Raw genomic sequence first — 144,179 nt, 5'->3', positions numbered from 1 at the left:
CTCTACAAGCCAGAAGGGAATGTCATGACATATTTAAAGTGATGAAAGGGAAGAACCTACAACCAAGATTACTCTACCAGGCAAGGATCTCATTCAGATTCAATGGAGAAATCAAAAGCTTTACAGACAAGTAAAAGCTAAGAGAATTCAGCACCACCAAACCAGCTCTACAACAAATGCTAAAGGAACTTCTCTAAGTGGGAACCACAAGAGAAGAAAAGGAGCTACACAAACAAACCCAAAACAATTAAGAAAATGGTAACGGGAACATACATATCGATAATTACCTTAAACGTGAATGGATTAAATGCTCCAACAAAAAGACAGGCTGGAAGAATGGATACACAAACAAGACCCATATATATGCTTTCTACAAGAGACCCACTTCAGTCCTAGGGACACATACAGACTGAAAGTGAGGGGATGGGAAAAGATATTCCATGCAAATGGAAATCAAAAGAAAGCTGGAGTAACAGCACTCATATCAGATAAAATAGACTTTAAAATAAAGAATGTTACAAGAGACAAGGAAGGACACTACATAATGATCAAGGGATCATTCCAAGAAGAAGATATAACAATTATAAATATATATGCACCTAACATAGGAGCACCTCAATACATAAGGCAACTGCTAACAGCTATAAAAGAGGAAATCGACAGTAACAGAATAATAGTGGGGGACGTTAACACCTCACTTACACCAATGGACAGATCATCCAGACAGAAAATTAATAAGGAAACACAAGCTTTAAATGACACAATAGACCAAATAGATTTAAATGACATTTATAGGACATTCCATCCAATAACAGCAGATTACACTTTCTTCTCAAGTGTGCCTGGAACATTCACCAGGATAGCTCACATCTTGAGTCACAAATCAAGCTTCAGTAAAGTTAAGAAAATTGAAATCATATCAAGCATCTTTTCTGACCACAATGCTATGAGATTACAAATCAATTACAGGAAAAAAATCTGTAAAAAATACAAACAAATGGAGGCTAAACAATACACTACTTAATAGCCAAGAAATGACTGAAGAAATCAAAGAGGAAATCAAAAAATATCTAGAGACAAAAGACAATGAAAACACAATGATCCAAAACGTATGGGATACAGCAAAAGCAGTTCTAAGAGGGATATTATAGCAATACAAGCCTACCTCAAGAAGCAAGAAAAATCTCAAACAATCTAACCTTACACCTAAAGGAACTAGAGGAAGAAGAGCAGAGAAAACCCAAAGTTAGAAGAAGGAAAAAAATTGTAAAGATCAGAGCAGAAATAAATGAAATAGAAACAAAGGGAACAATAACAAAGATCAATAAAACTAAAAGCTGGTTCTTTGAGAAGATAAACAAAATTGATAAACCGTTAGCCAGACACATCAAGAAAAAGAGGGAGAGGACTCAAATCAATAAAATTAGAAATGAAAAAGGAGAAGTTACAACAGACACCACAGAAATGCAAAGCATCTTAAGAGACTACTACAAGCAACTATATGCCAATAAAATGGACGACCTGGAAGAAGTGGACAAATTCTTAGAAAGGTATAACCTTCCAAGACTGAACCAGGAAGAAATAGAAAATATGAACAGACCAATCACAAGTAATGAAATTGCAGCTGTGATTAAAAATCTGCCAACAAACAAAAGCCCAGGACCAGATGACTTCACAGGTGAATTCTATCAAACATTTAGAGAAGAGCTAACACCTATCCTTCTCAAACTCTTCCAAAAAATTGCAGAGGAAGGAACACTCCCAAACTCATTATGAGGCCACCATCACCCTGATACCAAAACCAGACAAAGATACTACAAAAAAAAAGAAAATACAGACCAATAACACTGATGAATATAGATGCAAAAATCCTCAACAAAATACTAGCAAACAGAATCCAACAACACATTAAAAGGATCATACACCATGATCAAGAGGGATTAATCCCAGCGATGCAAAGATTGTTCAATATATGCAAATCAATCAATGTGATACACCATGTTAACAAATTGAAAAATAAAAAGGATATGATCATCTCAATAGATGCAGAAAAAGCTTTTGACAAAATTGAACACCCATTTATGATAAAAACTCTCCAGAAAGTGGGCATAGAGGGAACCTACCTCAACATAATAAAGGCCATATATGACAAACCCATAGCAAACATCATTCTCAATGGTGAAAAACTGAAAGGATTTCCTCTAAGATCAGGAACAAGACAAGGATGTCCACTATCATCACTATTTTTCAACATAGTTTTGGAAGTTCTAGCCATGGCAATCAGGGAAGAAAAAGAAATAAAAGGAATACAAATTGGAAAAGAAGAAGTAAAACTGTCACTGTTTGCAGATGACATGATACTATACATATAGAATCCTAAAGATGCCACCATAAAACTACTAGAGCTAATCAATGAATGTGGTAAAGTTGCAGGATACAAAATTAATGCACAGAAATCTCTTGCATTCCTATATACTAATGATGAAAAATCTGAAAGAGAAATTAAGGATACACTCCCATTTACCATTGCAAGCAAAAGGATAAAATACGTAGGAATAAACCTACCTAGGGAGACAAAAGACCAGTATGTAGAAAGCTATGACACTGGTGAAAGAATTTAAAGATGATACAAGCTGATGGAGAGATATACCATGTTCTTGGATTGGAAGAACCAACATTGTGAAAATGACTCTACTACCCAAAGCAATCTACAGATCCAATGCAATCCCTATCAAATTACCAATGGCATTTTTTAGAGAACTAGAACAAAAAAATCTTAAAATTTGTATGGAGACAAAAAAGACCCTGAATAGTGAATGCAGTTTTGAGGGTAAAAAACAGAGCTGGAGGAATCAGACTCCCTGGCTTCAGACTATACTACAAAGCTACAGTAATCAAGACAATATGGTACTGGCACAAAAACAGAGATATAGATCAATGGAACAGAATAGAAAGCCCAGAGGTAAACCCATGCACCTATGGTCAACTAATCTGTGGCAAAGGAGGCAAGGCAATGGAGAAAAGACAGTCTCTTCAATAAGTTGTGCTGGGAAAATAGGACAGCTATATGTAAAAGAATGAAATTAGAACACTGCCTAACACCATACATAAAAATAAACTCAAAATGGATTAGAGACCTAAATGTAAGACCGGACACTATAAAACTCTTACAGGAAAACATAGGAAGAACATCTTTGACATAAATCACAGCAAGATCTTTTTTGATCCACCTCCTAGAGTAATGGAAATAAAAACAAAAATAAACAAATGGGACCTAATGAAACTTAAAAGCTTTTGCAAAGCAAAGCAAACTGCAAACAAGACGAAAAGATAACCCTCAGAATGGGAGAAAATATTTGCAAACGAATCAATGGACAAAGGATTACTCTCCAAAATATATAAACAGCTCAGGCAGGTCAATATTAAAAAAACAAACAACCGAATCAAAAAATGGGCAGAGGACCTAAATAGATATTTCTCCAAAGGAGACATAAAGATGTCCAAGAAGCACACGAAAAGCTGCTCAACATCACTAATTATTAGAGAAACGCAAATCAAAACTACAATGAGGTATCACCTCACACCAGTTAGAATGGGCATCATCAGAAAATCTACAAACAACAAATGCTGGAGACGGTGTGGAGAAAAGGGAACTGTCTTGCACTGTTAGTGGGAATATAAATTGATACAGCCACTATGGAGAACAGTATGGACATTCCTTAAAAAACTAAAAATAGAATTACCATATGACCCAGCAATCCCACTACTGGTCATATGCCCAGAGAAAACCATAATTCAAAAGGCACATGCACCCCAATGTTCATTGCAGCACTATTTACAATAGCCAGGTCATGGAAGCAACCTAAGTGCCCATCGACAGACGAACGGATAAAGAACATATGGTACATATACACAATGGAATATTACTCAGCCATAAAAAGGAACGAAATTGGGTCATTAGTAGAGATGTGGATGAATCTAGAGACTGTCATAGAGAGTGAAGTAAGTCAGAAAGAGAAAAACAAATATCGTATATTAACGCATATATGTGGAACCTAGAAAAATGGTACAGATGAACCGGTTTACAGGGCAGAAATTGAGACACCAATGTAGAGAACAAATATATGGACACCAAACGGTGAAAGTAGTGGAGGGGGGTGGTGGTGCTGTGATGAATTGGGAGATTGGGATTGACATATACATACTAATATGTATAAAATGGATAACTAATAAGAACCTGCTGTATAAAAAAATAAATTAAATAAAATTCAAAAAAAAAAAAAGATCATATTCCATGGGGTTTCAGAGTGGATTAAAAGAGTGCACATAAAGCACTTAGCATAGAGCCTGACATTTTAACAAGTGTTCAATAATGTTAGCTCTATTAATAGTAGTAATAACATTTCCTTGTAAGTCTTTCTTACTATCTTCAACAACTTAGCCTACTGTAAAAAATACCATAAACTGGGTGACTTATCAACAACAAAAATTGATTACTCACAGTTCTGGAGTTTGGAAATTGGATATCATTGTGCCAGGATGGTTGGGTTCTAGTTAAGACCCCCTTCCAGCTTGCAGATGCTGACTTCCTGGTGCATCCTCACATGGCAGAAAGAGTGAGCTTGCTCTCTGATCTCTTATAAGGGCACTAATTTCACTTGTGAGGCCCCTGTCTCAAAGGCCCTACCTCCCTACCATCCCATATGGGGGTTAATATTTCAACATATGAATTTTGATGAGACAGAAACATTCAAATAATAACACTTACTTACTCTCAGGGAACAAATTATGTTCCAAGAGACACTGGAGCAACCCCTATACAGACACACTTATTCAATGTGGGTCAATGATTTTTAGTCCATCAGGAATGATTGGATACACAAAAGGTTGATAGACACCATGAGACCTGGAGTAAAGAGAAGGTGTAAGACAGAGCTGGTATGATAAGAGGAGAAGATAATCTCACAATTTTTTTTTAAAATTTATTTTATTATTTATTTATTTATTTTTGGCTGTGTTGGGTCTTCGTTGCTGTGCGTGGGTTTTCTCTAGTTGCCGCGAGCAGGTGCTACTCTTTGTTGCGGTGCACAGTCTTCTCATTGTGGTGGCTTCTCTTGTTGTGGAGCATGGGCTCTAGGCCTGTGGGCTTCCGTAGTTGTGGCACATGGGCTCAGTAGTTGTGGCTCGTGGGCTCTAGAGCACAGGCTCAGTAATTGTGGCGCACGGGTTTAGTTGCTCCTCGGCATGTGGGATCTTCCTGGACCAGGGCTCGAACGTATGTCCCCTGTGTTGGCAGGTGGATTCCCAACCACTGTGCCACCAGGGAAGCCCCCCTCACAATTGTTTTAATACAAACTTTCAATCAGATGTACTCTCTTCGGTAAGAAAGAATATCTTATTGAGTAGAATTAATTACTTAAGAGAGGTTTTCAAATGTTTTACTTAAAAAAAATTGATTACTTATATTTTTATAGCATGAAATTAAAACATTATATTTTATTGGGGACATTATTTTTTAATAATAAACATATAAATAAATTATTTTATATTTTAGAGTATTTCTGTTTAATTGATATTTCTAATTCATCAACAATGACCAAATAATCTAAATATGTATACCTTCTAAAATTATTAGACAATCACAAGGAAAAATATTTTTTTTAAAAGCCTAAAAATCTATGGCCCTGCTTTTTTCCACCTTAGGAGAGAGGAATAATTTCCCTTTGAGACCTGGAGCTACAGCCTTCTTCTGTTTAGAAGTAATAATTTTGTCAAACAATATTACATTGACAATTATTTTTATTCCTTTAGCTGTGGTAAGCTAATGGGAAAATTTGCAAACTGGTCATCCTTATTGTTTAGACCATGGCTTCAGAACAGTGGATCTGATGGTGCCTTAACATAAAAAAAAAAAAAAAAAGATTTTTCTTATTACCATATTTCAACAAAAACACTCAATATACCACAGCTTTAGGGATCTTAGCAAGATCACCGTGGTTACTTCTGTACCCCATCAGTCACAAGCAGTCTTCTCCTTTTCTAAACTAGCTTTAAAATGGCTTCTTTATTATTAGTAGGTATTCATGCTTTCTTTTGTTACTCATTCTTTTTCTTTCCTTAATTGCAGTAGAAATATCAAGTTCCATTAATACCTAAATTTCCAGTGTTCTTCATACTGTAATTTAACTCACAGATAGAATAATTTAAAAAAATATTACTAAGATCTATTTTTAATCAGATCATAGCCAAGATAGAAAGATAGTCCCTGTTTGTGGCCCTGATTTCATTAGCAGAGTGGCCAGGAGAATGCCAATTAGCTAAACTTACCTTCAAGAATAGAAAACATGGCCAAGTTAGCCAGACAATAAATATCTCTGGGTGATCCTTTAGGGCAGTTGATAAGCCAAGGTTTTAGTTGAGTTGGGTTTTGATGCTTTCAGTAAGCTGTAGATATTTCCTCTTGAGAAAAAATGTGAAACAAAATGTAAATTGAATGAAATATGTAGAATGTAAAAGTGGATTTCTTTTCCTTTTAAGGAATTATCTGTGCTCATCTGGGAAATTTATGACCACTTTTAGTATTGCTGTATTAGAATATCATACATAACTAATCCAATCTGCTTTATAAACAAGACATATCAAGTAACAACAGAACTATAGGAAAACATGTCTACTTAGGTCAAGAATTCATATTTATTTTGGTTGTCATGCTCTCTGAAAGTAATTTAAGTCACTAAAATCATGAGTCAGTTACTGTCTGATGTATATAAAGTTGAAAGCTATACCTACTTATTTGTGAAGACTATAATCATAAATTTTCTGGTTGTCAATCTGTGTCTACTCACCAGGAACCTGGAAATGTCAGGTTCTGTCATGTTTAGTGCTCTTTTAATGAGTCACGGTAACTCACATAAACTTAATCTTTTCTTTTTTTCTCCATATAGACATAGATATGGATTAATGGAATCTATTATTGGGATTTCCTGAGTCCCATTCTTAAACTCAAACAATCCTTTCTGTAAATCTAGAAAGTTGGGAAACGAAAATATTAAAGATGAAAAAAATACAGTCCAATATTCTCATATTATAGATTACAAATAGTTTGGCTCTGAAAAGCTAAATGATTTGTCCTAGACCAGAAATTAGCAACAAAACCAGGTAAGGAGACCAGATTTATTGATTCCTGTTTCCAGATTATAACTTATTTTCACTTAAAAAACACATTATAAATGTAAAATAATATGTACAAGATTACATGAAATGGAAAGATTGTGCTTAGAGTTATATACGTTAAGATTATTTTGGATAAATTCCTTCAATTTTTCATTCAATTTCTACTTTAGCCAGTAATAATTTGAAAAATTCCATTAAGTTATTCTTGACATATCAACTCCTATTGCCACAATTAAAAAAATAATAATAATTGACTTTCTCATTATATAGTTGACAGTCACCTGATAAGGCTAACACAATTTATGCATAGAAACATAAATATGAACACAAAAAGAAAAAATATCATATATAATCTCAACAATCTTAGATAATCACTGGTATCATTTTGGAGCATTTCCTTCTGTTTTTTATTTTTAATATCAATCAAGAAATCAAAAAATCTATGGATCATTTTTATTTACTCAGTTTATTTTGGAGTATCTACCAATGTACCATCTTTAGAAGCTGGAAATACACTTAAATATAAGACAAAAACAGCTTCTTTTGTACATCTATTTTATATTTCTTGTAAAAATTACAATTAAATACAGATGGCCTCAACTTACGATGGGTAGACTTATGATTTTTCAACACTACAATGGTGTGAAAGCAATATGGGTTCAGTAGAAACTGTACTTTGAATTTTGACTTTTGACCTTTTCTCAGGTTAGTGATATGCAGTACTGTACTCTCATGATGCTGGGCAGGGCAGACAGCCAGAGTGAACTCAGCCACACCATCATAAGGGTAAAAAACTGACACACTTACAACCATTCTGTACACCTACAACAATTCTGTTTTTCACTTTGAGTACAGTATTCAATAAATTACATGAGATATTCAACATTTTATAATAAAATAGACTTTGTTTTAGATGCTTTTGCCCAACTGTAGGCTAATGTAAGTGTTATAAGCACATTTAAGATAGGATAGGCTAAGCTATAGTGTTCAGTAGGTTAGGTGTATTAGATGCATTTTTGACTTAATACTCTCAAGTTAAAAATGGGTTTATTGGGATGTTATCCCATCATAAGTCAAGGAAGATCTGTAATTTCAAAACAATCAATTACAACTATAATTACAAATGAGAGCTGTGTCATCTGAATATATAACAAAGGAAACTTAGAAAGAGGGCAGAGAAAGGTCCTCTAAGAAAATGGCAATGAAGTTGATTGTGAATGATGAGTAGAAGTTAGCTAGATAAAGGAAAATTTGGGGGAGGAATTAAGGCAGGTGCCTCACATGATATGCACCTCATTTTTTAATTTTTAATTTTGAACATTTAAAAAACAGGAGTAGTTATTTATTATGCCCTAAGTAAAAATTATCTTTTCTAATCTTCACAATTTTTATAAAATAAATACCAGTATAACTTAATAGGTGAGCAAAGTACAGAATGTTTCCATATCCTTTCATTGAGCATTTTGTATATGCAAACAATATTTTAATTGTATATATAAACTTATAGTGACAATACTTAATCAAAAATACTTTTTGAATCTGGGAAAATTTCCCTAATATATATTCAGAAATCTGTAATAACAAAGCTAAAGTTTATGCCTTTATATATTGATATATATTGATAAAATTATATAAATTATTTCATATTTAAAGTTATATATAGATAAAATTGTTTCAAGAATATATCAATTATCAGTCAGTTATTCTCACAGGATTATAGGAGAATTTTTATCTTACTGTACTGATGGCATATTTCTTATATTCAACAACAATAACTTGAAAATTTGAAAATTTTGAATATTTAACAATTTTAATTTTATTTTCTTCCATTTCTGACTATGATTATTTACCACCATGGTAAGTTATTATCTTGTGTGTTCTTGCTCTGCATTAGTTTTTTTAATTGGTTTCTTCATTATATTTATTTTTGTTAGAAATTTCTTAGTGTTAAAAGTATTAACACATTAATAATTGTTTGGCAGTATTTTCCCTGTCATTTAGCTTTAATGTTAAAACATTTACATAGAACATATTGATATAGTCTCATTGCAAATTTTCCAACTAATGTATTTCATAGATTATATATTCTATATAGACAGTTAGTAGAAAAAGAACTCTTACCCTGCCAGGATCCTCCACAACTAACCTGGGACAGCTACTCTATTTGTGTTCTTGTAGATTGAATTCTATGCATTTACAAATCTACCTAAACACTTATATAAGCTTTTCTTTTCTACAAAAATCTTATTGTTCTATAAGAATACCTTTTCAAGTTATTATTGTATATTAGAAATTATTTTATATCGGTAAAAACAGCTCTGCTTCTTCTTTTTTTAAGCTCTGCCTTATTCTTGTAAGTGTTTAATAGTATTTAATAATGAGAAGTTAGAAATAAGAGCAGTTATGTGATAAGTGTTTAATAGTATTTAATAATGAGAAGTTAGAAATAAGAGCAGTTATGTGATAAGTGTTTAACAACAAGCTCAATGGGGAAAAAAAAATTTAAGCCCTGATTTTTACCTTCACTGACTTATGAGGTGGAAATATTCTCATTCTTGCTCATTTCAAACTACCAACAGTTTAATGACCAACTCACAAAATTCCTGAAAAATTGTCTTCCTTGACATATTGTACAAGCCTGATCCTTTGCAGGCCAGCTTCCCAGGTGGAACTGACTTTTTTCAGGATGTTGAAATTATTTACACCATAGTACTTGAAGGAAATAATGCCAGTAGAATGGTGATGTGGCAGGTCAAGGTTAGAAACCACTGGTTTGTCATGTCATTTAGCTATAATCACAAGGTTTAGACCGTAGCACCTAATCATTCCAGGGGAACAACTGATACCCTTCTAATCATGAATGCAGAAAAGATAGAACAGAACTGGAAGTCAAGTTTCTGCCATATCGTATGGCTATAACAACCAGTCAGCCCCTGGTTCAGTCAAGAGGTCAGGTACTTCTAGTTATTCAGGTTATAACCTGGTTACCAAAGGAGTGCATTTCTCTCTCTAGAATCTGACATCATGCCTTGAACCTGTCCCACAATTCTGGATGCATTTTCTCCCAATAGCCAATGTGGTAACATTCTTTTCAACTAATCCTCTATTAATGGATATTGGATTTTTTCCTGTTTTTAACTCTCAGAAACAACATTTCATGAATGTCATTATACATACAAATATGTAACTCTTTCTGAAGGATAGAAAACTGGAAGTGGAATTGATTGATTAAAATAAATACACTTAAACTTTCAATAAGCAATGCCAACATGTCCTCCTGGAAGGCTATGTCAATTTGGATCATCACCTCTAATATTTTGTGTGCCTGTTTTTCTTCAATATTTCCAATATTGTTTATTTAAAGTTTTAAAATATTTCTAGAGTAGAGGACATAAAAAGAGATATCTCTGAACTGCTTTAAGTTGTATTTTTCTGACGACTGTCAGTGTTGATCATGTTTTTATTTCCTTACATACATTTTTTATTTCTTTGTGGAAAACTTTTTCATATATTTTATCCAATTTCTGAGTATATATTTTTCTTAACAATTTATGGAAGTTTTAAACATATATTCTGGATGTTAACTTTGGTTTGTTATAAATGTTTTCAAATTATCATTTACCTTTTAATTTTGACTGTGGTGCTTTTCCTCCCACAGAAGTTTATGTTATGTAAGTTTTTCTTCCTTATGGGTTTCAGTTTTCATATCTAGCTTAACAAGTCCTTCACCATTCTAAAATATAAGAATATTTTCTTCTTCTGTCTATGAATGTTTGACCTTTAAAAATTGCTTTTCTTTGTACTATGAAAGATTAATATAACTTCATAAATATTTTTTCAACTTGGTTACCTACTTGTTCAAATAATTTATTCTTTTCCCATTGATTTGAAAAGTTTCCTTTGTTTACAAGGATCTGATTATATAGACTCCTTATTCAGTTCAGATTGATTTATTTGTGTTTTAATTATATAATTTCATATAGCTTTATCATTGCCTTTCATTTTCAAAATTGTTTTGTGTGTTCTTGAGCATTTTATTTTCCTGTTGAACTTGAGAATCAGTTCAAGTTCTACACGCACTCTTTTAGAAATTTTCATTGGGATTGTATTGAATTTATAGATATGTATTTAGATATTCCACTTCTCTTGTAATTTATTATTATTGAGCCTTCTTTATCTTCTTCAGTAAAGCTTTGCCATTTTATACACATTATAACCATTTCTTGTTATATTTATCCCCAGGTGCTCATATTAGGATTCTAGGTTGCAAGCAACAAAATTCTGGACAAAATATGAAATAAGGACATTTTCTAAGCTTGGTGGAGGCTCAAAAACAAACACAAACAAACAAAACAAACAAACAAACAAAAACCAGGAGCCTGGAAGTTTATCAATAGGCAACATTGAAAGAAATTCTGGAAGGCTAAGAAAAAGGTAACACTGAGCTATCCAAGCACAAACAAGCATGTACTCTGCTACTAAAATAAATCCAATCCAAAAATTTTTTTTCTGAACTTGAGTCATGAGCTCAACATTCAAAATCCTGGAGAGCCCAATAGGCTGAGATGAGATGGGATACCCATCCCCTCTCTATTCCAAGGAGTTAGGAAGGAAAGATTTTGGTCCCTTAGCTTTCCACAAATGGAGTTGGGTTCCTGGGATTATTTCCAACAAAAACTACATTACACAGAGAAATGATTCCCTCAGAGGAAGTGAGGATGCCAGTAGGAATGGAGAGTGGGTTAGGTAGTAAAACAGCTAATATATCACTATAATATTTAAACATATGTATAGCCAAGCTATTAACTTTTACATGTTTGTCTTGTATTTGCTTAATTCACTTTATGTTTTTATTAGTTCCAAGAATTTTTCACTTGACTGCCATAGATTTTCTAGATAAATTATCATGTAATTTATAAATATAAATTATTATAAATATGAATAAATTATTTATAAATAAAATGTCTTTTCATGCCTAATATTGCATCTTAATTTTTCTTATTGCAATTATTCTTGGTCTTTCCTGAGATTACTTGTTTTTTTTTTTATAGTTATTATAACAATGTCATATTATTTATAAAAATCAAATATTTCTATAAACATCATATTCAAAACAATTTCCCCATCCCATCCTTCCTTGTCTTTCAATTTCTCTCTGTTTCTAATGACAATTACTTTTGATTCTTTTATCTATATTTTCGGATATTTACATTTATATTTCTGGACAATATAGCTTTAGAACTTCTTTCAAATTTTCAATTTTAAGCATATATTACTGATTTCCCATTATGGTAGCTGAGGTTTTAACTACTTTATACAACTCCCTTCTTATTTTCCTACTCTTATCTTCCCAACATACTTACAATATAATTGGTTAAATCAGTAGTAGTCTCTTGGACTATTCTCCTTGGGTAAATACATATTCTTGTGAAGTCAAAAAATATAGATTATGTTTTTTTCTCATATTGCCCTTCCTCAATCATTGCCTTATTTCTTTTATTTACATAATTTTCTGTTTTTCTACCATTACTTGTTCCAAAAGCAATAATTTCCACACAGCCATAATTTTTCCAATGTTTAAACACACCAAGTAATATATTTGGTTTATCTGATTTTTTCTTTAATTAATTTATTTTTAAAATCTTGGATTTCTTCCCCTCTGCTCCGGTCTGGACTGGTTGCTCCTAAGCCTGCTGAAAGGCAGTTATTGTGGGACTTTCTTTAACCATCCTTCTACAATTGAGGCCCTGCTTTCTGGATCCCACATCTTCCTCTTTTTTATTTTCCACTAGCATATTTTCTAAAACTTCTTAGGAAAGGGTACTTGGAAGATTAAATGTTAAAGTCCTTGATTATTTTAAAATGCCTTCAACCTATTTTCCAATTTTAATGGTATTTGGTACTGGCAGAGCATGCTAGGTTAGAAAATAATTTTCCTCAGAATTTAGAGGATATTGTCTCTATTTTCCTATAGGATCCAGAATTGCTATTAAGCAATCCAAAGTCATTTTGTTTCCCACCCTTATGATATGCCCAGTTCCCCACCCAACTCCTGTATGCTTTTAAGATTTTCTCTTTATCTACAAGGTTTTTTCCCAGTTTTATTGGTGAAAAATTGGCATAAATCACTGTATAAATTTAAGGCACATGGCATGATAGTTTGATTTACATATATTGTGAAATGTTTACCACAACTTGTTTAGCTAACATCTATCATCTCATATAGATACAATAAGAAAAAAGAAGGAAGAAAAGAAAAAAGGAAAAAAATTCTCCTTGTGATGAGAACTCTTAGGATTGACTCTCTTAACTTTCTTACATATCATACAGCAGTGCTAACTATAGTCATCATGTACATTACAGTCCTAGTACTTCTTTATCTTATAACTTATCCGCAAGGTTTTGCACATGGATGCAATTTTTGATTTATTTTACTGATAATTCAATAAAACTTTTTTTTAATATTGAGGTTTAATATGTGCTTTTTCACTTGTAGGAAATTTCCTTGTTTTAAAAATATCAATTTTGGGGCTTCCCTGGTGGTGCAGTGGTTGAGAATCTGCCTGCCAATGCAGGGGACACGGGTTCGAGCCCTGGTCTGGGAAGATCCCACATGCCACGAGCAACTGGGCCCGTGAGCCACAATTACTGAGCCTGCGCGTCTGGAGCCTGTGCTCCGCATGCAACATGAGAGGCCGCGATAGTGAGAGGCCCGTGCACCGCGATGAAGAATGGTCCCCGCTTGTCACAACTAGAGAAAGCCCTCGCACAGAAACGAAGACCCAACACAGCCATAAATAAATAAATAATTAAATGATTAAATAATTTAAAAAAATATATATATCAATTTTGTATATATATAAACATATATGTATTACATATATACATATACATATGTATATATGTACATACATACATAATCTGCCCTTTCATACTTGTTCTCCTTTAGTTGGATTTTTTAGCCATGCCTAATAATATTATCTATCTCCTGTCAACTTTACTCCACAACCATCTTTCACTAGATTTCATTTTGTTGTTTGTTTTGTCCCTTTCTTTTATTCTGCCTTGATGAACTAGACCTGGTATTCTCTTAAGACCTGATTTTACTAGTTTTTGTCAAAATTCTTTCTATTCTTCAAATAAAAAGATTTTCTTAAGGGAATGTGACCTCAACAATTAGAAGCATATGTTACTACAACCATCTTGTTAAACCTTGACTCTCACAGGCAAACATGGATAAAGAGGAAGGGAGCTGTTGTCAGGGTCTTTTCTGTATTTATAATATCTATATGTTTTCATAATACAGAAAGTGATGTTACTGATTCTGAGATTAATCCTGGAAATGATTAAAGTCCATTGTCACACAGTCATTCAATCTTTTATAATTTTTTTCAATAAAATGTATGTCTTGTGGATTAGGAACTACTAGGCATTGACTGATTAAACAAAAAAAATGAGACATTCTCTGCATTTGAGGAGCTCTCAGCACGTTAAAGGAGACAAGTATGTAAACAAATTAGAATAAAATGTATTAATAATATACAACTGCATAATTGTTCACTATTGCCTGAATTAAATGATTAAGTTTTAGAATTTTAAAACTAACTATAACCCTAGAGTTTATTTTGTCCAGAAACAAACAAACAAAAAACCATGAATGAGTACTTACAGTTTGACTCTTTATTTTCATTGACTCCTCAAATTAACTGGATACTATATCCAATTTGCAGATGAGAAATTATATTGTCTCATTCATTCATACATTCATTCATTATTTAGCAAATAATAATTATTAAGTGTCAGACCCCACTCTGCACAGTCGAGACAATCAGAAGTAAATGTAATTGTCCCTGATTTCCATGGAGATTAGTCTGGTGGTGGTGGTGAAATACACTAGTCAAATAACCACAAAAATATATAAAATGTGTAAGTGTTTAGGAGGAATGTTACATGCAGTTGTCAGCATATGTAATAGTAGGATTTGACCTTGTCATTCAATCAGCTATTTTAAAGCTTTGTCTCATTGCCAGGCATTGTTCTAGCTACTAAAAATACCACATAAAAAAGTCAGACATTGTCCTTACCCTTGTGGAAATTACAATCTAGCAGATGCTCAGAAAGAATAAGCGATACATTGGAGGTTATATATTTCAGAAGTGAGGGAGCTGAAAATCATGCTGTTCAATCTGATGCCAAAGCCCATTTTCCACTGTAACATGCCACCTTCCCCAATTTTATCTATCTGTGGTTTAGTGAGCATTTGTCTCTTTTTGTTTGTTTGTTTATCTGCCCAACAAATAGACTTTTTCTTTTTCCCCATGGTGAAGCATTCCCCACACACTCTATGAGTCTTAATGGCAGGCAAAGGCTGCTTCTCACCGCGGACACTGAAAAACCAGACACTCGTTTTCTGAGTCTCCCATGCAGAAGTGAATGGCTTGGGCATGTGATTTTACCAATCCAGTATGCTTACCTTGCATTTTAATTATGTTTATGTGTCTCAAAGAAGGAGGGAACATCTTTCACAGAAGTGACAGAGAAAACACCTGGTGTTCAGGGTTCTCAGCTATGTAGGTGCAGTCTGTGCCTCTGATATTCAGCAGTGGCAACATCGATGGTCTCAGTGTGCTGTATTTCAACACCAGTCCTTCCTTTTTTCTTACTATTTTCTGAGTCTGGTTCTCCCACCTTTTTGGTGACTGATTAAATCATCTAGATTTATTTTCTATTGCTTGCAACTAGGAACCCAAGCAAATTCAGTTTGGATTATTTCATGACAAGCACTGAACTTTTCTGACCAATAGTGGATTGGATGATAATGGAATGAAATCTTCATTTTCTTATGCAGAGTTCTATAGAACGTCCTCTTTCATTTCCTTCACTGTTGGGAAAGGTAAATTAACAAGAAATAGGATACTGATAGTGCTTTCAAGACTATTGATTGGTGTGATGGCAAAGACAATTCACTTAGAGCATTTGGGCTTATTGAAACCTATAAATTGATTCAACCTTTATGAATATCTACACATATCCAGACTCTAATTGAAAGCATCTTCAAAACGATTGAAATCAGAAATAAAACTGAGATATATTACTTTCCTTTAAATCTATTCCTATTAGTTGTCAACTGTTATTCTCATTTTTAATATTTTCTTACTTTTGTATGAACATAATCCTCATTCTAAAAATGTGAACTGAAAAATCTGTCAAAATTTTTAATCTCATGATCAACGAAAAACTTAGTAGTTGTGATTTTTCACTTTTCAACTAGTTACTCTGATATTATATACATACAATCTAAAGGAGCTGTCAATCAAGGAATTTGTTGATCCTCAAGACTGTGATTTCAACTAGAGAAGTTTCCTTAACCACCGCTGCATTTGACTTTGATGACTGGTTTGCTTATCAGTGCATGTTTTCCTTGTAATTCATGAACAATTTGTTTTTCTGAGTTTTCACTAACATTTATTTATACAAACTTTTTTTGTTGAAGTTTATAATAGCTTTATGTTTGTTACAAGAGAAGTTTGTTAAATGGATACTTATCTGACGAAATGAAACTTTTTTGTGATATTTATCCATGATAGAAAGTATTCAAGAATCTGTTGATTCAGCATGTTTAATTATAGGAATACAGTAACAGTTCTGAAAAGGAGAATGATTCAATTGTCCACTTTTTTCATATGTCAACCTTTCAAATCTTTCCAGGATATTAGTGAACTTAGCCACTGGGCATGTGGCTATATCAATTAATATTAATACATGGCAACCACTAAATATTAATCACCCAGAGGTTAAACTCTATATCCAGTAATCTGGATATTTCAAAATATCTGGATGTTTGATATTTGTTAGATGAATATCTAAGCAATTGTTAAAAATTCCAAATAAATGTTTATCTTTGAAGCCTATATTAACATGAACTTGATCTCAGGTGGTCTCAGCCTACAACTGCTTGAAGCAGGGTTTCGGTTCCTGGCCAGAAATTGAGGTCGGGTTGCAGAACTGAGAGCACCAAATCCTAGCCACTAGACCAGTGGTCAATGACAAGGCCCTGGCCCTTTGGTTTTGCAGAAGAGAACTCCCACAAAGATGGAAAGTAGTGAAACAAGTAAAGTAGTTTATTAGGAGAAAAAAAAAAAGAGTAGACTATGTGTGGATAGACACACAAGGGAGGACTCAGAGAGAGAGAGACATACCCTTGTGGTAGTTTGAATCACCTGTATGGGACATTTCTTCCAGGTTTCCTTTGGCCAATCATTTTGATTTGCCTGGTTCAGAGCCGTATTTGGTATATCTCAGGATCCTCCCATGTGTGCACGTTCATCTCTCAGCCAAGATGGATTCCACCGAAGATGCCTATGGGTAGTTGGCATCACTTACTATGACCTCCCTTTTTGACCTCTAAGGAGCTTTCTAGTCAGGAAGGTTTCCTTGACTTCAAGAATGAATATGTGGTCTCTTCTATCTACATCACAGGGAACGAATCTCCAATTGCTTACCCTGGGGGAGCCCATCTACCTCCTGCCTCAAACTGATGCCTTCAATGGCTTATTCATATTTCATTGAGAATAAGCAAAAACATTTTATATTGATATCAAATAAAAATAAAATACAGCATGAAGAAGTAAAAAGATAGATCAAAGTGCCTAAGCCTACGATATCATTAATATCTATATAAAAGCAGATGCCAAATTTCTACCAATTGAGTTACCAATAGATGCTTTAAATCAATTCATTTTTGTGCTTTACTTATTTTGATAGTGTCATCACTATATTTCTAAGCACTTCAGTGTCAGCTTTTTATTTATTTATTTTTGATTAATATCTTTCGAGACACTATCTCTCAGATTGACTTAGTTTAATTTTAGCTGTATTGTTTACATTTTCACTCTAGCTTAGTGTACTAAAATATATTATCTTTAATCCTGAGTGACTTTCTGCATTACAGTTAATATTTTATAAGATAAAAGTTATTTACAGTAAATTTGTTTTAATATTACACAAAAACTTAGTAAAATCTTTCTAATCCAGATTTGGGGATGGGGACAAAAGAATTCCAGATAACTTGAACAGGATTGACAAAATGGATGACAGGTGTTCTCACTGTTGACCTTCATGCAGTCACTTCCTCCGTTCTTTCTTTTCTTTTCTTTTCTCTTTTTTAAATTACTGGGTGTATCCTGTGTAGATCATGCTTTTTATTTTTTTTCTAAGTAAATCTTTATTTATTTATTTATTTTTGGCTGCATTGGGTCTTCATTGCTGTGCACAGGCTCTCTCTAGTTGCAGTGAGCAGGGGCTACTCTTCGTTGTGGTACATGGGCTTCTCATTGTGGTGGCTTCTCTTGTTGTGGAGCACAGGTTCTAGGCATGTGGGCTTCAGTAGTTGTGGCACATGGTCTTAGTTGCTCCGTGGCATGTGGGATCTTCCCAGACCAGGGCTCAAACCCATGTCCCCTGCATTGGCAGGCGGATTCTTAACCACTGTGTCACCAGGGAAATCCCCATTCTTTCTTAAAAGACCTTTATGTGAATGAAAGGCCTTTTGTTTTCATATGTCATTAGGAGAGACTTAGTTTCATTCTCCTCCAGAACTGGAGGAATTTGTGATACCCTATAATCTTACGAATTCTTGCCTTGCCTTCCTGTTTTCTTGCAGACACTACTACTGCTGTAATTTTATATTTGCTTGTGTCCTTATATATTGCAAATACTCACACATATTTTATTATTTTCTATGTCCAATACAGTCCAATAACTTAACAGTTTTTATCTTCATTTTATAGTTTAGGACACTAAGGACCAAAGAATTAAGTCACGCATGATGGGTTGTTACATGGTTCCACAGCTGGGAAAAGCTAGTTCTATAACCTCTGACTCTAAGTTGTGCAAATTTTCTAATACACCACAACATCTCACTATCAGTTATTATGCTTATAGTAAATATTTATTGAGCCAAACTTTTATCTTTCAGTCCCGTGATATAATCCACTGTCATTTTTATCATACTATGCCATCAGGTGACATGGATTTAAGTTTGATAGTGAAGTATCAAAAATGTTGCTTTCTAGATGTTTGGAGTATGGTAAGGGCAAGATAGAAACATTTTTGTTATATTATAAGCCAAGAATCCAATTTGCTTCTGTATCAGAGAATTAAATTCCTGAGACCTGAGCCTGAATGAATGGCAAACAGACCCTTTAGTATTACTTACAGTTTTTCTCTAGGTTAGCTTCTTATGCATGGGGGCCAATTTCAGCCTTTCTCAATCATCTTTTTTTTTTTTTTTAGCATCTTTATTAGAGTATAATTGCTTTACAATGGTGTGTTAGTTTCTGCTTTATAACAAAGTGAATCAGTTATACATATACATATGTTCCCATATCTCTTCCCTCTTGCATCTCCCTCAATCATCTTGAGAGTACATACTGTAATAATGGAATAATAATACTATTCAGTTGAATTTCATTTTGCAAGGTTTTAAACAGCTTGATCTGATAAGAATCTTGTGAAGTTCGTGGGTCAGATTTTATCACTCTCATTTTAGAGAGGAAAAACTAGGATTAAGGGAATAGGCCAGGTACATAAAGATCCTAAGCAACAGACCTGAGGCTAGAACTCAGTTTTCTTGACAGTTGGGTTTATGTTTCTTCTACTGTAGTGCCCCACTTTTGCCCCAACTGTGCTGGTACTTAGAAGCCATCGCAATGCTTCTGACAAATGGAATTCTGTGATAGAGGAGTGGCAGCAACATTTTTTCAATTATGTTCAAGAGAGGATACATTCTCTGTACAGTTTCAGAAGGCTTCCCTCAGTTATTCACCAGGTATTGCACAATCAAGCAGTCAAAATTCTTTGCAATAAAATTCAAATTTAATTCCAGGGTAATCCACAAAAGAAATGCTTTCTGGGAGATTAATGTTCAGAAAAGTAAGAGAACATTTGTACTTCAGGGTGCTGGGTGCTGCTTTGTGCCACTACTGTGTGCACCTTGGGTTAAATCATTAGGTTCTTGGTTAAACCAATGAACTTGGGTCTCACCAGTGGATTATTATTCAAATTAGTATAGTGAAAAGTGTCATTGTCACAGTCATCTCAGTTTAAGACAAGGAAACAGAACACTTGTCTTGAAACAAAAATATGCAAGCAGGGAAAAAATGCTGGCACTGGCTGTGTCAAAAGTAGTTTATTCATGAGTTAATTGCCTATATGAGTTGACAGGAAGTGATTCCAGAGTCACTCCTCCAAGAGGCAGAACAATCTTGTACCCAGAAAGGAAGAAAGATGCATGAGAAAAGAACACAGTGAGAAGCTGTGAAGAGGAGCTCAAATTATTATGCAATGCACTAATGAGAACAAAGAGATACTTTGTTCCAAAAATATCTTCAGAGACAAATATCTCTAAATTGAATTTGTATATTAAAAAAAAGGATGCTTGTTGAATTGCATGTTATGTAAATGTCAACTGTTTGTTAGATCATAAGAAAAATATTATTTAAAACAGGCCAGATTATTTGGATGTGTGATCATCTCTAAGGCTCTAAAAGCTGAATGTAGGTGGCAGGTTGTATCATCAACCACCGCATCATAATCGTTAACAGCATTTGACTTTACCTCTCTTTTAGCTGAAATATTTCCTTATGCATGGACATTTTTCTATTTTTAAAGTTAAAGTGACAAAATACTCTGTGAAGCTGTACTGGGCATCTAAATTTTTAAAAGGAATTTTAATCTAGAAAAGATAACATACTGCTCAGGAAAATAGTATATTCAGCACTAGAAAAAGTTGCAATAGGGCTCAGTTGTAGGAATTGCAAGTTCCTTTTTGGCCACTTCAAATGTTGCATTTCAGTGTCAACTCACTGTCCAATTATCTGTATTCACACTCCTTGGCTGAACTTCATGGCCTCCCATAACTTTACTCCAATTTACTTTCATTATCTAATTTTCCATTAATTTTTACTCCATATTCCCTGTTTTCTTTTCACAGTGACATTTTCTCTTCCAAGTCTGTATTTATGCTCTTCCCACTGCTTAAGATGCCTTGTTCCCACTCTGGATCCCTCTGCTTAATTTTTTCTTTACGTTCCAACTCAAATTTATCCTCCCCCTTAAAGTATTTTCTACTTCCAAATAGGCTTGAGGTCACCAGTTTAACCCTAATTACAGACATCTTCAGGAGGTTACAACTAACAAGAGTCTTTTGTGAGCAATTTCTCTTTATTTCTTATGTCTTACTGTGAAGCAGAATAGGCAATGCCTCTAGGTATTGGTGACTAAAGAGGGAGACATTTTATTGATAAATGGTTACTTTATCAGGCTGAAACAACTAACCTGAAGGTGCTTTCTCTATGTTCACTGAGTAATTTTTGAGAGCTCAGGTAGCACTGAAGTAAAGATTTAAAGAGGCGGGTTCTATATTTATATTTACAGCACTTAATTTCAGAAAGATGCAGATGGACAGCCCATTTGTATTAGCAATATTTTTATTATTGTAATAATATAAAATATTCAAGGTGCTTATGTGAAAGAACTTTGTCAGATTACAATGTACCTGAAATCTGATGATCCTCAGAACATATTGTTCAGTTATCATGAGACATCCATTCTAATTGTTTTTTCTTATTTTGAATTCCAGAGATTATGAATAAACATTAAAATGTAAATTCATTAAAATTGCAGGAGACATTTGAATGTTTCCTTGGTTTGGGCATGCTAGGATATATATCCATTTTTCAACAAATAAATATTGACTGAGCACCCACTCTTTTCCTTAATATAGTATTATGGAAACTCATGAAAGTTCCACTTGTGGGGAAGGGTGGTGATGGTGGGATGAATTGGGAGATTGGGATTGACATATATACACTAATATGTATAAAATAGATAACTAATAAGAACCTGCTATATAAAAATAGTAATAATAAATAAAATAAAAATTTTTAAAAAGTCCACTTTACCTGGGGAATCACTATTTAAAATTATTTATTTTAATTTATTTTTTATTAAGAAAATTATATATATTAAAAAAAATCCCACAGTGCCTTCATGTAAAGTGATTTATAATCTTGTTACTAATACACAATTTTTCGAGCTTTGTGCTAATACTTGTCCATAAAAGTCTTACTTTATCTTCTATTTACTGGAACTTGCTTACCTACCAAATAAAAGGGAGTGAAAGGAAACATCGTAGCTATTATTGCTTTTTTTCCAACAAGCTTTTAGTGAGCATTTAATTCTGTGTTTCAGGATTTCTGGCCTCTACAATACAAAGGAAAATAATATCAGTTGCTACCCTCAAGAAGCTCAAAGTATAGTGGGATGAAAATAATATCTAAAGTTTAAATAATGCTTTATTGATTATATATTCTATACTTTACTTATTTTTATTAGCGCTACTTTATAGATGAGAAAATTGAATTTCATGAGTCAAGTTGTTTGCCCAAAGTCACACAGTAATAAAGTGGCAAAACCTATATTTAAACTAACGTCTTATGTCTCTGAAACAGAGGCACAACCTGTTATGGATTTGACATTATATTACTGGGCAGTGAAAGCCCTGAGGAGATTAAAACTTGTCTTCTTTCTGATTCTTGAATTTAGAAGTGTTTACTGAAACAATGGCAACTTCATTCTAGATAAACAATTACTGTCTTCAAATTTTTTCTTTATTAATGTTTTCAATTTGATCTATTTAGTGTTTCATAGTTTTTCAGGTGAGGGAGAAACAAAATCAATGTTGTGCCACACTAAAGACTCTAAAAACAGCAAGGAGCTATGGGAAAGCTCAGAGTCAATTATAAAGGGAGTCAAATCAGACAGGTAAACAGAATTCATCATTAATTAATGCAGAGTCCTCTGCTCTGTGAAGTAGCTGTAGTTGAGTGTTAACCAAACTTTCTGGTTGTACAAAAAGTTTTTGTTTTTGTTTTTAATGAGTCTAAATTCACTCAAGATCTTGCAGCAACAAGGATGCCACTGACCTCTCAACGGTAGTGACTGATGGTTCCACTAAAATGCTAGTTTTGGAAACATATGACTGGTGGAAAGACAAGTAAAACTAATTTGAGGAAAAGTAAAGTTTCTATACCCTACTAGAAAATACATGTTAAAAATAAATTTGAGTTAGTTGAGCTAACTAGCCTAAGTTTAGAGAGTGATAGATTTCAGCTCACTATAATATTTTTTTCTAAAAATTGCAACTGATCATGAATAGAATAAGCTGACTCTGAAGTAGCAAGGTTCTTATGATTGGACATTTCAATAAAAGCTGTATGAAAATGTTATAAGTTGTGACAGAGGTGGTCCTTGTGTGTGGTAGAGGGTTGAAAGTGACTATCTTGAATTTCCCTTCCATTCCACTTTTTTAACACTATTCCTAAGTTAACCCTTTGCTCTTTCCTCTATCTTAAAAAGGCTGGTGATTTTAGAAAAAAAAAATGAGGAGGAAAGCAGGTAGGAAGTATGAGGAAAGATGGAAAATTAGGAAAAGAAATGCATATTGGAATTGTATTGAGTCTTAGCAGGAATGGGCCAGTAAAAAATGACTGACATCTGCTAAATATGTCATAGTGTTTAAGCCACATACAACACCCAGTTCAGGCCTCTATGATGTTAGGGTATTAGGTAGGTCTTTTCAAGATGCCAGTGTAAGCGCTGACATTCAGTCTGACCCCTTACACATATACAACTTCATCCATGGCCTGCATAGAGCACACAGTGGAGAAGCAACACTACAGTAAATATAAATAAAGCTGCAAGTTTCTGCACACAGCCTGTGGCATGTTCCTTGCCTACCCTGCTTTCAACTCTACATGTTTTCAGCATTGTCTCCCATCCTCCTGTTTTCTCCTGTCTTTTTCCTGTTTAATACAATGATTTATTTCTGATTCTAACTTTACATCTTTCCAGGGAAATTCAGGCTCTCTATTTTGGCATTGTTCAGAGAGGAACATTGCATCTAACTTACATTCCCTCCATACTCGACTTGGTCCTTTCAACCCTTTTCATAGGCAAGACATGGTCTGATGACCCATCCTTATTAGTCTCCAAATTCAAACTGTTTCTGTTTTTCACAGTCCCAAGGAAATTTGCTGATCTTTGTCTATGGTCATCTAACTCTAATACGGATGCATACCACACTCTCCCAAAGCTTTCTTTGGGACAAGAAAGGTGAAGAAACTCTATCATTAAGAAATCAAACACTGAAAATAAAATCTTCTGTTCCTCTTGCAATAAGAATAATATGTTGACCTATAAGTCCGTGAGTCTGAGGAAACTATGAAAGAAATAAATGAATATCAACAGTTGCTACTAGACTTTCCAGTCACATCAGTCTACTTATCTTTCACTTCAAATCATTAAAAATATTGCACTTAATGTACATATATATAAACGCTGTGATATGGGAATGAGCTCTGTAGTATATCCTAAAGCTTACACAGGAGTATAGGAAGACTCCCTTTTATATTGCAGACAACATAGGAATTATTCCAGCTATTTTCCTGAAGTTATTGTATTTCTGCTTGTAGCTTTGCCTTTTAACATTTTCTCATTGATCAACAAGAGCTGAACCTCTCTCTTTGGAGGTCATCAAATATGAAATTGCTCTGGTATTTTGCTAGAACCACAACACAAAATGTGGGCAGTTTTAACATTTCTCATAATATCTCTATATTTTGTCATTTTGATTACAAAACACAAAAATAGTGAATATGTCTAGACTAGTAAGATATTAAATTGGAAGCAAACACTATTACAGTTTATATCCTTAAAACCAGAGTTGGAAATTTTGCTTCTGTCTATGAGAGAGTAGCATCTATCAAAGAAATTCTCTTGATTCCACATTTAAGCAAATGTGACATTTGTCCTTCTCTACCTGACTTACTTCACTTAGTATGATAATCTCCAGGTCCATCAATGTTGCTGCAAATGGTATTACTTCATTCTTTTTAATGGCTGAATAATATTCCATTGTATATATGTACCAACCTTCTTTATCCATTCATCTGTCAATGCACATTCAGGTTGTTTCCATGTCTTGGCTATTGTAAACAGTGCTGCAATAAATATTGGGGTGCATGTATCCTTTGAGCCATGCTTTTCTCTGGATATATGCCCAGGAGTGGGGATGCTGGGTCATATGGTAGCTCTATTTTTAGTTTTTTAAGGAACCTCCATACTGTTCTCCATAATGGCTGTATCAACTTACATTCCCACCGACAGAGTAAGAGGGTTCTCTTTCTCCACATCCTCTCCAGCATTTATTGTTTGTAGATTTATTGATGATGGCCATTCTGACTGGTGTGAGGTGATACCTCATTGTAGTTTTGATTTGCATTACTCTAACAATTAGTATTGTTGAGCATCTTTTCATGTGCCTCTTGGGCATCTGTATGTCTTCTTTGGAGAAATGTCTATATAGGTCTTCTGCCCATTTTTGGATTGAGTTGTTTGTTTTTTTGATATTGAGCTACATGAGTTGTTTGTAAATTTTGGAGACTAATCCCCTGCCGGTCTCATCATTTGCAAATATTTTCTCCCACTCTGTGGGTTGTCTTTTCTTTTTGTTTGTGGTTTACTTTGCTATGCAAAACTTTTGAGTGTAATTAGGTCCATTTGTTTATTACTGTTTTTATTTCCATTACTCTGGGAGGAGGAAGGAAAAATATATTGCTGTGATTTATGTCAAAGAGTGTTCTGCCTATGTTTTCCTCTAAGAGTTTTATAATATCTGGTCTTACATTTAGGTCTTTAATCCATTTTGAGGTTATTTTTGTGTATGGTGTTAGGGAGTGTTCTAATTTCATTTTTCTACATGTAGCACCATTTATTGCAGAGACTGTCTTTATTCCATTGTATAATCCTGCCTCCTTTGTGGTAGATTACTTGGCCACAGGTGCATGGGTTTATTTCTGAGCTTTCTATACTGTTCCATTGATCTATATTTCTGGTTTTGTGCCAGTACCATACTGTTTTGATGACTGTAGCTTTATAGTATAGTCTGAAGTCAGGGAGCCTGATTCTTCCAGCTCCATTTTCTATCTCAAGATTGCTTTGGCTATTTGGGTTCTTTTGTGTCTACATACAGATTTTAAGATTTTTTGATCTAGTTCTGTGAAAAATGCCACTGGTAATTTGATAGGAATTGCATTGAATCTGTAGACTGCCTTGGGTAGTGTAGTCATTTTAACAATATTGATTCTTCCAATCCAAGAGCATGGTATATCTTTCCATCAGTTTGTGTCATCTTTATTTCTTTCATCAGTGTCTGATAGTTTTCAGAGTACAGGTCTTTTCTGTCTTTAGATAGGTTTATTACTAGGTATTTTATTTTTTTTTTGATGCAAATGAACTTATTTACAAAACAGGAACAGACTCACAGACTTAGAGAATGAACTTATGGTTACAGGGGTGAAGGGTGTGGGGGAGGGATAGATTGGGAGTTTGGGATTGACATATACACACTGCTGTATTTAAAATAGATAACCAACAAGGACCTACTGTAAAAAATATATAATTAATTAAGTAATTTAAATAAATAAATAAAATTTAAAATGTGAATAGTTTAGCTTTATGATTGAGCAGAGATTCTTTAGTTCAAATTGTGGCTTTTTCATTTGCATGTGTATGACATTTATTAAATTTCTTAAATGCATTCTGTTTCAATAAAAATAAATAAATAAAGTTAACCGTTTAGATTTAAAAAAAAGAAAAGAAATTCTTTTGAATAAAGTAAATGTAAAACCTGGAGAGAAAACAAAAACAGAACAAACAGCTAAGCTAAGAATTCTTTGAATTCTTAAAGAACAATCCTTACTGCCAAGGTTTGTGGATCCCAGACTTAAGAGAAAAATAAATTGCATCAAAGGGAATCCCACATTTGCCTCTATGTCTCCTGACCATTTATTTGCTGATTCTCAGTGGTGAGGATGAAAGATGAAGAGAAAGTAGGAGACTTGAGTTATGAAAATATTACTGTGATGGAAGGAACACAGAGCTTAGGGAAACCAAGTCAACCACAACTTGAGAGAAAATGATCCTGGAGCAGAGTGCAATGACTGCAGAGAATTAAGTTCAAATTCTGCATGCAATTTTGCCTGGAGCATTTGCCAACTCCTAGGGTGCACAGGCTTGAAGTGAGACACTGAGGAATAAGGCAGAGAATCCACTCATTCCATAGTACTAAAGAAGCAATTTTAAAGGTCTCATTTCAAAAAAGGACAGGCTCAGGAAAACACCTCAAAGGGTAGCCTCAACTGAGGTTCTCAGTTGAGAACCTCAAAGGGCTACCCTTAGCAATAAGAGTTACACTGCAAAAAATAAGGACCATGTTTAAAGGCAAAATAGAACTAAAACAGGGCTTACAAAACTTGAAATCCACACTACAATATATGAAGATGATCTCATCATACTCCAGTGAAATGCAAAAGTCACACTAAATTTCTTTTGGAGGAAGATACTACTGTTCACTATCATTACAATACTTTTCATCTACAAGGTTCAGTTTAAAAAATATATTTGTCATGGAAAGAAATAAAACAAAATAACCGAAAAAGAAAAGAAAAATACAAAGACAAGTGTAAACATCCAAAAGAGATTTGGTTTTTGTAATTATGAGACACAAAACTTCAATATAACTATAATACATTTGAAAAATAGAGAAGAAAATGCAGAATTTAATCAGAGAACTGGAGTATATAAAAATATATCCTAGAAATAAAATATATAGAAACTGAAATAGCAGTTTAGACACCACAAAATAAAGGATTAGTGAACTAGAAGGTAGTTCAGCAAGAAATTCCCAGATTGAAACCCAAAGAACATAAAAAACGAAAAACACAAAAAACATCATGAGAGCCAAAGACAATAGGGTGAAAAGTCCAGAACTTTTTGTAATTTGTCTTAGAAGAACTGCAACAGAGATTTGTAAAGAAGCAATATTCAAAGAAAATAAAAGGCAATTATTTTTAAAAAGCCTTAAAAAAAAAAGAGCATCAAGGCCTGTTTAAAATAGCTTTCAAAGTAAGCCCAAATTAGAATAAACATACACACACACACACACACAGACCCATTGTTGGTTTGGTCAAAAAGATGAAAACCAAGGAAAAATTGAAAAGCAGCCATATAAAAAGTTATATTTTCTTCAAATGTGAAATAATAAGCTAAACTTTTTATTAGAAACAGTGGAAACTAGAAAACAAAGAAACAATATCTTAAAAAATACTGAGAGAAAATAACTCCCATTTTATAATTATTAATATATTCATGATAAAACATTGTCTTCAAAGAATAAAGAAAATAAAGACATTTATAAATAAACAAAAATTAGAGATTCATCATGGGGTGGCCACACTAAAAAAAATAAATCTATGAAAATATTTTATCAAGGAGGTAAAAAGAAGAGAATATTCACTATTTAAAACAATAATAATGATGTGGTGGGGTTAATTACTAAATCTAATAGGCTACTACAATCACCTTACTACCTAGCAAGTTAGAGGAGAAGCTAAGTAAGAACCCTACAAAGGGTTTTAAACATGGTAGCCCTATGGTCAAAACAGACAGGCAGTCAACAATGGTTCTGCTCAGCTTGTACCAGCAGAAGAAATCTAAGAGGGATGACCACTGGCTGAGGGAATTTGTCTCAAAAAAAAGTCATGATCCCTTGCATAGTTTCTCAACAAGTTTCTCAACTTGAACCTGTTTTCAAATCTGGAATCCACTGACTGAAAAGGAAACTAGGTCCCCAGGGCAAAGTACTCTGTGACAACACAGAAGTATATTCAATAATTCCCTCAGTTCTTCTCCTATGGGATCTATAGCGGTTATTCAGGATCAGCAATAGACTGAGAAAACGATACTCTTCAAACATTTCAAGGACTACTGAACACCCAATTGAATTGGAATTGATCCTTGGAGACCCAAAGTATCATCATGGTCCTCCTGGTAATAGTTGGGTCCTACAGATCTAGGTAATGTACAAAGTCTTGGCAAAGTTCTAACTACAGTGTATCTCTTGGGTCTGTGTATCCATCCAGTGGTTATTTTTCTGTTTCCCACATACATAATTAAAATACTTAACAGTTGGTGTACCTGTACTGATTCCTTAGCCTTTGGGGTAAGAGCAATTACACTGGGGAAGAACACAAAGCTGCCTCTGAAACTACTTCAATCCCTCAGCCAGGATAGTAACTAAAATAATATCATACACCAAGGTAATAGTGGACATTAGTACCTGCCTTGAGGTAAGTTTGCCCCCTGTCTTCTTTTTTTATTCCTCCTGCTTTTCTCCACACCTTGTTCCAGGATCTCAAAGTACCTCGTCTAGTCTATTTCAACATACTCCTTATAGGGTTTTTTGCAGTCAGTCTTACCACTCTTCACACTACAACTAGAGTAATCATCCTGAGACAAATTTAATCAATCAGGCAATTACTTGCTTTCAAAATCCACGCATGGTTTACTTCTGGATTAGGTCAAAACTGTGTAAACTTGCACACTCCAATAGCATGTACTTTTGAGGCCTCTCTAATAACATCTAGTATGTGTTACCATGATACCCTCTTTCATACTTTTATAAACCCATATTGAAATTCTGCTTTAACTTGTCTATACTCTCCAGCTGCTTTGACCACACTAAATTATATTCAGAGGCAAAGTGGCTGTGTCTTTTTTTTTTTTCCTATTTAATTAATTAATTATTTATTTGTTTATTTATTTATTTTAGCTGTGTTGGGTCTTCGTTTCGTGCGAGGGCTTTCTCTAGTTGCGGCAAGTGGGGGCCACTCTTCATCGCGGTGCGCGGGCCTCTCACTATCACGGCCCCTCCCGTTGAGGGGCACAGGCTCCAGACGTGCAGGCTCAGCAGTTGTGGCTCACGGGCCCAGTTGTTCCGCGGCATGTGGGATCTTCCCAGACCAGGGCTCGAACCCGTGTCCCCTGCATTGGCAGGCAGACTCTCAACCACTGCGCCACCAGGGAAGCCCGGCTGTGTCTTAATTAGCTTTCTTCCCAGTGCCTTATCTACTGATTGATACAGAGTAAAGTGTTCAATTTTACATGTACAAATGAATCAATGTTTGTAAAAGTATCTAGCCTACATTAAAAACAAAAATCAACAATGGCTAGCTAAATCTGTTAGTTGAGTGCTTCCAGGAGGCATAGTTGAGGGAGCTACTAGAGTAATATTTGCTTTAGGAATGCAGGATTGGCTTGTTGTCTTTTACAGCATTTGTTTTCCTAATTAATTTTTAGCCTAGGCAAACATTAAAATTAGTTGTTATTCCAGCAGCAGAAAGAATGTCAATAAATGGTATCAGGGACACTTAGAGCAGAAAATACAATAATATTGCAGTTGATAATTCTGATGCAGATACTGTAGATTTGGCTGCCACAGCAATGTTGATTAATAATAAAAAGGCATGTTGGGTTCTTCTGCTCTTCCATGCAAATGAGAGCTTCCCATTAATTCTTGTCAAACCAGTATTTAGAAAAAAAATATATAACCCTAGTCTGATTTCTAAGTCCAGAGGCTGGAAAAGTGACCACTTACCCCTCTGCCATGCAGCAGGTAGATTTGTCTCAATCTATATATTTAACAATCACTATATTCTCAAATTTCTAGAAGAGTCATATGTAAGAAATGGAAGGGTTTTTAATATTATTTTCATTTGACCCTGTCATTTTATAGTCTAGTAAATTTGGTCTAGAGGTATTCTAGCACTCTACCCAAAAAACTATAATCAGGTAGCATCCAGAGCCCTCAGGCAATTTTTTTTTTTTTCAATGAATGATCCTACTCTGAGTGGTGTTGCCTTATAGGGCTTCTGTAGGATCTGACTTAGTGAAGTTCACAGTATTATAAAAGTTGGTCATAGAAGTAAACTCTGAGCAGTAGCCCAGTTCACGTATGCTTGTGCTCCTCAACTCAACCAGACGTCATGTAAATTGGAACATTATAAATTGTTCTTTGGAATATTTTCCTCTTTAATTTTGAAATGTTTTTTTTTTGTTCCTCCTGAAAGCAGAATAAAATGCTCATTTATAGAGCTTTGTTATAAATCTGTCATCTATTGAGGTTTCAGGGGAAGATAATTTATTCTTTTAATATATTTCTTTGGGTAAATTTTGGGGAGCAATGAAAATAATTCCATTCTCAAAGTATACTGAAAAACTAATTCAACAATATGTTATAATCTAAGGAAAGCAAAATAAGTTAAATTAAAATTATAAAAAAAATTAAACTTCATTATTAAAAACTGGTTTCTTGTCAATATATATTTAAAGGGCTACTATATTGTTAGAAATATTTTAATCTACAAATTAATCTAAAAGGATATTTTAATGCCAGTAACATTTAATTTGCTTAAAATTAATGTAAATATCAAAGTAAATTTTATTAAATTATTTATAAGACAAATATTTTATCTATGAGTAAACAATTTGACAATTATAATTCCAAACTAAAAAACTTAAAATTTATTTTTGCCAGCTTCTATTGCCTTCTAGCATTTTCTGGGCACGACTGATCTTGCTTGGAGATGCAGTAACTATCCTCTCCATACAATTGCAATGAACAAAATTCCAAGAGTATATGGATTCACTAAAAATTAATTTCTTCTCTCCTTTCTCAAACTGTGGTCAGATTAGTGTTTTAAGATTCTAGATTCACTTCTAGGAAGCCTCTAAGATTTAGAGAGCTAGAGAGTATTTTAGAGATCATCTAAACTGATACTCTCCAATTCGTGTATTTTTCAAGGTATATTGTTAAAAAGCAAAAATTAAAATCTTTACATGCATTGAGGAATTACCCAATCTTGCCCTCCAAACCTCTTAAGACTTATTTTCAAGTACTTTCCCTAATAAACCATGCAGCCAACTAGCGTCTATGACATTTCATGTGAAAAAAAGCTGTTATGTAAAATATCTATACCCTCAAAACTTCTGGCCCATTGCCCCTTCCATCATAACAGCAGTCAGCAGGTTTACTGCCCAGAGAGTTTGAGAACACCAAGGGTAGCTGAGTACCTTACTAAAACAGGGCACAAATTGGAATTTTATTGATAAGAAAGGAAGAGAGTAAAAATAGAATTTAAGATCAGTTGTACTTCTAATGAGTCACTGCACCAGCTCTGGAATCTCTCTGTTCAGATTTCTTGTACATCTCAAATCAGTAAATATATTTAATGCTTAATCTACTATTTTCTTTCATTTCTCAACTTCCAGAAACACTGTTTACCAGGTTTGTAATACACTAGTCAGGTAAATAAAGAACTGTTATCTTATGAAATTAGTTCAGTAGAAAATGTTTCTGTGCTCTACCTAGGCTCCTTTCTGCTGCAACCTCTGGCAACCACTTTTTACTGCCTCCATAGTTCTGCTTTTTCCAGAATGTCATGTAGTTGGAATCATACTGTATGTATAATTGGCTATTTTCACTTAGTAGTATGCATTGAAGCTTTTCATGTCTTGATGGCTCATTTCTTTTTAGTGCTGAATAATATTCTATCTTCTGGAGGCTTCATCTCTGTTTAGAGGAACTACAACATCCTCAGATACATGCACAATACATGGATACAAGAGAGGGAATAATTGGGACCATTTTTTGTGCAAATCTTTCAATCCAGGCTAGCCAATTTATCTCCCACTACTCACTGCTTTCCTTTTTATTAAAAGTATAAATGACATAAAATAAACAGTTGTTTTCATTCTTTTTATTGCTGAGCAGCAGTTCATTTGCTACAATTTGTTCATTCATTCACCTATTGATGGAAATTTGGGTTGTTTTCAATTTTTATCTATTATGTATAACAGATAATAATGTTATGTATAACATTGCTATGAACAACCTCTTTTATGGACATATTCTTTCATTCATCTTTTGTACATACTTATGAGTAAAATGAATGTCTCCACATCCTTCACAACACTTGGTTGAGTCAGTGATTTAATTTTAAACATTCTAAATGGTGTGTAGAGATATCTTATTGTAGTTTGCATTTCCCTAATGATTAATGATTTGAGCACCTTTTTCTGTGCTTATTTAGTATTCACATACTTTTTTTTCCCTAAACAACAGAAATTTATTTCTCACAGTTCTGGATGCTGGGAAGTCCCAGATCAAGGCACTGGCAAAGTAGGTTTCATTCCAAGGCCTCTTCTCTTGACTTGCAGGTGGTTACCATCTCCATGTGTGCTCACATGAACCCTTCTTTGTGTTTATAGTTGGGGGGAGAATGTGGGGGGAGGAAGTGAGCTCATCCATACATGTTTTGTGAAGTCTGTTCAAAATTTTTGCCCAAGATTTGGTGTGATTTTGTTTCTTATTTTGAAAGTTTCTTATATAACCTAGACACAAATCCTTTGCCAACTTTATGAGTTGTAAATACTTTCCCCTGGCCCATGGCTTTCCTTTTTATTCTCTTTACAGTTTCTTTTTATAAGAAAATGTACTTAATTTTGATGACATAGGATTTATCAATTTTTCTTGTATGTAGTCGTGCTTTTAGTTTTTTATGTAAGAAATCCTTCCTAACCCAAGGCAAAAAAAAAAAAAAAAAATCTCCTGCTTTCTTCTAGGAACTTTAATAGTTTTAAATTTACACATAACTCTGTGATCCATTTTGAACTACTTTTTGTATGAAGTATTAAAGTTCATTATTTTTTGCATGTAGATATCCAATTTCCAGCATTATTATTTTTTTAAAACTATTCTTTCTCCACTGAATTGTCTTTGCATTTTTCCTGAAAATCAATCTTTGGATTATTTAATCTGTTTCACTGATCTATTTGTATATCTTGATGCCAATGTCACACTGTCTTGATTATTGCATAATAATAATAATATTGTATATTTTACAATATTAATATACGATAATAATATTGTATATTGTATAATCTGTATTAAAGTCAGGTTGTCTAAGTCTTCCAACTATGTTATTTTTCAAAGTTGTTTTAACTTTTCTAGACACCTTAATTTCCATATGAAAAATTAGAATTATATTTCCAATTACTGTAGAACAGCCTGCTGAGTTTTGGCTGAAATTGGATTGACTATGGATCAATTTGTGAAGAAGAAATATCTTTTTTTTTTTTGGCTGTGTTGGGTCTTCGTTTCTGTGCGAGGGCTTTCTCTAGTTGTGGCAAGTGGGGGCCACTCTTCATCGCGGTGTGCGGGCCTCTCACTATGGCGGCCTCTCTTGTTGCGGAGCACAGGCTCCAGACGCGCAGGCTCAGTAGTTGTGGCTCACCGGCCTAGTTGCTCCGCGGCATGTGGGATCTTCCCAGACCAGGGCTCGAACCTGTGTCCCCTGCATTGGCAGGCAGATTCTCAACCACTGTGCCACCAGGGAAGCCCAAGAAGCAATATCTTAATAATATTGAGTCTTCTGATCTATGAATATGGACTGTCTGTCCATTTATTTATGTCTTCTTTAATTTCTCTCATCAATGCTTTGTAATTTTCTGTGTCATGGTCTTCACATCTTTCATCATATTTATCCATAAGTACTTTATAAATATTCTAAAAGTTATAACAAATACTGTTTTTAAAATTTCTGATTGTATGTTGATAAAATATAAAATATACTGTATTTATTCTATGTTTTTGCATCTTGCTAATTTCCTAAACTCATTTATTAGTTTGAATAGCTTTTTTTTTGGTGTGTGTGTAGATGCCATTGGATTTTCTACATAAGATAATCATGTTGTCTGCAAATAAAGAAAGTGACTTCTTTCTTTCCATTCTGAATGTTGTTATTTATTGTTCTTGTTGTAGTACATTGGCTAGAACCTTCATTACGGTGCTGAATAGACATAATGAAATTTTCTTGTTCTTGATCTTAGGAGAAGAGCAATAAATCTCATAACACCAAGTATGATTTTATATGTAGGGTTTTTTTCAGATTTTTAAAAATCAAGTTGTCTTTTCCTCATATATTGAGAGTTGTGTTTTTTTTTTTTAATCAGAAATAAATGTGGATTTTGTCAAGTGTTTTTTTGCTCTATTTATTGAAATTATGATTTTTCTTTTTTCATCTGTAAATATGGTAAATTACACTGATAATTTTCAAATGTTAAATAGCCTTGCATTTTCTGAAATAATCTGTACTTGATAATGAAGCATTGACCTTTCTACATATTGTTGGATTCCATTTATTTAGATTTGGCTATGAATTATTGTATCTATGTTCATGAGAAATATTGGTCCTTAGTTTTCTTTCCTTATAAAGTTTTTCTGGTTTGCTGACAGAGTAATGCTGTCATCATTGAGTGATTAGAAAAGTATTCCCTCCTCTTCAATTTTTGGAAGATTGTATAGAACTGGTATTACTTCTATCAATTATTGAGAATGAGGTGTTGAACTCTCCAATATAATTGTGTATCTATCTATTTCTCTTTGAAGTTCTATTTATTTTTGCTTCATGTATTTTGAATCTCTGTTACAATATGTATAAATATTTATGATTATTGTATCCTCTTGATAAATTGACTCTTTTGGATAGTAGAAACAGGCAGTATTCCTGGTTCCGTATAGTCTCCAAGAATTGTTCTCCCTAATTTTTCCAGGTGATTCTTTCCTCAGCTTCAGATAGATTTATCTTTCTCACCCACATGTGCAGATTAGTCCTGTACTGAAAAATTTGAGACAGACCTTCTGCATATTGCCAGACATATATATTTTTTTTTTTTTTTGCAGACTTTTGCCTTCTGGTACTTGTTCTGTGGAACAAACTGCTTTGCTTCTGAGCTATCAGCAGCTTCCTCATCTCAGCTGGAATGCCACATTTGGCCTCTATCCCTTCTGTCTCACCTAGGTGGGAAACTAGAGCTGATTACATCATTTTCTATTTAAAATAAACCATGCCAATTTGTACAAAGGCCTGAAATCTCAGTTGAAATTGTTCTTGTGCTCTTCATTTAAGAAAATGATGTTATAATTTTGTTTTAAAATAGATGATCAAAAATATAAGAATAGGGCTTCCTTGGTGGCGCAGTGGTTGAGAATCTGCCTGTCAATGCAGGGGACACGGGTTCGAGCCCTGGTCTGGGAAGATCCCACATGCCACGGAGCAACTAGGCCCGTGAGCCACAACTACTGAGCCTGTGTGTCTGGAGCCTGTGCTCCGCAACAAGAGAGGCCGCGACAGTGAGAGGCCCGCGCACCGCGATGAAGAGTGGCCCCCACTTGCTGCAACTGTAGAAAGCCCTGGCACAGAAACGAAGACCCAACACAGCCAAAACTAAATAATAAATAAATAATAAATATTTTTTTTTTAAAAATGATGAAAATTTATTAAAAAAAAAAAAATATATATATAAGAATAGAAAAAAATGAAAGGATAAATAACATAGGATGTGTGAATAACATCATTGAACTAATTCACCTTTCTGGTATCTGAGAAATAAAGTTTCTATAAACATTTTTAGAGCATAACTACTCCTACAGTATGATATATTGTCACTATGTTGTAAAGAGAAGCAAGTATATATAATCATTTTGTGAAAGATTGCTATAGGTGCATGTGCTTTAAATAGAAGAAAGGTAAAAAATATTTTGTTGTTATTACTGCTTCTCAGAAAGTTTGGTGGTTCAGCTTACTTCATATAAACCCTCCAAATATCTGGGTCCTTGTCTAAGTCCATCCCAAACATGTTCAAATTCCTTCCCTCTCTCCTCATCATCATCTTCTCATTTTCCATCTAACCTTTTCCTGAACTCACTCTTATCTTCCAACATCTAATAGGCTTTTAATAAGGACTAAGCACGTGAGGGCCAGATTTCTGTGCTGGAGTTTTCTCTCTGTAGACTTTTTAATTAAAATTCCACAATGTTCTGATTTTAGTGAATCAGTAACACTTCCTAATATTTTCATTCTTAATATACCTCTACTTGTAATCTGTACCTCTTTTGCGACTTTTTGACACCTTCTTGATGTTTCAAATATGTGGTGTCAATACCCTTTGTCATTTCTGCCTAAGTTGACCTCAAATTAAGATATTTCTGTAAAGATTTGGATGGACAAATATAGACATTTATTCCAAATTAAATGAATGGTCTTCTTCAGATTGAGTTTCAAACTGTGAACTTGAAAAGATAAGTTCTGCTTGATTAATTGTAAAGATAAAACCAATTACTTTATAAAAACAATTAAATTATTGTGAGCATAAGCTTTTATATTTGGAAAGAATAGAAGTAAGTTCTATATTCAAGATTTCTTAAGCATGTTGTCTGTGAACCACCATCAGAGGAAAGAATTTTCTCTCAAGGTCTTAAAATAGGATGTAGACAGGTAACCAGAGTGGCATAGATGTCTCTCTGATACTGTGTGAACTAGGCTTATAAAAGTTGATTCTGTATTAAGAAATTGTTGTGCAGTCTTTCTAATCAAAAACAAATATCTATTCCAAATATGTAGACTCGACTTTTTTCTTAGAGGCAATGAAATAAATACAATGATGAGCAACAGTGAGAGACAAACGTCATTACTTTAATTCAGCTATGATAATGAGATGAACACAACAATTGTGTGTGAAAACATCAACTTGATTGAACCTGAAAAATGATACTTTTATCCTAGGGAGAATGCAGGCAAGCTGTGAAGGGTTGATACAGTGAAAAAAGATACTGACATACATTTCTGAGAAAATAACAGTTTGGTCCTGTACAAAGGGAATCTTGTCAAAAATATATTTGAGATCCTGTTCTCCTATTATTAGAACACCTTTAGGACATTTTATGATATTTTCTTCATTTTATGATATTTTCTACAGAAGGACTGTAGCTGTTTAGCTTGGTTTCTATCATTCCTTCTTTGGCAACATGTAGGATAACTAGCACATCTCATAAGGCACTGGTATAAGACAATACGGACAACATAAAAATCGTATGGCATTCCTCAAAATGTTTTATGTAAAAAGATAGGCTGTTTTAGACTAGCTGATTCCCTAGAAGAGTATGTCAAAATAAGGGCACAGAGAGGAACAGGTGATTTCAAGATGTTCCACATACAAACAACAAGGTGCGTTGTTGCACTGCTATATAAAATTTAAGAATGCCAGTATACAAATCCATTGATAGAGAAAGAAATGTCATAAATTCACTTACCTCTTACACCATTCTCCTAAATTGTGCAGTAGACATAGTCCATTGGCATCCTGGAGATGACATTCTGAAGGGAAAGCGCTGCATTCCTTGGTGGGTCAGTAGATGGCAGTATGTCTGAATTTAATGTTGTAGTAAGGGAAAGCTTTTTAGCATTTTCCAGGAAAATGAGGGTTTTGACAGCTGTGGGGCAGCATGGGGCCTCACATGGGCCAGAAGACTTGATCTTTATTTCTGGCTCTACTCCTGAATAAATTTATTTGAATAAATGGAGACCAGCCACCTAACTTTTGTGTTCCTTGCTTTCCTGAACTTGAAATTAGAGAAAATATTCTGTCTCTTCCTATCATCTCCCTCACAAGGACACTGTGAGTTTAATCATATTTCAGAATTATTTCTGTTCTTTGAAGAAAGACTATAAATTTGCTATGCTCTTTGTAATGTGGGTGGCAAAACTGATCTGGGTTGTTCATCTGGGACTTGAAGTTAATAAACACAAAGGCAATTGGCAAGAAGGGTCTTCTGTATTTCACTGACATAAACATTGGTGTATTTGGTTTTGAGTAGCAGCATTGGATCTGAGGACGCTAACTCCTGTTTCTTGGAATTAAAATAACTTTCTCAATGCCATGGAAATTGACAATTATGGAATGAAGCCAAAGGCCCCTGGCACCTTCCCAATTTAAAAGTCAACTGTTCACAGCAAGTACAGATTCAGTCAGATACAATATTTTTTATTCGTGCCTGCTATTGAACATGAGAATTTTTACTTTGGCATTTTACTCTAAAGCTGGCACTATGACAAATGTGAAATGAAATTATATATTTGAAATAGCATTGAATGATTGAATGATGATCCTTTCTCCCACTGAGACCCAGCTGTGCATGGGAGTGTCACTTTCATTTGACCTTAGACTCTTCAACTGAAACATACTTGCAGATCCATGGCACCAAAATGAGCTGTGACAAGAACATGTGGGGTAAAACAAACTGTGGTATCTGACCTGCCAACCTGGTTCTGGCCATGTTCACAGACACACTTCTCTGCAGGAGCCCTGCTACTTTGAAGCTGACAAAGTAGTGCAAAAAGGGATAAAATCACAAATACTATTTCTGGACAGGTGGGTATTGATAAAGAGGGTTAGAGTGTATGCAGTACGGACTCCTATCTCATCCAGTTTTCCTGGAAGCAAGAAATTGTATTATGTGGCATAACCAGAAACCTGCTTGCCATACATACAAAAAGTAAAATAATAAAACTTAAAAGATGTCATGACTTAAATATACACCATACCACCATTTCTAGCTAGCAGCCATTTAGCATATAGACAAATATTTGAAGTAAATTCTTGCCATATAAGCAACCAGAAAAGCTGTGCTCATATCAAAATCCATTGTCAAAATGTTAGCAAACTGGGCCTTTTGGAAATTTCCTGTGCAATAAGCATAGATTCAAGACTGGTGATTTTTGCTGTATGTCATCTTATTTGTCAGACATGGCTCTATAGTTGGATGGTGAATGGCTTGTTGGTTTGAATGTCAGGAGGTTAAAATTTTAATTTAAATATGCATAAGCATTAAAATACGTTCAAGAGAATGTCACATCAATCTCAGCCTCAGAGTACCAATTATGTTGTTTGGGTTCCACATTTGACACTGTTCTGACTAAACTGATATCCCCAGCTCAGAATTTTTAAAAATGCTCAGATCTCAGTTTCATAAGACATTCTATTTAAAGTAGAAACATTAGGAAGAACTGAATTATAGGAACACTATTTCATAGTTTCAAGGACATAAAAGTCAAAGCATAGTGCTTACAGCTAATAAACAATTATAAAGATGTATAAGTGAGCACATTATCTACTAGCATTAAGATAAAAGAAATATGCTTGGAAAGTATGTAGCTATTACATAGGATGGATCAGAAAAAAGAAATGTTTAAGGTTGGAGTTGAATTAGAAGCACTAATTTGTAAACTGGATGAGAACATATAGCTATTTTTAATCCTTAGTTAACAAGTTTCATTTTTCCTTAAAGCCACTTATTGAAAAAAAATAAATGATGCAGGAGGAACAAGAGGAATAACTATTAACTAATATTTTATGCATATTTGAATTTATTTAAAACTGGATTGTAGCACAATTTATATAAGATAAAATTTTACTTATCTATCAGGCAGTCAACCAAAATTCTCTATTAAGAATCCCATTATAAATTAATAGTAAAATGCTAACTGATGTTCATTGATTACACTGAAGCACTTTCTGATTCAGAAAAAAGCTAAATTAGAAATTAAAGTATGCACAATATGTTTTTAATGTTATGTATATTTATAATTTTGAATATTGTTTATTCATATCTAATTTGTGGTAATCTTATGAGTCTTACCATTGGTAAGTTGTAATACTTTCTAGATTATTTTTTTTTAATAATTTACTCTATTAAAATAATTTTAAACTTTGGTACAATGATAATTAGAAATGGTTGCTCTGACAAGTTATGAATCAGGTTAGTAGTTACCTAAAGGCATGGAATATAAGAATTTATTTCTGCATGCTAGCTGCACACATCTATAAAATCTAAAATAAAAGTGGTAAAAAATAAGATGACATAAGAAACTGAGGAACTGAAAGCCATTGGGAGATCCATGGGAATGGAAATTGGCTTTCTGAACTAGAGGAAAAGGAATAAAATGAAGGAAAAAAACAAAGCAGCAACAGGCATAAGAAAGCATTACATTTAAATTCTCTCTGCTACATGATGATTCCTGAATTGTCCTGATATTTTGAAACAGGTGGAAAGTTGATAAAAATAGACTGACTTTCTACAAACTGAGAAGATCTCAAAATTTGGGAAGTGATAGGTCACAGATATACAAATGAAGAATTGCAACTAGTTGACTAAAAGATAATACCTATTAGGATTCTTTCTGCTCTAAATGATTGACAACTTAAATTGGATTAATAAGCTTGGCGTATCATTGGCTAATGTAAACAAACAGTTCAGCTAAATTGGAAGCTAGAACTCTAATCAGTAGGATTTCTCCTTTACACTATCCCCCGTTCCCTGGGCTAGCTCAGCTCTCAGGATGGTGTAAAATGGATGTAAAATTCCAGCTGCAGCAGCAACCCTCACATTCTCTTACCTCCCACTACAGAGTGAGTAGTGTTATCTAGCACATCTAGCAATTGTTCTGAGGAACACACTTATGGGACTGGATTAAATGAATAGCCAATGCCTGGAGCAATCCTGATGACCAGGAATATATAATATGCCTATTTGGTGAAGTCTGTATTCATCCATTGATTTGTGAACACATCCAGTAAATAAATCAATATGTTGAAACCTTTCCTTGACCTCAGTCACTATGGCCAATAAACCCTAGGCAATACCACCAAAAGTGCATAACCAACAGTAGGAAAGTGGTAGTTTCCCCAAAGCAGCTGAAACATTATTATTTGAAGGAAGGAAAATGAATTCTTAGAGCAAGCAACTGCAAGGGAATTCATAGCTCCTTTCATGATTCAATTCATAGATAGAATGGGTAAGTGTCAAGGAGGCTGAACATAGAGAGTGAATTTCAATATTTGCAGTACTGGATCAGGAAAGGGGATATGTAAGTGACCACCAAAAAGGTGGACTAGTTCTATAAATCAAGGCCACACCAGCATTTTGGATCTGTTCACTGTCAATGACTCATTTATACATTCTGTATCATTTATAGTTCGTTAAGTCTACATATATATCTGTGAGGCAATTCTGTGTTTCAGATACATCCATGTGGATTCACTCATATCTGGAGACCAAATACTCATCTTTAAGAATCAGGCAAGTGTCTTTTTCTGTGAAGACAGAGCTGAACCACCTTCACGTCAGTCACAAGTTTGCCTTATACATATACTGGTTTGTGTATAAGACTCTGTGTTGTAATTATTTGTTTCGGTTCCTGTCTTCCCCACTTAGCTTTGAGCTATTGGATGATAGGGTTATACATTTTATCTCCAGGGTATGGCACCACAAGATGTGATGCTTAACAAATACTTTGTTAAAGAATAAAATGTATAATTTAAATTCCTCATTTATTATTTACTCAAATCTTAGCAATTTTATGTAGGAAAAACTCTCAAGATATGGAGACTAATTCATATAATCTGTGGCAATAATAAATAACTTGTATTTATTTAATCCTGATTACATATCAGTTATATGCCTTACATGTATTATATCATTTAGTCCTCGCATCAAACTTGTTTGGTAGGTGTTGCTATCTCCTTTACACAGATACAAGCCTGAGGTTAAATAACTTGCAACAGACTGCAAGTTAGTAATTGGTGAAAGTTGGATTTAGGTCATACCAGATCTGACTTAAATGCCAGGCATTTTCTGTAGTTCTTAAAATTTTCCTGCTTTGAAATTTTGCAAGGAGGGGGAAAATTCCGTAGCAAACAAACAAATTAATTCAAAAATCAAACAAACAAAAAAAAACTTTCACTCTGATACCAGTCAAAAAAGTGAAAAACTCATAAAAATGAAAAATCAGATCTGAATCTGGAAGCTCATCATATGTATAAAGGGAGCTTAAAAATTAACACTGAAAGAGTGTTTAAGCTTGTCAGTATAGATTTATTTATTTATTTATTTTTTGTGATTTTTGCCTGTGTGAGCTGTTAAGCACTCATGTTCACATTGATCGTGGTGTTACTCAGGAGAGCTGGCCTATCACTTCAAGTATGAAAAACCAGAAGGAGGTCTATAAAAATTTCCGGAGAATAAGTAATAAGGGGAATTGTGAAATGATTTTTCTTTTCTGAGGTATTTTGCACAGTACCCCTCTCTGTATATATCAATATAAATAAATTGCTATAAATATAAAGATACATATGATACATACATACATATGATAGATACATATGATACATATGTATATAATATGAAGTATTTAATGGAAATGAATCACCTTAACAAGTCAGAGTGTGAAAGCTGAAGCAGCTTAATTTCCTTTCTTCCCTAAAAATCATGCTGATTTCTTAGGATTTATTTCAAAAGTGACTTTTTGAGACAAAAGTAAAAAGTTTTGTGAGCTTTTGGGGGGATTGTATTTATACAATAACTGTAGTCAGAAAAGCCTTATCTGAAATGGGTATAAATGACAGCACTGTGAAGCAGTTATAGCAATATTTGGTCCTTTAGGAACCCCGGCCACTTATATAGTATCTCATGTCTTCTTTGGGTCCTCAAAGTGAGGGTTCCCTGGTTGATCTTTGTGTCCCCTCTGCCCTTGCTGTATGATTCTCCTCTAGATCTGCTTTTCAGTGCTTTCTTCACTTCTGGGATAAGTTAACTCAGTTCTCGATTTAACTTTGGGTCTCAAAATGTCTGACCATATATTAGCCCCTGACTCACAATTAACTTTATAAGGTTCCATTTTTGTAATTGCTTTTTCTCCCTGAAAAAAAATAGTAAAATCATGTAAACTTCTAAGTCGCTGTGTTTTCCTCTTTATACTCTGACAAATCAGCTTTTTGTTTTTGTTGTTGTTGCGTGTGAATCTAACCTAGCACAATGAAGTGGAAGAGAGCCAAATCATTAGGAACAGTTAAGTAGGTTGTTCCTAGAACAGATTTGGGAACTTCTACGCCATCACATTTCTAGTTGTTTTGACAGGAGAAAAAGTAGAGATTAGAGGAGGACAGGCAGCCTGGTAGGCCCCCTTGTTATGACAGTGATTCTACTTATATGGACCAAATGGATTTACTGATGTGGGTGGAATACCTCCAGATATTTTGTCAGCAACATCAGGGTAAGCCTACTCCTCAGCTCCTGTTCTTGTGCATTTACTGCTCATCTGTTGGTATATTACTCCAAGTGTGAAATTTCATATTATAGTCCAGGTTGAAGTGTACTAGCAATATTACAACTGCAAATTAGTGTTGGGGGGCCACTGGGAGGGAAGAAAGACATTAAGTAGAGAAAACAAAGGAAAATTCAGTGTTAAAATTCAGGGCTAAACTTCAGGAAATATGGGATGATGTAATCAAAAGGGAGGCCTTGACCTTTCTTTATTTTCCTGTACCCTCATTATTTTTTCCAAGTGCTCTTCCTTGGCTTAACCACCCATTAGACCGTCAGATACAAGCCATTTGCATGAGCTCTAGATTCATGCCATGCTGCCAGCTCACTGCCTCACATCTTTATGACAATGATACTATACGACATTGAAAACTGGTTAAAGGATGAAGAAAATTAGAAAACACATCCACCAGGGAACTGAAAATTGAACATGCTAGAAGTACAAGGTAAGGAGCAGGTCCGGTGGAGAAGGAAAGAGCTAACTAGAATGGGAGGTGCAACATGAGAAAAGAGGGGTAGGGGCTTCCCTGGTGGCACAGTGGTTGAGAATCTGCCTGCCAATGCAGGGGACACGGGTTCGAGCCCTGGTCTGGGAAGATCCCACATGCCACGGAGCAACTGGGCCCGTGAGCCACAATTACTGAGCCTGCGTGTCTGGAGCCTGTGCTCCGCAACAAGAGAGGCCGCGATGGTGAGAGGCCTGCGCACCGCGATGAAGAGTGGCCCCCACTTGGCGCAACTGTAGAAAGCCCTGGCACAGAAACGAAGACCCAACACAGCCAAAACTAAATAAATTATTAAGGCAATTTTTAGCCAGAGCCAGAGAGGTTTTTTTTGTTTTGTTTTGTTTTTTGCAGTGCTTTGAAGGAAGATTTTCTGAAGCCAGCTTAATCTTAAAGCACTTCCGTTTACCTCACCCTATTCCAAAGGTCAGAGCAATTTAAATAAGCCCAACTCTGCTATCTCAGAGGACAGGGACAAAACAATTCCAAACAGCTATGTCTGGGATTTGGGCAGAGGACACAGTGAAGGAGAGTTAATATTGGTAAGTCCTGCTATCTCAAGTAGGACTTGTAGAGTCAAAGCAAATCCAAACAAATAGCTAAAGAGATATAACTACTGTTTATGAAGATAGTACTTTAAAGTCTGAATCTGAGCAACTATGGACAGAGTAACCAAAACTGCTTCTTTTTATAGCCATTCCAATAGAGGAAGTCACCAGGTCATAGAGGGATGTGGGCCATGGGATCTGTGTGATGTCTAGAACCAGGAAATAATCAGCATAATGACAGCAGGAGGGGTAGAACCAGAATATTCTGGTAAACTATAAGGAGATATTAGGTCATTGAGATAAAATGTAACCTTTAGCAGAATATAAGTTTTGTATGAGCTATAAGTGGATTACCAAAAGAAATTTGCCATTCTAAATTATTTACCTTGTCTGAAGGCAGGCATTCATTTAGAAAATGGAACTGGTTCCCACAATAATAATCTTACAAATTAAGTTTGAAGCATGAAAAATCTTTCCTTTATATGTCTATCTCACTCTCTAGCTCTCTGATTTTATACTCAAAATGATAAGTTAACATTTAAGATACTCTGAAGATCATTAGATACTCATAAGTCTAGTATAATCAATACTTAAATTTTTTAATTTTAAATATTTAGTCATTAATTATGATTATTAGTAAGCTTTACATAACAAGGAAGAAAAGAAACTAGTTTGAAAAAATAAAAATTTAGTTGAGGCATCAAACTATTAGTTTGATGTTAATCAAACTAATATTTTAATTAGCATCTTAAGGTTAATGAACTAAGAAAATTATGTCTTGAAAGTGTTGCAATTATTCTAGACAGGTTCACAAATCTGAACCTTCATTCTCTTGATTCTCCCCTTTCCTCTTTGTCCTTTCTTCTTAATTGTCCATCAAGTTTTTTATTCCTCCTATCTCCCTCCAACCCTCTTATGAATTAGTGTTCCATCCTTCACCCACTGATATTCTTACTCCCATGCTATTCTTGGGAAACCTCATCTACTCTCAAATTCTACTCTCAAATCTTTATTGTCTACGTGCTTAGATTCCCAAATCCAATCTTGATCTCTCCCTAAACTTAGGACTCCTATATCCAACTAGACATGTCCACCTGGAAGTTCTATGGGTGGATCAAACTCAGTATGTCTAACAGTAAATAAGAAATTATTTTTTAGTCAGGCTTTCTCATCCTTCCCTATTTCCCAGGTCATGGAACCACTATTTAGCTTCTGAAATTCCAGCTAACTATCCTGCATTTATTCTCTATTATTTGCTAGCTCATATATCTTGTTTTGACTCCCTTTTCATAATTCTGAATGTGCTTATCTCCACCCATGGCTCTTCTCCTTTTTCAATTTGAATGACACTGGATTAACACAAGACTCTTTTCTTGACTCTGAGATCTGTTCAGTTTTTCAAGACAGCTGAATCCCAAGATTTGTTTTTCTAAAGCTCCTTTCAAGAAGATGTACTAAGAAAGAAAGAGAAAAACAAATATTGTATATTAACACATATATGTGGAATCCAAAAAAAATGGTACAGATGAACCTATTTGCAAAGCAGAAATAGATATACAGACATAGAAAACAAACATATGGATACCAAGGAGGGAAGGGGGATTGGATGAATTGGGAGATTGGGATTGATACTATGTATAAAATAGATAACTAGTGAGAACCTACTGTATAACACAGGAAACTCTACTAAATGATCTGTGGTGACATAAATGGGAAGGAAATGCAAAAAAGAGGGGATATATGTATACATATAGCTGATTCACTTTGCTGTAAAGCAGAAACTAATGCAACATTGTAAAGCAATTATACCCCAATTAAAAAAAAAAAAGAAAAAGAAATCAGTGATATGAAACATACTAAGTTTCTTCAATTCTCTTGATCCCCATGGCCTTTTGCCACATCTGTTCTTTGGATCTTCACATCAGAATCAAACCTGGACACTGAACCTACACTATTTGGGAAAAAATATAAAAATATGCTGACTGGATTCATCCAAGAGTAAAACTTCCCAATATAGATGGGTCTCTAAAATGCCCAGTATTAATTTTATGTGTCACTCTTTCTCCATTTTCCAGTAGTTATTATACTTTCACTTCTTAACTTAAGCTGGCTATCTCTATTCCTATTATAAACTTGACTTTTATTTCCCACAGAAATAAAATCTGATACATACGGTCTTGATTTCTTCCTTCCCCCTCAAAACCTGTATCTTTACTTATCCTTATGTAAATAGAAATTGTGTTCTGAGTGGAATTTTCTTATTGTCTTAAAAAATGGTGCTAAGTCCCAATGTTAAGAACAAAAATCCCTAAATATTCCATATTCTAAACTCAGAGAACCATCAACCATTGGACTGATCATCTCTCATAGGGATTACTAAAAGGTGCCATCAGAGAAACCATACAAGAACTATTGCCTCACAAAACCCTGCTAAGGAAATTTAAAAATTGAGGAGAGTCATGTGGGTCTTTGCATAGAGTGCAGTGTTCTTTACAAGAAGCTACTTCCTTCACTATCTATACAGAGGGAAAGAGTCTGCTTCCCCTCCACAATTAAAGAGAGAAAGGACACAAAGAAATCACTTGTAAAATGTGGAGTCCTGCAAAAAAGGACATCAGCATTTTGTTTCCAGGTAGAAAATCATTTAACCTTTAGACATGTTGATTTGCCCTTTGATACTGGAATAGGGAGCAAAAACCTGGAGAGAAAAGTCATGAAGAAGTGTATACAGAGCAAGGACATTCCCTCCATATCCTGGATTTCAAGAGATCTAAGTATATATGACAAACTTGCCTTTAGGTTTTGAAGTTAGAAACCATGGAAGGAAGATGAAATTGTGGACTTGATAATAACATGGATTGGGGCAAGTTCAGGACAAACTAGGAGAGAACTGAACCTTGACCACAGGCCTATAAGCCAAAAGATAAGGATGTCTTTGTCTCCACAACCCTTCTCCTCAGCCTAACAACAGAGGTGGAGCTCAGGGAAGAGAGAGTGAAGGTATTAGAGTACACTGTACCCCACTTCCAATCTGATGGAGCTACCAGGGATCATTCTGTTGGAGGGTAAATGAAAAAAACGAACAAACAAAAGAATTTAGAGAAATTAGTGATGATATTGAATGATCAGTTATCAAAATTAAAATTAAGATTTTAATAACAAGTTAACTAGAAAGTGCTAAAATTGAGCTAAATTTTTTAAGAGGACTACCATTTAACAGGAAGAGTATAGTTGAAAGCAGGAATTCAAAAATTTTAAACTGTCTCATGTTTATGTAAATTAAAATATCTAATAAAATACTATCTTTTATAATTTTTAATAGAGGAAGAATTTTCTCTCTTCTTTATATCCAGGCTAATTTGGCCATTTGTAATCTTTGCCTCTAGGTGTTCTTTCCAGACCTTGCATAATTTCCATAGGCTTCCTCTCATTAGTTAAACATCCTAAGCTTCCCTCCTAAAATCAATGCAACACCACACAACAGAGCATAATACAAAACAATAAAACTACTCCTCAACTCCATCTTCTACTTGTCAGGGAGAAAGAAATTTTCCTCTACCCTTCTAGGTTCTTCCGGCTGGTCTAAGAATTAATGAGAATTAATGAGACAAATTAACAGGAGAAAATGGCTGGAACTTTCACCTTAAGGACCATCTTTAGCTAAAGACAAAAGACAAAAGAGGGTGTTGGGGTCAGTGGCTTGGGACTTCAAAGGGGAGGAAGACAATTCACAGGAAGATAGAAAAGCAAGTGTTTGGTAAGCAAATGTTTGGAGGGCCATGCAGAGACAATGCAGCACTGAGTGGACTCTGATCTCTAGGCCCTGTCTTCCCCGCCAACAGACACAGTTGGCCAATATTCTTTGCAGATATCTCTGGTGATAGCCCCATTCCTCCGGGCCAGTGTCTTTATCTAAATTCTTTAGTGATTTAAGGGGGAAGGTCATTGTTTCTTTCTGAGTCTTTTGGACCTTTATTGTTTTCAGCTTGAAATAATCCACATGCCAAAGAGACATTTTGGAGTGACAAATTTTGTTCTCTTGCACTCTCAAACTACTATTATATTCTATGATGTTTTTGATAATGAAAACAACAGGTAATGAAAATATCTATTTTCAAGATATTTTGACCATACGCTGAGAGATTTCATGAGCACATCTGTTGTATTATGAAAATCTACTTTAAAGCCTGTCTCTATTTTATTTATTTTCTTATTTCAATAGGGTCTGGGTCTATAAGCATTTTGAATTGGTCTAATATTCCCTAGGTGTTCTCATTTATTCCTGCAATACCTGTGACTCTTTTATGCTGCTATTTTTTAAGTCTGCATCTCCAGTCTTGACATCTATTCCAAGTTCTGCAGGTATATATCTGGTTTTATATTCATCTTCTCTACTTGAACCCTGCAGAACAGCTCATATTTGATATGAACTTATTCTTGGAACCTTTAAAACCATCTCTTTCTGAGGTCTGTGTATCAGTAAATGTCAATAATGTCTATTTATTTCTTTTTCTAGCTTTTTCCTTGACATTTAATAGATGCTCAATAAATCTTGGTTAAATGAAATTAATAAATTAATTAATATTAATTTAAAAATAAATCATAACTAGCATGAGAACCTTTAGGTGTATTATTTAACATTTCTCTTTAAACTGTAGTTAGTTTCATCTCTTTGAACTAACATCTGAATTATAATTTAAAAAGAAAAATGTAAAACAGTCTATTAATCAGTATTTGCATTATTTTATTTCAAATAATAGACTTTATTTTTCCTTTTGAAATCAATGCAAATTATTACTGCTTTTGCCCATGATGCTTGCCACATTTCCTTCTTTCCAAGTTTGTACATCTCATAGGATTTAATTTAAATCTCTTAAGCTCTCAGGAATTCTCAAACTTTCCCTCTTTGATCACTGGTCTTTAAAATTCATATTTATTACATTCATTATTTTAATGTTAAATTCAATCCTTGGTTATTGCTCTACACTATTTTATGTGGGTTTGTTTTGTCAATTAAAGAATGTACTTTCCAATCCATTTCCAAAAGGATTGAGCCACTGCAATCACTGACCTTCAGCACAGCCTGAGAGGAGTTCAGGGTGGAGATCAGGAATGAGGCACTCTGTGCTCTGGGGAAACTGGTAGAACAGGCCTTCAGATAGTTAAGATATTTTCAGGAGAAAGTTTTGTGAACTCCAATTCTTGCATCTTCACATACTTAGAAAAGCACTAAAACCATTAGCCAAGATATCTGTTCCTCATGAGTAGCAGCAACCTTCTACTGAGACATATGTTTGTTTACATGTACCCTTCACCAAAATCACATATATACTGAATTCCCTCCTTAAGTCTTCAGAACAGTTTCTCAGAGCTATTTGAGAGGTTGTCTCCTGGGTGGTAGTCCTCAGTAAGGCACTTAATAAATTCAACTCACAGCTTATACATTGTGCATTTTTTTTAAGTTGACAGTAATATCTTCAATTAATTTTCAACTCTGAGTTGTGATAAATATAATTTACATATTCCTTTAGACAAATATGAATACTCAGTAGGTACTCAAAAAATGCATGGCTAAATTATGCAAATAAGATTTATCTTATGTTTCCAGAATCACTTAGTGTTGCCCTATGTACCTTTCTTGAAGGCTGGGAAATTGCCCTTGAAAAGTTACTAGTCATAGACCAATAAAGCCATGTGATTTATTCAAAAACATAACTGTCACAGGATAATAAATAATGCTGTGGGCATTCATCTGACTGATCCACTGACTCATTATTTGAACTGAAGGAAGACTGTTCACATTCTTTACTTCAACATTACCTAAGTGCCAGAGAGTCAAAATGAGATGTAGTGAGATAGATGTACACAGAGCTCACGCAGCCTCAGTCTAAAGGAGGCTTACTGATACAGAGCTCCCTCATTCAATTGTACAATTATCTGCTTAAATGAAAACTGAATTTAAATTTTCTCCTGGGGGAAAATGCTAGTTTGATGCTCTGTTTAAAAAAAAAAAAAAAAAGGTCTTTGCACATGTATAATGAGAAAATTGTATTGCGGGGTGCAATGATTTAGCATGTGTTAGAGTTAAGTATCTAAAACATCTACAGGGCCTGAAAAAGTATATGGAAATGAGCTGTTTTCCAAGTTAATGGCACAGAAAATGACAGCTAAGCTGATCTCTTTTTCACACACTTTTTATGAAGTATTTCTCTTAGGGTTTGAAAGAACTTGCAATCTAGCTGCTTTCAACTCTGGGACATAGAAGATTCAAGAGAAATTAGTCTTGGGATCTGATATATTAGTTCAGAAGTAACTGGCAGTTTCATTTATAGGTGCACAATTTCCATAAGTGATATTCAGGCAAGTAGGCAGACTTTAAATGAGCAACGTTTATCTCTAGCCCTTCAAATCTTTCCATTTTCTAACCCATCCTTGATAATTTCTGCAACTTTTATATCTTTTTCTTCTTTCTAAAGATTCTCTCAGAACTTTCTTTCATACGGATCTATTCATGCTAAATGTAAGTTTCTTTTTCCAATAAACCCTTTTTGGGAGGTCATTTTAATTTGTGCTTTAGAAGGTGGAGAGGGGCATCCACTAAGCTGCTCCCCACTGAATGTGTTTATAAGACCAACAATAGCTACCTCAGCAAATCATGTAAAGCAGAGGCACATTTCCACTGAATCCTGCCCAGGCTGCAGAATAATGACCAAATAATTCTTGCTGTTTTAAAGCACTAAGTTTTAGGGTATTTTGTTACATAGCAATACTTCATTGGAACTTAGAAAGATAATGTGATGTCAGGATATTGGTGTGGGGTGAATATCATGGGAAAATATATATGGGAATATTGTGTGTGCAAGGATTGAAAAATATATATTATTAGAACTAATGAAAAAAAGATGTGATTGTGTATCTGAAATTAACTTTGAAGACATTCTAAACCAGACTTTATCTATGAGAAAATTGATTACGAATGAGGTGAAGAGACTAGCTATATATCAGTAGCTTAAATTTTGTGACAATTGCTTTCTGAATTCCTGAAAATGTGCAATATGGAGAAGAATAAAAATTAAAGCTCTTTTAGTGACAAATACTATAAAGGTTAATAAACATGTAACAGGTATGGGAGGATTCAAGCATGACTTTCTATTATATGTATGATAGAGAAATATGTATAGACCCTGATTTTTAAAAGGAAAAGAGCTGGTAAAATAATATCTTTTTGCAGTGTATTTATATATTGACACTTATGAAGTGTTTTGTGACACATCCTCCATGTAATACCTGAATCATATACTTGTATGGGCAATCACAGAGGGAAAAAGGAAAATCTGGATTTCATAGTCACTTATGTGTACACGTCTATATATGTGGAAACATAGGGACATGCATCTCTATTTTACAACTGTATTTAACATCACAAAATTGGGAACCTATAATATCATAGCAGACAAAAGCAATTTACTGAAGCCAGTGTGTAAACGTAGTCAGAAATATGAAGCTACTGTGAAAGTCCCATCATATTACTTGTATTTGATTAAATGTTGACTTGTAGAGCTAGACTTTCATTCTTAATGTCCTAATAGTTGTAAACATAATATATAAAACACAATTTATTACATATAATTTCAAAAGCTATAGAAAGGTGAATTACAAAGAAAAATATTGAAATTTTAGATTCAGTGATCTGAAGAGTAATTCTATTAAAGAAAAGAAAAAAGAGATCTTAGCTGAGAAGCTTTACTATAATAACTGAGAAAGTAACAAATTATGCATAGGTGGTGTCATTTTTAGGACAATTCTACACAGCCTGGTTCAGAAACTTGTGCTGACCTATATGAAATCTTTCCTTCTCATTAATTTTTTGAACTTTTCCTGTCTCCAGTACATGACATCACTTTTCCATTGCCAATTCCAAAATTCTGGCACAACACAGATCCCAGTAAGAGGAGGAGGTGCAATAACCAATCAAAGCGTGTGGGTTTTGGCACTGGGCTCATGCCCAGGTGATTCAGTTGCTCTGTACTCATCTCCAGAAAAGAAGATCACAGAGGCCAGAAACAGCTTCTCCTTTTAAGGACTCTGGGAGCTCTGCAGTCTATAGTAGTTTTAGAGAGGTAGTGTAGCCTAGTCAAAGTGGGTACTAGACACACTTAATCCCAGTTCAATCCCTTAATAGTTTTGTCTTTAGCAATCAATTTCAACATTTACCCAATGAGTAAATAGTATAAAAACTTATACAGCTTCAGAAAATAAATTCTTAATAAATGGTAAATACTACTAGCTATTTTTCATGATAATTTGTTCTTATGCACAAGTAAACTTTTAATAAGTTTAATAAAGTTAATGTCAAGTTGATTATTACATGACGGATATAATTTCAATTTACTGTCACATATTTTAGTATAAAATATATCAATCCTGTGGAAAATATGTAAATTCATAAAGAACAATAGTGTACTCACTACTCACCTTTTTAAAAAGTATCTTGATATTTGTTGTTCAAAAAATGAAACAAATATAGATACTGGCAGCCCTTGGGCGACAACTCTCAATCACATTTTCTTCCTCCCTAATCCAAAGGAAAGTCTTGTATCTTCATGTCGAATATTATCCTTATGTTTTCCTACCTTTAAAAATACACTAGCATCAATAAACTTTTAAAAAATTGTTTTTTTTTTTAGATTTATGTCTTTCTATATATATAAGCTGTTCATTGTATAACTGCTTCAAGCCCTCTATGAATATATCAGGCTTAAAAATCTGTTCTCTTATTAACGAGCATTTAGGTAGTTTCAATATTTTGCTGTTTTATACACACCTATTTGCATCGCATTCTCTTTATTTTTAAATTGGAAATATTAATAGTACCTCCCTCATAGGATTTTTGTGGAGAATAAAATAATAAATATAAGAATTGGGCTAAGTGTAAAATAAATACTATATGTGCCTGCTAATATTATAAATAGTGTTGCAAGGGTCCTTGATGCACTCACCTCTTTGATTCCAACTGTAAAATGTAGGAATGACATCCAAAAGTGGAAATATATGGTCTTTGGTATATACATCTTCAACTTGACTATAATTTTTCAATCTGCTCTCCAAAGTAATTGTACTATTTTATGTTCTGAGGATTACGTGGATTTTGGAGTCAGACTCTCTGAGAACTAGCTACATGACCTTAGCAAAATACCTCTCTGTGACTTAATTTTCTCATCTGACAAGTGAATATAACAATTATATCTATCTGATTGGGTTTCAACAAAGATTAAATAGATTATTTGTATAAAGAATTTGAAACAATGTCTACAACACGTTAAGTGTACAGTATATACTAGCTATCAAAACCATTACCAGCAGCATAGGAAAGTTCTGATTTCTCTACTAGTAGTTGAAATTGTCAGATTTATTTTGTTCTTTGTTTTCTTTCTTTATCCAGATTGATGGGTGTAAGATAGTACTTAATGTTTACTATAATTTACTTTCCTCTGAATACCAGATAGTCAGGTTAAGTATTTTGGAGGTGCCCAAAGTCACCTTCTTCTGTTTCCCACCTCACATGCAATGATTTTAATCCTTGAAGTGCTCATGAAGCCAACCCATGGCCAAACCTCCTGCTTCCAGCAAGCCAGAGCCTTCAGAGGCTTCATCCTTATTCTCCTCTCTCTTCTACTCCATGCAGATAATTATTTTCTTTTTGAATCAGGATATATTCTTTTAATATTTTCTTTTTGTGTATCATATTTTCATAGTCATCTTATTGCTTTGTATTGGGAGCAAAGGGCTTACCTACAATCATGAACTTACAGACCATCTTAACTAGAAAAAAATATTGTTCCTGGAAAAATAATATATGTTCACTGTAGGCAACATGAGAATAGATGGCAGACATGACTACAATAAATAAAGGGCATCCATACTTCTACTAGCAGGAAACATTTCTTAAAACTATTTTATATTTCCATAAAATTAACTCTAAATAAAATTATGTAGATATTAATAGTACTACATTATCAAGCTTATGAATTGTGGAAAAGCATGTTGTCAGAAGAGAGTTCCTCTTCTTAAACAATTGGATTATATGGTAATATAATATTAAAATGAATTGAATCAGAAATAAAATCTAAAGTTTGAAAGACAGTCACAAAATCAATGTAAGAAAAGACATTGTAATAACTTAAAAAAGTAAAATATGTAATTATCTAAGTAGAAAATGGAATAAAGTTTACATTGTTAAATACAGTCATGAATCTCTTATAAACAATAAAATATATAAACCAATTGTTAATGTAAATGAAAAGTAGAGTAATTGTACAAAATTTAGTATGAGCAAAGAGATGTAATTATACTTTGTATTTTATGATGCTAATAAAATTGAATCTGGTTGAAATGATGCTCTAGGACAGGGGTCCCAAACCCCCAGGCAATGGACTGATACAGGTCCGTGGCCTGTTAGGAACCCTCGCACAGCAGGAGGTGAGCAGCGAGCAAGCTATCAAAGCTTCATCTGCTGCTCCCCATCACTAGCATTACTGCCTGAACCATCTTCCCCCATCCCATCCGTGGAAAAATTGTCTTCCACGAAACTGGTCCCTGGTGCCAAAATGTTGGGGACCATTGCTCTAGGAAATATGTTACCAAAATCACCACAAAATGATGTAGTAAGTTGAATAGACAAAGAGCCTTGGAAAATTTTTGAGATAATTGTCAAAAACTACTAACAAAAGTGCTCCCGGAAGGCTTCATAGTTGACTTTATTGTAAACTTCAAACAATTAATTCTGTCCTGTTTGACTCTTCCAGAAGTTAAAGAAAGAAGGAAAATTTCCCAATACTTTAATATTTTATAGCATAAACCTGATGCAACAACACTATATATATTGTGCATAAAACTTGAAATAAATCTCACTCATAAAGATGCAAAATCTCAAGTAAAATTTTAGCAAATTAAATGCAGTAGATTAGCCATTACCAAGTAGAAAATGGAATAATGCTTAAATATTCAAAAAATCTAATCCTTCATGTTAATAAGTCAAAAAGAAAACCTTATGATCATCTCAATAGATGACACAAGTATATATGGTAAATTTCCACACCCTTTAATAGTTTTTCAAAAAGTCAAAACATGCAAAAATAGGTTTTTATATGATAAAAATTAATTCTCTTACTTTCTATGCACCAGTATACATGTATGTATGTATATTTTTGTTAAAATTGAAGTAAAACCCTGTGCTACCTCCAAAACTTCCTAACATCTTGAGTACAGCTGCACTAAATCTGTAAGATATTTGGGGCAATAGTTGTAATTATGTAATACTATTACATTTCCTAAAACTATGTGCTTTAGAATGCTAGTTCTACCAGATATTAATAGGTCTCCTTTGAATAAAATATTCTATGGCCAAATAAGTTTGAAGTGCACTGGGTTACACAGAAGAACATATTCTTTTGCTGCAAGACTATCTGAGAGAGAGATAAATTGTGTATGATTTCTAAAATGTATTTGACCATCAGCTACCCCCAGCTCATGTGTACACTTTCCTTTTCGACTTTTTAGTGCCCAGTGATGAAACGTACAAGTATTTGTAGCTAAGAGGAACAAGATCCCAGCTCTTACACTAGCGATTTTAAGATTGTTTGCCAAAGAAGTGGAATCTTAATGTGTATTAAAGGATGTTACTCCAAAATTGCTCAGATCATTTTCTTAAGCTGGATATTATAATTGTGTCTATTTAAAAGTCTTTTGCCTTAAACAATCCCTTTAAATTTCCATTTAAAATGAAATGTGAATAATGTTGGTTTCATCCATGTATAACTTTCCTTCATTGAATAAACTTTCATGGAATGCTTTATAAGTGCCACTTTCTAGAAATGGATTATTCAAAATTGAATAAAATAGGCAGACAAAGACCTAACTACAATCACTGTAGAGCATATAATCCAAGGCAGTAATTGCTTAATTTGTAAGAATGCATTCCCCTTTTTGAGTGTGCAACTTCAAAATACATTGCCTTATTTATAAAGTTATATGCATTCACTGTTGTGCAAATATTTTGAGTAAATTATAAAACTTAACTTTTTGAAAACTTGAAGCTGTACAATATTGGGAACCATTGTGACACAGGGTCCAATACCTAAAGCATCTTTTTATGGGTACAAATTCAGGGGGCCATAATTTCATGCTCAGATTGAGAGCAAAATTAGATTTTATAGTAGTTCTGAAGTTTGACCCACCATATTGTTCATCATCACTAAGATTTATTGAGTACTGGGGGGAAATATGTTTATTGGATAGGAATTTACAATTTGAAGATCTCAGATAGAATCCTTGGTAGTTTCCTAACCACCTGCATGGGACATTAAAAGTAACTCACCTTCACACCTTGGTGAAAAAATAGGTAACTTTTATTCTAATATCTTTCATGCTGAAAACCTTAGGAACAAAGAGTGTATCCTGTAATATAATAATAGACCTCTGCTTGTCACCCATTTTATCCATGGATAGTAAAGTAACCTAATACAGTTTTCCTTTAGGACTAACAAACTTATATGAGTTATAATAATATTATACTAAATTACTTTGACATTTCATATCGTGGAATGGAAAAATAAAATACTTCATTTTAAAGTTTATATTTTAACAAAGTATATTTATATTTAAAGTTAATACTTTACAAAGCAAAGTTAAAAGTTTTAGTTATTTTGTAATTGTGATGCATGGGCCATTAGATATATAGATGGGAGTTTGGTGATTTCTAAACCAAACCAATTAGTGGGAAAATCCTTTCAGTAATGAACTCCCATTTAGAAATGTACAATAGACAAGGCTGCCAATTTTACCAAAATGTAATAGAAATTCATGGAAGCAGATATGAATCATTCCTATTCATGGGAAAATGTGGAAGATATTTCCCTTAGCAATTGATCACTCTGAGGGAAAATAAGCAGTGAATATTCAATTGTCCATGGAAGTAAGGCTGAATTGCAAAGGCTCTAAAATGTAGGACATTACAACCTGGCTCTAATTACCATTGCAATGTCTAAGCTATTCCTATCCATTTGCAATAATATATTAAAATGTTTCCACTTCTTTAAGTGAAGGAAGAGTCAATTTCTACAACGTCTTTAATGAAGCTACTGTGCATTTTTCTTGCCACTTCTCCCAATTCCCACAGAAAAATAGTTACCAATGTTGGTAATGTATTTTTTTCCAGAGGCAGCAAAACCATGATCTCAAAGAATTCTTACTTTTTGACCATATTTCAGTCTTGATGCATATTTAAAGCCCAACTTAGAGCAGCAGCCATCAAGAGTGTTTTCTCTGAAATGTACTTATGATGTTGAAATTTTTTATAAAGTTATTTTCTGACTTGACATAACATATCAAATGCAGAGTTGAGCATGGTTGAACAAATTGGTTTCTTGGAAACCATAAAAATAAATTAGGATTCAGCAGCAGCAAGTCAGTTTTAAGTTGCTCTAAGCATTTTGCTATATTTATTATTATAATACTTGACCATGTGTGAAGCAAGTGGATCACAAGTACAGCAATATTATAAAACAACACACAGAACAAGTGACTTAAAGAACTATAATGTTTGTTTTAAGCACTAAACTTGCAAATTGAAAATCTTGAAGAAGTTCAATTTGAAATGGGAAAAAAATTATACCTAGTAAATTAGTACAATGATATTAAAATCTAGCTGCCTAAAGAAAAATGTTAGTAAAGTCATGGCAAAGGATAGTGTTTTTCTTCAATATGAATGCATTGCTTTATGCAATCTCTCTTTGCTTGGTCTCAGTGACAATATGTTTGGCAACTACTATAAATTTAATATATTTGCTTTATTAAAATACACCACTTTCTTTCATATAAATATTTAATTAGTAATGAAGGAAAAGCTATTGGAACATTTCCCTCATTTGCAGAGTGACTCATTTGTCATTGAATATGGCAATTTCCTGGGGCTTACTAATACTAGCTAAAAAGCTCATCCATTTTCAGTCCTCCTTCAGAAAATAAAAGAACTAAAAATTTATCCTCTGTAAGCCATCAGAAAACAACGAAGCAAATAGTGGACAAATCAGGTTTTAAAGATGGAAAGATAATTTATATTTTATTTATCTACAACTGTTATTTAAATTTTCTTCTTTTATTATCTTATAAAAAGATCATGGTGATGGTTCTGTTTCTCTGGAGAATCCTGACTAAGAGTTCTAAAGGAAGATACTTTAAAAAAATCCTAAAACATTCTGTTCTTCTCCTCTTCAATGATCCTTTTGTTTGCCCATATTAAAATAACATGTAATTATGAAATATTTCTTCAGAAAAAAGAATAAAACTGTTTGGCGGCCAAATGTTTATGATTGTTTCTTCTTCTCTCCCTAATATCATTTTAATAGTCACTTAACACACTCAGAGAATAATGAAATTCAACTTTACTTTTCCTGTCTTTCCACAATTTTATTTCATAAGTAAACCACATAGGTCTATCATGATGATGGTCTTTTCAGCACATTGATTCTGCATCTGTTTCATTTATTATGGCTCCCTGTGGAAATCTGGTCAGGTCAACTATTTCTGCATTCTTTTCTCTAAATTGGTTAGATTATCTCAAATTCTTTTATCTTCAGTGTATACTAGATCTGGGAAAATAACATCAGTGCAAGCACCCTTGCTTGAGTTTATATGAACTTACTCTCTTTTCTCTTAGTCATATAAATGATATTTTGACAATCCAGTCAGAAATTTCTACTTGATTTGAAAATTTCCAAGAAAAAGTTAAGAAATATATATTTATCTCCATTTATAACTCTACTGCTCCTTTACATAACTCAGTATTTGTGGACACCTCCCCCCCTCCCCATCATCTTACCCTGTGACCCAACAATTTGGGCTTTTTTTTTAACATCTTTATTGGAGTATAATTGCTTTACAATGGTGTGTTAGTTTCTGCTTTATAACAAAGTGAATCAGCTATACATATGCATATATCTCCATATCTCCTCCCTCTTGCATCTCTCTCCCACCTTTCCTAACCCACCCCTCTAGGTGGTCACAAAACACCGAGCTGACCTCCCTTTGCTATGCGGCTGCTTCCCACTAGCTATCTATTTTACCTTTGGTAGTATATATAGGTCCAAGCCACTCTCTCACTTCGTCACAGCTTACCCTTCCCCCTCCCCATGTCCTCAAGGCATATATTTTAAAAATCTGTCTAGCTCTCTTACAGGTAGACTCTATTATCCTATCATCTCCATTCTTTCTTTGTATCTGGATTATAGTGCCCTTTGACTTAGGAACTAGAAATGGTGGTGACACCACAAAGGCCTTAGCCTGCATGCAGAGTTCAGTCCAGCTGTAATTAATGTCTTGTGTTTTCTGAATCATTAGCTTCTAATTGTTCTAAAATCTCTTCAGAACTCGATTCTCAAATATTGAAATGCTCCTGTTTCTAACTAATACTATTTCATTTAAAAATTTGGTTTCAAATATTTTAGTAAAAAACATTGTTTTGATTTATATTAACACTCATTTCCTAGATATTTACATCTTAAAAATGATATAAATGTATCTGGAATTAGTGACTTGACTATTAGAAACATTGTAAAGCAATTATACTCCAATAAAGATGTTTAAAAAATAAAATTAATTAATTAATTTAAAAAATAAAAAAGAAAGAAACAGTCTGGCTTGTCGTTATATTTATCATTATATTTTCTCTATCATTCCTTGTGTACCATAAGCTCCTTGAGGTAAGGGGCTGTGTTTTCTATCTCTGTAAACTTAAGGTATCTTGCAAGCATTATACTAGTGAAATAGGGGAAAAGTTACAGACAGGTGTTGAATCTTTGTCTTATTGAATTGTGTGTGTATGTGCATGTATGTGTGAAGGAAAATCTTCATAAACATTATAAATCTTCGTTAGAATTGCTATGTAAAAAAAATTTAATACACCCTTATGAGGATTTACAAATGTCTGATTAACAAATATAAGTGGCTTCACTCATGGAAATAATTAAAGTTGTTATTCACATTTACTTATCAATCATTTATTATGTGCCAGGCACTGTACTAGTCACAGCCCTTTGTGGAGGGCTGAGATATAATAAACATCTTCTCACTTAAGAATTTACTAATTGTTCTTATTTATTAATCACATGTTAGCCTAAGTTTGAACTTGTATTACAAGACTTATATTATGCTACATATCAAGGACAAGAGGAATAGAGCCTGCATTTTCTTGCCTCTCTGTTCCAATAAACTGCAATGCCATTACTTTCATTGGCTCTTTCATCCTGCAGGCAGTGCCTGACATGTAATACTAACTTCTATTTAGTAGGCTTTTTCTAATGAACGATAATGAGATTCTGTAATGCAGCAAGTATAATTTATGAATCAGCATCAAATAAAGCTTTGCAAGCGAACTAAAGACAAATCTCACCAAGTTAGCTATTCATAGCCTGACCCTGGAATGAAATCAAAAGCACTGAATAGACTAACATCTAAAGATTGTGGTCCAACTGTCTTTTACAGCTGACAGGATGCTTGGCACTTCCACGCAAATCAAAAATTATTTCATCATTTATAATTTGCATTGGTCTTTCAAGACTGTGCAGAACAGCTAAAAAGGAACACCTATAGGTCATTAAAGGGTAGTATTTTTAGATGACAATAGCTCCTTGTATTGTCAGATGTTTATCTTGTTTTTAAAAATGTGTAATTTAAAAATATAAGTAATTAAAATACACACCAAGTCATTGACATAAAAGGTAGTCTTGAATATTTTACAAAGGTCCGTGAAACTTAATAATTCTCTTATTCTAACATGTACTATATATTTTCAACATATTTGTATGTTGAAAATTGAACTCATGATCTTTCTTTACCCAAAACCCTGTTCTTTGTTGAGAATTTTGCTTTCCTGGTTTCCTGTCTTATGTCCCTTAGCTCAAACTACCCCATAATTAAGAGATCATAAAGCAAAGATAAATCTACTTCCTAAATATACCACTAAACTCTCCTCTTTTCTCGTTCACCATGTCACTGATTCCTTTATTCCTGTCTTTGTCTCCTACCTGGACCAAGGGAAGAAGCCATGTGTAGGAAGGAGGGAGCAGGACGATGTCAGTATGGCTGCAATAAAAGATATGAGTGAACTACTGGTGCAAGTTAAGGATGGAAATGCAGATCTGCTGAAAAGAGTCCTGCATTGTAAGATTTTGGATTTTATCCAGAAATTGATGGAGAATCATTAAAGGATATTAAGAAGTGAATGGAGTTATCAGAAAACAAAATTATTCTGGTGGTAAAGGATTCTTTAGAAGGAAAGCATTGTAGGTATAATCAAAGACACTCTAAAAATGTCAAAGTCCTAATCCCAAGAAACTGTGAATATGTTACCTTACATGCTAAATGTTAAGGAGTTTGTGATGGAGATTATCCTGGATTATCCAAGAGGATTCAATGTAATCACAAGGGCACAGGGGCCCTTATAAAGGGAAAGAATGAGGCTGGAATCAGAAAGGGCTGTGTGTGTGTGTGTATGTGTGTGGGAAAGAAAAAGAGAGAGAGAAAGATTTGAAGATGTTACCCTGGTGGCTTTGAAGATGGAGAAAGAAGCTGTGATCCAAGGAATAGAGATGGCTCTTAGAAACTGTTAAAATTAAGGAAATGGATTTTCCCCTAGAGCCTCTGGGACAAAGCCAGTCCTATTGACACCTTGATTTTAGCCAAATGAAACCCATTTTGGAATTCTGACTTCCAGAACTATAAGACAATTCATTTGTATTATTTTAAGCCACTATATGTGTGGTAATTTGTATTTGTGTGGAAACTAATACACAAGGCAAAAAGTAATAAGAAAATGGAGATAGCAGTCTCTCTGGGGTAGCATGACAGTGCATTATTAACCATTTCAGCAGTCCAGAAGCACCAGGTTTAGAAGGTAAAGAGAAGATTAAGCATGATACTTGAATCAGGGTGCTTTAGAAAAATAATTAGGCAGTTAGGCTAAGGCATAGATTCTTTAGAATATATTTTTCTTGTTTTGTGAGAGGAAGATAAACATGGTGAAAAAGCAATTTAATGTTATTATTATAAGATAGCATATTTGAAATTTAATAATAAGTGTATCATTTTCAAAACTTGAAAGATTTCTTCTTGTTAAATCCAGTATCACTAATGTTTGCATAGCCTAGGATAAGAATACACTGAAATCACTTTTGCTTTCATTCTAGTTCCCAAATACATGGTGAGAAGTAACACAATGAAGTGAGTATGTGAATTTTGAGCATCACCTCATTACTTCACATCTCGGGGAGTAGGTACTGCAAACTAGAAACAAAATAGAGCTGTAGGTATGAGGGGAGAGGGAGAGGAGTAGTTTTTTAACTTTTTTGGTTGTACCTAAAATTTAAATAAAAATCTTTCATGATAAATTAGGTACCTAAAACCATTTTACTATGCAAATCATTTGCACTCAAAGAAAGGTAGACCCAGAAATACTAAACAACTTGCATAGATGATATAACCATAACAAAACAAGGATTGAGGGCCTGATGTGCTGCTGACACCAGGGCCTTGACCCTATTTTTAACCTCTACACTATACAATTTATAACCATATCATTGTTATATCTATTCTTTTGCATTTGTGAATAACTACCCAGGTGAATAAATATAAGTCTACTCAATATCTTAATGACCACATAGTATTCAATGTAGTATTAATTATTGTTGAACATTGGCTTACTGGATTTTTTTCCTAATGAACAGTGCTGCAATAACCATCCCTTTAACCAAATCTTTATATTTATTTTTATTTATTTTCAATTCCTAGAAATAGAATTTATAAATGAATTGTATGGTTTAAGGTTTTTCATTAAACAGTACTTCATTGACCTAAAGAAAGGATTTATTTATCATGACTGTATATAAATTTTTCTTTCAGTAATGATCCTGTAGTATGAGATGGTTTTATAATTACTTATAATGGTGGTTTACATTGTTACAGTCACATGTCCATCTTTTCTCTGATCCCATGGATGCATTTCTGACATAGCTAAATGTAGTGGTAGATACAGACTGTGAACACTGAATTTTAAATGAACTGGTGGCATTTGATATTTCACTAAATCAGAGAAATACTTAAGTTATAAAAGAGGAAACTTTCCACTAATCTCAAGGTAATTATTAAAATGCCTAACATGTTAAGGTCAGAGTCTACTCAAATTAACGAGGTGTTAACATCCTCTAAAAATTGTCTAATTAGAAGTACTGTTGGGTTAAGTTTTCATGCTTTCTGGGAGCTGGGTCTGATTGATCTAAGTCAATTTCCCTCTTCTTGTCAGAAAGTTTTTCAAAATATTCTCTGCTCTTTTTTTTTCCTTTTTCCTCTTCCTTATAGTTTTGCTTAAGACTTAGAGGGTAGAAATGACAGTGTTTGAAAAAAAAAACACATATGTCGAACTGATATAATAAATGTGCTTTCTCTAATCCTTTCAGTTTTGTTCTGCATTGCTATAGCTTCTGCTTTTCCATTATTTTATTTTTAAAAGATTTGAAATAATTGCTTTTAGCTATTACAATGGCTAGACTGCCTGTTAATTATTATACAATTATTTATGTAATAGATAACTGAAATCCTCAGTTTATTGCCTATAAAAAAATAGGCTCAGGAAATGCAAGACCGAATCTTCATAATTAAGTCACAAAAATCAACTTGGTACACACACACTCTCACACATATACTAACCACTTTATTATTCATTCATTAATTCATTTTTCACACAACAAAGTGTTACTCATCAGCTGTGATGTAAAAGACATTAGGAGAGATAAAAATTAATAACATACAGTTCTTGCTTTCAACTAATCCAATAGGGAAATAAGAAAATTAAAAATATAATGCAAAGTGAAATAAAATTAGATATCATGAGATTGCCTATGCTCTTTTATAGGTGTAAATTCTGTATTTTTAAATAATGAAAAATACTAAAGGTATAAGGGAATTCATGAGCAAAGATGTGGAGACAGAGATGGCATGGGGTATTTAAGAAACAGGTAACAATTATTTCTACCTGATTGGGGTAACACAATATCTAAAAAGGCGCTTTACAAATAAGGTAGAAAATGAATTACTGGAGGAGACATTTAGAGTTTATTCAGTTGGCAATGAGAAGTGTTTGAAAATTTCCACAATGAGAGTAATTTGATTCAATGATTTACATCCTCAAGATTAATATGAAATCAGAGCAAAGGACAGAATTAAAAAGGAAACCTATCTTGAAAACAGTTATTATTATTATTAACTTGCTTAAACATTTAATGAGTTTCTAACATATTCCAGATTATTACACACAAAGCTGTATAGAAAATGAAGGCAAAAGTACTGGGAATACAAAGGGAAATGTGTTTACCTGGGATAGTTCAGGGAGGGTAGGTGATTTAAAGCTTCCAAAATCAAGGGCCCTGAGGAGACTTGTTCTAAAAATTAATAGAAGGTAACTTGTTTGAAAAGTTGAATATGTGCAGATAAAAGAAAATTATGACAACAGCACAAAGAATGGTAATTTTGAAAAGCTAGGAATAGGTGTGACGGTATAGTAGGAGATGAGGGGAAGAAACATACCAGGTTTAAAAATTCATATATTTTCTTAAGGTAATAAACAGCTATTGAAGAATTTAGTTAAGGAGTATCACAATCATATAACTGTTTAGATAGGTCATTCTCACATAGAGTAAGGTTGGAACAAGGGAGAAAAGTTATTTGTTACTTCAATAGTCCACTTGAGACATAATGTGGGTCTACACCAAAGCAGAGATATAAGGAGGAAGCATTATGAAAGAATCAGCTGGTTCAACAGCTTTTGGAAGCTAGTTGGATTTAACGGTGGTGTTGAGAAAAATGGGAATTCTCAAAAGTGAATAAAGTATTTTGCATAACAGAAATAATTTCCAATGAGTTTCTGATTGGTGCTCTAGATAAGGCTTATATGGAGAGTGGATCTCTTTTAGGTAGTAAAGTTCACGGACCCTGAACCAAACATTCAGATACCTACATTAAATTTTAACAGAGTGAAATATGTGACGGCGACATCATCAATAACTAGTCTGTATTATTGGTATCAGTGTTTTCTGCTTGAACTGTATCTCACCAGGGCATTTAGAACACTGTCTCATCCTTAGCAGACTCCCAGGAAATGCTGATTGATGACCTTGATAACGATGAGAATTTGCTAGCTGGGCTAGGGGCAAAATGCCACAACTTCCAGCCAAATTTCTTACCTACTTCCTTTCCTTTACTGACAATAAAGTGAATTTTATTTGTCATTTTTTCAATACAAAGCATCTGTAATAAAAAGAAAATCTTAACCAAGTTGTAAAAGTTGAACAGTTTTTTTCACAGTAAACAGAAATAGTTTGAACTTATGATGAGATGATTATTCCAGTGTGTGAAATTCTTCCTCTTACTGAGCAGCACAGGCTCCATGCAGGTGGCTCTGGTTTGCAAAAATTTTGAAAACAAATTGTTGATTATTCTGCCAGTTTACTGATTATTCATTTGTTCTCTATTAAGTTTGGGGAATATTGTATAATTGCTGCAAATTCATCATGATTTTCATTGTTCTGGTATTCTTCAGGATCTGATGATAAACTCTAACAGTCTTTTTACTCCTTCTCTAACTTCTTGGTTGGAATGGGGAAAAGTGTGATAAATCCAGGCTTTTAGATCCAGCACATGGTTGATGTTGAGCAAATAAACAATAAATATATGAATGAAAGATCTTGATATTCTGATGGTAAGTAGAACAGTAAAAATACATTTATATTTTCAAGGTCAAAGGAAAAATATGAAGCATTTTATTGAGGAAAACTTTGAGCAAATAAAAATGTAAGCAACAGGGTATTATAAAATCTCATATTTCCATCACACAAGCTTTAATGATTATCTACTCTTAGCCAATGCTGCTTCATCTATATCCCTACCTATTTCTGACCCCTTCCCTCATGATGTATCTGAAGGAAACATTGTTATTTTCTGAATATTGCTTATTAACAATGAAACACTAGTATAACATCAAGAAATATAATAATTATTGGACTTCCCTGGTGGCACAGTGGTTAAGAATCTGCCTGCCAATGCAGGGGACATGGGTTGGAGCCCTGGTCCAGGAAGATCCCACATGCCGTGGAGCAACTAAGGCTGTGTGCCACAACTACTGAAGCCCGCGCTCCTAGAGCCTGTGTTCCACAGCAAGAGAAGCCACCACAATGAGAAACCTGTGCACAGCAACGAAGAGTAGCCCTCGCTCACCACAACTGGAGAAAGCCCGCGTGCAGCAACGAAGACCCAATGCAGCCAAAAAAAAAAAAAAAGGAAGAAATATAATAATTATTAAATCACTCCAATTGATTTACTTTAATACATTAAGCTTTGCATTTCACGACTTTTATTTCTTCCCCATTTTGAGTCCAACCCTCTATAATCTAGCTCTTGTTTCAACATTTTAGTCTTTCCCTCTAAATACATAATTTCCCTCTATGTATATCCTTCAGCTCCTATGTTGTCCACGGACGTTAAAGTTGTTCAGATATCCATAGTGACTCTTTTTCTTCTATGTTTTTTTCTTTGAAACATTTCTACATTACTGAAATAATGTTCACCTTTGGAATAAATTGCTGTGTTAACCTTGTCAGATGTTATTTCTTCAACAAGTCAATAAGAGTTTTGTCACTGAATGAGTCATATAGTCAAGGACTTCGCTCTCTTTTTGTTTTTATTTAGAGAAAACTTTTATTTACAGAAAAAATATTATTTTCCTTAGAAATAGATGTTCAGACATTTTTTGCCAACAAAATTAAAGAATCTATCTAATTGATATGGTTTTAGGCAGAAATACTATACATTTATAAAAATGACTGGTTTTTAAAATTATGGTTATTTAACTACAAAATCAAATCTCACATATTCATACAGATGTCAGTGAGCATGTCCTAGAGATACTTTGGGATTAAAAGAAACAAGACTATAAATTGTGACTCAGAATATTGCAAATATTTATTAATCATATCTTTTGTCACTACTTTGCTAAAGTCTTTAAATCAAAATAAGCAAATCATGTGCTGGGTAAAGTCTTCTAACTTTGTTTTTTCTTGCCTTTTAGCATGCCTTATAATTTTTTTTTTGAAAACCAGACATGATGTATCAGGTAACAGGAACTGTGGTAAGTAGGCCTTCAATGTGAGGTTTTGATAATCCTGTTAGAAATTGGGTTATGTTTAATGTTTGTTGTAGCTATAGGTGTCAGAGGCTCAGTTCCTTCTAGTGTCCTTGTCTTTATCTTGTTATTTTTGGCAAAGAGGAACAAAGATCTCCTTCTTAAGTAGAGTCTGTGTCATACAGTTCTTGCAACTGTAGTCCACCATTATTATACTGAAGTTCTATTGATGTGGTGGTAAAGTATGTGGGAAGACACATATCCTATAATTTTATGATTAAGTCTCAGTTTTTTAGGGGTTTGGGCCCCAGGGCTGCAATATTCACAAGTGTTTCTTAACATTTTTTTTCCTCCCTGTAGGTGAGATAGGAAGGCTAGCTAGGACTGAAATGGATGATTGCCCTTCCCTAGGTTGAATAAGGATTTAATAGTCCTTTTCCGTAGAGAGTAGGCCATTGTTATGGAGAATGCTCTGAGAATATTTCAAATGGTTAATTTTCTTTTCTTCTTGACAGAAACTCAAGGGGATTTTGTTTTTTTTTGTTTTTTGTTTTTTTAGATTTTCACCATGAGGATCTTGTGGGATTTCTGGAGGTAATGAATATGTGGTTGTCCCCTCAGGCTTAGCCCCCAAGGGTTTCTCATTCTCATGTTAGTCCATATCTAGCCTGTAGCAATTCATCAAAATTACCTTTTAAGGGTTTATGGTCCCACTGGGGCCTGATCCAAATAAACTGATTTTGGCTTGACTCTGTGTATTTGAGTGCCTCTCCAGATTTTATGGTTCCAGTTTGCCTTGTGACTTTAATTCTCTGATGGATCCAAAAAGTTGTCAATTTTCAGTTTGTTTAGCTTTTTTCTTGTTAAAGGACAAGAGTGATAAATTCTAAGCCCTTTACATGACAGAACTGAAACCAGAAGTCCTTAACCATCATTTTAAGCATTTATTATGAAAATTTTTGAACACACACAAATTATAAAGAATAGTAAAGAGGACCTTTATACATCCATCCCACAACTGATCACAAAAAGCAGCATTTGTTGATCTTGTTTCATCTATGCCTCCCATATTTTTATTTTGGCTGAGTATTTTAAAGCAAATATCTAACATCATACCATTTCACCTTCAAAAATATTTTAGCATGTATCTCTAATAAATGAGGTTATTTCAAAAATATAACTGCAATAATCAGACCCAACAAAATTAAACAATAATTCTTTAATAGTCTCTAATACTTTGTTCATGTTCAATTTTCCCTGATTGTCTCAAAATATCTTTTTACAGATAGTTAAAATCAGGATCCAAAGTCTAAGCATTTTTCTAAATATAGCTTTTAAGGCTCTTTTAACCTAAAATTTCCCTTTCCTTTTCCTATTTGCTTCAGGATATTAGTTCATTAAAGGAACTGTGTCATTTGTCCTGTAGAATCCCACATGGTCTTGATTTGGTGCTTTGTATCCTTGTGGTTTAAAAAAAAAATTGTTCTTCCATCTTTTTTATTTCCTGTATTGGGTAGTTGGAGCTAGAGGCTTGGTTAGATTCAGGTTTAATTTTTTTTTTTGGAGGCGGTGGGTGGGTAGAATACTTCAAAAGTGGTGGTGTGTACTTCCTATTGCATTATACCAGGTGTTTTATACAGCCTGATTTTTCTACCCTTAGTGATAAGGTAGCGTCAGAGTAATCCACCCATTATGAATAGCAAACTTTAATCTGAACTTTGGTAAGGAGAGACTGTTGGAAAAGACCATTGCAATAGAAGGTGAGGCACTATTGTAAAAGGTGAGAGGGACTGTTGGAATAGGATAAAGGGGACTATTGTAATAAAAAGAAAACTCTGACTATAAGATCTGCAGTTGTCTCAAAGATAAAGCAGAAGGGCTTTTCTTTTATTGAGTAAAGTAAATAAAGCTAGAAATAACCAGATGTATGTGTATGTGTGGTGGTATTAAACGGTTGAGCAGTTGTTTCCCTTTGTGGTTTTCTTTTGTCCTTCCTCCCTCCCTCCCTCCCTCCCTCCCTCTCCCTTCCTTCCTTCCTTCCTTTCCTCTCTTTCCAGTGGTTTTGGTTTTGGCTGTCTCATGCTCATGTTCTCACTTTTTTAAATTTTCTTTTGATGCTGGGCCTGGCTGAAGGGGGCTCAAAGCCCTAATGGCAGCATGGGAATAAAACCTGAATAAAGTTCGGTCAAATAAAATTATCAATAATTTTGATCAGATTGATCAGTGGGGACAAAGAGATCAGCTAATCATTCATGAGACAAAGAATGGGAACTTAGAGGGTCTGTGTATGGCCTAGTCTTCAGTAAAAAAGGGAGTCATTTCTGAGACTTCTTTAAGTCATATATGGAAGAGTGATTCTTTGCAGTAAGCCACTTCCCCAAATAAAAAGAGGTAGAGGTAGTAAGATTTCCTAACCCTCATTATTCTCCAGGAACACAGCACTCAGGTAAAATTCAACATTATCATACAGTTCTCATAAAACATTCACTTATGACTTAACAGCATGGGTATCTCCTAGATCCATTAATTCATTAAAAGATATACCTATTGAAAATATCAATCAAGATTTATTCCATGTGATTAATCCTATGCATAGTCATTATTGTATGTATTGTTTTGAGGTGTTCCTATTCCTCACTATTTAATTTTCCTAGCTTTGAGTTTGTCTCTACTATGACTACTTGAATGTTACATAACTCCATAAAAGAACTCATTTTCTAAGCAATAAACATCAAAGGTCTTCAGAATTTTTGTTTATATCAAATTCTGATTTTGAATTAGATACAGGAAAGATGGTTTAGAATGTTAATGTTGAAACAGGATAAATTAAGGCTTGGGAGTTTTTGTGTGTTTGGGTTTTGTTGTTGTTGTAGTTACTTCATAATTTTCTTTTTTTTAGGCATTATATTTCAGAAAATTTTAAAAATTATTGACTTCTTATCTTTCTACATACCTGAAATTTATCTTACCACTGAAATAGAAAACACAATATGTGAAACTGTTTTTTACTCATTACTGCTTAAATTAAGTAACTGCTTAATAAAATTAACCTCTGCTCTTTCCTATTCTAATGAAAATTGTGTTTTATTTTTTTCCCAAAGATGGTTTCTTTGCAATTTTTCCAGACACTATCCATATAAAGGTTGGATATAGAATGCTAATTTCACATTAGGCATCAAGATGAGGGAGGTGTCACTTTAAGAGGATGCAAGTAAATCATCTAAATATTTGGAAAACTATGAAACATTTTTCTTGGCATTCATGTTCATAATCACTTCAAGGCAATCATAGAATTGATAAGCAAAACTACTCTTTAAATTACTATTCATGACAATAAATAAAGACAATAAATAATAAAGAATGATTGATAGAATTAGGGAATCACCATTTTGCAACCTCTAAGGAATTAATGGATTGGGACAATAGTCATCAGTAGCTGAGGGCAATACGAAAAGAGATAGCCAGACATTGTGGAAGAACACACCACCATCCATGAAGTAGGCTTGTGTTTTGAGATATATAGAAATAGAGTAGCTATAGATTAGAGTATGGATATAAGTGTAGCTATAGATATCCAATTTCCCTGTATTTATAAATATTGGTGCTTAGATTCAGAGGCTTGAACAGATTTACCTCTCTTTCACTCACATTCCTGCACACACATATTTCTAGTATTTCTTAAATAACCTAAGAATAATATCAATTCTTTAATTGTGGTAATTTAATTTATTGCTTACATGCTCTTATTCTTTTATACTAACAAATGCAACTTTCAAATATGCTTTTTTTTTTAAAGTTGTATTATTTTACCTGAACTGGACAGATCATAAATGAATCTAAACTTACAAATATTTTTTATAATTAACTCTGCTCACACTCACATTCTGTCATAATTTCAGTTGGCCACCTGGGAAAGGCAGGTACATACACATGATGCTAAGGAGTATCTTTGCTGGAATTGCCAAATATTGGTAATCATAATATTGAACGTGAACAATGTGCCTGATTCTACTATTCTGTTTATATGCAAATTCTCACTTATGTTAATATTGAAGGATAAGGAAAATTGAAGGAAATTGATAAAAAAATAGAAGACTAAAGAGGATATGTAGCTTTCTCCACATTAATTACTAAGGTAGTAAAATGTAGTTCTGTTTGACTCCCATGCTCATATTTTTAGTCGCAAAAATTAATTTATCCTGTTAAAGTTAACTTCAGTGACAAGTCACATAGAACAATCTTGGACATATAATTTTCCTCCCTTTGGCACACAGTGTGTTTTAAGGTAATTTGATTATTTGAAATAATACCTATACACTTACTGTATGACTCCGCTTTTCTACCACCAAGACAAATAAAGACATCTTTCCACACTAAAACATTGACAAACCAAAATCTGTATTAGTCCACTGCTATCGCAACAAATTACCACAGACAAGTAGCTTAAGACAACACAAATTTATTCTTTACAGTTCTGAAGGACAGAGTCTAAAATTAAGGTGTTGGCAGGACTGCATTCCTTCTGGAGGCTTCCAGGAAAGATCTACTTGTTCAGCTTCTAAAAGCCACCTGCATTCCTTACTCACATTGCTGCTACTATTGTTTCTATCATAACATCCCCTATTAGACCACTGTAATGCATTCACAATAGCCAAATTCTTTTAAAAATCCAAATGTCTAAAAATTATTGAATGTATAAACAAATTATGGTTTACCCATACTGTGGAATACAACTCAGCAATAGACAGAACCACAATGAGGATAAATCTTGGATACATAATGATATTAGATAAGCCCACTTATACAAAATTCTAGAAAAGTCAAACTATTGTAACCAAAAATAAATCATTGTTTGCCTAGGGTCAGGAGTTTAGTGAGGGAATTAACTGCAATAGACAGAAAAGAAATTTTTAGAATGAGAGAAATGGTAGTGTTTACCCAACATAAAATTTTCACAACTCAACAACTGTATGTTTAAAATGGATAGCTTTGAGTTTGTGTAAATTAAACCTCAATAAAATTGGAAAATGTTTGATATAATATCCAGGTTATTTTATGATTTCTTGTTTGTATGTCATATCACTAATTTTCCAATGATTGGGTTTGCCAATGATACAAACCTTGTCAACTTATGAACAGTGAGTTCCACCTTTTCCATGATGGGATACAAATAGGATTAGTTAGAAGTCATCAGAAATACAAATAGAAATTAAGATGAGACATATTTCCTTTAAAAAACCTGAGATTGAGCATTCAAAATAGAAAATGTCACCAATAAAATTTCAAAGCTTCTTGGATCATTTTCTTTTCTTTTCAGCAGCCAAAATACCTGAGCCAAGGATTGAGTACAATTTGGTCCCAGGAATGTTATGCAAGTGGTTTTAAGTGAGAACCAAGTCATTATTTTCTATAAAGCTCATCCTGAAGATGATATAAGCACAGAGAGGCAAACTGTCAAATAAACTGTTGTGTGAATCCCTCAATGAAAGGAATATGAACAAAAATGACCCTCATTCTTTATAACATCTTCATTTGTAAAACAGTCCAAGAATATTGTTTTGATATGATGGAGTTAATTTTGTATAGTGCTGTAGAGCAAAACATCAAGGAGATTTTTTGTTAGTTATGATTATTATAACTATAAAATGAACATATATGTCCTACTTTACATAAATTAATAGAGTTCAATATCCCTCTATTCTTTCAAATAAACCACAGAGCAACTTGAATTTAATTCATCCTTCTGCAGAATTATCTGAACAACTAGAGCAATTAATTTTTAAGTTATTTACAAATGCTCACTGAAGCACGTATACTGCTGATTTATGTGGCAGCTAAGGGTCTATGAAGAAGACAATGCTCACTAATCATGGGCAACTGGGACATTATCATTATAAAGTAAATACATCCTGAGTGTCTGAAAACTGTCACATAAGGGTTTACATGCATTAGAGTCAGCTCACTGTCTTAGAGCCTGAGAACCAATGGCTAAAACCATCTATCCATGGATAAACGTTACTTAAATATTAGTATCAACTAAGTGCCCTGTGCCACTCATCAAGTATTATCTTCAACTCATCCTTTAACCCGACATCCAATATTAGAATATTTCTTGGAATTCTACCACATGCATGTCTCTCAACTCAATTCTTCTTTCCTTCTATTTTGTCTGGACTGTTATAATGGCTTCCTACATAACCTCCCTGTTCTTAATCTGGTCCCACTGTACATGTTCTATAACCATGAACTACCTAAAACCAAATCTGGTCATATGATTTACCACTTAATTCTCTTCCCTACTTCTTGATGCTTCCAGTTTGAAATTGGAATATTTTGGCCTGACACACAGACCTCACTTGATCTGCCCCCCTACCCACCTTTCCAGTCACATTATCCATCAACCTTCCTCATGTCTTTACTGCTATAGGTACATACAAGTGTGTTACCATTCAGAAGTATTAAAATACTTTCTATATATACATCATTTTATTTCATGTCTCAAATATTTGTTGACACCCTCCTTTTGCTATGTCTTCCTGGTAAAATTTATAATACATTTTATACACGCACCTTAGGATTATTTTCTCCCTGAGGGATTCTTTAACTCAACATATTATGGTTATTCACTCCCTCCTCTATGCTTTTGCTGTATAAGTGGAAAAAAATATTTTGTATTAATTACCTACCAACAATTTATTTCCTTGATCTTTTTACTTCTATACTGTAATTCTCTTGAGCATAGAAAATATCTTATTTATCTTTGCAAACCTAAAGGCTGGCACATAAGAGGTGTTTATTGAATGTTGAAATGGGCCCTGGAGAGAAAATTTTGTGTTAATGGCAGGTTAGATTTTGTAATGTCCTTTTCAAGTGATGAATTCTTATATCTCCTGCATTTCAATTTGACAAACCCTCTCCCTTTCTAGTTTCATTGTCTTTATTAGGAAATTTTTGTTCATTATAGAACAAAATGCTCTACCTCACTTATATATGAGGTAGAGCAAATATAACATTTTCTTCTATTTTTTTAACAGCATGTAAGTATTGTATAGTGTTCTTCTTTCTCAGTACTTCTAGATCTCTTAGGGCATTCATGCTACAAAGACAAATATTAATTTAAATTAACTCAAATTCACTCAGTTTTATTTATTAAAAAAATCAAAATGTAACACAACATAGAGTACTGACTCTAGTGTAAACCTACATACTTGCCACTCTTTAGTTCAGCAATATTACTTGAATCAATTACCTTTTGAGAAGGGTACATTTCCAATGGCTTTTAACTGAAGTATTGAAAAAATTTCTTTCCCTCAAGCTATTTTTGTAAAGGTTAAACATACACACTCTCTGTGTGGTGTGAATCTTAATATTACATTTTGGGAACACTGATTCATCCAATTTTCTATGTGGATAACAGACTGAGAATCCTTGTCCCCATAAAAACCATCAAAAACATTATGCTAAAAAAGGTTTCAATACCTCTTCTAGTCAGTGAAATAAGTGTTTAGGGTTATGTTTAAATTAGCTGATTTTTCATGACTCTACCACTTTACACTATTCACAATGATATTTATTACTCTTTCCTAACTGACTCCATGGTGCATAAATGAAGTTTATAGATATCTAATGATTAAGTGGTGGATGCAGACAAATTATCTATTCTATGTAATACCACCTCCATGTGTGCCCTTGTTCTTCTCCTCTGAGAAATTGTTCTATCAATGCTTTACTTTCTCTTGTGTCTCTTTCTTGTGTTTTTCCATCTCTCCCTCACTACTAGCTTTTCTGCCCCTATACATCCACTTTTTACCTGTATTTTTAAAAGGTCTTCCTTTGACCTGGTTAACTTTCCTTTCTTTAACTGTCAAAAATAATTTTAAAATAATTTATTCTTATTGTCTTCCTCTTCCTTGCACTCCCATCCTAACTTCTTGCAAAGTGGCCTTATACTCAATTTTGTAGGGACTTTTCTTAGCCCTCACTGTCCTCGAATGCTCTGTTGGATTAGCTATGTTAACATTATAAATACTATTTTCTTCCCTTTCTAGAATTTCTTTCTCCCTATAATTGCATGCAGCTGTACTCTTTTGATTATTTTATGTCATCTAAATCTTGGGCAGGCATAAAATTTTGACTGCCTAGGTCAAATTCTTACTCCATCATTAACTGCTGGGTGACCTGGCAAAGTTACTTCCCCTCTTCATGTTTAAGTTCCCTTATCTAGATGAAGGTTTTATCACTAAAGGAGGTAATCTGCCACTGACACTAAAGAAGAAGAAGTGATTTACATTAAACTAATGGGTCTTCTCAAAACGAGACAAATCCAAAAGAAAGTTCTCAAGCAATAAAGTTAAAAATATAACTATTTTTGAAAATTAAAATTGCACTATATGTAATGTGCTGCATAAAACCTCACTGAGTTTTTGATGACCATATAATAAAATGTACCTGAAACTAAAATTTAATAAATAAACAGGTTTTTTTCAATGCTTAACAAATATTTGATCCTCCATTAAGTACCAGAAACTGTAGCAGGTGCCTGGATTTACAATTGTGAATGAAACTGAAATGGAACAGGACCCTGTTGGGGCTCTCCCAGGTACAAATCCTTTTTGTGTCACCATTTCTTCTTTGTAGGAAATAGGCTTCAGCCTCCCTGACCTTCCCTGAGTTCCAAAGGGCATATTCCCTGTTGCTTATCAGGGAAGGGAGGGAATGCAGAAACAAAGGAAGAGCAGTCAAGAAACAATAGTGCAGCCCTGGGACAGGGTTCTGGTTTCTCCTCAAGGGATATACATAACAATGTTTCTTTGAGTTCTGGGCCCCCACCCCCATGGAGGATGGTAACCTCAGACTGACAAAAGATTCCTGGAACACCACCTTGTTGTTACCTCACCACCAACCAATCAGAAGAAAGTCACACACCATGCAGTCCTCACCCCAAATTTTGCCTATAAAAACTTCTCCCCAAAAACCATCAGGGATTTTTTGTTTGTTTTTATGTTTTTTGTTTGTTTGTTTGTTTTTGAGCATGAGCCAACTGTTTTCCTTGCTTGGCCCTGCAATAAACCTTTCTCTGATCTAAATGGCAATGTTTTGGCTTGTTTGGCCTCACTGTGCATCGGGCACACAAACTTGAGTTTAGTAACAAAACATGTCCATATAATAGATGTTAACAATAGACTCACTTATTTTGTAATTTAACTGGTGCCAACGAATTTAAACATTTGAAACTTTCACTTGAAGATTGTGAATATGTAGTTTATTAAGGCATAGATTTTCCTGTTGCAATGCAGACATCCTTTCAAATCTCTAACATTGAGAGTTTCAAAGTCTGAAGTGTTTGTGGACTAATATTTTACATCATTTTACCCATTTGTCCCAGGGCTTCTGAAATTATTTTATTTGCATACAAAGACTTTTATAATGTAAGCTCAAACCTAAAATGTGTACTTTCATTTTAGAGAAGTATATATTTACTTAAAGTCATCATATTACAGACTGAAAATCTTATGTTGCACATTTTCCTGAGAGCAACCTTAGGGGAGGAGAGGGTCCTTAGCATCACTAGCATTTGGCATAGGAAATACTAATGTGTTCCTTATTAATACAGTTGCTGAAAACTCAGCCTCTGTGCACTGGTGCCAAATCGAATCTCAGAGACAGAGTTTTGGGTGAAGGGGAAATAATAGCTTTATTGCTTTGCCAGGCAAAAGGGGACACAGTGGGCTAATGCCCTCAAGACTGTGTGTCCAACTTGGTGGGATTTGGTGAGAAGTTTTATAGTGATGGTTCAAGAGCAGTGTTGCTGATAAGGATCAGGGTGTGTGCAGGGCCTGCATTCCTTTAATCTGGCCTCAGGTGGTTTACTGATGAGCTTCTGTGGCTCTTGAGGTTATCAAACTGTGACTTTCTCTCTGGAATAAAGAATGCTTCATCAGGTAGTTAAATTCTTCCATTTGTTAGGAGGTTTTGTTCTGCAGAAGACCTCAAAGATATTGATATGTGTATCCCTTGAGGCAGAACCAGGAGCCTGTCCCAAGGCTTCACTATTGCTTCTTGACTGCTCCTCCTTTGTCTCTTCATCCCCTCCCTTCCCTGCTTAGCAATTGTTTGAACTTGCCCTTTGGAACTCAGGGAAGGTCATGGAGGCTGAAACTTATTCCCTACAAACAAGAAACAGGGGGTAGGGGGGAAACAGAAAGGCTTTCATGCCAGGAGCCCCACAGAGTCCTGCTCAGTTTCAATACCAATGTTGAAAATATGTACATATATACAAATAGAAAGTTCAGGTTGGAGTAAAGGTAATAGGAGGGAAGAAAACTAAGTCTCTTATTATGTGAGCTAATCTGTAATGCATTTATTGTATGTAGTAATTTCGATGATAGTGTATATCTATATTTTAATATACAGAATGTGCTCTGGGAAATACATTGTAATAAATGCTATTGCTTATGTAACATTACCATATTTTTTAATGTAATGTCATATCCTCTTGTCTTAATATCAGTTCAAAATATTTATTAATCTACTTGAAGTTGCCTGCTGACTGGCATATTGGGATATTCTACATGGTTTATAATATATTTTTTCTTTTTCTCTGTATTTTCTATATTTAGTCATTACCCAGAAAGCTCATTACATTTTTGCCAGATTTCATTACAACTGCTGATACTGTGAGGGGCATCAGAGAAGTTTTTTATTTTATTGATATGGACATGTATTTTATTTTATTATTAATATACTTTTTAAGCAATGTGTGTTTCTGCTCTTTTCTTAGCCTGTTTAATTCAGTATCTCTAATTTTAAGGGGGACAAACCTCTTACTACAATCTTTATGCTTTTTTCCTTCTTTTTTCTTCAGTCTCTTCCTCTCATTCCCTAATGAGAGATGGGTTCAAGGGATATAAATGAACTTAACCAAAAAAGAGTAATCTGGGTGACAAAATGCAGTTAGAATGGATAAGCTAGATTAATTCTGCTTCCTTTCTTACTTTCATAAGTCAAGATTTTGATACATTGTCTAACTTCAGAATATCACATAAGATTAATATTTGTATTTTCCACTTCAAAACACACACACACACACACACACACACACCCCTTAAACAGATTTTGGGAAAATATTTTCCCTTGATCCCTTCTATAAAGGAGAAGTTTAATGTCCCTTTGTCTACAAACCCCCAAATCTCAGCCTCAGGAATACAGGACAGAGCAGTGGTTTTAAACTTGCTGTTGGAAAAACAACCACCTGGGTTTCCTGTGAAAAAAAGCAAATTCTTCAGAGATGCCCTCAAAGACACCGATTTATGGAATCTGGATAGGCTCAGGAATCTGTATTTTTTAAATAAATATTCCATGTGATTCTGTTCAAATAATTCAAGGACCATGGTTTGAGAAATTTTTGCCTGAATTTTGTTTCCTGGACAAAAAAATTTAAAGCTCCAAACTGTCATTATTCAAATAATAACACAGATCTTTTCAACTTAGGATGGGGTTATGTACAAATAAACTCATCATTAAGTTGAAAATATCATTAAGTTGGAAATGCATTTAATACCCCTAAGTTACCATACATCATAGCTTAGCCTAACCTATCTTTTATTTTTAATAAATGTATTTATTTATTTATTTATTTTAGGCTGCATTGGGTCTTCATCGCTGCACGCAAGCTTTATCTAGTTGTGGCGAGCGGGGCTATTCTTCATTACGGCACGCCGGCTTCTCATTGTGGTGGCTTCTCTTTGTTGCGGAGCACGGACTCTAGGCGCATGGGCTTCAGTAGTTGTGGCGTGCAGTCTCAGTAGTTGTGGCTCGTGGGCTCTAGAGTGCTTAGCCTAGCCTATCTTAAATGTGTACAGAACACATACATTAGCCTATAGTTGGGCAAAATTATCTAACAAAAAGCCTATTATATAATATAGTATTGAATATCTTGTGTAATTTATTGAATACTGTACTGATAGTGAAAAATAGAATAGTCGTATGGGTACAGAATGGTTGTAGTGTGTTGTTTTCTCCTCCTGATCGCATGGCTGACTGGGAGTTGTGGCTCACTGCTCCACCCAGTATCACGAGAAAGTATCATACTGCATATCACTAGCCTGGGAAAAGATCAAAATTGAAAGTTTGAAGTACGGTTTCTACTGAATGCATATGGTTTTCCCACTGTTGTAAAGTCAAAAAATCTTAAGTCCAACTCTTGTAAACTGGGGACCATCTCTGTTAAGGTCTAAACTGTCAAGGTTATGAAATTATGGGAGGAGGAAGTGACAGGTTTCTCATCATGTCTTTTGTGGAGCCAGCAGTCAAGTCAGCACCCTAGTGATGTGTAGGGACCCAAGTAAATATTTCAGGAGCATTCTGTCACTGTCTACCAATTCAGGGAAAGTGGAACAAATACTGTAAAGAGCTCAAACATGGTGGAGGATGAGGGACATAGTGAAAGTGAGATTTTCTCCAGATTTCTCAGAACATTTCTACTGGCTTTTCTCAGGCAATGCTTGATAAGTATTTTAGGAACAGACTAAAAATCAGACAAAAGTTATCCCAGGTTTCAGTAGGCATTAGGATACTGATAAAAGTTCAGCCATAGACTTTCCCTGCTTTCCCACAAGCACCCAGAGAAAGGGAAGTCTGTGACTAGAAGAAAACCAAAACCATTGTTCAGAACTAGTTGGTTGATTATGTTTTTCTGAAATAACTTCTCAGTGTTAGACTTAGAGATCTAAACAGATTATCCAGATTGTATTGTTATTTTGTCTCTTTTGTAATGAAACTGTTAAGACCAAAGTACCAAATGTGTTAATGAGAAAAGTCCAGGATTCACATTCCCTCTTCTTCAATACTCTTCTTCCCTTGAAGAGGCACATAAAGATGACAAAGAAGAAACACAAATATGGTCACATACAAGTTAATGACTGAGATTGGTAGAATATTGTCAGAAATTCTAACACCCAGAGTGAGAAAACCTTGAAAAAATATAAAATTTTCAAAAAGACATTTATAAATTTTATTTTGTGTAAAGCAACTTTCTTATAAAATAAAGTCTTAATCCTGATGTTGAGGCAGTTGGTCAATATGTACACAGGATGACAAGAGAGATAATACTGTTTCTATTTTATTTACAATTATAGTTTAGGTCAACAAAACCTTTTTATATTGACAACTGTATGCCTAGCATTATTTCTGTTTCTGAAGATACAAAGACGATTAAAAACAGTTCTTAATTTTGAAGAACTTACAGTCCAAATGAATTGGCTAAACAAATTGCCGCACTTCTGTTGGTGCCTTCTTCTTGCTGTCCACATTAAAGAAAGAGGGACCTAACATAGTGATATTCTTTCTGTAGTCCTGGCTCTCTGTTAGTAGAGTTCCACCAACAACTCTATAACTTAGATTTTTTTTTAATTTTTAAAATAACAAAACTGAATTGTTGATTAAAAACACCTAGCCTCAAAGTGGTAAGTCACTAATGACATACCTGTGTATATGGTCCATGGATTTTCTTTAACACCAACAATAATGATGATAAAATAACTATGCAAACAAATGGAATAAAAAGGAATTTGATTTTAATACATAAAATAAGATTATAAGAAAATTCATAGATGGTTTAAATGAATCCAACACTCCAAGTCCAAAAGTATGCATTTCTGTTATAAGGAGAAAATTCAGAGATAATTTTGGTGAACCAATGTTCCAAAATAATGGAATATTAAGACAAATTAGAATTTTGGAAATAAGTGACTATTTTGTTAGCTTTTAAAAAGAGAAATAAGGTTGGTTGTATATATTAGAAAATATGGACCTGAAAAATAGTGGTTTGTTTCCTTAGAAAGAGAATCCATGATCACCAGTACTTATCATAGGTAATATATATGTATGTTTCTTTATCTATAGGATTCTTATACTCAGGCGTTGGGAAATGCCACTTAGGTACTGTATCTGAATTTCAAAAAGTCATTAATCTCTGAAAATATTTGTCAGGTGAATTAATAATTGATAAAAACCTTATATATTAGAGGTATTGGATAATGATGTGTTCCCCTGGAGGAAAATTACCACTAGTAAACTGTGGACATTTCATCCTATCTCCTGTTCACAAATCTAGGCCATGCTTCAATAGGGGATAACTTAGGAGGGATGTGCACTGGTGAGAGAAATCCCAGTTTAAGGATGAACTGGAAACATACTCAAAATATTATTCATGTGATAGCCAGGCAGAAAAAATAAGTTGAGAACAAGAAACCAAGAAACAGACTTGGGGTCAGAGGTCTAGAATGAAGAGATTAGACACTCAATTTGGAGAGACTAGATTTAAACAAAGAAAGAGTACAGGCTAGCGTGGTAACCTCTAACGTGGTAGCATTGTGTAACATCTACATTAGTGTTGGCTGTTTCTCTAGGTGATTTTTAGCACAGGGACAAATGTGCTGGGCCAGTCACAGTCACTAATAGGATTCAAATCTGAAGATACACTCTTCCCCTACCGCAGACCCACCTTAGGCAGCGGGCCAGACATTGACAGGTATCCATAGTCCTCTTGAGGCATTGGAAATCATTCAGAGACTCCTCAAGGTCACAGTGATTTTTATAATAACACTAAAACATTCAGTGTCTTTTTTACTGTGTTGACATTTTCACATTTGTTGATAGGGCAGAAACAATGGTGGATACAGCTGCTAGTGACATCATAAATCAAGGCAGTGGCAACAAAATTTCAGTCATTGTATTCCTCACTGCCATGCAACATGCGCGCGCACACACACACACACACACACACACACACACGTGCAGAGAAACCAATTTTACTTATGAATGTCCTTGATAAAATGATAAAAACTATTAGTTCTATTAATATTGACCCTTGAGTATATATGTCACTTTAACATTCTGTGTGACAAAATGAGGAATGTGCATAAAGCTCTTCTGATGTTTGTCTCTAAGTAAAGCCCTTGTGTGATGGTTTCAGTTGCTAGCTGAACTAGTCCCTTTATTCATAAAGCACCATTTTACTTGAAGATACAACAGACTGACAAATTATGATTATTCAGAATTGAATATTTGCTGATATATTCTAAAAGAAACCCAACCAGACAAAAGATGAAACAAACCTGCCACCTTAAGAAAACATCTGATAGTATTTTCTGCAAATGAGAAAACTGGCGTTTTCAAGTAAAAATTAGATTTTTGCAAAAATTTATCTAACACCATGCTCTTTAGAATTTCTCAATAGTTAAAGATGTTTCTATTGAGATTTGAGGAAATATTAACAAATGTATAAAGTAATGTATCCAACTACAGAAAATCTTTTTTTGTCAGTTAACCAGTATTTTCCAACTGGTTTAGGCATGCTGTTACACAATCAGCATGGGTAAAAGATCCATTCAAAGTGCACAATAGGAAGTATAATAACCATACAATTCATATAAGTTCTTTCCTTTTGTCATATAAAAATAAAATAAATATCTATTCACACATATACACATACAATATACAAATCACAATAATCTACAGTATCACATTATCTTACAGTTATCCTACAGTTTATAATGTTCCCATAATACTCACAGTTTCTATTATATGGAGAATCTTTTCACATAAACTATGCCTATAAGTTTGTTCATCATATTTCACTGATGCGGTCACTCTGTTGATATTCTTATAGCTTGCTTCTTAGTGTGGGGTCTTTTATCTCCTGCCTCCCTCTGGCTGTCCAAATAACCACAGTTCACAATAAGTTGGGAGTGAGAGATTTATTCTTGACAGTTTTCTACATATCCAACAGCAGACACCCTACCCTAGCTATTTCTTGCCTTTCAACAAGAGCATTCTCTTCAGGTTTAAATCTGAACTATTCAATACCCACAAGTACAAAATACACAGATCACTGTTACAATAAACCATTTGTTTTCATTTATGATGCTCTAATATAAATAGCTTCAATATCCCTAAATCCTAATTAGAAGGTCAAAGAAGAAGTGAAATAAACTCAAGAGTTTGGCCAAAGTATCTTGATTTTTTCACCATCACTGGTGAAATATATCAATCAATATATATATGAAATTAATAATGGATCAATGTTTCCCTTCACTTTGGCTTTGGAAGTCTGATATCTGATCCAAATCATCTTTTAATGTTAAAAAAAAGTCTTAGAATTTGAAAGCCATGGATCCATTCTCATGTCTCCAGTTGGGTAAACGTCTAATCTATCCATTTAAGCAATTGTGAAAGGTGTCCAAGCAAAACGTGCCTCACCACGTCTTTTTTGTTTATTTGACAAATGAATAATTCTAGTAATCAAACATATTCAACTTATATCTAAGAAAATTCTTAGAGAAATTTACTTTTCATTTTTTGTTGTTCAAACAGAGCTCAGTTGATCAGCACACTCACTTAATAAATAACCCTTAGTATACTTTTATTTTTTTAATTGGAGTATAATTGCTTTACAATGTTGTATTAGATTCTGCTGTACAATGAAATGAATCAGCTATGTGTATACCAATATCCTCTCCCTCTAGGACCTCCCTCCCACCCACCCCATCCCACCTATCTAGGTCATCACAGAGCACCGAGCTGAGCTTCCTGTGCTTTATAGCATGTTCCAGCTAGCTATCTATTTTACGCATAGTAGTGTATATGTGTCAGTCCTAATCTCCCAATTCTTCCCACCTTCCCCTTCCCCCTCTGTGTCCACATGTCCATTCTCTACATCTACATCTCTATTCCTGCCCTGCAAATAGGTTCATCTGTATCATTTTTCTAGATTCCACATATATGCGTTAATATACAATATTTGGTTTTCTCTTTCTGGCTTACTTCAGTCTGTATGGCAGACTCTAGGTCCATCCACATGTCTACAAATGACCCAATTTCATTCCTTTTTTATTGCTGAGTAATATTCCGTTGTACATATGTACCACATCTTTTTCCATTCCTCTGTTGTTAGACATTTAGGTTGTTTCCATACCCTGGCTATTGCAAATAGGGCTACAATGAACACTGGGGTACATGTGTCCCTTTGAATTATGGTTTTCTCAGGGTATATGCCCAGCAGTGGGATTTCTGGGTCATATGGTAGTTCTATTTTTAGTTTTCTAAGGAACCTCCATACTGTTTTCCATAGTGGCTGTATCAATTTTCATTCCCACCAATGGTGTAGGAGGGTTCCCTTTTCCCCACAGCCTTTCCAGCATTTATTGTTTCTAGCTTTGTTGATAATGGCCATTCTGACTGGCATGAGGTGATACCTCATTGTAGTTTTGATTTGCATTTCTCAGATAATTAGTGATGTTGAGCATCTTTTCATGTGCCTCTTGACCATCTGTATGTCTTCTTTGGTGAAATGTCTATTTAGGTCTTCTGTCCATTTTTTAATTGGTTTGTTTGTTTTTTTGGTATTGAGCTCCATGATCTGTTTGTATATTTTGGAGATTAATCCTTTGTCTGTTGTTTCATTTGCAAATATTTTCTTCCATTCTGAGGGTTGTCTTTCTGTCTTGTTTATGGTTTCCTTTGCTGTGCAACAGCTTTTAAGTTTAATTAAGTCCCATTTGTTTATTTTTGTTTTTATTTCCCTTATTCTAAGAGGTGGGTCAAAAAAGATCTTGCTGTGCTTTATGCCAAAGAGTGTTTTTCCTATGTTTTCCTCTAAAAGTTTTATATTGTCTGGTCTTACATTTAAGTCTTTAATCCATTTGGAGTTTATTTTTGTGTACAATGTTAGGTAGTGTTCTAATTTCATTCTTTTGCATGTAGCTGTCAAGTTTTCCTAGCACCACTTATTGAAGAGGCTGTCTTTTCTCCATTGTATGTTCTTGGCTCCTTTGTCATAAATTAGGTGCCCATATGTGCATCGGTTTATCTCTGGACATTCTATCCTGTACCATTGATCTATATTTCTGTTTGTATGCCTGTACCATACTGTCTTGATTACTGTAGCTTTGTAGTATAGTTTGAAGTTGGGAGCCTGATTCCTCCAACTCCGTTTTTCTTTCTCAAGATCGCTTTGACTATTCTGGGTCTTTTGTGTTTCCATAGGAATTGTAAGATTTTTTGTTCTAATTCTCTGAAGAATGCCATTGGTAGTTTGATAAGTATTGCATTCAATCTGTAGATTGTTTTAGACAGTATAGTCATTTTCACAATATTGATTCTTCCAATCCAAGAATATGGTATATTCTCCATCTGTTTATGTCATTTTTGATTTCTTTCATCACTGTTTTATAGTTTTCTGAGTACAAGTATTTTGCCTCTTTAGACAGGTTTATTTCTAGGTATTTTGAGCATCTTTCCATGTGTCTCTTGACCATCTGTATGTCTTCTTTGGTGAAATGTCTGTTTAGGACTTCCACCCATTTTTATAGTTGGGTTATTTGGTTTTTTTTGATATTGAGCTCCATTAGTTGCTTGTATATTTGGGAGATTAATCCTTTGTCCATTGCTTCATTTGAAAATATTTTCTCCCACCCTGAGAGTTGTCTTTTCATCTTGTTTATGGTTTCCTTTGCTGTGCAAAAGCTTTTAATTTTAATTAGGTCCCATATGTTTATTTTTGTTTTATTTTCATTTCTTTAGGAGGTGGGTCATAAAAGAACTTGCTGTGGTTTATGTCAAAGAGTGTTTTGCCTATGTTTTCCTCTAAGAGTTTTATAGTGTCTGGTCTTACATTTAGGTCTTTAATCCATTTTGAGTTTATTTTTGTGTATGGTGTTAGGGAGTGTTCTAATTTCATTCTTTTACATGTAGCTGTACAGTTTTCCAGGCACCACTTATTGAAGAGGCTGTCTTTTCTCCATTGTATGTTCTTGGCTCCTTTGTCATAAATTAGGTGCCCATATGTGCATGGGTTTACCTCTGAGCTTTCTATTCTGTACCATTGATATATATTTCTGTTTTTGTTCCAGTACCTTACTGTACCTTTGCAGTATAGTTTGAAGTCAGGGAGCCTGATAGACCAATATCACTGATGAACATAGATGTAAAAATCATCAACAAAATACCAGCAAACAGAACCCAACCACACATTAAAAGCATCATACAGCATGATCAAGTAGGATTTATCCCAGGAATGCAAGGATTTTTCAGTATATGCAAATCAATCAATGTGATACACCATATTAACAAATTAAGGAATAAAAACCATATGATCATCTCAATAGATGCAGAAAAAGCTTTTGACAAAATTCTACACCCATTTATAATAAAAACTCTCCAGAAAATGAGCATAGAAAGAACCTACCTCAACATAATAAAGACCATATATGACAAACCCAAACATCATTCTCAATGGTGAAAATGTGAAAGCATTTCCACTAAGATCAGGAACAAGACAAGGATGTCCACTCTTGCCACTCTTACTCAACATAGTTTTAGAAGCCCTAGCCATGGCAGTCAGAGAAGAAAAAGAAATAAAAAGAAGTTGGAAAAGAAGAAGTAAAACTGTTTGCAGATGACATGATATTATACATAGAAAATCCTAAAGATGTGACCAGAAAACTACTAGAACTAATCAATGAATTTGGTAAGGTTTCAGGATAAAAAATTAATGCACAGAAATCTCTTGCATTCCTGTACACTAACAACAGAAAATCAGAAAGAGAAATTAAGGAAACAATCCCATTTACCATCACAATGGAAAGAATAAAATACTGAGGAATAAACCTACCTAGCAAAAGATCTGTACTCAGAACAGTATAAAACACTGATGAAAGAAATCAAAAACAGCGTAAACAGATGGAGAAATATGCCATGTTCTTTGATTGGAAGAATCAATATTGTGAAAATGACTATACTACCCAAAGCAATCTACAGATTCAATGCACCCCTATGAAATTACCAGTGGCATTCTTCCCAGAATTAGAACAAAAATATTTTACAATTTGTGTGGAAACACAAAGACCCTGAATAGCCAAAGCAATTTTGCTAAAGAACAATGGACCCAATATATATTTTAGATCTTTGAGATAATGTTATCCTGGGCCCTTCTTTTTTTTTTTTTTTTCTTTTGATAAACAATTCTTTCTTCATTAACCTTGGGAGCTTAATTCTATCTATTTAATCATTTTAATCATTTTTATTGCTTGTCACTGGACTTACTTAAGTTTTGTTCTGTCTTGTTTTTAAATATCACTTGAAAACATAAAACAGTCTGCATTGTGCTCTATTTGAGCCATGACATTGACAGACGCTGAATACCAGCCACTTCATTAGTAGCAATTTATTACCATTTTTCTACCATAGGACAATTGGTTCCCATTTGCATTCCGGGAAATTTTCCTTTCCTGGAGGACTTTCAGAATAAAATAATTCAAACCCACATGGCCTACTCCTTCCTGCAGAACCAGAAATTTTAGAGTAATTGATTGTTCAAAGCTTTAAAGTATGTCCACACCTATGTTCTTCTCCTATACCTTTGCTCACGCTTTGCCTATCACATCTTTATCTTTCCTATAAAACTTATTGGTGATATAAATTCAACTCTGCTTCTACCACAATAAGATTCCAGTCTCATTTTCAGCTCAGTCTGCCTTCTGCCTGCATGAGATAACCGTCTCTTTAAATGTAACCATAGATAGCTTCCGTTTTTCACATTTAACATTGAGTTGTTAATACCTGACCTGAATCTATAATTTTTTTCCTTCTATGCTTTGATAGCAGTTAACTCAAACCAACAAACCACACAGTCTTTGTAAATACCATTGTCCACATATCTCTTAAATGTTTGGTTTTTTCCACAAGCCAGTTGGGGTAGACAGAATAATGTCCTCCAAAGGTCCCCATCTTAATTCCCAGAACTTGTGAATGTTAGTTTACATGGAAAGAGGTAATTTGCATATGTGATTAAGTTAATGGCCTTCAGATGGTAATATTATTTTATATTATCAGTGTAGAACCAATATAATTACATGTATTCTTTTTTTAAATCTTTATTGAAATATAGTTGATTTACAATGTTGTGTTAGTTTCAGGTGTACAGCACAGTGATTCAGTTACATATATATATATATATATATATTCTTTTTAAAGTTTTTTTCCATTATAGGTTATTATAAGATATTGAGTATAGTTCCCTGTGCTATACAGTAGATCCTTGTTGGTTATCTATTTTATATATAGTAGTGTGTATATTTTCATCCCAAACTCCTAATTTATCCCTCCCCCTACTCCTTTCCCAATCACAACGGTTCTTAAAAGCAGGACCTGTGTAGGGTCAGAGGAAAATGTGGCTATGGAAGAATAGTGAGAGACAGGCAACATTACTGGTTTTGAAGGTAACAGGAAGCCAAGGAATGTACGTTGCCTCTTAAAAGATGAAAAGGTAAGAAAATGGATGCTCCCTTAGAACCGCCAGAGGGAACACAGACCTACTGACACCTGATAGTCTATTGAGATCCATACTGGTCTTCTTTAGAACTCAAAGATAATAAAGTTGTGTTGTTTTAAGTCACTAAATTTGCAGTAACTTGTTATGGATGCAATAGAAAAGCAATACACCAGTGCATTCCACTTTATTCATATTTTGTCTTAATTCTTCTCAGGTAAGAACATTAGTAACTGTGATGTTAAAGTGTGCCAGGAATTCTCTCTAGCCACTTCAATTGAAGCATTGGTGATATACTCCTAGATATAGATTCCTTGTTAGTGTTTCAATCAAGAATGTGTAGGACTATTTCCAGCAAAACTGTCTTAATTTGGGTTCTCCTACAAGAAGGTCTTGAAAAAAACAATTAGAATGCAAGTAGTATATTTGGGGAGTGATTCTGGGAACAGCGTTGGAGAGAACATAGATAATACAAGGAAGGGAGTAAAGCCAATAAGTATGTTACCATGTGAGCACCTGGAACTTAAACTTGTTGAAGAATTGAGGGAGACAGAGAAGAACAAGCACTTGAGAATTATCCCACTCAGGGGACAAGGGAAATGGGGGTAATGATTCATATAGTTCCATCGGCTATTGGTTAAGGGATCCTAAAGACTACTGATTCACCAGTACTTCTAGCCTAACCATCTAGAAGGCAGAACAGCCTCTGGTGGTCATGGACAACTTGACAGCAAAGAATCAGAGGCATTGGCAGTTGGAATTTGCTCCAGAGTGCAGGGAGGTGGTAAAGGCTGAGGGGAGATGGGTGAGTCACTTACAATATCTGCTATTATCAGCAATTCACATTTGTTTTACTATAAGATAGTATCACATCCGTTATCTTATATCCTTACCTTTTGTTACTCTATACTTCATATGTTTTTTAATGTATTATCTGGCCTCCTCTAATTAATTGGTAGTTGTTTTCCCTGATTCCACTCTCTTGTCCCCTCCATCAGTAATTATGTTACTTGTGTTCTCAAAAATGTTTTATTTGCTCTCAATTTTTTATCACTTCTTTATCTTTCCACTCAAAGTTTTGTAATCTGGCTCAAAAACTCTCCAGGATTTCATGCCACTTTTTTCCATACTTCTTTTGTTTCAAGAACATCCAGATAGTCACATATTTTCACAAACATTAGATATTAATAATATGTCATTTAACATATTTTTCTGGTCGTATATTCCCTACTACTTCTATTCATACTGAATTCTAACCCTGAGTTATTCTCCCTTTCCCAAATATATCACAAGCTTTCATATCACAAACTTTCATTCCTCCATATCTTTGCTCCTATAGTTTTTTATGACTTGATTCAACTCATTCTTCATTGCCCAACCCAATTGTCACTTCTTCTGTGATCATTTCCTAATTTCCTAGATAAAATTAATTATTCTCATATCAGTGCTTCCATAATACTGTTTATTCTTATGAATTAGTCTTGTATTATTGCTATTGTCTCTTATCTCTGCCAATAAATTGTGAGCTTTTCAGATCATGCACCTACCGAAGTGCTTTACATGTAGTAGATGTCTAACAAATGGATCTTTGGTAGCAGTTAATCAGAATCAAATGAACTAGTTTACAAGATGAAATGAGAAGCTGTATTAGAGGATATGATTGTTGTTTGATAGGAATAATATCCAACCAACAACTCTCAGGGTTAAAGAATATCTGTCTTTAGTAATCTTTTGAAACATGCTACCAGTGACAATAAAATAAAATAAACAAATTTTAGAATGATCATTTTCTCATGACATAATTCTCATTTTCTTCCTTATTTCAGACACTGCATGCAAGAACATGGTTAACATGCTTTCTGGATATAGGTTTATCTTCACTGTCTCAGCTAGCGTCACTATCTCAGGCTCACAAAGTATCAAATTTATGATCATGGAATTATCATAACATAGTTTTGGGTTAATGAGCCTATTTAACAGTGAAAGAAATATTTAAATATGGGAACATGAGATCCATTTGTCCTATATTACACTGTATCATTTAGAAACTATTTCCTGATAGAACATTAGAATGACTTCATAAAAGATGCATTTGAATTGAGCTCTTTGGGATGAATCCGTGTGGAATTCAAGTCTAAGCCAACAGCTATTATATGGTACTATATCCTCAACAGTAGAACAGATGTCTCTGAGAGTAAAAGTAGGAGTACATACTTTTCACCATCAGTGAATACTATTGACTCACTTGGGTAATTTTTACCACTTTTCCTCCAAACTTAACTAGAGTTCCAATTTTAGAGGGAGGGCACTTCTACCAGGGCACACAATACGGTTCTCTTAAGCCTGGAGGTCTATCTGCCACTGGTTATTTTGTCCACTGCTATGCCAGTGGACTAGCAGGGAAAGAAAGGAATTACTACTCTAGCAGAAGTAGTTGACTTACTATATTGAGGTGAAAGTGTTGCTGCTATGCTACTGGGGTAGGGAGGAGTGTGTTTGAAATCAGGACGCACTGAGGTTCCTCTTGATTCTCTCATGCTCAGTGATAAATTTAGGTGGACAATTACAGCAAGTATGGTCTGAAAGGGTATGGTAACCAGGATGAAAATCTGAGTTATCCCAACATGGATGAAGATCTGAACCCCTAGATCAGCAGAATTGTTGACTGAGGGTGAGTAGCACCTAGAATAGCCAGTAAAAGAAGGAGGTTATGAATATCAATTATAGCTTTGGGATCAATTACTGCAGCAGAGACAATAATAGTAAACATGAGAAAATAGAGAACTTTAGATAAGTGCGAGTAATATAAAGGCAATGGTATCACCAATAAATATCTTGGAGATTACAATTTTGGCAGCAACGAAGGTATGTACTCTTTATCAAATATTATTTTATTTTCCTTTTTATAAATCCATTCTCCAAACTTCCTGGCTGTTAGATTAACTGACTGGGTTACAGACAATGTGATGTGAGTGAAAATTAAGTAGGCCTGGTCCTTAATAGTATTCTATGTGTTCATTCAGACTTTGCTCCCCTGACATTATGACCTGAAGGCTACATATTACTGATTTCAGTGCCCCCAAATAGAGGAAGATTCCCTGAATGTCATCATTTTATTGAGTCAATAATAAGTTATTACTGTATTAAGCCACTAAAATTTCAGGGTTAATTTGTTACTGCAACACAGCAGTAAGAAAGAAACAGTGTGTATCAAAAGAGAATAATGGAATAAACAGAGAAAAAAGCAGGAATGAGGGTCATGTGGTCACTGAGCAATGAAGAGAGCATACAGATTCCTGTGGGATTTGTAGTACACATGAGGTCTGGCTATATTGTGTTTTCTGTCCTTACATACAAATAAATTTCTTTTTATCATTCCCTCAGTTTGTCTATTTAGGGTTCTCTGTGCCTTGCAACAAAAGAGCAATGTCTACAATAAATATAAACAGTATTTCTCAAATTTATCTATATCTAAATATATCTTGTATCCTGTAACTTCTTCAATACATTTCTCCTTATTTATTACTAATATTTCACCATTTTTCCAGCACATATTTTCCCTTCCCACATAATTGTTTTTGTCTGACTGAAATGCCTTTTTCTTTTTCTCCATCTGGCAAACTCATATTTATTCTTTAGCACTCAGATCAATTATATCCAACCTCTGTGTAACTTTTTCAGGTGCCTTGATGGAGATTTAGTTTTCCTTTCCTTGTGTTTCATGGCTTCATGTTCACATATATATATAAAACTTCACTGGGCAGTGATGCATCAATTTTGTTGCATGTCTGTCTTGCCTTCAGTTCTTGAGCACAAGGTCCATGCCTTTTTCAATTTATGTACGCTAGTGCCTATTACAATGGAGGGCATACAGTGCCTGCTCAATAAATGAAGGATCAAAGAGATGGCCCTGATCACATTAAATAGCAAGATAAATTGTTCACTTTCAGTTATTTTACTCTATGACACACCAATCCAAAATATCAAATCTGGGAATGGTGGTAATTTAATTTCATGAGACTGATGAAATAAAATGATTTTACTTTAATTTCGTTTTTATTCGTTTATTCATTTAGCTTGGTACTCTAAGCAAACTAAAGAATTTGGGGTCAGGAGAGCTGAGCGGACCATTAATTCAACAGCCACTAAGGCATATGACAGCCCTCAAGGCAGTTCAAGGACTGCTAGTCTCACCAACTGCTTCTGGAAGAGTCTGCCAAGTAGTTAGACACTGTGGAAAGTGCATTTGCTCCCCATATGACATCTGTGATTTCAGGTGGGCTAGAGTGTTCCTTTGTACTCAACTAGGGACAAAAATATTCATTTTACTCTTTTCTTCAATATTTGGACAGAAAGCACATTATTAAAATCTTTACATTTTTTCTCACTCATAACAACAATCCTGGTTGCATTGCCTTCATGCAAATAATAATCAAGAGAAAATTATGCATGTCATAAGCATCTATTTTTCAGGAGGCCAAAGGGCACTGTCTGTGTTTGCATTTCACAGCAAATTTAATCTGTAGTAGAGATATTTTCCCAGTTAGCAGTTTAGGGAAATGTAAGCTAATCACACATGCACACACATGTATGCACATACACATGCACACACGCACGCAAACTTTTTCATTTGAATTTTACATTATGTTACTAGAATGAAAAATTTTCTAAAATTACATGGTAGTAGCACTTACGCAAAATCTTTTCTTGGTCCTAAAATTAAAAAGCTGATTAAAGACTAGTATAGAATTATTATTCTTTTTGTTTTAAATATGCAATATTTTGTTTAAAGTATTTTGTATTTTACTCAGTATTTCTAGAATATTGCTGCAAATTTAAATATATAAGCCTAAATTGCATTCCCAACCAATTCAACTTGCTATTTTGAATTGAGCTTTCCAAATAGACTGTTCAGCTATTTACAGCTTAGTTTTAAAGAAAAGAGAGCAGAATTATGATGAAAACAGTTACACTGGTATTTGGTTGACCTCTAAAACTAAAATTGCTTTTCATGTTTCTCTTCTCCCTCATCAAGCCAGGGACAGTGCTCAATTTATAAAAGAAGAGGAGGTTTCATTATATTATTTTATTTTCATTAGGATGTAATTTACATACAGCAAAATTCACCCTTTTTAGTGTATAGTTCTATGATATGGACGAATGCATACATTCATGTAACCACTAATGCAATCAAAATACAGAATAGTTTGGTTTCATCACCTCAAAAAAATTCATCCATGCCCTTTTTTTTTTAAATATATATTAATGAAGAGCATTTTTAAAAATTAATTAATTAATTAATTTATGGCTGTGTTGGGTCTTCATTTCTGTGCATCTAGTTGCGGCAAGCGGGGGTCACTCTTCATCGCGGTGCGCGGGCCTCCCACTATCGCGGCCTCTCTTGTTGCGGAGCACAGGCTCCAGACACGCAGGCTCAGTAACTGTGGCTCACGGGCGGAATCGCTCCGTGGCATGTGGGATCTTCCCAGACCAGGGCTCGAACCCTTGTGCCCTGCATTGACAGGCAGATTCTCAACCACTGCACCACCAGGGAAGCCCCATCCATGCCCTTTTGAAGTCAAACCTTAACTCCACCCTAACCTATAGAAAGCTCTGATCTGTTTTCTATCACTATATTTTCCTCTTCAGAATGTAATATAAATAAAATTGTTTTAGTATGTACCTTTTCCATTCTGCCTTCTTGTACTTAGTATATAGTGAATGTGAGATTCATCCATGGTGTTGAGTGTGTCAGAAGTATGTTTCCTCCTGTTATTGACTACTATTCCATTTTACAGATGCATCACAATTTGTTTATCTATTCACTATTTGATGGATATTTAGGCCATTTCCAGTTTTGGGTAGTTTGAATAAAACAACTATAAAGATTCACATATAGGATATTGTATGAATAAAAGTGTTAATTTCTCTTGGGTAAATACTTAGGACTGAGATTGTTCAGTTGTATTGTTTAACTTTATAAGAAACTGACATACTGTCTTTCTAGACATGCCTCACCAGGGTTTCTTGCCTGGTCCGGATCTTTCTGGCAAGCACCCAGTGATGGTTTGTGAAGAAGAACCTGTGACTGTGAAGGAAATACCTGTGTTTCTGTGGCTTCCAAGAGTTCCATTCTCTCAAGCTCTTATGCTAGCCTGCACTCTACCTTTAGGAATGTATTAAAAATATAGTTAACTTCTTACTGCTTTTTATGGCACATGACCTATTTTCCTCCATGCTCTGTCACAGGTAATCCTGGGTTCATGTCCTATTTCTTCCAGGAAAGAACTATCTTTCTTTAGATTTCAAGTCTACTTTATTGCCATGAAACACTAGCTTTCTTATGGGTTTAAGAAAACGTGTGATTTTTTAGTCTGTTTTTTCTAGTTGTTAGAGTGGAAACAATGCTCCTTCCAGTTTTCTTGTTCTAAGTGGGAGTTTAGCTAAGCTGAGCTTTTAATGAGACCAAATTATAATTTCTGATGCTCTTAAGCACATTTAAACGAACAATCTTGAGGTCAGTGAGCTACCCAGTGAAGGTGTACCTTGGTGGAAACGTCTTGGCTAAGCTAAAGAAATGCAAATTCATTTATTTAGCTTAGTCATCTTGGAAACCTAAGAAGATGTCCTCTGGAGTTGACTTGAACTTTTACAAAACATAATAATACAATACATAAAAAAGGATAACTACTATGATCATTGTATATTCACATCATTAAGACAGAACTGCATATAAAAATGGAGACATTTTCATATAATTGACCACTAGGACTTGTTTCAAAAAGCTAGTGAGGAAAATCTATCCTCACACAGGACTTGTTGCCTCCTTGTCATGTTATCAGTTATGTATCATTACTTGTTTTCTCATTTCTTTGCATATTGTTTGCTTAGTTCAACATCCAGGCTCTGCTGGTGAACTTTTGCATATTCCTTAAGACTGAAACTATCTTTTTAAAATCCTGCCCCTTCCCTCAATGGAAGCAGTCATTTCCTTGCTTTTGATTGTAATCCATTATGTACAAATATGTTATAGTGTAGTGGCAGATATCATTTGTTACCTAGGCTTTGTTTCTCTCTGCACTTCTTCTTTAATCACAGAACTCTAGTTTTATTCAGGGTTTAATTTTCTTCAAATGTTCCTATTTATCACTTCTTAGATAAATTCCAGTCTTTTTAATTGGGAATATGAGAGATTCCACGATCTAATTCCATCTAAGCTCTCCAGCTTCATCCCCTCACTCCCTCATTCAAGCAACAAAATGCTTATGGTGCCCTTCATAAACCATGGTATTTCTCTTGTTCATGCCTTGCCTCAGAATGCCCACTTTTTCTGCAGTCTTTTCTTTACTCACTAACATACTTTAAATGTCAGATCTGAAGGCACTTATTGCAACAGACCTTACCTGATACTCTATGGTTTGTTATGTTTACCCAGAGTATGTCCTCTTTATCATCCCTGTCATAACATACATTGTGGAGTAATCATCTATTCATTTTTTCCACCTCTGTCCTTGTATTCTGGGCTTCCTGAATGCTAAGATTGTTTTATTCAGTATTATTTCCTTAGCACAATGCCTGACACATTCAGTAAATATTTCTGTTTGATGTTTCACTTAGAAGACTGTGTTTTGCTTTAATGAAATTCAGTGAATTAAGAGTTTAAAAATATAAGCCACAGACTGGGAAAAAATAATTGCAAAAAACAAATCTGGTAAAGGAATATTATCCAAAATATACAAAAATCTCTTAAGAGAATAATAAAAGAAAAACAAACAACCCAGTTAAAAAACTGGACAAAACACCTTAACAAACAACTCAGCAAAAAAAAAAAAAAAAAAAGATATATAAGGCAAGCAAGAATATGAACAGATGCTCAGCATCATATATTATTGAGGAATTAAAAATTAAAGCAATGAGATACTACTGCACACGTATTTGAGTGGCTTAAATCCAAAACACTGACAACACTAAATGTTAAAGAGGATATAGAGCAATGGAACTCTCATCCATTGCAGGAAGGAATGGTATATATAGCCACTTTGGAAGATAGTTTAGCAGTTTCTTACAAAGCTAAACATACTCTTATATAATCCAGCAATCATATCTTTTGGTATTTACCCAAATGTGTTGTAAATGTATGTCCACAAAAAACCTGTACATGAACATTTATAGCAGCTTTATTTATTCATAATTGCCCCAAATTGCAAACAACCAAAATGTCCTTCCATAAGTGAGTGGATAAACAAACTGTGTTATATTCATATAATAGAATATTGTACAGTGTTTAAAAGAAATGAACTGCCAAACCACAGAAAGACACAGAGGAAACTTAATGCATATTGCCAAATGAAAAAAAAGAAAACAGTCTGAAGAGGCTACATACGGTTTGAATCCAACTATGCGACATTCTGGAAAAGGCAAAACTATAGAAACAGTGGGAAAAGTGATTGGGAGGGAAAACAGGGGAAGGGAGAGGTGAATAGATTGAGTACAGTGGACTTTTAAAGCAGTTGAGCTACTCTGTATGACAATATAATGGTGAATACATGTTATATATTTTTCAAAACCCATTTGATGTACACCCCAACCCTAACCCTAATGTGAACTATGGACCTTAGTTAATAACAATGTACCAATATCGATTAATCAATTAAAACAAATGTACTATGCTAATGAAAGATATTAATAATAGTGGAAACTGTGGAAGGTATATAAGAACTTTGTACTTTCTGCTTAATTTTTCTATAACTCTAAAACTGCTCTAAAATGAAGTGTATTAATTTTTTAATTTAATGCACAACAATTTATAGGATATTACATATCTTCTCCTTGAGGACTGTGAAAATAACTTAGAAAATGATTTGAAGAAAAATATCTAATATATCCTAGAGAGAGGTGGATAGCTTGGGACTGGCTGCAGCATTGATTTGTGAATGCTGGAATCAGCCATGGATCATGAAGGAAGACAAGATCATGGTTAAAGCTACATATGTTGCCAAGACAAAGTCCTGCTTTTGGTAAAATTTGATTCTCCATGACCATTAGTCAAAATGAGATAGATGACGAGACAGAGAACCAAACAACTGGCTCACTGGCCTCCTCAAGACTTTACAGACAAACTTTCCTTATTCAAGGAAAGTTGTAAGTTCCTGTTGAACTCTAAAAATAGCCTTGAGATATATGTAGGACAGATATTATTAATACCATTTTACAGATGAAGATGCTAAGGCTCAGAAAACTTGAAGTTCTGCTTAAAATAGGTATCTAATGAAAAATGATGGTGAAATTATCTAAGAAGCTATTTCTCAAGAGATTATCAACCAAAAATATAACAAAATATCAGGTCTAAAGAGATGCATCAAATACATCAGAAACTCCAGAAGAAAAAGCAAATGACTATATAGGATAAGTGAGAAGAGTGTAGCCCTTTCACTCAATGAGTAATGGAGACAAAAAAATAAAGAATTGATTATTTAATTATTTAATTAATTAATTAAAAAAATAAGTATCTAGTTTCCTTGCCCCCAACTGACTCATTTCTGCTCTATTGTTAAGATGGTACACATATATCTACGTATCTCTGTCTCTCTCTTTCTCTCCACATGACACCTCTGGCAAAACTGCTACTTAAAATATTATAAAAATTATATTTCACTATTTAAAAAGAGGTCATCAGCTTTAGTACTTTTGCCTTGGGTTTGGTGTCATAATTTATCTTCCCATCTACATTTTGCTCCAATATACAATGAGAGCTCAACTTTTCAAGCTCATCTTTTCAAGAGGACTTTTTCTTATTACTCTTTCTTTTATTTTCTCCCTTTACTTATTTATCTAAACTATTGTATTGCATTTTCAAGTATACTTGACTTACATATACTTGGGGATATTTGATTATGTAAGTTCTTTGTCCATTTAGACTTCCTTTATGTTTGAAGGAATTTCATACAATTCTAAATTAAACACAATTTGGTAATGAGTGGAAGCAAGTAATTCAGATTATATTGACTCATGTTAGAATTAATTTTGACTTTCCCGCATAGAGAACAATGAGGCGTTTGCCTAAGGCAGATTTTTGTGCTATCAACATAGGGGTATGGGAAGCATTAAGCGAGAGTCTGGAAACTAAACTAAAACTGGCATGGGTAAATGCCTTACATGTACAGCAGCAGTGTTTTATAAACAATTGGAGAATTCTGCCAACTCAAACATTTTATTTTTCCAAATGTTTCCTTCAGAGAAATTTGAAATCAAGTTCACTTGATAAATGTATTTTTACAATGTATTTGTAAGGGCAGCTGTTTTAAACTCAAACTGCTTATGTATACACACCATTCATATTTGTAATGTAAGCTTTAATTATAGGTTGAGCTAAACTGTAAGATCTATACAGAATATAAAATTACTCTAATGTGATTACTATTTTTATGTTGATTATAATTAAAATTATTTCACACTAGAGATTTGTAACATTTAACAGAACTGAAATTAGAGTATATCAATTAAGTATAATACCCAGTAATTACATGGAACTGAAAATTGAATTACTATGTTTATTGCTGTAGGGATATACTTTGTGAAAACCAAGATAATATTCTACCTTGAAAATATAGCAATGCACAGCATGCACCTTTGTTGTGCATGGTCTAGAAATTATATCTCATTACTTATAGTTTTGTATGCCTCTATACCTGTCCATGATGGCTCTCTTGTGTATTTCATTATGACTTCACTTAACAAGTACACGTTTTTACAACCATCACTAAAATAATGAAAATCTAAAGCTCCACTAGGCTAACTCTCCATCCTCTTATCTCTCCTTGTATTGACTCCTTTCTGTGACCTGTAATCTTGGTATAGAATAAAGCAGGAGTCCTAGACACTCCAGACTTAGCTCTACCACCTAGATTGACTGGCAAGTCATAATCTCCAAGAACAAAATTTCCCCATTATTCATTCTTTCACTTATCCATTTGACAAATATTTACTGAGCAACTATTATGTGAGACACTGATACGAACACTGGGGATAAACCAGTATTCAAAGCCGATTGCTATGGTAGTTCTATTTTTAGTTTTTTTGCCCATTTTTATTTTTATTACTATTTTCTTTAACATCTTTATTGGAGTATAATTGTTTTACAGTGGTGTGTTAGTTTCTGCTTTATAACAAAGTGAATCAGCTATACATATACATATATCTCCATATTTCTTCCCTCTTGCATCTCCCTCCCTCCCACCCTCCCTATCCCACCCCTCTAGGAGGTCACAAACCACCAAGATGATCTCCCTGTGCTATGCAGCTGCTTCTCACTAGCTATCTATTTTACATTTGGTAGTGTATATATGTCCATGACACTCTCTCACTTTGTCACAGCTTACCCTTCCCCCTCCCCATGTCCTCAGGCCCATTCTTTAGTAGGTCTGTGTCTTTATTCCCATCTTACCCCTAGGTTCTTCATGACCTTTTTTTTTTCTTTTTTTCTTAGATTCCATATATATGTGTTAGCATATGGTATTTGTTTTTCTCTTTCTGACTTACTTCACTCTGTATGACAGACTCTAGGTCCATCCACCTCACTACAAATAACTCAATTTTGTTTCTTTTTATGGCTGAATAATATTCCGTTGTAAATATGTGCCACATCTTCTTCATCCATTCATCTGTTGATGGACACTTAGGTTGCTTCCATGTCCTGGTTATTGTAAATAGAGCTGCAATGAATATTTTGGTACATGACTCTTTTTGAATTATGGTTTTCTCAGGTTATATGCCCAGTAGTGGGATTGTTGGGTCATATGGTAGTTCTATTTTTAGTTTTTTAAGGAACCTCCATACTGTTCTCCATAGTGGCTGTATCAATTTACGTTCCCACCAACAGTGCAAGAGGGTTCCCTTTTCTCCACACCCTCTCCAGTATTTATTGTTTCTAGATTTTTTGATGATGGCCATTCTGACCAGTGTGAGATGATATCTCATTGTAGTTTTGATTTGCATTTCTCTAATGACTAATGATGTTGAGCATTCTTTCATGTGTCTGTTGGCAATCTGTATATCTTCTTTGGAGAAATGTCTATTTAGGTCTTCTGCCCATTTTTGCATTGGGTTGTTTGTTTTTCTGTTATTGAGCTGCATTAGCTGCTTGTAAATTTTGGAGGTTAATCCTTTGTCAGTTGCTTCACTTGCAAATATTTTCTCCCATTCTGAGAGTTATCTTTTTGTCTTGTTTCTTTTGCTGTGCAAAAGCTTTTAAGTTTCATTAGGTCTCATTTGTTTATTTTTGTTATTATTTCCATTTCTCTAGGAGCTGGGTCAAAAAGGACCTTGTTGTGATTTATGTCATACAGTGTTCTGCCTACGTTTTCCTGTAAGAGTTTGATAGTGTCTGGCCTTACACTTAGGTCTTTAATCCATTTTGAGTTTATTTTTGTGTATGGTATCAGGGAGTCTTCTAATTTCATACTTTTACATGTACCTGTCCAGTTTTCCCAGCACCACTTATTGAAGAGGCTGTCTTTTCTCCACTGTATATTCTTGCCTCTTTTATCAAAGATGAGGTGACCATATGTGTCTGGGTTTATCTCTGGGCTTTCTATCCTGTTCCATTGATCTATATTTTTGTTTTTCTGCCAGTACCATACTGTCTTGATTACTGTAGCTTTGTAGTATAGTCTGAAGTCAGGGAGCCTGATTCCTCCAACTCCATTTTTGGTTCTCAAGATTGCTTTGGCCATACGGGGTTTTTTGTGTTTCCATACAAATTGTGAAATTTTTTGTTCTAGTTCTGTGAAAAACGCCAGTGGTAGTTTGATACGGATTGCACCGAATCTGTAGATTGCTTTGGGTAGTAGAGTCATTTTCACAATGTTGATTCTTCCAATCCAAGAACATGGTATATCTCTCCATCTATTTGTATCATCTTTCATTTCTTTCATCAGTGTCTTATAATTTTCTGCATACAGGTCTTTTGTCTCCTGAAGTAGGTTTATTCCTAGGTATTTTATTCTTTTTCTGGCAATGGTAAATGGGAGTGTTTTCTTAATTTCAGTTTCAGATTTGTCATCATTATTGAATAGGAATGCAAGAGATTTCTGTGTATTAATTTTGTATCCTGCTACTTTACCAAATGCATTGATTAGCTCTAGTAGTTTTCTAGCAGCATCTTTAGGATTCTCTATGTAAAGTATCATGTCATCTGCAAACAGTGATAGTTTTACTTCTTTTCTGATTTGGATTCTTTTTATTTCTTTTTCTTCTCTGATTACTGTGGCTAAATCTTCCAAAACGATGTTGAATAATATTGGTGAGAGTGGGCAACCTTGTCTTGTTCCTGATCTTAGTGGAAATAGTCTCAGTTTTTCACCATTGAGGACAAAGTTGGCTGTGGGTTTGTCATATATGGTCTTTATTATGTTGAGATAAGTTCCCTCTATGCCTACTTTCTGGAGAGTTTTTTATCATAAATGGGTGTTGTATTTTGTCAAAAACTTTCTCTGTATCTATTGAGATGATCATATGGATTTTATTCTTCAATTTGTTTATATGGTGTATCACATTGATTGATTTGCGTATGTTGAAGAATCCTTGCATCACTGGGATAAATCCCATTTGATCATGGTGTATGAGCCTTTTAATGTGTTGTTGGATTCTGTTTGCTAGTATTTTGTTGAGGATTTTTTTTTTTTTAAAGTAGACTCTTTTTTTTTTTTTTTTTAAACCTAGCCATATACATTTGGGTTTTCTTAACACTTTAATTTTCCTTCCCGTTTAAATTTATTTATTTATGTATTTTTGGCTGTGTTGGGTCTTCGTTTCTGTGTGAGGGCTTTCTCTAGTTGCAGCAAGCAGGGGCCACTCTTCATCGTGGTGCGCGGGCCTCTCACTATCACGGCCTCTCTTGTTGCAGAGAGCAGGCTCCAGACGCGCAGGCTCAGTAGTTGTGGCTCACGGGCCTAATCGCTCCGCGACATGTGGGATCTTCCCAGACCAAGGCTCGAACCCGAGTCCCCTGCATTAGCAGGCAGATTCTCAACCACTGCGCCACCAGGGAAGCCCATTGTTGAGGATTTTTGCATCTATGTTCATTAGTGACATTGTCCTGTAGTTTTCTTTCTTTGTGACATCTTTGTCTGGTTTTGGTATCAGGGTGATGGTGGCCTCGAAGAATGAGTTGGGGAGTGTTCCTCCCTCTGCAATATTTTAGAAGAGTTTGAGAAGGATAGGTGTTAACGCTTCTCTAAATGTTTGATAGAATTCACCTGTGAAGCCATCTGGTCCTGGGCTTTTGTTTGTTGGAAGATTTTTAATCACAGTTTCAATTACAGTGCTTGTGATTGGTCTGTTCATATTTTCTATTTCTTCCTGGTTCAGTCTCGGCAGGTTGTGCATTTCTAAGAATTTGTCCATTTCTTCCAGGTTGTCCATTTTATTGGCATAGAGTTGCTTGTAGTAATCTCTCATGATCATTTGTATTTCTGCAGTGTCAGTGGTTACTTCTCCTTTTCATTTCTAATTCTATTGATTTGAGTCTTCTCCCTTTTTCTCTTGATGAGTCTGGCTAATGGTTTATCAATTTTGTTTATCTTCTCAAAGAACCAGCTTTTAGTTTTATTGATCTTTGCTATTGTTTCCTTCATTTCTTTTTCATTTATTTCTGATCTGATATTTATGATTTCTTTCCTTCTGCTAGCTTTGGGGTTTTTTTGTTCTTCTTTCTCTAATTGCTTTAGGTGCAAGGTTAGGTTGTTTATTTGAGATGTTTCCTGTTTCTTCAGGTAGGCTTGTATTGCTATAAACTTCCCTTTTAGCACTGCTTTTGCTGCATCCCATAGGTTTTGGGTCGTTATGTCTCCATTGTCATTTGTTTCTAGGTATTTTTTGATTTCCCCTTTGATTTCTTCAGTGATGACTTCGTTATTAATTAGTGTATTGTGTAACCTCCATGTGTTTGTATTTTTTACAGATCTTTTCCTGTAATTGATACCTAGTCTCATAGCGTTGTGTTCGGAAAAAATACTTGATACGATTTCAATTGTCTTAAATTTACCAAGGCTTCATTTGTGACCCAAGTTATGATCTATCCTAGAGAATGTTCCATGAGCACTTGAGAAAAATGTGTATTCTGTTGGTAATTATTGATATGTATGTTCCTATTCCCATTTTCTTAAATGTTTTGGGTTTGTTATTGTAGTTGTTTTCCTTCTCTTGTGCTTCTTGCTTAGAGAAGTTCTTTTAGCATTTGTTGTAAAGCTGGTTTGGTGGTGCTGAACTCTCTCAGCTTTTGCTTGTCTGTAAAGGTTTTAATTTCTTCATCAAATCTGAATGAGATTCTTGCTGGGTAGAGTAATCTTGGTTGTAGGTTTTTCTCCTTCGTCACTTTAAATATGTCCTGCCACTCCCTTCTGGCTTGCAGAGTTTCTGCTGAAAGATCAGCTGTTAACCTTATGGGTATTCCCTTGTGTGTTATTTGTTGTTTTTCCCTTGCTGCTTTTAATATTTTTTCTTTGTATTTAGTTTTTGATACTTTGATTAATATATATCTTGGTTTGTTTCTCCTTGGTTTTATCCTGTATGGGACTCTCTGTGCTTCCTGGACTTAACTATTTCCTTTCCCATATTAGGGAAGTTTTCAACTATAATCTCTTCAAATATTTTCTCAGACCCTTTCTTTTTCTCTTCTTCTTCTGGGACCCCTATAATTCGAAAGTTGGTGCATTTAATGTTGTCCCAGGGGTCTCTAGGACTGTCCTCAATTCTTTTCATTCTTTTTTCTTTATTCTACTCTGCAGTAGTTATTTCCACTATTTTATCTTCCAGGTCACTTATCCGTTCTTCTGCCTCAGTTATTCTGCTATTAATCCCTTGTAGAGAATTTTTAATTTCATTTAATTTGTTGTTGATCACCGTTTTTTTGCTCTTTTGTTCTTCTAGGTCCTTGTTAAATGTTTCTTGTATTTTCTCCATTCTATTTCCAAGATTTTGGATCATATTTACTATCATTATTGTGAATTATTTTTCACATAGGCTGCCTATTTCCTCTTCATTTGTTATGTCTGGTGGGTTTTTACCTTTTTCCTTCATCTACTGTGTGTTTCTCTGTCTTCTCATTTTTGCTAACTTACTGTGTTTGGGGTCTCCTTTTCGCAGGCTGCAGGTTTGTAGTTCCTGTTGTTTTTGGTGTCTGCCCCAAGTGGCTAAGATTGGTTCAGTGGGTTGTGTAGGCTTCCTGGTGGAGGGGATTAGTGCCTTTGTTCTGGTGGATGAGGCTGGACCTTGTCTTTCTGGTGGGTAGGTCTACGACTGGTGGCGTGTTTTGGTGTCTTTGGCCTTATTATGTTTTAGGTAGCCTCTCTGCTAATGGGTGTGTTTATGTTCCTGTCTTGCTAGTTGTTTGGCATAGGGTGTCCAGCACTGTAGCTTCCTGGTCGTTGAGTGGATTTGGGTCTTGGCGTTGAGATGGAAATCTCTGGGAGATTTTCGCCATTTGATATTATGTGGAGCTGGGAGGTGTCTGGTATACCAATCCTGAACTTGGTTCTCCCACCTCAGATGCACAGCCCTGACGCCTGGCCAGAGCACCAAGAGCCTGTTATCCACATGGCTCAGAATAGAAAGGAGAAAAAAAGAAAGAAAGAAAGAAAATGATAAAATAAAATAAGGTTAGTAAAATAAAAAACAATTATTGAAAAAAATTTAAAAAGTAATAAAAAAAGAAAAGGAAAGAAAGAAGATAGCAACCAAACTGAAACCCAAATCCACCAATGATAACAAGTGCTAAAAACTATACTAAAAAAAAAAGAAAAAAAAAATGTACAAACAGAACCCTAGGACAAATGGTACAATCAAAGCTATACAGACAAAATCACACACAGAAGCATATACATACACACTCACAAAAAGTGAAAATGGGGAAAAATATATATATATCTTTGCTCTCAAAGTCTACCTCCTCAATTTGGGATAATTCGTTATCTTTTCAGGTATTCCATAGATGCAGGGTATATCACATTGATTGTGGAGATTTAATCTGCTGCTCCTGAGGCTGCTGGGAGAGATTTCCCTTTCTTTTCTTTGTTTGCACAGCTCCTGGGGTTCAGCTTTGGATTTGGCCCTGCCTCTGCCTTTAGGTCGCCTGAGGTCATCTGTTCTTCGCTCAGACAGGACAAGGTTAAAGGAGCAGGTGATTAAGTGGCTCCAGCTCACTCAGGCCGGGGGTGAGGGAGGGGCATGGATGCGGGGCGAGCCTGCTGCGGCAGAGGCCAGTGTGACCTTGCAACAGCCTGAGGCATCATGTGTTCTACCGGGGATGTTTTCCCTGGATCATGGGACCCTGGCAGTGGCCGGTTGCACAGGCTCCCAGGAGGGGAGGTGTGGATAGTGACCTGTGCTTGCACACAGGCTTCTTGGTGGCTGCAGCAGCAGCCTTAGCATATCATGCTTGTCTCTCTGGTCCGTGCTGATAGCCAAAGCTCACGCCTGTCTCTGGAGCTCCTTTAAGCAGCTGTCTTAATACCCTCTCCTCACGCCCCACAAAACAAAGAGACAAGAAAAAGTTTCCTGCATCTTTGGCAGCTCTAGACTTTTTCCCGGGCTCCCTGCCTGCTAGCTGTGGTGCACTAGCCCCCTTCAGGTTCTGTTCATGCAGCCAACAACAGTCTTCACCCTGGCATCTGATCTCTGAAGCCAGAACCTCAGCTCCCAGCCCCCACCCACCCCAGCGGGTGAGCAGACAAGCCTCTCGGGCTGGTGAGTGCTGGGTCAGCACCGATCCTCTGTGTGGGAATCTCTCTGCTTTGCCCTCTGCACCCCTGTTGCTGCACTCTCCTCTGTGGCTCCGAAGCTCCCCCCACCCCACCACCCACAGTCTCCACCTGTGAAGGGGCTTCCTAGTGTGTGGAAACCTTTCCTCCTTCACAGCTCCCTCCCAGAGTTGTAGGTCCCATCCCTATTCTTTTGTCTCTGCTTTTTCTTTTTTCTTTTGTCCTACCTAGGTACATGGGGAGTTTCTTTCCTTTTGGGAGGTCTGAGGTCTTCTGCCACCGTTCAGTAGGTGTTCTGTAGGAGTTGTTCCACATGTAGATGTATTTCTGATGTATTTGTGGGGAGGAAGGTGATCTCCACGTCTTACTCTTCCACCATCTTGAAGCCCCCAACCCTTTCTTGTTTTTAAATATGGCCCTTTAAAATTATAAAATTTCTGTTTGACCATTGCATTAGTTACACACCATAAATTTTTATTGTTCCTTCATTATTATTCAGCTTGAAATATTTTCTAATTTTCTTTTTGATTTTTTTTGTTGATCTATCACTGATCATGCAGAGGTGAGTTTTTTTAATTTTCAAATACTGGAAGTTCCCTGAATATTTTATTTTGAAGTTTTCTAATTAAATTCTACTCTAGTCAGAGAATACATGCTGGTGAAGATTCCATATGTCCTTGTACAGAATGTGTGTTCTGCAATTGTTGGGTGTAGTATCTTATAATTGTCAGTTGGGTCAAGGCATTTATTTGGTGGTATTGTTCAGATCCTCTGTATACTTGCTGATCTTTGTCTGAGTATTTTTTAGTTTCTAAAGGCAAGGTATTAAATTCAAATATAATTTTCAATTTTTTTCTCTTGTTCTTTGTCTTTTTAGTTCTGTCAGTTTGACTTCATATATTTTGAAGCAACTTTTCAGTAGACAGTCTTCTGAGGTTTTTGCATGTTCCATTTATTTGTATTGGTCATTGTATCTTTATGAGATGCCCCTCTTTATCTTTAGCCATATTGCTTGTATTAAAGTTTATTTTGTCTGATGTTTACATAGGCTTAATACTTGCATAGTATATATATTTCCATACTTTTACTTTTATCCAGAATTGTATTTATATTTAAAGTTCATCTCTTACAGAAAACATAATGTTGAACCTTGGATTTTCAACCAGTTGGACAGTGTCTCCTTTTTAATTTGGGGGTTTAATACATTTATACTTAATGTTATGTAAATAAAAGTAATTTATTGTATTCATCACAATGGTTCTTAATTTGTTTTTATTTGTCTCATATAATCTTTTATTTTCTCCTCTACTTTTTTGTCTTCTTTGGAATTAACTGATTTTTTTGTCTTATATCATTTTTATTCCTCTATTGGCTTTTCAAATATTCCTCCTTGCATTATCTTTTAAAATGGTTATTGTGGTTAAATATGCTCCTTTAATTTATCATAATCTACTTAGATTTAATATTGTATCACTTCATGTGAAATATAAAAATCTTACAACAGAATAATTCCATTTAACCATTATCCTTTGTGTTAGTTCTGTTACTTATATTTCTTAATTCCTCTAGTAATTTTCATTCTTCTCTTTCCATCCTGTATTTTTGGATGTGAAAAAGGTCACAGAATATAAGAATATAACACATAAGGGTATAAGAAGATCTTAACTTCAAATCCCTGTCCTCAGTATTCTGTGTGATACCTGGAAGAAGGGGAAGATCTCTTTCTCAGCACATGCAAACAATGAAGGTTGATAGGACTTTTAAAAAACCTAATACCACCCCCTCCCCAAATGAATGTGTTAAAATGGAAAGAATGAGAATTTGAGAAGTAAATTGACTAATTCTGAGTCTTGAAACTTTAAATTTTAGTGGTATTATTGTGAATCAACTAACCTTCTTTGCTTTTTCCCTCCTTCTCTCTCTCTCCATCTCTTTCTTCCTTCTTTCTGTTCTTCCTTCCTTCCTTTTATGCTTTTTTTTTTAATTTCTTTTTTCTTTTCCTCGTTCTTTTCAGAAACATTGATTGAACTCTTATTATATCTTAGGCACAGGGGACATAAAGTCTTGAACCTTTATTTCTTCATCTATAAAATTACATTGATAAATATCTCATCATATTCACATGGAGATTAAAATAGAGGGAAAAATCTGTGTGTCTTGCTAAATAGAGTCCCTCCATTTAGTAATTTATCAGTCAATGATATTGGCCATAACTATTCAACAAATGTTTATTCCCTCCTCAACCCCCAAATGTGATAAGTTATGGCAGGTTTACTTTACTCAGTAAAATTCTCTAGGGAATTGTCCTTTGCACTGTGCCACTCAGAGTTCAGGGAGTTTTCACAATAGCTGGAATGATCAAAGTTCTGAAACAAGTGAACCCACTCCAGTTTCAACCTTAAAATCCAAGTAGTTTAAGAGCCACAAGTAACATCTTCTACATATAACAAAATTCCAAATGTTTGATCAACAAACTCTATTGTTTTATTCCTATTTGTTCTTATGCATTCACTATACATTTCTGGCATCACTCATGTTAGTCTTGGCAATGATTCTTAAAAGGATTTCAATATCTTAAAATTGCAGAACATTGATATTTAAAGACATCTAGCTATACATACTAAAACATAGGCAACTAAGCATGACTAATGTAACACATTCATTAAACCTGCTGCCAGCAATTCTTTTCTCAATCAAATCTTTTCTTTCTATTCTCTACATAATGGATTTCTAGTCCTCACTTGAGATAAGAAATACTTTACAATAATGTTTTCCAGAAGGCAGACAAAACCAATCTGAAAGAAATGCCTACGTAAGTTGAACTGTGAAACCCAGGCTTATTCCAGGTTTTAGGGAGACAAGGCGTGAGAACTTGGACTTAAAATGAAACTGATTAATATGCTTATTAGACAAAAGAAAAATCAAGCTGATCATTTGCAGTTTGGATTTCTATATATTCTCCTCATGAAAATCAACCTTTTATATTTTGTGGGAAAACATGAGATTAAAAAAATCACTCAATATTTACTTAGTCTGTATTAACAAAATACTAAAAACAGTGACTTTAAAATAGCAGAAATATATTCTCTCACAGTTTGAAGCCTATACATCTGAAATCAAGATGTCAGCAAGGCCATGATCCCTCTGAGACTCTGTGTAGAATCCTTCCTTGTCTCTTTCTAGTTTTTGGTGGTAGCCTGCAATTCTTGCTATTTCTTGGTTTGCAGCTGCATAACTACAATCTCTTCTGTCTTCAAGTGACATTCTACATATGTGTCGGGGTCTGTGTATCTGTTTTCTTTTCTTATGAAGACAACAATCATACTGGATTAGGGATCACCCTAATAGAGTATGACCTCATAGTAAAAAGATTACATCTTCAAAGACCCCATTTCTAAATATGGTCACATTCACAGGTACCAGGGGTTAGGATTTGACATATCTTTTTGGTGGTAACAACTCAAATCACAGCAATATTGTCAACCAAATTTTCTTTGAAATGAATGCCTAATGCTAAGAATCAGGTAGTCAGGATGAATTAAACACCTGGGAAGGACAGGATGTAGCGTCGAAATTTGGTCAAAATAGTATTTCAGTCCACACAAACACCTGCACACAGGTGTTTATAACACATTTATTCATAATTGGCAAAACTTGGGAGCAACAAAGATGTCCTTGGGTTATTAGTGGAAATAAACAAATAAACTGTGGTATGTCCAGACAATAGGATATTATTCCACACTAAAAAGAAGTGAGCTATCAAGCTGTTAAAAGACATGGAGGGACCTTAAATGCATATTACTAAGTGGAACAAGACAATCTCAAAGGACTACATACTGTATGATTCCAATTATATGACATTCTGGAAAAGACAAAAAAATGGAGATAGTAAAAAAGATAAGTGGTTGCCAAGGGTTGAGGTGGGAGTGGGAGCAGATGACGGATGAATAAGTGGAGCACAGAGAAGTTTTAGGTCAGTGAAAATATTATAATGATGGATACATGTCATTGTACATTTGTCTGAATCCATAGGGTGTACAACACCAAGAGTGAATCCTTAGGCAAACTACTGACCTTGGGTGATTATGAAGTGTCACTGTAGGTTCATCAATTGCAGCAAATATACCACTCTGGTGTGTGTGTTGGGGGGTGGGGGAATGTCGATAATGGAGGAGGTCATACATGTGTGGAGGCAGAGCGTGTATGGGAAATCTCTGTACCTTCCTCTCAATTTTGCTGTGAACGAGAAACTACTCTAAAAATTATCTTAAAAATATTATATCATAACACAGTTCAAATTGCTTTCCAGTGTATTTTAATATACACATATTTAAATATTTCCATCCATGAAGATGCTCTTGGCTCAGACAAGGATGCTCAGTTTCAGATTTTTTCATCTTGAGATATTATATAATCAGAGAACCATTCCCTTAGGTCTCTGTTCAAAGGGGCACTTGTGATAGGTGCTTCCTGAGTTGGCTGACTCACTAATTCCTCTTCACTTAGGAAACATTTCTTTTTTCTTTCCTCAGGATTTTGAATGTAAGGGTTTTGCTCTGCTAAAATTTCCCTTTGAAACATGATGAAACTGGGAAAATGTCTAGGGCTATGCACAACCTGAGCCTGAACTAGAGTTCATTTTATCTAGTTCTCAATAACTAGTGAAAGTAAAAGTAAGTAAAAGAGAAGATAGTACAGTAGTCTCTTGAAGAAATTGTGAACACATTACTTTCTTTCCATGATAATCAGTTGCCTTGTAATATTTCATCCCCTTGGAAAGTGTTGCTCTTGCCTATTTCCCAAATTTAATTTTCTTGACAATAGTCAGTTATTGGAGGCCCCCAATCAAAATCTGTTCAAGTATCTCATCAAAGTACTGATAATTCACATGACAGTCCTGGGAACTTATGGGGAGCTCATTTTTCAATGTTACAGTTCAATATTTCTTCTACTTAAGTAAGAAAATGTAAGTATTAAAGTGCTTCTTAGGCTTGTTACTCCATCGGGTGCAGGTATGTGAAGATCATCAGTATACACATCATATCTGGCACACATGGACTATTGGAGAGGCTTTAGAAGATATTATTTTAGTGGCAAACAGAAATAAACATTAAGGTGGATTTATTAATGCCTCAGAATGCTCAATACCAGGCAAGATCTGATCAGAAATCTTCAGACTAAGGAAAATGTTCTCACTCATTATTAGCCTAGACTGCATGGTGAGAATTTTCTTTGCACGCTAAGCTTACATAATTATATATTATATTGTATGTAACAGAATTGTCAGTAAATTGTATGAAGAGACTTAAAAGTTAAGAGTCCTGGGAGGACTCCATGAAATTACTTAATCCAACCCACAATTTTTTATATGTTTGTGCTTTAGCTTTTTATGATGCAGCTGATACCTATGATAAGCAAATATCACAGAGCAAGGTAGTGCAGAGACAAGAACTGAAATTAGGTCCTTTGATGGTCAGTCCAGGTGTTTTGCACTGTACCATCCTGTCTTTCCTTTGTATAATTCTATGTATGATATCATTTGCCTGTTCTTCCTGAATCTGCTCAAATGTCTTTCTGGCAACATTTTGTCTAAACAGAATTATTTCAATGCATTGTTCTTTTCACTTGAAACTTACTCTTACATTGCTGGCTTTTTTTTTCTCATGTTTTTGGAATGCGAGGTTTCATCATGTAGTAGCTAATCTCTAAAGAATGTGTCTTTGATAGCACAACAGTAAATTCCATCACTCTGGAAATGATGATTTTTGTGGTTTGAATTATACACACGAAAATTCTTCATCACAGTCATGCCTTGAATTAAAAACAGTGTTCCTAATATGATACAAATTAAAAACATAATAAAAATATTAAAGTAGCTAAGTTCATGCTGGAGAATTGCCTACTTGTGCCACTAGATTACCTTTCTGGATTAACTCATTTTGTGGGTTCAGAGCGGGGAAAATAAACACATAAATGAATTATCAGATGAATTAGATAGAGCCTAAGAATTTGTTTGAATTTCCAAGCTTAACACGGCTAAAATTACTTAGAATTTAATAAGATACACAGACATGACAGATGCTTCTATTTTTCAGCAAGGACATGATGATGCTCTTTGACCAAATCTAGATGTGTTCATATAGCTTATGGTGACATTTTGAAATCATCAATCATTTTGGACCAAAAGGCTGAAGAAAGTGTCCAAATGACCTTTTTCAAAAATCTACCAAGTACCTAGACTGTTATAAATATTTTTATGAACCAAAATGAGTCCTAAAGTGAAAAAAAAAAAAAAGCCTCTGGGTAATTTGGGAATAAATAAATAAAACCTGAGTTTATACCTCTTATACAATTATTTAAGGAGCTGGTTACACACACACACACACACACACACACACACACACACACAGTTCGTAAAAACGACACAGTACAGAGAGAAAGAGACGTGTATTTTCCAGAGGTTGGACTCTGTGCAAAAGTACAGACAGGGCAAGTAGAACAGGGTGATTAGGGCTAGCATCCATGTAAGGATTTAGAGCAGGGATTGGCAAACTTTTTCTGTAAAGATCTGGATAGTAAATATTTTAGACTGTTCCGTCTCTGAAAAATATTCAGTTCTGCCATTGCAATGTGGAAGCAGCCACAGATAATGTATGAACAAATTTATTGACTGTGTTTCAATAAAACTTTATTTACAAAAACACACTGTGGACAGGGTTTGCCGTGTGAGCTGTAGTTTGCTGACCCACCCCAGATATAGAAAATAGTCTAAAGGCTAGAGGACTTGAAGTGAGAAAATGTAGATTCAAGTAGATTACCTTTAATAGTTTTTTTGAACTCAGCCAAACACGTTGTTTTTCTAAATCTCTCATTCTAGTTCATCGCAGTATAATCAGTACGGGACAGGATGGCTACAAAGATAAAAGGAAAGAACATAGACATCTTAGTTAACAGGAACCATAGAACACATAATTTTTAAAAATCCATCCCACCACACCCCCCCCCCTTAACTGAAATGTGAAATGATAGAAATGGAAAGTAAAAATTCACAAGGAAAAAAAAGATAGGAGAGAAGATGCCAGAGACAAGAGAAATCAACAAAATTTTTGAATTTGGAAAGCTGAGGTTTGAGTAGCAACTTTTTAATTATTGTTAAAATGTTGAAAATTAAGTATCTGCAGGAGAAAAACTAAGAAGGAAGCTGATTGGTGCTCCCAAAACTTCAGAAAGTTTTGTGAATTGACAGTACATCCAAAGGTGAGGATGCTGGATGATGTTAAACACAGGAAAATTGATGCTTGGGGCATTTAAACTGCCATGTCCCACACACCAACTAGCAGAGATTTCCTTCTCCACCCCTTCTGTATGAAACAGTTGGGAGATTTGGTCTCTACATGTGTTGATGCCATAGGCTTTGAGCTCAGGGACAGGAAGCTGACTGAAGGTGGGTATTTAGTCTTACTGAATACAAAGAAGCTTAAGTAAAATCTTTATTCTCAATGATAATTGCCCCTCAGCTGTCTACCCAAAATTTACCAGAACACTGACAACATTCAGGTTTATAAGCCTTGTAGAAATTGACTGATGATCTAAGAGAAAAAATCCTTTGCATATTGTTATGATTAGGCCAGCTACTCATCTCATCTCCATTTCAACCAACTCGAAAGCTGCCTCTCAGCTCTTCACTGTCTCACTTTAAAAATGAACAGTGAAAATTACCAGATATTTGGAAACCAGCTCTAACATGAATGACAGAGGCAAACACAAATGAATGTATCAAAGAAATTTAGAGAAACAGCAACTATGCACAAAATAGAGGGGGAAAGCTTCAAAATGTACAATTATATCAACAAAGAGATAAAATAGCTCATTCACAAAACAAGTAAAGAATGCTATTATAAAAAGCAATATCCAGAGAACAAAAAAGAAAACAGGGAAATAAAAGTATGACAGCAGACATTTAAAAATTCAACATAATGACTGAAGCACAAATTCACAATGACAATGTATGCAGTATTTCTCAAATTTTAACACACGTACAAATCACTTAGAGAATTTGACAAAATGCAAATTATGATTTAGTATTTCTGGGATTGGACCTGAGATTATGCATTTTGAACAGGCTTTCAGATGATGTTGTTGTTTCCTGTCTCAAATTAAGTAACTCTTAATTAACTCTTAATTAAGTAACTCTTAAATTAACTCTTTGAGCAACAAGGCTTTCTAGTATATATGGTAAACAAAGAGATGAGAAGTCAGAAAGAAAATAAGAAATTCGAGTGTTAGTCTAGGGGATTTTATATCTGTCCAAAAGCAGACCCAGAAAGAGACAGAAGGAAGAAATTGAAGGAGGAAGAAATTTTAAAAGATGAAATAAAAGAAAATTTTCCCAGAAAATGAGTTTCTAAATTGAAAAGGCTACCAAGTCTCCAGCACAGTAAGTGACAAATGATCTACACTGTCACATAATAAGAAAATTTCAGAATATCATGTAAAGATAAAAAAGATCATAAAAACTTCCAGAATACAATCAATCATACACAGCTCTCCCCCACAATACACATATACCCACACACATACACACACACACACCTCATAGCAAATATTCAAAAATTAAATAACCAGGTAGCAGATATTGTAGTATTGCAGACAGTTTTCCAAATCTAGAACCTAGCTTAATACACAATCTAGAAAGAACAAAAAGTGAATATGTATTCATATAGGCATGGTGTGCAAATATTTTGGAGTAAAGAAGTTTTAAAAGGCTGATTCATTTGTTCTAAGATGGAAATGTGCCACTCAAAATGACATAAACCTCCTGAGATCCAGAAAGCAGGGGATCTTACAAAAGAGAGAGGCAAAAGAGTTTCTGTAATGTAGGTAAAGTCAAAATTGACAGTTGTTTGACAGGTCTATATACTAACAAATAAAGATTGAAGCAGAGAACACAAAGTTCCAGTAAGGATGTTTCCAAGAATGGGGAGGGCCACTGGGTTAAAGGTATCACAGAAAGAGTCTCAGGCTGGACCACCAGATGCCCAGCAAACGAATGAGAAACTCTAATTGGCTCACTAGGGGAGAAGCATTTCAAGTAAACTTAAATTAAAATGAGTATTTTAAGGAAAGATGAGAGATCCTTAGTTATATCCAAAAAACTCATGCTTACTACACAAGAATGGCTATTTCAATAACTAAAATGAGAATATTATTGGAACAAAAGGTGACTGGAGTACTTTTTAATGTCCAAAAGATCCCAGAGAAACCTGAAGACCTGCCTTAGTCTTACAGAGTAAATTTTAACAATCTGTGAGAGAAAAAATAAAGGTAATTTCTGAATCCATCCTACAACTCTGGCTTGTTCAGTGTAAAGGTTACAGGAGAATTTTTATGGGCTAAACAGGGTTGCAAAGACTGTGAAACGTCACTTGCATGGCATTTTGGAGTCACTGGACAGAAATTAGAAGCATGGTTGAATCAGAGGGAGAGAATGATGAGAAATTCCATTTGATGACAGGGTTTGGGGCAACTGTTGCCCCACTTCTGAAAAGGGTTAAATTACTTTTACCGTCTGTACATTTTTTTGTTCAGTTTGGTTTTTTGTTTTTAACATCTTTATTAGAGTATAATTGCTATACAATGTTGTGTTAGTTTCTGCTGTAAAACAAAGTGAATCAGCTATATGTATAAATATATCCCCATATTACCTCCCTCTTGCATCTCCCTCCCACCCTCCATATCCCACCCCTCTAGGTGGACACAGAGCACAAGCTGATCTCCCTATGCTTTGCAGCTGCTTCCCACTAGCTATCTATTTTACATTTGGTAGTGTATATATGTCAATGCTACTCTCTCACTTCATCCCAGCTTACACTTCCCCCTCCCTGTGTCCTCAAGTCCATTATCTACGTCTATGTCTTTATACCTGTCCTGACCCTAGGCTCATCAGAACCATTTTTCTTTTAGATTCCAGATACATGTGTTAGCATATGGTATTTGTTTTTCTCTTTCTGATTTACTTCAGTCTGTATGACAGACTCTAGGTCCATTACATCACTAGAAATAACTCAATTTAGTTTCTTTTCATGGCTGAGTAATATTCCACTCTATATATGTGCCACATCTTCTTTATCCATTCATCTGTCGATGGACACTTAGCATGCTTCCATGTCCTGGCTGTTGTAAATAGTGCTGCAATGAACATTATGGTACATGTCTCTTTTTCAATTATGGTTTTCTTAGGGTATATGCCCAGGAATGGGATTGCTGGGTCATATGGTAGTTCTATTTTTAGTTTTTTAAGGAACCTCCATACTGTTCTCCATAGTGACTGTATCCATTTACATTCCCACCAAAAGTGCAAGAGGGTTCCCTTTTCTCCACACCCTTTCCAGCATTTATTGTTTGTAGATTTTTTGATCATGGCCATTCTGACCTATGTGAAGTGATACCTCATTGTAATTTTGATTTGCATTTTCTAATGATTAGTGATGTTGAGCATCCTTTCATGTGTTTGTTACCAATCTGTAAAACTTCTTTGGAGAAATATCTATTTAGGCCTTCTGCCCATTTTTTGATTGGGTTTTTTGTTTTTTTTGGTATTGAGCTGCATGAGCTGCTTGTATGTTTTGGAGATTAATCTTTTGTCAGTTGCTTCATTTGCAGATATTTTCTCCCATTCTGAGAGTTGTCTTTTCGTCTTGTTTAAGGTTTCCCTTGCTGAGCAAAAGCTTTTAAGTTTCATTAGGTCTCATTTGTTTATTTCTGTTTTTATTTCCATTTCTATAGGAGGTGGGTCAAAAAGGATCTTGCTGTGATTTATGACAAAGAGTGTTCTGCCTATGTTTTCCTCTAACAGTTTTGTAGTGTCTCGTCTTACATTTAGGTCTTTAATCCATTTTGAATTTTTTTAAAATTATTTAATTTTATTTAATTTATTTTTTTATACAGCAGGTTCTTATTAGTCATCCATTTTATACACATCAGTGTATACATGTCAATCCCAATCGCCCAATTCATCACACCACCTCCCCCACCCCCCGTGGCTTTCCCCCCTTGGTGTCCATCCGTTTGTTCTCTAAATCTGTGTCTCAATTTCTGCCTTGCAAACCAGTTCATCTGTACCATTTTTCAAGGTTCCATATATATGCTTTAACATACGATATTTGTTTTTCTCTTTCTGACTTACTTCACTCTGCATGACAGTCTCTAGATCCATCCACGTCTTAACAAATGACCCAATTTCGTTCCTTTTTATGGCTGAGTAATATTCCATTGTATACATGTACCACATCTTCTTTATCCATTCATCTGTCGATGGACACTTAGGTAGCTTCCATGTCCTGGCTTTTGTGAATAGAGCTGCAATGAACATTGCGGTGCATGTGTCTTTTTGAATTATGGTTTTCTCTGGGTATATGCCCAGTAGTGGGATTGCTGGGTTATATGGTAATTCTATTTTTAGTTTTTTAAGGAACATCCATACTGTTCTCCATAGTGGCTATGTCAATTTACATTCCCACCAACAGTGCAAGAGGGTTCCCTTTTCTCCACACCCTCTCCAGCATTTGTTGTTTGTAGATTTTCTATGATGCCCATTCCAGCTGGTGTGAGGTGATACCTCATTGCAGTTTTGATTTGCATTTCTCTAATAATTAGTGATGTTGAGCAGCTTTTCATGTGCTTCTTGGCCATCTGTATGTCTTCTTTGGAGAAATGTCTATTTAGGTCTTCGGCTCATTTTTGGATTGGGTTGTGTTTTTAATACTGAGCTGCAATAGCTGTTTATATATTTTGGGGATTAATCCTTTGTCCGTTGATTCATTTGCAAATAGTGTCTCCCATTCTGAGGGTTCCCTTTTCGTCTTGTTTACGGTTTCCTTTGTCATGCAAAAGCTTTTAAGTTTCTTTAGGTCCCATTTGTTTACTTTTGTTTTTATTTCCATTACTCTAGGAGGTGGATCAAAGAAGATCTTGCTGTGATTTATGTCAAAGAGTGATCTTCCTATGTTTTCCCCTAAGAGTTTGATAGTGTCCTGTCTTATATTTAGGTTTCTAATCCATTTTGAATTTATTTTTGTGTATGGTGTTAGGGAGTGTTCAATTTTCATTCTTTTACTTGTAGCTGTCCAGTTTTCCCAGCACCATTTATTGAAGAGACTGTCTTTTCACCATTGTATATACTTGCCTCCTTTGTCATAGATTAGTTGACCATAGGTGCGTGGTTTTATCTCTGGGCTTTCTATCCTGTTCCATTGATCTATGTTTCTGTTTTTGTGCCAGTACCATATTGTCTTGATTACTGTAGCTTTGTAGTATACTCTGAAGTCAGGGTGTCTGATTCTTCCAGCTCCATTTTTTTCCCTCAAGACTGCTTTGGCTATTCGGGGTCTTTTGTGTCTCAATAAAAATATTAAGATTTTTTTGTTCTAGTTCCATAAAAAATGCCATTGGTAATTTGATAGCGATTGCATTGAATCTGGTGATTGCTTTGGTTAGTATAGTCATTTCCACAATATTGATTCTTCCAATCCAGGAACATGGTATATCTCTCCATCTGTTGGTATCATCTTTAATTTCTTTCATCAGTGGCTTATACTTTTCTGCATACAGGTCTTTTGTCTCCATAGGTAGGTTTATGCCTAGGTATTTTATTCTTTTTGTTGCAATGGTAAGTGGGAGTGTTTCCTTAATTTCTCTTTCAGATTTTTCATCATTAGTCTATAGGAATGCAAGAGATTTATGTGCATTAATTTTGTATGCTGCAACTTTACCAAATTCATTGATTAGCTCTAGTAGTTTTCTGGTGGAATCTTTAGAATTCTCTATGTATAGTATCACGTCAACTGCAAACAGTGACAGTTTTACTTCTTCTTTTCCAATTTGTATTCTTTTATTTCTTTTTCTTCCCTGTTTGCCATCGCTAGGACTTCCAAAACTATGTTGAATAATAGTGCTGAGAGTCGACATCCTGTCTTGTTCCTGATCTTAGAGGAAATACTTTCAGTTTTTCACCATTGAGAATGATGTTTGCCGTGGGTTTGTCATATATGGCCTCTATTATGTGGAGGTAGGTCCCCTCTGTGCTCACTTTCTGGAAAGTTTTTATCATAAATATGTGTTGAATTTTGTCAAAAACTTTTTCTGCATCTATTGAGATGATCATATTGTTTTTATTCTTCAATTTGTTAATATCTTGTATCACACTGATTGATTTGCATATATTGAAGAATCCTTGTATCCCTGGGATAAATCCCACTTGATCATGGTGTATGATCCTTTTAATGTGTTGTTGGATTGTGTTTGCTATTATTTTGTTGAGGATTTTTACATCTATATTCATCGGTGATATTGGTCTGTAATTTTCTTTTTTTGTAGTATCTTTGTTTGGTTTTGGTACCAGGATGATGGTGGCCTCATAGAATGAGTTTGGGAATATTCCTTCTTCTGCAATTTTTTGGAAGAGGTTGAGAAGGATGGGTGTTAGCTCTTCTCTAAATGTTTGATAGAATTCACCTCTGAAGCCATCTGGTCCTGGAATTTTTTTGTTGGAAGATTTTTAATCACAGTTTCAACTTCATTACTTGTGATTTGTCTGTTCATATTTTCTATTTCTTCCTGGTCCAGTCTGGAAAGGTTATACCTTTGTAAGAATTTGCACATTTCTTCCAGGTTGTCCATTTTATTGGCATATAGTTGCTTGTAGTAGTCTCTTAGGATCCTTGGTATGTCTGCGGTGTCTGTTGTAACTTCTCCTTTTTCATTTCTAATTTTATTGATTTGAGTCGTCTCTCTCTTTTTCTTGATGAGTCTGGCTAATGGTTTATCAATTTTGTTTATCTTCTCAAAGAACCAAATTTTAGTTTTATTGATCTTTGCTATTGTTTTCTTTCTTTCTATTTCATTAATTTCTGCTCTGATCTTTATGATTTATTTCCTTTTGCTAACTTTGGGTTTTGTTTGTTCTTCTTTTTCTAGTTCCTTCAGGTGTAAGTTTAGATTGTTTATTTGAGATTTTTCTTGTTTCTTGAGGTAGGCTTGTATAGCTATAAACTTCCCTCTTAGAACTGCTTTTGCTTCATCCCATAGGTTTTGGATCATTGTGTTTTCATTGTCATTTGTCTCTAGGTATTTTTTTATTTCCTCTTTGATTTCTTCAGTGATTTCTTGGTTATTTAGTAACGTATTGTTTAGCCTCCATGTGTTTGTCTTTTTTACGTTGTTTTCCCTGTAATTCATTTCTAATCTCATAGCATTGTGGTCAGAAAAGATGCTTGATATGATTTCAATTTTCTTAAATTTACTGAGGCTTGATTTGTGACCCAAGATGTGATCTATCCTGGAGAATGTTCCGTGCGCACTTGAGAAGAACGTGTAATCTGCTGTTTTTGGATGGAATGTCCTATATATATCAATTAAATCTATCTGGTCTATTGTGTCATTTAAAGCTTCTGTTTCCTTATTTATTTTCATTTTGGATGATCTGTCCATTGGTGTAAGTGAGGTGTTAAAGTCCCCCACTATTATTGTGTTACTGTTGATTTCCTCTTTTATAGCTGTTAGCAGTTGCCTTATGTATTGAGGTGCTCCTATGTTGGGTGCATATATATTTATAATTGTTATATCTTCTTGGATTGATCCCTTTGATCATTACGTAGTGTCCTTCCTTGTCTCTTGTAACATTCTTTATTTTAAAGTCTATTTTATCTGATATGAGTATTGCTACTCCAGCTTTCTTTTGATTTCCATTTGCAAGGAGTATCTTCTTCCATCCCTTCACTTTCAGTCTGTATGTGTCCCTGGGTCTGAACTGGGTCTCTTGTAGACAGTATATATATGGGTCTTGTTTTTGTATCCATTCAGCAAGCCTACGTCTTTTGGTTGGAGCATTTAATCCATTCACGTTTAAGGTAATTATTGATATGTATGTTCCTATGACCATTTTCTTAATTGTTTTGGGTTTGTTTTTGTAGGTACTTTTTTTCTCTTGTGTTTCCCACTTAGAGAAATTCCTTTAGCATTTGTTATAGTGCTGGTTTGGTGGTGCTGAATTCTCTTAGCTTTTGCTTCTCTTTAAAGCTTTTGATTTCTCCGTCGAATCTGAATGAGATCCTTGCCGGGTAGACTAATCTTGGTTGTAGGTTCTTCCCTTACATCACTTTAAGTATATCATGCCACTCCCTTCTGGCTTGTAGAGTTTCTGCTGAGAAATCAGCTGTTAACCTTATGGGGGTTCCCTTGTATGTTATTTGTTGTTTTTCCCTTGCTGCTTTCAATAATTTTTCTTTGTCTTTAATTTTTGCCAATTTGATTACTATGTGTCTTGGCATGTTTCTCCTTGGGTTTATCCTGTATGGGACTCACTGCACTTCCTGGACTTCAGTGGCTATTTCATTTCCCATGTTAGGGAAGTTTTCGAGTATAATCTCTTCAAATATTTTCTCTGGTCCTTTCTCTCTGTCTTCTCCTTCTGGGACCCCTATAATGTGAATGTTGTTGCTTTTAATGTTGTCCCAGAGGTCTCTTAGGCTGTCTTCATTTCTTTTCATTCTTTTTTCTTTATTCTGTTCCGCAACAGTGAATTCCACCATTCTGTCTTCCAGGTCACTTACCCGGTCCTCTGCCTCAGTTATTTTGTTATTGATTCCTTCTAGTGTAGTTTTCATTTCAGTTTTTGTATTGTTCATCTCTGTTTATTTGCTCTTTAACTCTTCTAGGTCTTTCTTAAACATTTCTTGCACCTTCTCGATCTTTGCCTCCATTCTTTTTCCAAAGTCCTGGATCATCTTCACTATCATTATTCTGAATTCTTTTTCTGGAATGTTGCCTATCTCCACTTCCTTTAGTTGTATTTTTGGGGTTTTATCTTGTTCCTTCATCTGGTACCTAGCCCTCTGCCTTTTCATCTTGTCTATCTTTCTGTGAATGTGGTTTTTGTTCCACAGGCTACAGGATTGTAGTGCTTCTTGCTTCTGCTGTCTGCCCCCTGGTGGATGAGTCTATCTAAGAGGCTTGTGCAAGTTTCTTGATGGGACGGACTGGTGGTGGGTAGAGCTGGCTGTTGCTCTGAGGGGCAGGGCTCAGTAAAACTTTAATCTGCTTGACTGCTGATGGGTGGGGCTGGGTTCCCTCCCTGTTGGTTTTTTGGCCTGAGGAAACCCAATACTGGAGCCTACCTGGGCTCTTTTTTGGGGTTAATGCCAGACTCTGGGAGGGCTTACGCCACGGAGTACTTCCCAGAACTTCTGCTGCCAGTGTCCTTGTCTTCACAGTGAGTCACAGCCACCCCTGCCTCTGCAGGAGACCCTCCAACACTAGCAGATATGTCTGGTTCATTCTCCCCTGGGGTCACTGTTCCTTCCCCTGGGTCCTGATGCACACACTACTTTGTGTGTGCCCTCCAAGTGTGGCGTCTCTGTTTCCCCCATTCCTGTCGAAGTCCTGCAATCAAATCCCACTAGCCTTCAAAGTCTTATTCTGTAGGAATTCCTCTGCCTGTTGCCAGAACCCGAGGTTGGAAAGCCTGACATGGGGCTCAGAACCTTCACTCCAGTGGATGGACTTCTGTGGTATAAGTGTTCTCCAGTCTGTGAGTCACCCACCCAGCAGTTATGGTATTTGATTTTGCTGTGATTGTGCCCCTCCTACCATCTCATTATGGTTTCTCCTTTGTCTTAGGATGGTGGGTATCTTTTTTGGTGAGTTCCAGTGTCTTCCTGTCAATGATTTTCCAGCAGCTAGTTGTGATTCTGGTGTTCTCACAAGAGGGCATGAGAGCACGTCCTTCTACTCCACCATCTTGGTTCAGGGTCCCTATTTTGACTTTATTTTTGTGAATCATGTTAGCCTGTGTTCTAATTTCATTCTTTTACATGTAGCTGTCCAGTTTTCCCAGCACCACTTATTGAAGAGGTTATCTTTTCTTCACTGCATGTTCTTTCCTCCTTTATGAAAGATAAGGTGATCATATGTGTGTGGGTTTAACTCTGGGCTTTCTATCCTGTTCCCTTGATCAATATTTCTGTTTTTATGCCAGTACCATACTGTCTCGATTTCTGTAGCTTTGTAGTATAGTCTGAAGTCAAGGAGCCTGATTCCCCCAGCTCCGTTTTTCTTTCTCAAGATTGCTTTAGCTATTCGGGGTCTTTTGTGTTTCCATACAAATTGTGAAATTTTTTGTTCTAGTTCTGTGAAAAATGCCATTGGTAGTTTGATCGAGATTGCAAGGAATCCATAGATTGCTTTGGGTAGTATAGTCATTTTCACTATGTTGATTCTTCAAATCCAAGAACATGGTATATCTTTCGATCTGTTTGTATCATCTTTAATTTCTTTCATCAGTGTCATAATTTTCTGCATACAGGTCTTTTGTCTCCTTAGGTAGGTTTATTCCTAGATATTTTATTCTTTTTGTTGCAATGGTAAATGGGAATGTTTCCTTATTTCTCTTTCAGATTTTTTGTCATTAGTGTATAGGAATGCAAGAGGTTTCTGTTCATTAATTTTGTATCTGGTTACTTTACCATATTCATTGATTAGCTTTAGTAGTTTTCTGGTAGCATCTCTGGATTCTGTATGTATAGCATCATGTCATCTGCAGTGACAACTTTACTTCTTCTTTTCCGATTTGGATTCCTTTTATTTCTTTTTCTTCTCCGATTGCTGTGGCCTAAACTTCCAAAACTATGTTGAATAATAGTGGTGAGATTGGGCAACCTTGTCTTGTCCCTGATTTTAGAGGAAATGATTTCTTTTTTTCACCATTGAGAATGGTATTGGCTGTGGGTTTTTCATATATGGCCTTTATTATGGTGAGGTAGGTTCCCTCTATGCCTACTTTCTAGAGAGTTTTTATCATAAATATCTGTTGAATTTTGTCAAAAGCTTTTTCTACATCTATTGACATTATCGTATGATTTTTATCCTTCAGTTTGTTAATATGGTATATCACATTGATTGATTTGCGTATATTGAAGAATCCTTGCATTCCTGGGATAAACCCTACTTGATCATGGTGTATGATCCTTTTAATGTGCTGTTGGATTCTGTTTGCTAGTATTTTCTTGAGGATTTTTGCACCTATGTTCACCAGCGATATTGACCTGTAGTTTTCTTTTTTGTGGCATCTTTGTCTGGTTTTGTTATCAGGGTGATGGTGGCCTCATAGAATGAGTTTGGAGTGTTCCTCCTTCTGCTATATTTTGGAAGAGTTTGAGAAGGATAGGTGTTAGCCCTTTTTTAATTGTTTGATAGAATTTGCCTGTGAAGCCATCTTGTCCTGGGCTTTTGTTTGTTGGAAGATTTTTAATCACAGTCTTAATTCCAGTGCTTGTGATTGCTCAGTTTATATTTTCTATTTCTTCCTGGTTCAGTCTCTGAATGTTGTGCTTTTCTAATAATTTGTCCATTTCTTCCAGGTTGTCCATTTTATTGACATATAGTAGCTTTTGCTCATCTCTCATGATCCTTTGTATTTCTGCAGTGTCAGTTGTTACTTCTCCTTTTTCATTTCTAATTCTGTTGATTTGAGTCTTCCTCCTTTTTTTCCTGATGAGTCTGGCTAATGGTTTATAAATTTTGTTTATCTTCTCAAAGAAACACCTTTTACTTTATTGATCTTTGCTATTTTTTTGTTAATTTCTTTTTCATTTATTTCTGATCTGATATTTATGATTTCTTTCCCTCTGCTAACTTTGGGAGGTTTTTTTTTTCTTCTTCCTCTAATTGTTTTAGGTGTATGGTTAGGTTGTTTATTTGAGATCTTTTTTTTGTTGAGGTAAGATTTTATTGCTATAAACTTCCCTCTTAGAACTACTTTTGCTGCATCTCATAGGTTTTGGGTCATCATGTTTTCATTGTCACTTTTTTCTAGGTATTTTTTGATTTCCTCTTTGATTTCTTCAGTGACCTCTTGGTTATTTAGTATCATATTGTTTAACCTTCATGCGTTTTTATTTTTAGTCTTTTTTTCCCTTTAATTAATATCTAGTCATATAACATTTTGGTCAGTATAAATACTTGATACAATTTCAATTTTCTTAAATTTACGAAGGCTTAATTTGTGACCCAAGATATGACCTATCCTGGAGAATGTTCCATGAGCACTTGAAAAGAAAGTGTATTCTGTTGTTTTTGGATGGACTGTCCTATAAATATCAAATAAGTCCATCTTGTTTAATGTATCATTTAAAGCTTGTGTTTCCTTATTTACTTTCATTTTGGATGATCTGTCTCTTGTTGAAAGAGGGGTGTTAAAGTCCCCTACTTTTATTTTGTTACTGTCAATTTCCCCTCTTATGGCCATTAGCTGTTGCCTTATGTATTGAGGTGCTCCTATGTTGGGTGCATAAATATTTACAATTGCTATATCTTCTTCTTGGATCAATCCCTTGATCATTATGTAGTGTCCTTGTTTGTCTCTTGTAATTGTCTTCATTTTAAAGTCTATTTTGTCTGATATGAGAATTGGTACTCCAGCTTTATTTTGATTTCCATTTGCAGGGAGTATCTTTTTCCATCCCCTCACTTTCAGTCTGTGTGTGTCTCTAAGTCTGAAGTGGGTCTCTTGTAGACAGCCTATATATGGGTCTTGTTTTTTTATCCATTCAGGCATTCTCTGTCTTTTGGATGGAACATTTAATCCATTTACATTTAAGGTAATTATCGATATGTATGTTCCTATTACCATTTTCCTAATTGTTTGGGGTCTGGTTTTGTAGGTCTTTTCCTTCTCTTGTGTTTCCTGCCTAGAGAAGTTCCTTTTGCATTTGTTGGAAAGCTGGTTTTGTGGCACTGAATTCTCTTAAATTTTGCTTGTCTGTCAAAGTTTTAATTTCTCCGTCGAATCTGAATGAGATCCTTGTTTGATAGAGTAATCTTTGTTGTAGGTTTTTCCCTTACATCACTTTAATTATGTCCTGCCACTCCCTTCTGTCTTGTAGAGTTTCTGCTAAAAGTTCAGCTGTTAACCTTATGGGGATTTCATTGTATGTTATGTGTTGCTTTTCCCTTGCTGCTTTTAATATTTTGTCTTTGTATTTAATTTTTGATGGCTTGAATAATATGTGTCTTGGCATGTTTCTCCTTGGATTTATCCTGTATGGGACTCTCTGTGTTTCCTGTACTTGATTGACTCTTTCCTTTTCTATGTTAGGGAGGTTTTCAACTATAATCTCTTCAAATATTTTCTCAGTCCCTTTCTTTTTTTCTTTTTCTTCTTGGACTCCTATAATTCGAATGTTGGTGAGTTTAATGTTGTCCCAGAAGTCTCTGAAGCTGTCCTCAATTCTTTTCATTCTTTCTTCTTTATTCTGCTCTGTGGTAATTGTTTCCACTATTTTGTCTTCCAGGTCACTTATCTGTTCTTCTGCCTCAGTTTTTCTACTTTTGATTCCTTCTAGAGAATTTTAAATTTCATTCATTGTGTTGTTCATCATTGTTTTCTCTTTAGTTCTTCTAGGTCCTTGTTAAATGTTTCTTGTATTTTTTCCATTCTATTTCTGAGATTTTGTATCATATTTACTATCATTACTCTAAACTCTTTTCAGGTAGACTGCCTATTTCCTCTTCGTTTGTTTGTTCTGTTGGGATTTTACCTTGCTCCTTCCCCTGTTGCATATTTTTCTGTCTTCACATTTTGTTTAACTTACTGTGTTTGGGGTCTCCTTTTCACAGGCTGCAGGTTCATAGTTCCTGTTGTTCTTGGTGTCTGTCCCCAGTGGTGAGGTGGGTTCAGTGGCTTTGTAGGCTTCCTTGTGGAGGTGACTGTTACCTGTGTTCTGGTGTGTGGGGCTAGATCTTGTCTTTCTGGTGGGCAGGACCATGTCCAGTGGTGTCTTTTGGTGTGTCTGTGAACTTAGTATTATTTTAGGCACACTCTCTTTTAGTGGGTGGGTTTGTGTTCCTGTCTTTCTAGTTGTTTGGCATAGGGCATCCAACACTGGAGCTTGCTGGCCATTGGGTTTACCTGGGTCTTAACGTTGAGGTGTAGATCTCTGAGAGACCTCTCGCTGATTGATATTACTTGGGGCTGGGAGGTCTCTGGTAGTCAAATGTCCTGAACTCAACTCTCCCACCTCAGGGGCTCAGGCCTGACACCTGGCTGGAGCACCAAGACCCTGTCAGTCACACTGTTCAGAATAAAAGGGAGATAAAAAGAAAGAAAAATAAATTAAATATATATATATATATATAATTTTTAAAAATTATTAAAATAACAAAAAGAAAAGAGCAATCAAACCAATAAACACATCCATGAATGATAACAAGCACTAAAAACTAAACTAAGATAAACATAAAAATCAATAGCAAATCAGTCAGAGACACCAAACTCCAAGTCTACAGTTGCTTCCCAAGTCCACCACCTCAATTTTGAGAACATTCGTTATCTATTCCAGTATTCCACAAATGCAGGGTACATCAGGTTAATTGCGGGGATTAAATCCGCTGTTTCTGAGGCTGCACAGAGAAATTTTCCTTTCTCTTCTTTGTTCACACATCTTCTGTGGTTCAGCTTTGGTTTTGGCCCCACCTCTCCATGTAGGTCACCCTCAAGCATCTGTTCCCTGCCCAGACAGGAGAAGGTTAAAGCACCGGCTGATTAGGGCACTCTTGCTCACTCAGGCCAGGGGGAAGGAGGGGTACAGTAGTCATAATTGGAATGCAGAGTGAGCCTGCGGTGACAGAAGCCAGCATGATGTTGTAAGAGCCTGAGTCACTCCTTGTGTTCTCCCAAAGAAGTTTTTCCTGGATCATGGGACCCTGGCATGGCGGGCTGCACAGGTTCCTGTGGGGAGCATTGTGGATAGTGACCTGTGCTTGCACACAGGATTCTTGGTGGCAGCAGTAGCAGCCTTAGCATTTCTTGCCCATCTCTGGGGTCCAAGCTGATAGCCATGGCTCGTGCCCATCTCTGGAGCTAGCTTAGGCGGTGCTCTGGTTTCTGTGAGCACACGGGGAAGGAATCCCCTCTCCTCACGCACCCTGAAACTATGGTCTTTTGCCTCTTTGGCAGTTCCAGACTTTTCCCTGGACTCCCTCCTGGCTAGCTGTGGTGCAGTAGCCCCTTCAGGTGTCTTCACGCAGTCAACCCCAGTCCTCTCCCTGGGATCTGAACTCCGAAGCCTGAGCCTCAGCTCCCAGCCCTCACCCACCCTGGCAGGTGAGCAGACAAGCCTCTCAGGCTGGCGAGTGCTGGTCAGCACCGATCTTCTGTGTGGGAATCTCTCTGCTATGCCCTCTGCACCCCTGTTGCTGCACTCTCCATGGCTCTGAAGCTTCCCCCCTGCCCAACCCCCTTCTCTACCAGTGAAGGGGATTCCTAGTGTGTGGAAACTTTTGCTCCTTCACAGCTCCCTCCCAGAGGTGCAGGTTCCGTCTTTATTCTTTTGTCTCTGCTTTTTTCTTTTTTCTTTTGCCTTACCCAGGTACGTGGGGATTTTCTTGCCTTTTGGGAAGTCTGAGGTCTTCTTCCTGCGTTCAGTAGGTATTCTGTAGGAGGTGTTCCACATGTAGATGTATTTTTGATTTATTTGTGGTGAGGAAGTTGATCTCCACGTCTTACTCCTTTGCTATCTTGAAGGTCTCCCCCCAATCTGTACTTTTGAAAACGATTGAAATCAAAGGAACAGAATTGCAATAGTGTTACATCATTGTACAGTAATCTCAAAAGGAGCCTCCATATCACCTTTTGCCTCTGAAACAACAGATGTAAATTTAAAGCAAATTGAAAAAGACAACAATACATTTTTATAAATTAAGCAACCAACTTGGAGACTTATAACTCCAAGAGGAAGTCCAATTTTAAAGTACAAGTTAGAGATATTTTGTGGGGTGGTGAGTGTTTTAGCCATCCGGAGTAGTAGAGGTAAGTAGGAAACTCTGGGGACCCATTAACCTTGAAGGTTGATGTCAGGTTGTTAATCAATTACCCTCTTTTACACACTTCTCTTGTTGCTATTTTCTATATTAACAGATGAGGGTCTCCAAATAGGGTTGTAGAATTGATGTTTGTATTAACATACAGAATTAACTAGAACTTTCTCAGAAACTAAAGTTATTTGAACATACATTCACTAAAATATATTGAGTATCCACTATGTGTCAAGCATCCTGCCAGCCACTGGCAAGATAAAAAATTATGTATGTATTTGCATATATATACTTATGTAATATATAACATTTATATTAATATATACTATATCTTATATTAATATATACTAAAAAGAATATAGTAATATATTAATATTATATATAATTAATAAACTTTAATTATTTAATATAATATAGTATAATTTATTAGTATATACAATATAACATAAACAGTATTAACATTATTGTATTATTATATGTTATATAAGATATATTTTGTGTGTTAAAATAATGTATAATGTCTAATATTCTATTAATATATTATATTTTATATTATATATTTGTATCTGTATATATAAAGTTTTATAAACTCTATAGAAGACTGAGGTTTTATTATTTTATATTGATCAGTAATGTTGACATCAGTTGAAATATAGAAGACTAGAAAGACACATAATTGTAAACCACCTAATGGATGAAATAAAACTGACACATGATTACATAAATACTGTAATTAAATATTTATATTATGCATAAGAGTGTTTGGCGTAAGATTTTACTTGATAAATATCTATTCAGTGCCTGCTCCCTTATTTTTATGAGTTTTCTCTACATATTTATTTGTTATATTTTAGGAAAAATGTAATGGCAGATGCTAAGAAGAAACAAAATAATAAAAATAAATAATGATTATAAAGGACTTTATGAAGTCATATATCCTGTGCCGTGGCTTCCATAGAGGCCTCATCTTCTCTTACCCAGCTTCCCTTCCACCATCAGGAGAGTCAGTCAGTGGATCTAAAGAAAGCCCTGAAGGGAGGCTTTGCCTGCTCTGCCCTGGGGATACTTAGGGCCTTCTCCCTGCAAAGATGATCCCACCATCTCCTAACTGTGACCCTCTTCTGGTGCTCAATATTTTAGGAAAATTTTGGAGGATGTTGACTTTCAGCAATTGCCATGCAGCTTATGTAAACTTAAATGAAGCCTTTTGAAAAGCTTCCAAAATATCTTTCCAGTTGATTACTGAGGAAAATGTGTAACAATCTCTTCAGTCTTGCCTAGACCCAGAAAGATTTCACTGATAGTTTCTGTGGCCTTCCCTTATACATTGACTCCATAAGTCTCTACATCTGCATCATCCATTGAATCTGTTCCCTCTTCCCTATTACTATAGCTTAAATATTAATTTAAGCTACCTCCTCATGTGGATTACCACAGTAGCCTCCTTACTGGCCTCTGCTTCCAATCTTTTCATACAGCTTTTATTGATTTGAGTGAGTAACCTGTCAAATGGAAGAAAATATCAAGTATGATAAGATAAAAGTCTGATTATGTTTCTCCATTACTGAAAATAACTGTGGCCAATGAAATCAAACAAATCTTGGGCTTCTCTCAAAGCTCTGGTCTCATGATATGAGTTCTGTCTAATACCTCACCAGTTTCTTAACCATATCCTCCGTTGCAACTACTATAAGCTACTCAGTGTTTACCAAACATATGGAACACTACTTGGCATTCCTGATAGTCTTCTCTCACTTAGAATTTCCTTAACGCTACTGGTCAACTGTATTTTCTAAAGATGGCCTCAACATGGTATATGATATTCTGCAATGTGACCTTGTAACTCCTCCACCAAGCAGTGGATTCTATATTGCCACACAGTATATTTGGCTATTTAAACAGCCTGATTTTTGACAGCTTTGAGAAATAGAGTATGGCAGAAATGAATATATCAATTCTAGGCATAGTCCTTAATTGACCTCAGCTTCTGCTTTCTAAGTTCTGGTAGCATGCCTCTGTATAAGAAGCACAGTTTCCTTGGGATCGCTATCAGAGAGAGAGAGATATCAAAGAACATGAGGCAACAGGCATGTGAGAGAAGAAACCATCTTAGAAGAGGATCCTCTTGACTCACGCAGCCCATCTGATGCCCTGTGGGTAAATCAGAGACAACTACCCCCACTGAGTCTTTCCTTAATTCCTGACCCATAAGATCATGGGAAAAACAAAATGATATATTTAAGCTACTTAGTTTAGGGTAGTTCGTTATGCAGTAGTAGATAATAAAAAAATCTATCCAATTTTTCCTTCTTACTAAATGTGCTTTCAACAAAACTATCAGTAATCACCTAAACTCCAAACCAAATATTTTTCTGTTCCCTACTCACTAAACCATGCAGCATTTTTCACTGCTCACTGCCCTTTCTGTAAATATTATCCTGGTGTTGTTTCTACCTCTGACCTATTGGTTCTCATTCTCTGTTTTTGGGTCCTCCACCTCCGCTAATCTCCTGAATATGGGTTTCCCTCAGAATTCTCTCTTGATGGTCCACTGGTCTTGTTTCCATACAACCATGCCAAAAGCTACATGAGATCAGCTCATCAGATTATTCAGTCAGAAAACATATTTCCATGTTCAAAATTAGAAAGTTACCTCTCAATATCTGTTTTAAAAATATTCCTGAATATTAACATTTGTCTTGTACCAATTTTTTCATTGACATCCTTGTTTTTAATAAAATAGGTAATTTAAATAACAAGCTGAACTATTTTCTCCAGTTTCTGTGTTCTCATATGCTGTCTCTCAACTCTTAGCAAAATTTTGTTAGAGATAATTAAAAGTAGGAACTCTGGAATAAAGGCTAACTGGACTCAAATATTTGTTCTGCTTTCAGGAGCTCAATGACCTTGGGCAATTTGCTTAATTTTTTACTGATAGATCATGAGCTCAGAGATTACAAAAATTTAGTTTTATTCATCTGATGCAAAATTGATATTCCAGAAATATCTGTGAAATGAATGAATTTGTTAGCCCTCTAAGATCCTGCTCCAATGTTACCACCTTCATAAAATTTTTCTTTATCTCTGTAGAAACCACTCCATTTCTTTTCTAAAACCCTATGGGTCTTTGTTAATCTCTCTTATATTGTTATATGTACCACATGTTAAAATTACATATATTTATCTTATTTACCTAATATAGTGGAAACTCTTTGAGAAGAGGGACTATGACTTTAATCTTTGCATATTTCAAATAATCTAACATAAAGTCTTGCTCATATTAGGTGCTAAATGAACATTTATCATGTAAATTAATGAATTTTGACCCATGTGATATTGTACTTTATGTTATATAATTGCTTCCAATCAACATATTCTGAGTTCTTTATATTTTTCATCTCATTATATTTATATCCTTCATGAAGTACGTTTAAAAATTTTACTTTGTTGGTTTTCTTTATGTTGTTTCCTCATCATTTTATGCTATCTTTACTTACCAAAGTATATAAATTATTTGAAATGAGTTAACTATTTTTCTTATACATGGAATTACATTTAATATGAAATAATATCATCGTCTCTCACTGGACCATAATTAATGAATAAAATCAATTTAACTCAAGCAAACAACTTAGATTGATTATACTTCTCTAGTGCTAAATTCATATACACTAGTAAGTAAATAACAAGTGTAATAGCATGTTTCCTTTAAGAATTTCTTTCATTATGTTGAATATAACATTCTGTGTTTTCACCTTAGTTTTGTTCTTAACAGCAAATTGTTCATGTGGTCTCAGAATCCCACCTTCAATCTTTCACTCTTTGCTTGGATGCAGTTGTAGGAGATTCTGTTCTCTGCAGCTGTTGCTCATTAAATAAAATCTGCAGTGGAACTTTTTTTCTTTTCCCCAAGTGGCAATGTTTTGATTTTGGCACTTCCTACAGTGTGAACTAAATGTCTATTTATGAAACCTATAATGGATGCCACTTTTGGTAATAATAGGAAAGATTTTAAAGGCTGTTTACATTTTCATGTACAGATCAAACGGATTTTTGAAAAAACATGTATTTTATGCATATCAATCTATTAATTTTCTCAGAATGCATCAATTTAGCAAATATATGTTGTGCTTATTGAGTTAGAGTGGGGTATATAAGGATGCATCAGATGTAGATATAAACTCTTTTAATGCTTATGAGACACACATCTATTACAAATTATTTTTATCAAGAATTCAAAAGGTGACCCACATGGTTTATCTATCTATCTATCAATGTTAAGAAACTACCCAATAATGCACAAGGAACTCAGACTCCTATGCTGTGCTCTGCTCATGATCCCAGCCTGCATCCCTGAAGCTTGATGCCTAGTAGGAATAGGTCTATTGTAGATGGGAGTTTAGTTTTTGCTTGTGATGTTGCTGACTCATTGAAACCACATTAAGGTTATCTCATGACCTTAGTATATTGGACAGGCTGGTCTATTAGTCTGATCTGTCCTGTGCTGACACTTTCTTCCCTTTCAACAAAAGTATTATCAGAATTCCAAGAAAAAGTACTATCAACATTCTTCTATGAATGATTTTATGCAATCTCAAGGAAAGAATCAATGTAGCAGGCCTGTTTCATTCAGTTCTTGCTTATGCTATAGCCATGGTGATGACTGTCAAACTTTGAGAACTAGACAATGGGAATGCTCACACCACTGGACAGTGATGTTATTCTATATACTGGCAAGGAGTAGGTCAAAATGAAAGATGTTGTCAGCATGCTGAAAGGAAACATTGATTCATGATATGCACCTGTTGCGTGACTTGGGGTCTGCACCATCTCTGGTCATATGGTAGGTTTGTGACCAACTGCCTTAATGTCTTTCCTGGGCAAGAATATCTCTTACATGCCCCTGCAGTTCACAACTGAAAAAAAATGATGCTTGTGCAATACATGCTAAAGGACAAGAGATCTATAACTGACATTTCTAGCCTTCTCTATTTTCCTGCTACTTTTGCCCTGTATTCTTTGCTGTAATAAATCTTAGGCATGAGTATAACTTTATGTTAAGCCATGTGAGTCCTTCTAGCAAGTCACCAAAGCAGTAGTTAGGACTGCCAAGGATTGCTGAGACAGCAATATTTTTTTTAATGCATACATTTCTTAATGTTTTATTGCAATTTCATGTGAAATGATACTTTTAATTTTTCAAGACATTAACAAAACTAAGCATATTGAAGTTTCTATAGTAATTATTACTATTTTCCTCTTTTTTATTTTGTTTTACTTTTTCACTAAGTGAATCAGTCTCCCTTTTATCCTATAACATTTATTTATAATGAATAAAAGTACCTTGAAATATATATATTTTGCCAAAGCTACTTTGAGTCTATTGCTATCTATGGAAAAATGATTCATTAGAACATTAGTGGACCAGTGTCATATATATATATATGTATATATATATATATATATATATATAGTTAAAACAAGATAGGCTTAGAGTCTCTCAACCCGGAGTTTAACTCCGTTCCTGTTCCTTTCTAGCTGTGTCATTTGGACGAGTAATATAGACAAAATCATCTACCTCAAAAGTTGTTGTCAGGATTAAATTAGACCATGTATAAAATACTGCCCAAAATACGACATGCATGTAGACATTTAAGAGAGAATGCTCATATTGTTTGTAAATAAAAAAGTTATAAATAATGTATACCTCATGAAACTATTGTAAATGGATTTTTAAATTTTATTTTTGGTTTTGAAATGTTTGCTGCTATCATATTTTTAAAAGTTGTTTTTTACAAATGAACCTTGCATCCTATGACTTTGCTGAATCCACGTATTAGGTCTAGTAGGTGTTTATCGATGCCTTAGGATTTTTCACATAAACAAATCTCTAGTACAATGTTGAATACAAGTTGTAAGAATGAGAATCCTTGACTTACTTCTGATCTTATCAAGAAAGAGTTCAATATTTCACCATTAAGTATAATGTTAACTATAGTTTTATCTTAAAATGCCCCCTTACCACATTGAAGAAGTTCCATCTCTTCCCTGTCTGTGCAAAGTCGTTTTCAGGAATAGGTATTGATTTTTTTCAAATGCTTTTTTGCATCTATTAGGAGGATCATAAGGTTTTTTTCTTTGTCTTAATAGGGTGAATTACACTGATGGATTTTTTAGTGTTAATACAGCTTTCCATTCCAGTAGGATAAATCCTACTGGGGATAATGCATCATTGTTTTTTTATATATTGCTGCTGCAATTTATATGAAACTGCTTTTCTTTAGAATAAAACTGCTTCACAAGTATATTTTTTTCTGATAGTTATATGTTGACTTCAAAGCTAGAAGTGACATCATTATCTGTCATGTAGTCTCTCAGTTTATTTTCTTATCTTTTCCAGCTTAAAGACAACTGACTATCTTTCTTAGGAGGTGAATTGGTTTCTATTCCGGTAGCTTAAGAACTTCCTTTCACATTTGTAAAGAACTTTACTTTGAAATTGTTATGTTGACATTAGCAATTAAGTTCATTGCAAGTGCTATTCCAGACCAAATTATGGGCTTGGGATTTATGAAGATACCAATAGCTGAGTAATGTCACCTGGTAATATGGGTCTTTAAGAGTAGTGTTTGCCTTTTTCATTGAGATTGTGGTTTATTTGTGTACTCCATATTTTTCATTAAAAATAAAAATTATTTTTTGTGACCTGATATATAAGTTAACATACTTTATTTCCATATTTTAATCAGTTTATTTGGCAAGCCAAATACTCTTAACTACTTATGAAAAAAACCATCTAATATTATTTTTCATTAAAGATATAAGATTATAGTCTCATGATAAAAAAAAAAAAAAAAAGAAATGTATCTATGGGTGCATTATTAACTTTCAAGATTTAGATAATTTCCCCGGCATAAATAAAAGCAATGGATACATATTATACTTACCTACTGCTAAACCATGAAAAAGTATTTAAAGTGAAATTTTATGGAATATTCAGAAGAGGAAAGCATATTTAGACTTGGCCTTTAGGAATAGCAAAATGGGAATTGGCAGAGATGAGGAATGGGTGGAAAAGACATCAGAAAAAGGAAAAGAGCTGACTTGAAGGCACAAAAGCAAGAAGGCATGGATATGTTTCACAGTAGCAAGGACTCCAGTTTGCTTGCAGCGCAAGAAGCATGGAAGAGAACAGCAGGCTATAAAGGCTGAAAAGACACCTTGAGATTGGAATGTGTCAGGCTAAATAATTTTGACTTTTCTTGGTAGGTCAGGAGGATACCTAAAATTTTTGACACCTGGATAAGACAAAACAGATGTGCTCTTTAAGAAGAATGAACTAGCAAAAGCATGTTTCCTAGGAATTGAAGACAGAATATACAAATTGACAATGGCCAGACCGTATATGGAGATAGAACTCTGACCCACAATTGGCAGCAACCAACCCAGTGAGCCAACCAATTATCTACAGTAACAGACACAGGAAGCCAACCTGCTGTCTATAAGTCAGACTTCTAGGACGTCAGACTATTATGAAATCAGTTTAGGAAGCCAAACAAAACTCCTCTAACAATTAGCCCAAAATGGCAAGGACTTGAGAGCTTCCCTTTTTTTGTCCTGCTTCCAACTTAGGACCAACCTGAGAAAGCCAAATATACACTCCTAACCAATCACATAGGATGCTTCACTTCTAGTTATCCTCATATAGCTTCCCCATATCAACAGCATCCTTTCAGGGCATTTCTGAAACCTTCCTCTTTTTCCCACTATAAAGCTTTCCCACTCCTCTGCCTGCCTTTGAGTATCTGCAAAAATGCAAGTGATGGTGGCTGACTTCTTTACTATTAAAAACTGAAAACATAGCCTTTGCTTGTTCTCATTTGGGTGTTCTTTATTTTCAATATTATATTGCAATTAAAATTAAAGATTTTTTTAAAATAACAGCTTTATTGAGACAGCATGCTTTTGTCCACTTAATATGAATTGGGTCTCTCAGTGAGCTAGGCACTGTGTCAGGCAGTATGGATACAATAAGAAACATATACACTCTTACCCTCAGAAAGCCTCCATCTTGTGTGGGAAAGAAGCAAGTAAATATACATTACACTATTGTCAAAGACAAAACTGAACCTGACACAAAATTAACACATAATAAAATAATAAAATTATGTTTATCCATAAACATCAAGGAGCACATCCACCATCACTTTCATTTCAGTAGAGGTTAAGGGTATTAAAAAGGAGGGTAAATCTTATAGAGTAAAAAGAAGAAATATGGAAATGGCAAACAATCTATTAATGTGGAATGTAGAAGTGGAGAAGACTTATTAACGTGTAGCTGACAGTCTTTGGTTGGCTGGAGGGTGCAAGCCAGCAGTCTGGGGACATTTTAGAAAAGGAAGTTCATTGTTAGGAAGTGAGGGTTTTCTGTAACTGGCCATTTTCCTGTAACAAGTCTAGTTACAGGAAACCAGAGTGCTTTCGTGCAGTCTGTCATAATGTCACGATGGGCTGGAAGTGATGGGGGGACTCCAATGGCAGGTAGTTTCTCACCACCATGTATTATGTCCCAAGTAGTTTTATAGAAAGAAATAATAAGAATTTAAGATAAAATAAGTTTAGTACTGCTAAGTGGGATTACAAAAGGATGACACTTCAAAAGTGATCACTCCCAAAATACCTAAAGACCAGAACATTTTTTTTGTGAGTTAAAAAGTTTTTGTATATGTCTATGTATGTGAACTGTTAAAGACAAACTGAGACATATTACAAATATTAAGAGTTTATTTGAGCAAAACTGATTCAAATTGGGCAGCACCCAGTCTAGCAGGTAGAAAAGAGCTCCAGGAGCTGAACAAAATGACAAACCTTTACAGGCATAAAGGAGCAGGAACAAGGAAGTTATACTAGGCAAAAAAAGTTGGTTGTTTTTGCAGAATTACTTTCCTTTAGGGAACAGCAGAAGTCTATTAGGCAGATTAAATAGCTAGTCCTGATCAGGCAATTCCTAATAGATTATTTTAAGATCTCATTTCTAGCAGAGCTGAAACTATAATTAAGTCTTGATTTGGTGATGCAGGGCTTAGTATAATTGACTCCATTTTGGACTTATCTTGTTTTTAACAATTCCTCCCTTTTGATCAGACTCTCAGCCTAACTGAGAGAAGTGATAAAAATTTAAGGCATTAGCGCTACTCCCAGCTGTGACTCTGGAGTTCTTGCAGTTTTTTTGCTGAATCTCAGTCTGGTATTTACAAGTCATAATTTCAGGTTCACATTTTAAAAGTAGGTCATCCTCTTCATTCCTTTTCTGACATTCTAGTCTTAGAGAGATTATTTGCTTAGTGGTCAGTGGCTGAAAACATGCATGTAAGGCTTTTGAGAGAAAACAGTACACCAAGGAGACTGATTATTACAAACAGGATAATTCCCAATGTCTAGTGCACTTCAGAGCCACAGTTCCTGAGACCCAAACTGGTCAGAATCAAATGTTAAAAAAAGACCTCACTGAAGCAGTCACTTTCTCAAGCCAGATGGATTGTTCAGTGATCTTATGTAGTTGAGACTCAACTTTCCCACAGGAGTTAATCCAAGTGGAGAAAGTGGTGTTGGCTATAGCACAAACACCTCCTTGATCATCTAAAAGATGATCAAAAGCTATTCCTTTATCAAGAAAAAATCTGACCAGAGAGTCCAGGGATTTTTGTGAGGCAGCTATTGCTTTAGCAGCAGATTCTGCAATATCTTCAAGAGTAAGGAGACATTTCTGACTACAGCCCCATTTACACTTACTCCTAACCAGGGGAGTAGGGCTCTGAGAGTGGAAGCTAATTTTGACTTATGAATGCTTCCTGGAAATCACCAATTGAGTCTATAACTTGGGCCTGGAAAGATGACAGTGGAGGCCAGGGTATTTTTAAATTGGAGTATAGCTGATTTAGAATATTATATTATTTTCAAGTATACTGCATAGTGATTCAATGCTTTTATAAATTATACACATTTAAACTTATTACAAAATAATGGCTGTATTTCCCTGTGCCATATAATATATCCTTATTGCTTATCTATTTTATATATGGTAGCTTGTATCTCTTATTTCCATACCCCATCTTGCCCCTCTCTTTCTCCCCAATGGTAACCACTAGTTTGTTTTCTATCTATCTGTGAGTCCATTTCTGTTTTGTTATATAGATTTATTTTGAGATATCACCTCACACCTGTCACACCTGATTTTTGCTTTCATCAAAAAGTCTACAGATAACAAATATTGGAGAGGATGTGGAGAAAACGTAACAATTGTGTACTGTTGGTGAGAATATAAATTGGTGCAGTCACTATGGAAAAAGTATGGAGTTTCCTAAAAAAAAAACTAAAAATAGAACTTCTGTATGATTTAGCAATTACACTCCTGGGTGTATATTTGAAAAAAATAAAAAAACAAAAACACTGTTTCAAAAAGATACATGGAGGTGCCTTCAAGATGGTGAAGGAGTAAGAGGTGGAGATCACCTTCCTCCCCACAAACACATCAAAACCACATCTACATGTGGAACAACTCCTACAGCACATCTACTGAATGCTGGCAGAAGATGTCAGACTTCCCAAAAGGCAAGAAACTCCCCGCATCCATGGGTAGGACCACAAAAAAAAAGGAAAGACAGAGACAAAAGAATAGGGAAAGGACTGGCACCTCTGGGAGGGAGCTGTGAAGGAGGAAAAGTTTCCGCACACTAGGAAGCCCCTTCGCTGGTGGAGAAGGGGGGTGGGCTGGGTGGGAGGAAGCTTCAGAGCCACGGAGGAGAGCACAGCAACAGGGGTGCAGAGACCAAGCAGAAAGATTCCTGCAGAGAGGATCTGTTCTGACCAGCAGTCACCAGCCTGAGAGGCTCGTCTGCTCACCTGCTGGGGTGGGTGAGGGCTGGGAGCTGAGGCTCAGGCTTCAGAGGTCAGATCCCAGGGAGAGGACTGGGGTTGGCTGCGTGAACACAACCTGAAGGGAGCTAGTGGACCACAGCTAGATGGGAAAGAGTCCTGGGAAAAGTCTGGAACTGCCTAAGAGGCAAGAGACCATTGTTTCCAGGTGCGCGAGGAGAAGGAATTCAGGGCACCACCTAAATGAGCTCCAGAGACAAGCATGAGCCGCGGCTATCAGCACAGACACCAGAGATGGGCATGAGATGCTAAGGCTGCTGCTGCAGCCACCAAGAAGCCTGTGTTCAAGCACAGGTTACTATCCACACCTCCCCTCTCAGGAGCCTGTGCAGCCTGCCACTGCCACGGTCCTATGATCCAGGGACAACTTCCCCGGGAAAACAGGGTGCTCCTCAGGCTAGTGCAATGTCACACCAGCCTCTGCCATCACAGGCTCACCCACATTCTGAACTCCTCCCTATGCCCTGCCTGAGAGAGCCAGAGCCCCCTAATCAGTTGCTACTTTAATCCTGTCTTGTCTGGGAGGGGAACAGACGCCCTGAGGCAACCTAGAAGCAGAGGCAAGGTCAAATCCAAAGATGAACCCCGGGAGCAGTGCGAACAAAGAAGAGAAATGGAAATTTCTTCCAGCAGCCTCAGGAGCAGTGGATTAAATCTCCACAGACAACTTGATGTACCTTGCATCTCTGGAATACCTGAATAGACAACGAATCATCCCAAAATTGAGGCAGTGGACTTTGGGAGCAACTGTAGACTTGGGGTTTGCTCTCTGCATCTAATTAGTTTCTGGATTTATGTTTATCTTAGTTTAGTATTTAGAGCTTAGTATCATTGGTAGATTTGTTTATTGATTTGGTTGCTCTCTTCTTTCTTTTTATATATATATGTTTTCCATTTTCTCTTTTTCTGAGTGTATATGTGTATGTATCTTTGTGTGATTTTTGTCTGTATAGCTTTGCTTTTGCCATTTGTCCTAGGGTTCTGTCTGTCCCTTTTTTCTCTTCTTTTTTTCTTTTATTTTCTCCCTTTTCTTCTGAGCCATGTGACTGACAAGGTCTTGGTGCTCTGGCCAAGTGTCAGGCCTGAGCCTCTGAGGTGGGAGAGCCAAGTTCAGGACACTGGTTCACCAGAGACCTCCCAGCTCCACATAATATCAAATGGTGAAATCTCTCCCAGAGATCTCCATCTCAATGCAAAGACCCAGCTCCACTCAACGACCAGCAAGCTACAGTGCTGGATACTCTATGCCAAACAATTAGCAAGACAGGAACACAAACCCACCCATTAGCCGAGAGGCTGACTAAAATCATAATAAGTTCACAGACACCCTAAAACACACCATGGGACATGGTTCTGCCCACCAGAAAGACAAGGTGTAGCCTCATCCACCAGAACACAGGCTCCAGTCCCCTCCACCAGGAAGCCTACACAACACACTGAACCAACCTTACCCACTGGGAGAAGAAAACAAAACAACAGGAACTGTGAATCTGCAGCCTGCAAAAAGGAGACCCCAAACAGAGTAAGTTAAGCAAAATGAGAAGACAAAGAAATACACAGCAGAGGGAGGAGCAAGCTAAAAACCCACCAGACCAAACAAATGAAGAGGAAATAGTCTACCTGAAAAGAATTCAGAGTAATTATACTAAGGATGATCCAAAATCTTGGAAATAGAATGGAGAAAAAAAAAAAAAGTTTAAAAAAGACCTAGAAGTACTAAACAACAAACAAACAATGATGAACAAAGCAATAAATGAAATTTAAAATTCTCTAGAAGGAATCAAAAGCAGAATAACTGAGGCAGAAAAAGCATAAGTGACCTGGAAGATAAAATAGTGGAAATAACTACCGCAGAGCAGAATAAAGAAAAAACAATGAAAAGAATTGAGGACACTCTTAGAGATTTCTGGGACAACATTAAATGCACCAACATTCGAATTATAGGAGTCCAAGAAGAAGAAGACAAAAAGAAAGGGACTGAGAAAATATTTGAAGAGATTAAGTTGAAAACTTCCCTAATATAGGAAAGGAAGTAGTCAGTCAAGTCCAGGAAGCACAGAGCTTCCCATACAGGATAAATCCAAGGAGAAACACACCAAGACACATATTATTCAAACTATCAAAAATTAAAAACAAAGAAAAAAATTTAAAAGCAACAAGGGAAAGGCAACACATAACATACAAGGGAATCCCCATAAGGTTATCAGCTGATCTTTCAGCAGAAACTCTGCAAGCCAGAGGGGAATGACAGGACATATTTAAAGTGATGAAAGGGAAAAACCTATAACCAAGATTACTCTACCCAACAAGGATCTCATTCAGATTCGACAGAGAAATTAAAACCTTTATGGACAAGCAAAAGCTAAGAGAATTCAGCACTACCAAAACAGCTTTACAACAAATGCAAAAGGAACTTTTCTAGACAGGAAATACAAGAGAAGGAAAAGACATACAAAAAGAAACCTAAAACAATTAAGAAAATGGTAATAGGAACATACGTATCGATAATTACCTTAAATGTAAATGGATTAAGTGTTCCATCCAAAAGACATAGACTGCCTGAATGGATACAAAACAAGACACATATATATGCTGTCTAGATGAGACCCACTTCAGACCTAGGGACACATACAGACTGAAAGTGAGGGGATGGACAAAGATACTCCCTGCAAATGGAAATTAAAAGAAAGCTGGAGGAGCAATCCTCACACCAAAAAAAAATAGACTTTCAAATAAACACTATTACAAGAGACAAAGAGGGACACTACATAATGATCAAGGGATCAATCCAAGAAGAAGATATACCCATCGTAAATATTTATGCACCCAACATAAGAGAACCTCAATACATAAGGCAACAGCTAATGGCCATAAAAGGGGAAATCGAC

Source organism: Eschrichtius robustus, chromosome 11 (genome assembly GCF_028021215.1).
Source record: "Eschrichtius robustus isolate mEscRob2 chromosome 11, mEscRob2.pri, whole genome shotgun sequence".
Classification (NCBI taxonomy): domain Eukaryota; kingdom Metazoa; phylum Chordata; class Mammalia; order Artiodactyla; family Eschrichtiidae; genus Eschrichtius; species Eschrichtius robustus.
This window is presented reverse-complemented; position numbering follows the sequence as displayed.